This window comes from Arvicola amphibius, chromosome 18 (assembly GCF_903992535.2).
Source record: "Arvicola amphibius chromosome 18, mArvAmp1.2, whole genome shotgun sequence".
NCBI classification, from domain to species: Eukaryota; Metazoa; Chordata; class Mammalia; order Rodentia; family Cricetidae; genus Arvicola; species Arvicola amphibius.
The window spans coordinates 7513326-7657504 of NC_052064.1; the positions used below are offsets into that span (position 1 = coordinate 7513326).

General features: G+C 39.7%; 2 protein-coding genes and 1 pseudogene across 5 annotated transcripts; 1 reads left to right on the forward strand and 2 right to left on the reverse strand.

The window, feature by feature from the left end:
• Positions 1 to 966: 966 nt before the first annotated feature.
• On the reverse strand, positions 967 to 3750 carry LOC119803946 (zinc finger protein 431-like). Of its 2 annotated transcripts, XM_038315441.1 has the most exons (4): positions 3717 to 3750; positions 3474 to 3534; positions 1087 to 2333; positions 967 to 1019 (listed from the first exon to the last, which is right to left on the reverse strand). In XM_038315441.1, the coding sequence occupies exons 1-4, from the start codon at positions 3748 to 3750 to the stop codon at positions 967 to 969; spliced, it is 1395 nt and encodes a 464-aa protein (XP_038171369.1). The 2 variants fall into 2 exon arrangements, with proteins under 2 accessions (XP_038171369.1, XP_038171370.1); XM_038315442.1 differs by lacking the exon at positions 967 to 1019 and having other exon boundaries at positions 1034 to 2249.
• A 19244-nt stretch (positions 3751 to 22994) lies between these two features.
• Positions 22995 to 28537, forward strand: LOC119804047 (annotated as a pseudogene).
• A 13299-nt stretch (positions 28538 to 41836) lies between these two features.
• Positions 41837 to 108398, reverse strand: Yes1 (YES proto-oncogene 1, Src family tyrosine kinase). Of its 3 annotated transcripts, none has more exons than XR_005283769.1 (13): positions 108189 to 108398; positions 72274 to 72546; positions 68069 to 68168; positions 64564 to 64662; positions 63320 to 63423; positions 63084 to 63233; positions 61384 to 61539; positions 60995 to 61174; positions 57512 to 57588; positions 56284 to 56437; positions 53025 to 53156; positions 43984 to 44295; positions 41837 to 43609 (listed from the first exon to the last, which is right to left on the reverse strand). XR_005283769.1 is itself a non-coding variant. In XM_038315482.1 (13 exons), the coding sequence occupies exons 3-13, from the start codon at positions 72536 to 72538 to the stop codon at positions 44087 to 44089; spliced, it is 1626 nt and encodes a 541-aa protein (XP_038171410.1). In that variant the 5' UTR covers positions 72539 to 72546; positions 83213 to 83306; positions 108189 to 108398; the 3' UTR covers positions 41837 to 44086. The 3 variants fall into 3 exon arrangements, 2 of the variants coding, with proteins under 2 accessions (XP_038171410.1, XP_038171409.1); XM_038315482.1 differs by adding an exon at positions 83213 to 83306 and having other exon boundaries at positions 41837 to 44295; XM_038315481.1 differs by having other exon boundaries at positions 41837 to 44295.
• Between the last annotated feature and the right edge of the window lie 35781 nt (positions 108399 to 144179).

The following is a 144179-nucleotide window of genomic DNA, read 5'->3' on the forward strand; positions in this document are numbered from 1 at the left end:
ATTTTTCTGACCATAATTAGTACATAAACATATTTACCCTTTGAAGACTGCTTAGAAAAACTACAACACCACAGATCACATGAAGCCCTTTAAAGCACTCATGACACAAATTGTAGACATCAGGGCAAATAAGGACGACATCTTCTTAGTAGATCCTCTGAATAGGTTAAGTGGAAAAAATAGAACTTTTAGTACCAGAACTTTTGCCAACTTGCATGAAGTTCACTTGTCACATTTAAAAAGAGTTAAATTTAGACAAGAGTTAAATTAAAGATAACTGTGATGTGTAATGCCTTTACAAAATCATTTTCAGGAATAGAGTTTTTCTCTCATATGAGTTTATCTCTATGTCTTGACTTCAAAATGATACAAATAGGCTTTAAAATACTTACAACACTAGAAACATGGCTAGGCAGTTAAGAAATAGTCACTCCTAGGACCAAACTCTAATTTTTGACAACTTTCTGTAATTCTTACTACAAGAAGATTTTAGGGTCTAACATTCTCAGAAACCAGCAAGAAAAATTTACATATCCACAAAAACACACAATGATATCACATAATTGCCATTAAAACAACACTTAAAACAAACAATTTTTAACACATGAAAGTTTTTCTCTTATAAGCATTCATTCCTATAACACAGGCATGAGGCACATTCAAAATAACTATGCTATAAGCAAGGCTTTATTACACTAATTATATTCATAAGAATTATCTCCAGTATGGGTCCTTTTATGTATTTGTAGATTATTGAGACATACAAAGGCTTTAACACACTGATTACATTCAGAGTTTCTCTCCAGTATGTGTTCTTTTATCAATTTATAGATGACTATGTTGTGAAAAGGCTTTACCACACTGATTATATTCATAGGGCTTCTCTCCAGTATGGCTTCTTTCATGCCTTTGAAGATTATTGGAATATGCAAAGACTTTTCCACACTCATTCCAGTTATAGGGTTTCTATCTAGTGTGTGTTCTTTTATGCATCTGAAGATGACTGTGACGTAAAAAGGCTTTACCACACTGATCACATTAATAGGGCTTCTCTCCTGTGGCTTCTTTCATGCATTTGAAGACTACTATGGTATGCAAACGCTTTTCCACACTGATTACATTCATAGGGCTTCTCTCCAGTATGTGTTCTTTTATGTACTTGGAGACTATTGTGACATGCAAAGGCTTTACCACACTGATTACATTCATAGGGCTTCTCTCCAGTGTGGGTTCTTTTATGTACTTGTAGATTACTACTCCGTGCAAAGGCTTTACCACACTGATTACATTCATAGGGCTTCTCTCCAGTATGTGTTCTTTTATGTACTTGTAGAGTACTATGGTGTGAAAAGGCTTTACCACACTGATTACATTCATAGGGCTTCTCTCCAGTATGGCTTCTTTCATGTATTCGGAGACTACTGTGACGTGCAAAGGCTTTTCCACACTGATTACATTTATAAGGTTTCTCTCCAGTGTGTGTTCTTTTATGCATCTGAAGATGATTGTGACGTGCAAAGGCTTTTCCACACTGATTACATTCATAGGGCTTCTCTCCAGTGTGGCTTCTTTCATGTTTTTGAAGACTACTATGGCATGCAAAGGCTTTTCCACACTGATTACATTCATAGGGCTTCTCTCCAGTATGTGTTCTTTTATGTACTTGTAGAGTACTATGGTGTGAAAAGGCTTTACCACACTGATTACATTCATAGGGCTTCTCTCCAGTATGTGTTCTTTTATGTACTTGGAGACTACTGTGACGTGCAAAGGCTTTTCCACACTGATTACAATCATAGGGCTTCACTGCAGTATGTGTTCTTTTATGTACCTGTAGATGACTGTGATGTGCAAAGGCTTTACCACACTGATTACATTCATAGGGCTTCTCTCCAGTGTGGGTTCTTTTATGTACTTGTAGATTACTACTCCGTGCAAAGGCTTTTCCACACTGATTACATTCATAGGGCTTCTCTCCAGTATGTGTTCTTTTATGTATTTGTAGATGACTGTGACATGTAAAGGCTTTACCATACTGATTACATTTATTGGGCATCTCTCCAGTATGGCTTCTCTCATGCATTTTAAGAGTACTGGAATATGCAAAGACCTTACCACACTGATTACATTTATAGGGTTTCTCACCAGTGTATGTTCTTTTATGTATTTCAAGATGACTGTGATGTAAAATGGCTTTACTACATTCATTATGTTCATAGGATTTCAATCTAGTATGTGTATTTTCAAGCCTGTGTAGATGACTGTCACATGCAAAGGCTTTAACACATTGAGTACATACAGAAGTTTTCTCTGTAGTTTGACTTTTTTCATGCCTGCAATGATAGTGGTACATGTGAAAGCATTAGCACATTCAATACATAGTTCAATATTTCTATCTGTAGGAATTAATTTTACAATTTGGTCCAATTTCAAAGAGGAATTATATTTTAAGGTTTTGTCACCATGTTTAAAATCTTGTTGTTCACCTTCATTAAGGCTTGTTTTGCATCTCTAAAGACAATAGATAACAGCCTTCATTACATGGTTTAGATTTACAGAATCTTTTTTTCTGTACAAGAATTTTCACATATTTGAAGAGAACTGAAAAAACTCAGAGCTTTACCAACTTTGTTGCATTCATAAAGTTTCCTATACTATAAATGATACTACATTTGCTAAGTGAACTAGGACAAACAGAAGGACTTACACAGTCCTAGTATTCATGGTGCTTTTCTGAAATGTGAATTTGTTCATATATTAACAATGAGGCTAGAAAACAAATTACTAGTATACTTCTACATCAAATTGAACAAGTACATTCAACATGGGGACTGCTACCTATCTCCTAATTGTTCTGAGAGAAAGGTATATTATATATTTTCACATCCCTATGCTCATGTGGCTTCTATCCAGAGTAACATAAGATAAACCTAGTAAAGGAAGAATAACAAATGTAAGGTTTCCACATTGAGTTTACACAGTTTGACTTTCTACCTTCATTGATTTGTGGTATCTGGATTAAGGCCTCTCCACAACAGCTGCCCATTGACTCGTGACTCTAACTGCCCCCTCACTAAACTTTGTACATTCACAAGTATATGGGTTCAACTACCTTTTCTATAGACTATTAGTAAAATAGAGTTTTAGAGATATACTTATCACCTTTTGATATGTGTATATTTTATACTATGAATAGTATGAAATAAATGGATCGACAATTCTACAGTATAGCTCTCATCATATTATGATTCAAATGGTAATATAGGATAAGACATTGTTTCCTTGACTTCTTTCTTTAAAGAATGGCTTGCAAATGCAGGTTACCTATCTGAAATTAAGGTATATGATTTTGTGAGAATTTAAAAATCATCAACGCACTTTATTATTTACACTGTTGCTTTAGTTTAAAGCTTACAGGATGTATTACAAATTCTTCAGAGGTACAATTCTATCAGCTTACACATGAAAATTACCTTTCATGTCTTCTAGAACTTTGACAATGTTCTTCAATATTATGGTCTTCCCAACTGTATCCTAAAATATAGTGCCAGAAAATGTATGTTATATAATGAAAGGTGTCAAAAAGTTATTTACCATTTGCAGTGAACCTTACAACCATGCCTGATTTATTCTTCTCATTCTTCTTCTTTCTCAATCATATTACAAAAGAACAATTGTCCCCTTCTTTTAAAACATGAAATATAATTCAGTCTTACCTACAGTAGTGAGGTTTCTGTAGGTCTCCAGCATCACATCTTTGTAAAGACTCTTCTGGGAAGGATCCAGTAAAGTCCATTCTTCCCAAGTGAAGTCGATATGCACATCATCATAGGTCACTGCATTCTAAAATATTCCATACATGTGTACAACAGAAAGCATGATTTTGACAACGCTGTAAATGTAGACTTCTTTGACAGTATAGTCATAGAATTCTGGTGCTCCCCATACTTATTCCATGAAATAGACATCATAATTTAATCACCAAGTCACTTTAGAAGCAAACTGAATGGAAGATTCAGCTCTGTCATTTCTGAACCCTTTGAATGGGATATCACCTTGCAAGAGAAATGCCTATTAACAAACAATAAAAGATAAGTAAACAAAACAGATCAACAGTACAGAGTACACATGAGAGAAATTGTATGAATGATTAATTCCTAACTACAAAAAAAAGAAAAATAAGATAGGCAAGCTGGGTTCATTGAATCATGCCTTTGATCTTTGCACTCAGAAGGCAGAGGCATGTATATCTATCTGCCTCTGAGTTGTATTCCAGCCTAGTCCATGCAATCACTTCTAGGACAGCCACAAATATATATTAAGGATCTGTTTTCCATGAAAAATCAATGAAACAAAAAACATCAAAGATAGAAAGAACTCAGAGGTTTTTGCTGAAGTTCCTACAAAGAGTTATCCATTTACTATAGCTCTTTATTCATCTGCCAGAAACCTGAAGTGCCTCAATTTGAACTGCAACATAAGTAAGATTTTACTAAAAGGCACTGCATGTTTAAAAAGTTCCAAATTGATGAATGAAAACATCAAATGTATCTGTTGAACACAATCAACACTGAGCAGGAAAGATGTTTCAATAGTAAAGAGTCCTCCTGGTCTTGCATAGAGGTGGACTCAAGGAATTTCATAGGGGATCACAACTATTCATTTTTCCAAGTTCAGGGTTTCTAGTTCCATCTTTTTAATCAATGTAAGGACCAGGCACTCACATGGCACATATCCATGTACAAGTAAAATACTCATATTAAAATAAAAAGTTAAACCAAACAGACAGGAAGAAGGTGATGCACTAGCAATCCAATGACTCAGAAGGCACAGGCAGTATTAATGTCATGAATACATGCTATCCTGGGAAACAGGATGATACCTTCTGTCAAATTTTAAAATTCAAGATATGGGTAAAGCTCAGTACAACAGCATATGCTTGATAGGAACAAAACCATAAGACAACAATATAAAAACAAAAAATAACCAGTAATACTAGCCCATCTTTAATCCCAGTACTTGGGAGTCAGGGTCAGGGCATCTCTGAGTTTGAAGTCAGCCTGGTATATAGTGCTACTTTCAGGACAGCTAGGGCTACACATACAAACCTTATATTCAAAAATAAACAAACAAAAATGAAAACCGTAGGCTACCAAACTGCTTTAGCATCGAATAGCAGTTAATTCTCCTGAATCTCATATGATTTAGGGATAGAACTTATAATGGTGGGGAAGTCATGACAGCAAACAAAAAAAGCTAACCCATTAGTTTCAACCACAACACAGCAGGCACAAAGAACAGGAAATGGCTTGAGGCTACAGAAACTCATATCACATGTCTTATGAGGAATTTCATCCAGAAAGGCTCCTCCTCCTACTGGTTTCACAAACAATCAAATGAAAGTTGCCAAGGAGAGGCACATGCTCAAATTCATCTTCCTATCTGGGAGGTTTTGCCTTCAACCACTTACATCCTGACCTGGGTCAATATAGGCTCATGGTCACCAATGAAGAAAATGCATTTAGGGTTAGGGTTAGGAATCACTTTGCCTACTCCTTCCATAAATTGAAGGATTATGTAAATGGAGTCTTACCCTTAGAGCACCTTGCTAGGCTTCCATTCCATAGCAAGGGCCTTCTCTATAATGGTGATAAAATCCTTGAAAATTCCTCCCTGTCCCAGTAATTGACTGCCATAAGAATCTGCCTTTTCATTTTCATTTATTTCTGCACCAGAAATAAATTTATTTCTGTTTTTTTTTTCCACTGTAGACTTGAATGAATCATCAGTAATAACCATCCACCACATTCAATATTACATTTAAGGAATTAGCTCATTATTTTTGAATTCTGATTTACTAAATTTCCAGGTCACAGGCAGAAAAAGAAAGATTTTGGAGCTAAAATATTACACAAATGACCTCTAGCTTAATCAATTTCAACTGAAATTCTATAATCTCAATCTCCACTTTGAACCATTTCTCTTAACATTTCCATCTTTCTGATCCTACAAGAACAGCTGATTTAGTTCTGTGTACTACATTCTAGTTTTTTTGCCACTAAAATCTTGATTTCTTCTATACTCTTCTAAGAGACATCATTCCCAGGTTCTGCCTAGCAATAATATTAATCAGGGTTCCATTTTTTGTTCTAACTTGCATTATGTTGCTCTGATTAAATCTTCTAACCAAAAGCAGCTCAGGCAATGACTGGGGATAATTTGGCCTTTTTCTGGGAGTCAGATATCAGGGGTAAGCACCTGAAAGATCAGAGAAGCAGTGGAGAAGCCACCAGTGGCGCTCCCTCTTCCATTCCTCCATCCAAAAAAAGGTCAAGGTCTTCTCTACTTACTATTTCTTGTCTTTTGTCTATCCACAGTCTTCCAAACCTCTATGGCATTTTTTGGTCAGTAAATAGCTATTTCTGCTCTCTGACTCCAAACAGGCTTTTTATCAAATTATCACACAAGAACCTACAACCTCTCAGTTCTCCATGTCAGATATCTCATAGCTTGGGTATCTCAACTTCTTGTGGTCTGAAATGTGATCTAGCATCATCTCCACCACATCATGTAATGAAGTCTCACAATCTCTTCTTTCACTGGGGCTCTGACTCTACCTAACATAGATGGGTAAAAAAAACTCACCACAAAAGAAGTATTTATGACTTTTCTATTTTATGTCCTTCTTGTTTTCTGAATCAGTATGAAACAAGTAATCCTGCCAAGATTTGATGAACCCTATCAAACTCAGACTAAATTTGCCGCAAGTTCTGTATGATGTTGCTCCTGGGACAAGGAATTTCTTTGTGTACATCTTCCAAGAATTAAGGGCTTAGCTAGATGCAGTCTTACACTTGGAGCATGTTCCTAGGCTTCAAATGTACAGCCAGGCTCTTCCCTTTAATGGTGCTAAAATCCTTGACAAACTCTGCATCCTTTAAACCAGTGGACTGCCATTTGAACTACCTTGTATTGTTTTTTTTTTAACAAAGCACAGACATTTCTGATGTGTGATGTCCTTCTGTATGCTGCAAATATGTGTTGCTTTTCTTGGTTGATTAATAAAGCTGTTTGGCCTATGGCAAGGCAGAATATAGCTAGCTGGGAAATTCAAACAGATAGAAGGAGGAAGAAGGTAAAGTCAAGGAGACGCCAAGAGATGCAGGAGAAACAAGATGTGTGGTAACAAGCCATGAACCACATGGCAAAGCAGATATATACAAATATATGGATTAATTTAAATGTAAGAGTTAGCCAGTAATAGTCTGAGTCATTAGCCAAATATTTATAGTTAATATGTCTCTGAATGGTTATTTGAAAGCTGGCAGAGAGAGAGAAACCTGCAGCTATACTTTTCATTTCTTTCTACTGTAGACCTGAATAAGTCATGAGTAATAACCACCCGATAGAAGTAATATGTTGTACAAATCAGTCTACTCCTTTTTAATTCAGCCTATGCATGTTCTCAGGACATGGAGAGATTAAGCAAGCTTAGGGAAAAAATACCACACAAATGATCTCTAGATAAAATTTTCATGAAGTCTTCTAAGCACCTGTGCTTACTTACCAAGCTAAGATCACCTGATGGGGCCACAAGGAATGAAGTAGACTTGGGCTGGAAAGGCCACAGAAAGACAATGCTGTGACTGTTTTATTGAGAGCAATCAGACCTTTTATTTCTTTGCCAAAAATAGAAGATAATGCCAATTTTTAGGATCAATACAGTTGTAGTTTCCAGGATAATGTGGGATTCCCCTCTGTAAGCTGTGGATGTTTTATTCCCATTGATTAATAAAAAAGCTGATCTGGGCTTATGGCAGCACAGAATAAAGCAAGATGAGAATTCTAAGCAGAGACAGAGGTGTAAAGAAGGGGGAGTCAGGGAGATGCCATGTAACCACAAAGGAGACAGACACCACATGAAACCTGACCAGTAGGCCGCAGCCATGTGGCAATGCACAGATAGTGGCCAAGGAGTGTTATAATTAATAGTTTCTGTGTAATTATTTTGAGCCTGAGCAGCCAGAAAACAAACGTACAGCTTCCATCAACAAAATGATGTAGGAAACTACATCAACATAAAACTCAAGAGAGTTTAAAAAGAAATTCTAGACACAAAAGAACAGAGGTAACATGACTTCTTGGTAGCTGCATTTTTTTCTGTTAGGCTCTGTTAGCTGGCAGCAAGCAGAGGTGCCACAGCTCCTATAAGAGGGGTCTTCCTGACTCAGCATTGGCAACAAAGGATGCACAGCTTCTTTAGGGAAGGGCTTCCTGGTTCGTGATGGCACAAACAGCTACGACTCTTTTGGAAGGTACAGCACTTAAATGGGGTCTGTGTGCAGCATGTTACAAACTGCTTAATTGAGACATAGACCTGCCATGTATCTGGAGCTGGGGTGGTGAGAATGGCTCACAGAGATTGCAGTAAACATACCTCTGCCATGTTGGACTAGGTATAGCAAGCAGTCAGGGCTTCAGAGTGGATCCTAGCCCTGCCCACTTAATATTTGTTTTAAAAAAGGCACTCCTAGTTAGAAAATAATTACAAATAAGCAATAGAAACAGATTGAAATAAAAAGACCTGTAAATGGCTCGCAGTCTATAAATGTGTGTAGGCTTGGGAGAGAGAATACAGATAGTCATAGATTAAAGGAGTAAAGAAAAAAAGCCCCATAAAGATCTAAAATACACAGAGAATCTACATTACATATATTATTGTGTTTTATTAAAGTTTTTTTGACTGTGAATGAGCTAAGTACAGAGAGACATTTCATTGTATGGGCTGCTAAGCCAAACCAACATATATATTTTAAAGTGTATCTTGACTTCAAAATTTGGGTCTAACGATATGTTGCTTTGGAAGAGAGGTTCTGCCTTTGTTTCCACAGAGGATGAGAACCTGTGGATTCCTTCCAGGATAAAGTGATTTGATGGATCAAGATCCCTTGAAAGGTCTTTGTGAACCCCTTAAAATACTTCTTCCAACAAAAAGTAGAAAGCATTTTGGAGAGAACTACTACCAAATTCCCAAATATTGTTTATAAACATTTGTTTACATTTAAAGGGGCAATGATATAGAGATAATACTTTGCATTTGTATACATCTTGTCCTATTGATAAAAATTAAAGGTCAATTTTGTTTTATATATATATATATATATATATATGTATATATATGTATATGTATGTATATGTGTGTGTGTTCTTGTTTAAGGTGTTATATTTGTGCAGCTCACTTTAAGATGCAATGTATAGTTAGGAAATACAAATTAATAGATAGAAATTTAAAACAGTTAAACTTGTAGTCATATTAGGCTTTCTAGATGTAGAGAGATATATTTCAGATGGATAGGTATTCTTTAAATCTTTCAAAGACATAGAGAATATGAGACATAAGAGAATATGGCATTTAAAATGTTTTAAAAACCTAGGACTATTTATGACAGTGAGCCATTTTTGCCTCTGGCAGCACCTCTTATTTAAGAGATGTTGATGGGCATTGAAGAACCTCATTATGGAATTTGCCTTCAATGTGACTAGTCATTTGGGCAAGACACTTCTGCTGGAATTGCTTCATTGTATGTTTTATAAACTGGACATGCAGGACCCACAGAAAAATGACTGCTAAAGTTGACTAAAGAAGGTGAGATAGTTATTCAGAGTTCCTGCTCCATGAAAGAGTCTGCCAGACATTCTGCAGGACACACAAAAAAGGTGCATAACAAACTGCCAATAGAGGTGGAACTGTCTTTGAAATTTCCTGCTTCATGGAAAAGTCTTCCAGACACTATGGGCCTGTAGGCTGAAGATGGATGCCCCAATGGTACAGAAGAACTTTGGGTGACTGTCCAGGCAGCAAAATGTCTTTGTCAATTCTAGAGTTTTAGAAGTTGCTTACATCATACTTCCCATTTACTTAGATAGTAGAATATCCTTCTGAAGGCTTTGATAGAGCTGAAGAGACAGTTTTATCTTTTTTAAATGATTTATTTAAGTTTATTTTATGTGCATTGGTGTGAAGGCGTCAGATCCCCTTGAGCTGGATTTTCAGACAGTTGTGAGCTGCCATGTGGGTGCTGGGAATTGATCCTGGGTCCTCGGGAAGAGCAATCAGTGCTCTTAGCCACTGAGCCATCTCTCCAGCCTCAAGAGACAGTTTTATATTTATAAAAAATAGATTAGCTATAAAACTTTAGACTCACAAAATAGAATAGATGATATAGTATCTTCCTTAATTTGCCATGTGTAAATGGACTAAATATTGTAATTCTAATTCTTGCTGGATAATGGTTTCTTTATATGTAATCTTGCTATGTCGAAGTCAAAACCTACTTTTTACTTAGACAGAAAATGGGAGGTGATTATGGGATTCCCCCTGTATGCTGTGAAGATGTTTTATTACCATTGGTTAATAAAGAAGACACTTTGGGCTTATGGCATCACAGAACAGGACAAGTGAAAATTCCAAGCAAAGATAGAGGAGAAAAGAAGGCAGAGTCAGGGAGATGCCATGTAGCTCCCGAAGGAGACAGATACTGGATAGAACCTTACTAGTAGGCCACAGCTATGTGATGACACACATATTAATAGGTTAGTTTAAGAAGTAAGAGTTACTTAATAAAAAGCCTAAGCAGTCTTGTAATTAATAGAATTTTTTATAATTATTGCAGGTCTGGGCATCTGTGCAATGAACAAGCAGCCTCTGTCTACAGCAGGATATAATAAAGTTTGCCAGCTATACAGTGTACACAAGATTAATGTCTAAATCAATTGTCCTGTTAGCTTTCATGATTCCTTGACTACTAAGGGATCATACAAAGCAGCACAAATCAGCCTGAATGCTTAATCAGCTGACTGCCTGAGGGAATGCAACAGTCTACCAGGAACTGGGAAGTATATTGTGACCCAGGAACCATGGACTTTAACCTGAAAAACTTATGACACAGGTCTCTCAAGGCAGTTTGGTTGGGCCAACTCCATGGTTCCCTGCAGAGCCTACAGCCCACTAAAATTTTATGGCTTTGACCTCCACATTCTGCCATTAATCTCAACACTTCCTTCTTCTAGGTCCCACAAGAACAGATGATTAAGTTCTTTGTCCAGTTTTCTCATATCTTTAGCATTCTTATAAGAGTTCTATATCCTTTACCAATAATAGAAAATGGCTTTTGTGAGGAGGGCTGTGTTGAAAGAAAAGATTGAGGCAGGAGGGCCTGCTTTTCATCACAACTGCCCAGCTAGCTTACACCCAAAATAACCACACAGAAATTGTATTATTAAATTACTGCCTGGCCTATTATCTCTAGCCTCTTATTGGCTAACTCTTACATCTTGATCTAACCCATTTCTAATAATTTGTGTATCAGCGCAAAGAAAGATCCAGCATGTGTGACCTGGAGGCTCCATGGAGCTCTCTCTCCCTTACCCTCCTTTCTTCCTCCCAGCATTCAATTCTGCCTTCTCCACCTAAGTTCTGCCCTCTCAACTAGGCCAAGGCAGTTTCTTTAACAACCAATGAAAGCAGCACTAATACAGAAGGACCTCCTACACCAGGGCTATTCCACCAAAATTGGAGAGATTCACTTGAAACGTCCTCATGTTTTAACTTCATAGAAAATTGTTTTGACTACTAAAAGGATCTCATTATCTATAGTAAAGAACAGTATGTCTTCTAGAATCACATAGACACCATTTGTTTCCCATGATTGATGATTGCCTGTAAATCTGCAATCAGAGTGAGGAAATGAAAACATTTTAAAACAAAATGCAAGATAACAGATTTTTAAAAGAATCAGTGTACACCTAAAGCAACGTGTTTTTCTCTAATTGCTTTATAAGTCACAAGTACTTTTGAAAACAAGTTCATTGCTATTTTTGGCATATGTTTGTGCATGAGTGAGAATGTATTCCATATGTATGCAGGTGACATACAAAAAAGAAGGGTTCAGAGGCTTTGGATATGAAATGGTAAGAGTTATGAGCCTCACAAATCGAGTTAGGTATCTGAACTTAGGTCATCTCCAAAATAAATATGTGATGAGCCACCTGCCAACATCCATAATACCTTTTATCAGATAAACCAAAAGTCTCTCAGATTAACAATAATAGCAACAAAACCAAAATAAATAAAGAAGTAAATAAATGACCCTTGGGAACATGATGCATCAAAATTAAAATGATGTGTATGGTAAGTTTGCACCATAAATGAATACAGTATAAATTGTTGGGCATTATCATTGTATAACAATTATAACAATTTATAACAGGAAAGCTGATTACAAAGCTACATTCATATTGGAAACATTCAGAGTAATCAGTGGGATTATGAAAAAATACTAAACATATTGATATAGTATGACTTCTTGCGTGGTGGTGATGCACACCTTTAATCCCAGCACTCAGAAGGCAGACACAGGCGGATCTCTGTGAGTTGAAAGACAGACTGGTCTACAGAGCGAGTTCCAGGACAGGATCCAAAGCTATAGAGAAACCCTGTCTTGGGAGAAAAATACCACAAAGCTGCAACAATCAGGAATGTGTATAATATTTGAGAAAGAATAAAGGGGATGGAGTGAAAAAGACAAGAACATAGGCAGGAAAATATCATTAACTATTAATCAAAGAACAAAGGAAACTTAGTCAGAAAATATGTGATCTTGAACAATGTTACCCAGCTACCTATGATTTTATGTGTAGAGAAATTAAAGACTTCACAATTTTCACAAAATTACCTCAAAGTGATCCTCAAACTATTGTTTCTGACCCTACAGCTACTGGTATTTCCTCCAAACAAAGAGGCCCTATGCTGTAGAGCCCTCTCTATAAAGAGATGATTGCTTTTGCAGCCCCTTAGGTCTTGTTGTGTTTTCAGGTAAACCCAGCCCCACTGATGCCCAATCCCCAAAGCAATATAGAATAATTTCTGTTTCCTGTCACACAGATTATAGCACAAGATATAGATTCTACCCTATCTACTGGCTTAACACCATACACACCTAAGAAATCTCTGCAGCTCAGAAATTCTTTTTGTCGCCTAGAGCTAAATATCACTGAATCAAACCACTGTGGCTAGTGGTATCAGACACATTACAAGTATTCTAATCATGGGCTGCTAAAAGACATCAACATCACCATAGTTCTATCAGCTTTTAAACTATTTGAACCATTTATAAGACAAACTTGAAAGTAGAATGCAATATTCAAAACTTCTAGAAAGCAGACTATCAGTTTTCAAATCTGTCCTCCCACTGCACACCAAAAGCATGACTCGGTGTGTACACTAGACAGTGATATTACACGTATAATATCCTACCATGCCAGGGCTGCACAGTGTTCCTCTGTCCAGGAAATCCATATATAGGGAGGCTCAGAGGACAAGGACCACTGCTCAGGTCACTACAAAAGACCAAGAGAACCAAAGCCTGGCTCATGCTCCATCCAAATCCCAGTAGAAATGACAGCTGAACAAAACTTCTCTGAACACCCTACACTCACCATGGCATAGCTTGTGTTGTTCCTAGGGATGGAGAGATGGCTCAGGTGTTAAGAGCACTGATTGCTCTTCCTGAGGTCCTGAGTTCAATTCCCAGCAACTACATGGTGCCTCACAACCATCTGTAATGAGGTCTGGTACCCTTTTCTGACATGTGGGCTTACACAGAGGCAGAATTTTGAATGCACAATAAAAATAAATAAACCTTTAAAAAACAAAATTGTTTAGTTTTACAAAAAAAACCCTCATTACAACAAAAGTAGAAAAGAATCCTGGAAAGAACCTGCAAGTTCCTTGCCACTATTATACCTGTTTGGTAAGACTTTCCAGAACCCCTCATTGGCTAGGGCCACCCAACTGGGCCTCAGAATCTTGTCAGCTCCCCTACTGGGTGATCAAAGATCAAATGACTCAGATAGCAGAGGACTTCCTGTTTTGTCCTTCCAGCCCAGTGGACAGAGTCCTAGTCTAGAAAGTTAGTATTTTAGAAGATATTCCTTCACTGTCCAAGAGCATATCCTGTTCCTCATCCAAAGCACAGGGTCCTTTGTGTGCACATCCTATTACATACTCAATGTGCAGTACAGCCAACACATTGCCTCATACCTGGGAAATCCTGCAGCCAAACAAAGGTCACATTTACAACTGCTGTTAAAGAAAATCAGACCAAGAATTAGAAGACACTGAGGGGTCATGGTTGGGCTTGGGGACAGGAAAGAGAATGTGGATATGATATAGTTATAATCTCAAGAAATTATTTTGGAAAGTTCAAACAGGCTTTATGGCTTTGTGCTCCAGAAACTAGGGATTTGTATTAGAGCACATCAAAGATTTCTCAAACCTTTTATCTCAGGGTATATATCTAAAACCAGTAAAATAACAGTCCTGTTAGGCAGGGCCACAACATTTCACTGAGAGCTATTTTGGTTGAACTACTGTAACTATACCAATTTGGTTTCATAATAAGGTCAGTCTTTTATCCAGATTCTTTATTGCCTGGTCTGTCAACAGCAAGAAATGTCTATCAGGACATTTATGGAGCATGTAAAAATGATTACCTAGTTCCACATTGATAATCTCAAATACTGTTGATGTAGGAAAGTTCTCAACCACTGTCCTGTCTCTCCATTTCTGCACTGTGAATCTACCAGCTTCAAGCTTGGTCTATGCACTCAATTCTTGCACAGATCTCTCTTCATCTATAATCACACACTGAAAGTCAGAAACACTGGAGGTCACTCATTAGCTGGTCTATTTTTCCTTCTCACTGACCAGTCAAGTCCCAGTCCTGAAGATGTTGTAGGATTATCTACCCAGCACTGGGCAGCAGAGGCAGGATTACATATTCAAAGCAATTCTCAATTACACAGCATGAGGCAACAATATTACAAGCTCCTAGTCTCCCATGCCAGTATGGCAGAGCCTCCCCTTCCTTAGGGAATCCACAGTGAACAAAGCTCAGAGGCCAAGGGCCACTGCCCAGGTCACCACAAAGAACAACAGAACCTGTCTGGCTCATGTTTCATCCCAGTCCAAGCAGCTCTGACAGCTCAGCCAACCTGCTTTTCCTGATCTGGGGACAGAGTGTCCTACATTCACCATGGCATGGCTTATGGTTCTCCTTACAGCTCTGTAGGGCAGACAAGAGAATCCTGGGAAGAACCTATAAACTACTTCCTACTGGTGTTCCTGATTGCTAACCAGAGTCCCTCATTAGCTAGGACCACCCAGCTGGGCTTCAAGATATTAGTAGTTACTCTGTTGGGTGAGCAAAGATCAAATATCTTAGAAATCAAAAGTCCTCCAGGTTTGTCCTTCCACACTATGGTCAGACAAGATCCTAATCTGGAAAATATGTAGTTTAGTAAAATCTTCCATTCTTCCAGAGCACTTCCTGTTCCTCTTCCAAGGCACAGAGTCCTTATTGTACACATTCCATTACACACTCGAGGTCCAGTGTAGCTAACCCTTTACTTCATAGCTGGGAGGTCCTGCAGCCAAACACAGGTCACACTCAAACAGTAATTGTTGTTAAACCAAAAGAAGCAATGAGGATTAGAACACAGCAAAGGGTTACAGGACGGGGCTTAGGGGTAGGAAAGAGAAATGGAAACAATGTATTTATAATCCCTGAAAATTTCTGTTTAAAAATAGTTTGTAAACGGCTTTACGTTCATGTGCTCCAGAGACCAGGGATTTGTTATTAGAGCACACAAAAGTACTACTTACATCATTTCTTTTCAGAGCATACATCTTAAACTTGGAAAATAAATCATGGCAGGCAGGGCCACACCATTTTTATCCAGCTCTTCCATTTTACTTGAACTTCTGTAACTACAGTAATTTGGTTTAATAATAAGTTCAGTCCTTTATATAGATTCTTGAATGCACAGTCTGTGGACCCACGAAATGGCCAGACATGACATTTACAGCACATCTAAAATTGATCACCTCACTACTCAGTGCTAATGTCATCGAATGTCACAGCAAGAAAGCTTTTACCCTCCTTCTTGCCCATAGTTTGTCTGTTGTGACTACACGGGCTTTACAGTTGGTCAGTGAACTCAATTCTTACACAGGTCCCACTTCACTTGTAAATTCACTATAAAATCTACAGAAACTGGGGGATACTCATTCACTGTTCTATTTCTCCTTCATACAGACCAGTCAAGGTCCAGCCTGGTAGAAGCTGCTGGACTGTCTTTGCAGCACTAGGAAGTAAAGGCAGGATTAGGTGTTTACAGCAATTCTCATTTACATAGTATGATGTAAGCCTGAGCTACAGGAGACATTAATCTAAAGCAGTTGTTATCAATATTCCTATTTCTGTGACTCGTTAATACAGTCTCAGGCCAGTGCTGTGATAGGTTCATTTGATTTCCCCAAAAGGAGTCATGGCTTACCAGGTTGGGAATCACTGCTCTAAGCTGATTAAATAAATAGATGAATAAATAAACAGCACTTAAAAATGGAATGAAATTCAAAAACTGGGAACATTGGAAAATAGAAACAAAGAAATTATAGCAGTCATGCCTTTGAAGAAAATGAAATCTAAAAATGATAACCAATAATTGACTTCTTAAAATGATAAAAATAATTAATCACTTAGTTATACTTTGAAACAGAGTGGGCACTTCCCTGGTAGGGAGAATGCTATTAATAAGAGAACGAATGACTTTCTCCCATGTAAAATGTTAGCTGCTGAGGGGTGCAAGCTGACACATGGAGTTACATCCAATGGCCTGTGTCTCCAAATATCTGAGCTGACTTCACTGTGTCAAGCAGGATTGAATATATCTGCATGAGAGATTTCATTAATTGGAAACTAAATACTTAGTAGTTCAAGCTCTCTTCCCTTAACTGTATACCCACCGGTGTCTGTCTTCATTCACATGCAAGAAATTAATGGATGATGGGAAATTACACAGAAAGTCACACACTGTACCCCATCAGGTCCTTCTTTGTAATGGATACCCCTGAAACTCATGGCCTTAGACTTAGGTGTATGATCTAGCTATTGTCCAGTGTGTTTACCCCCTCCAGCGTACACAGTCCACGGTTCCTACTTTCCTGGTCTGAAGGGAGAAGCCATGCTCCACGTGCAAATCCTTGTATTGTTACTGCAATGGACAGTCCCACTGTATGACTCAAACTGGTAATTTTAGAGCCCAGTAGTACAGCATACTTTCAATCCAAGAATTTATGGTGGTTAGCCAGGAAGATAGCAAGGGCAATGCCCTGTGGGGCTGCAGACAGGATTCAAGTCCACCTCAGTCAGCACAGGGGACACTGAGTCACAACTGCTTTGCTAAGAGCTGAAAAATGCAGCTGTTCTAGAATTATTATACTTTCATGGCATTCGTGTTTGTGACCCTTGAGCAGCAGATCAGAGGTCTTTGATGAGGAAGTGGGTCTTTTGGCTGGTTGTAAATCATGGCTGTCTCATTTATTATAGGAATGTACCTTAATGGTTGATTAATTCTGATAAACAACATTTTCATCTCATGATACTAATCTCATCAGGCATGGTTAGCATCCTACTTATCTTTGGGTATTTGGGATGCAGTCCTCCCTTACTTAAATTCTACTTTGTGTGAGTTAATGTCTCCTAAGAATTGGTAAATCCTTATACCATTAATTCTACAATCAATTATAATTTTATTTTTTTAAAGACTTATTTATTATTACGTATACAATATTCTACCTCGATGTATGCCCCCACGCCAGAGGAGGGCGCCTGATCTCAGTACAGATGGTTGTGAGCCAAAATGTGGTTGCTGGGAATTGAACACAGGACCTCTGGAACAGCAGCCAGTGCTCTTAACCTCTGAGCCATTTTTCTAGTCCCTCAATTATACTTTTCTACATCACAGTTTAGCAGTGGAGTGCAACTTTACACAAGAGAAACCGTTTACAAGCTCCACAAAAGTAACTACATACGGATCCTAAACCTAAATGGTAAAAGTGCAGAAGAAGATACTGGAGATACCAGTAGTCTTCGAGTTTGGCAAATTTGGTACTATCTCTCCACAGACGACAACATAAGCACTACAGGCACCACCATTTGCGGATCCCAACGATCTGCTCTGTGCAGACTCAGCCCAGGCAGTGAAGTTATTCAGAGGCTGCCAGCAGAGATCACTTAAGACTACTTAGGACGAAGCAGAAATACACTAAACTCTGTGTCCACTTGCTCCCACTCAGCCAGGGAAGGACTACCACACCAGCCATGTGCTTCAGCAGGCCCCTCCACTTAGTCTGAGCCCAGCCACTAAAGGCACCTGGTGACAGCAGCTTCCTACTCACCTCGGCCCAGGGCACCTCCGGTCTGTGGAGAGTAACCCCTCACTCACCATGGTGCAGCTGCGGAGCTGATGCACGCTGTCTCCCCAAATGGGAGCCCAATGCTCAGTGCAAGAGAGAAAAGTCCTTTTCAAATCCAAGCCTAAAATGGGCCCCTGGAAGGGCCCTGCACCACTTTTGTCTGGCCGGTTCCCTGGAGGACCTGATTGGCCAGTGAGGCCTGAGTGACAAGAGCACCTCCCATAGGGTTACACTGTGTTTAAAGACACAGCACAAAGGTTCCTGCTCCCTGCCTTCTACAGCAGTCAAAGACTTGATCACCAGAGATAAGCATTTCATAGCAACTTGCCCTTGGCTCAAAAGCTGACTCTGCTGCTCTTCCTGCATTCCACTGGCTCTTCTCTTTCTTCCTCCTGCCAGGTGTGGCTAGTTAGCTGTCACACAGGTGGAAATGTCCCAGAACATTAACATGTAAAGAGATATTTAAGGACAGGAAAAGAGATGTTTGTTCTGTGATTTCATGCTGAGGTTGTCAAGAGGACTTCAGACAACCAGACAAAGCAGGAACCTGGTCTCAAACAAGATAATAAGTCTTTCTCCCATCAGAAGGCTGGGTGACGGCTCCATGCTTTAGGAGTATTCATTCTGAAGTTCAAAACACCTTGGCAAATGAATAATAATAAAAACAGCTGTTGTTGTGGAAAGTTGAATACTTAGAGAATAATGGAGCTAGGGTTAATGTGTTTATGAGCACTATTGTTAGCGAACAAACCCCATGTGTGAGCTCTGTCATCTGCATATGACCTAAAAACAGCTTTTCTTGGGTGCATGCTCTAGGCAGTCCTTAAAAGCTGGAGGTGCCATCTTCAGCACTCTCTCTCTCTCTCTCTCTCTCTCTCCTCTCTCTTTCTCCTCTCCCTCTCTCTCTCTCTCTCTCTCTCTCTCTCTCTCTCTCTCTCTCTCTCTCTCTCTCTCCTCTCTCTCTCCTCTCTCTCTCTCCCTCTCTTCTCTGCACACTGTTAGGAATATTTCCTATCATGAGCTCCCTGCCAACACAAAATTCCCAATCAAGCCAAATCAAAACAAGCTGAATTAAGAAATATCCAGGTTTAATGGGAGTTCTGCACTCTTGGGTGGCCCCAGGGGGATGCAACCACCAGGCAGAAGAAAGGGAGACCATGTGTTCCTCTTTGGGGGCAGTGTCACTTAAATACCCTGGGGAGTGGTCCTGTACCCACCGCCAGGGAGGGGTCAGGACATGGACTGCTGGGATTTGTTGTCCAGACCAGTCCTGGGGGCTGGGATAGATGCAAGAGGCAGGGACCTATGCTCCCAACTTGACACACACCAACCTCACCAGGCCTGTACAACCTCCCCCAAGAAACTCCTAAGCAGGTTTGTTGCATGTTCCATGTTTTCTTCTCACTCGTGCCAGGTAATTTCAGTCAGTCCTGTGAGTGAAGGGAAGAGGGGTTTTGGTTAGGCCATACCCTGAGCTTCAGAACAAAGAGACAAGTCTTCAAATCATAGTGGGCCTGCAAGTTAGGTGTAGAACCAGAGTTAAAAATAGTCACTCAAACCATGAGAGTGACCTGTCCTGATGGAGACCTGAGAAGCAGAGCCTTGCTCTGGTCATTCTGTCTCCAGAAATGAGGGGCACCCCATGCACTGGAGAACTTACCAGGGAGGTTTTGGTGAGGATAAAAAGAAGATTTCCAAGCCAAGAGATATCCCTATTTCCAAGAAAGTAACCTTATTGTACTCTTTAGATTTTGCAGATGTAACCAAGGTACAAAGGGAATCAGCCTAATGAGATTTTAGGGGTAGGGCTATTTCCAAATGAGGGAATTTTCATCTAAGAAGTGCTCCCACTTGGAGAGGGTATGTTAGTCAGACATCTTGTAAGAGAACAAAGTTTTGGGTTTTTGTCTATTTTGGTAATCACAGGGCTGGGAGGTTAGCTCCATTGGTACAGTGCTTGCCCAGCATGTAAAGGTCTGAATCTGATTCCCCGAACCTAGTTTAAAGTGGGCACAGCATTACTGACCATTAAATTTAGCATTCAGGTGGTAGAGGCAAGAAGATGAGAAGGTCAAGGTCATCTGGTTTCACAGGTAATTCAGCAACAGCCTGGACCAAAGGAGGCCCTATCTCCCCATGACTACCAAAAGGCTATCAATCTAAACTGAGAAAGGACAAGCTACAAATTCACCCCCCTCCCTTGCTTCTTCTCCATTCTCCAACACCACTGTTTTGTTTTCCCTTTTGGTCCTTCAATAAATGGTTTCACTGTGAGCCCTGGCAGTTCTAGAACTCTCTTTGTAGACCAGTCTGGCTTTGAATTCAGAGATCTCCCTGCTTGTGCCTCCTGAGTGCTGGGATGAAAGGGATACTTCATCACTTCGTGGCTTCCAGCCTTCACTGTTTCTCTCTGTCCTTTTGGCCTTAGTTGAAGCAGACATTGGACGAGAAATTCAACGTCAAAAGAACTAGGTTGTCAGTGAAGACTTACTACATGTCAGATCGAATGCCCTTTGCTTTCCTGCCTTCAACAAGGGGACTCTCACATCTGCAACCTGACATGTTTTTACAGGATAAGGACAGGCACCTAAGGACTTGATTATGTTTGGAAGAAGTGGTGACTACTCAATGAAGCTATTTGTGGCCCAATAAACCTCTCTGCCAATGCAATAACCCAAATCAGACCAAAACCAATTGAAAAACGTCCGGGTTTAATGGATACTGGAGCGCCTGGGTGGCCTTCCAGGCCCTCAGAGAGGAGATGAGTAAAGAATACTCGGAAACAACGTATTTCTTCACTGGAGGTAGTTTAAACAACCTGTGGGTATGGTATTAAGCATCTCTAAGTAGGGATCATCATTTGGTGGGCTTTCTTGGGGGTGGAGTCTGGACTGAGGCAACTCCCAGGGGAATGGCTTGGGATGGAACTTTCCACCCAAACATTCCAGACTCCTTGGATACATGTATCACCTTGGATACATAGGTGAAGCCCTAACCCCAAACACTAGGAACCTGTCCTTCAAAAGTAGCAGAGAAGGGCCAAACCTCAGGCCTTTGCTGCATCCCTTGGAAGTCTCTGCCCTGACTCTCCTCACTCCCACTTCCTGAGCTGTATCAGGCTGAAGTATTCCTCAGAACCTGCCTCTGCTCATTCTGCAACAGTAGCCTCAGGGCCTAGGCATTGACACAATGGGCTCTGCATTCCATGAATGTACATTACAGTGAGTTGTGGGATGTCAAGTATGTGAGCCAGTGTGGCATCTGGGTCTACTAGAGAACCTTCCTGTCTCTGCTCTGAAACTGAAACAAAATATGCTTGCTGGTGTTCATTACCTGACCCCAGAGTAGCAGGCTGTAGAGCCTGAACAAGGGCTGGCCTGAATGCAAGGCCTTCATGTTGTTCTTTCCTGTAGGCCAACATGGCCAACAACACTCTTCAATAGCTTAGGCATATTCCTAGCTAGGTATTACATCTTAAATTAACCCATTTCTATTTGTCTATGTATCACCATGAGGCTGTGGACTACTGGTAAGGTTCCAGTATTTGTCTCCTTCAGCAGCTACATAGTGTCTTCCTGACTCCGCCTACTTTCTCTCTAGATCTCTGTTCAGATTTCCCACCTGACTTTACTCTGCTAACCCACTGAGTGAAACAGTTTATTCATTAGCCAATAATAGCCAATAATATACAGAAGGACACCCCACATCTGCCGTGGGACAATGGTCTTGTACCCTTAAAGATTTGTCTGTTGTATTGGTTTAATAAAATGCTGACTAGCCAGTAACCAGGCAGAAAGTATAAGCAGAGCAACCAGAACAGGAGAATTCTGGGAAGAAGAAAGGCTGAGTCTGCAGGTCACACAGGAAGCCAGATACAGAAGAAGTAGGACGAGAACACCTCACTCATAAAACTGAAGTGGAGGGAGGAAAGGAAAAGGGTGAGTGGGGGAGCAGAGTGGGAGGGGAATGAAAGGAGAAGAGGAAGTGGAAATTTCAGGGTGGAAAAATAAAAATATAAAAACAGTTTGGGTGAAAGCACTATAGAACAGTATGTTATGCAGGAGATTTGGAGTCAAGTTAATGGGCTCAAACAGTAAAAAAAAAAAATCCACAGTGAGCTTTTCGCCCCTCTCCGCATTTGAGCTCCCTTCTCTTCCCTCTTTGCTTACTTACTCCTTCTGAATCCCCTGACCACCACACACACCTACTCCTCTCCCCTGCCTCTCAGCCTAGAGCCCCATCAGAGCCCGGCACTGCTTCTGCCTGCCATGGGTGGTGTAGGATGCAGCCCAGGGCAGTAGGCAAAGCCCATGCACCCTCCCTGCTCTTACCCTATGAGGTGAATCACTAGCAGCAGCAACTACTGTCCTTCCTTGGTGTATCAAAGTCTTACTTGACACAGTTCTATTATTTCACCTGGATGGATGAGCCAGCTTATTTGTGCTAGAAATTAGATCAGGCTGGCTACAGACACACAGAGGTCTGCTTGTTTCTATTCTCCAGTAGCTGGGTTGCACCAACACAACTGGCCCTAATTAACAAGTATTGATTTTCTGAATTATACAAACCTTCCAAACTTTTGGCCCATTTCATATGTTAAAGTTGTTTCTAAATGGGATGGCATCCCAGCACTGGACTCAGGAGTTCATAGAAGCTGCTGCATCCCCTGTAGAACATGTCTAATAGGCACACTACCCGGGAGACTCTGGAAATAATGAAGGAATAAAAAAACACTGGTGGAAGAATCTGTAAAGGAAAACAAATTTATCACTAAAATTCCAAGTAAGGAAGAAGTTGAGAAAGAGGGTAAAGATACTGTTTTGAGCCAGGCAACAGAGGTAAACATCCAGCCATGATCATGCCAGGAAAAGAACCAAGTCTAATTCCAAGCTCAAGTCTGTACACAGGCTGGCAGTGTGTGAGAAATCCTCCACTCTGTTTGCTGATGGGCCATTAGAAGTCAGGATATTATCCATTTTCACATTAGCTGACCATCTGACAAGGAGGAAGAAAAGTCCACAAAAGATGTCTCTGAAAAGGAACAAGGACAAAAGCAAAGAAAAGGTCCCAAGGAAGATGCTGTCCAGAGACTTGAACCAAGCATATACTGACTCCACTGGAATAGATCTATGCAAATTTCTTGTAAATACACTGAAAAAGAACCCAAGGGACAGAATGATGCTGCTAAAATTAGAACAGGAGATTCTGGAGTTTATCAGTGACAACAATAACCAGTTTAGAAGTTCCCTCAGATAACCTAGTATCACCAGATGCTATTATACCAGGTAGCTGCCTATTTGGGGATGGAACATAATGTTGATCAAACTGGGAAAGCTGTCATCATCAACAATACCAGCAACATGAGAATGCCTGACAGAGGTCTCAGAACTCTTAAAAGATGAGAAGAAGACAGGATTTCAACAGAGGTTAATTCTCAAGAGAGATGACACCAGTGTGGACCAAGACGACAACCAGGTCAGAGTTCCATTGTAGGATGGAAGATGGAGCAGGTCAATAGAAGAGAGAAAAGAGGAATATCAAAGGACCCGAGAGAGAATATTAGCCTAAGAGACTGGCCAGAACAGATATCAAAATGATGTCAGGGGGAACCGTGAAGGGCTGAGCTGCACCTCAAGCAGCCTACAGAGTAGCAAAGACAGCAAACTCAAATCCCTGGAGCCAGGACCTTGGAGCAGCATAGATTCCAATGGCTCTGTCCAGAGTATGCAACCTCATGTCTGGTGTAGGTGTGTCTTTTATCTATCTGATGATTTCATTGGTTAATTAATAAAGAAACAGCATGGCCTGATGGGTCAGAACATAGGTGGGTGGAGGAGACAGAACAGGATGCTGGGAGTGAGGCAGACGTCTCGGTCAGTTGCCATGACTCTCCTCTCTGGGTAAGACACCATGGAGCCAGCCACCAGGTCAGACATGCTGAATCTTTCCCAGTAAGCCACCAACCTGTGGTGCTACACACATTACTAAATATGGGTTAAAGCAAGATGTGAGAATTAGCTAATAAGAGGCTGAAACTAATGGGCCAGGCAGTGTTTAAATGAATACATTTTGTGTGTTGTTATTTCAGGGCATAAGCTAGCCAGGCGGACGGGAGACGGGTGGGACAAAAAACAGGCCTGCTGGCTTCATCACTACCCCTGTCACCAAAGCCAGCAACTTCAGTGGAATCTCCATCCTCACCCATGGTGACAGCAGTAAAGGTGGCACTGCAGGAAGAATCTCTAGGCCAGGTATGGCAATTGGTGCCCCAGAAGTGTACAAACAAGCCACCTCACCCCAGTCTGTCCAGGGCCTTCTCCCTTGTACTGCCCAGCAGCAACATCAGCAGCAGCAACTTCCTGCTCTCCCACTCTCTCCTCAGCAACAGCCTCCCCTGAATAATCACGATTTCACAGGCAGATGTCCTCAGCAACCCGTATACACAGATGAGCCTTAGACACCAAGGTTCTACTGAAGCAGCTGACCTGTAGTGAGGAGCTGTGGGCCACTTCCCACTGCCCAGCTCCCGGCCACCAGCTAGCTTTACACAAAATAAAACACGGAAACTGTATTCATTTAAACACTGCTTGGCCCATTAGCTCTAGCCTCTTACTGGCTAACTCTCACATCTTGATTAACCCATTTCTAATTATCTGTGTAGCACCACGAGGTAGTGACTTACCGGGAAGATTCTAACCTGCATCCATCTTGGAGAGGAGAGCTATTGCATCTGCCTGACTCAGCTTTCTTCCTCCCAGAATTCTGTTCTGTCGACTCCGCCTACGTAATTTTCTCTCCTCTTAAAGGGCCAAGGCAGTTTATTAACCAATGAAAGTAACACATAGGCTGATGACCTTCCTCCATCACTGACCCTTCCTCAGCTCTGTTCCAGCCCCCATTTATTTCCCAGCATCCTCAGCAAGATAGCTTTATCATGGCTTCTGTGGGACAGCCCCTTCCTACTTACACCTATTCCACCACTAGCCATGCTCTCAGCAAGTCCTGCCACCCCAAGGCTACATGCACAACTTTCAACAGATTCCGGACAGTATCCTAATTGCAACCAGCAATATCAACCTCTTTCTCACCTGGTGGCCTATAACCCCCAGCATGGTAAACATCTGCCCCAGCCATCCCAGAAGCCTGGGTCACAGCTCATGATGCCTAACTTGCAGCAGATGACTTACCAAGGCAAGCTTGGGGTCCCACAGCCTCAGAACCAGGGCCTACTCAGAAATCAGAGGAGCAGCATGTGAGGCCAGATGCAAGGCCTTGTGACTCAGTACACTCCATTGCCTTCCTACCAAGCTCAAGTGGGCAATGGACTCACAAAATAGTGGTACAGCCACTTTTCCAGCAGCCCATTCTGGTCCCTGCCAGCCAGTCTGTGTAAGGAGGCCTCACAGCAGGGGGCTGTGCCCTTATGCCTACAACATGAATCCCAACAGCTCAGCAGAAATGACACCAGGCATTCTGTGGGGTTTCTAAGCTGCCTGGTTTTAAGCAGTACCAGATGCCTCAGTCTCCTTCTCCCTGAAGACCACCACAGTTAGCATAGCAGTAACTTAGGAGTGTCAGCTTCTGGACCAGGAATGGGTGGTCATGATAGCCTGAATGTCCCTAATGGGACCCCAGAACCCCCAGAATCCATCTACGGTCCAATGGGTAGTCACTACAAACATTCAATATGGACCCGGGGAGGTCAGAAGCCTGAGGTCCTGTACAGTCCTGGAGGTAACCCCCAGGCCAACAAACAAATTGACAACAGCCTTGTCATATCTCCTACCCAGTCTCCAGCACTCTCTTCTTTCACCAGCCTCAGCAACATCTCCACTGCACTCGGTCCCCTGCCTGTCTTCATGCCATTCCCCTGGCCTGGGGGTCCTGTACAGGGTGATGGCACTATCCCCTATTGGGTCAGCAATTACAATGCAATCTGTCCATCTGCCCTCCATGGTCCACCTGCTCTCCATGGTCAGCCAACTTTACCACAGTAGCACAAGGGACAGAGTGGACTGAAGCACAGAAACTGAGGCAAGAGGCAAGCATTCAATGCAAACGTCCACTGACCTGGAGACAGCAACTGATGTGCTTGAAAGGGTGCTGGAGGTGACAGATCTCCCTGTCTGGTTGTCCCACCTATACTTCCTGCCTGGCTACTGGCCAATTAGCATTTATTTAAAATATAGTTGACAGAATACAAACTATTCTCCCATACCAGTTCCCCCTCTTTTTTTAAACAAAGGAAACCCATTTTTGGGAATGTGGGCATAGTTTTCCAGGCTACTTCTTGCTGGTTGGGGCCACTGATAATCTTATGGGGACCTAAAGAAAATTTAGAATTATGATCAAGTTTTGACTGAAGTATCCTATGAGGCTTGATCATCTCAGACAGCAGTCTAGAACCTGTTCTGGATATAGAATTCAGACATCTCGGCTGTTCCTACCACCTGTTCTCAGGTGGTCTTCATTCATCCAACCTGATTTTTCTTAACTCAAAATGAATCCACAGCCTATCATTTCCTGTGGACACAAAAAACAACTCCTCTTCTCCAGAGTAACACACATTTTGACTTTGATTTTGATGTCAAGGTATTTTCAATATACCTATCTTGGATTAATTCAGTAGCATTTATAAACAAATATCTTTTAGCATCTGTTGCTCTTTCCTTAACATTAAACAATTCAAAGAGAGCATAATAACAGAGTATCGAGACTCTCTGTGTATTTTTCATCTTTACGTGGCTTCATTCTAATCTCTATTTCTTTTTACTTGTAATTTTTGGTGTTTTGAGACAGGTTCTCTGTGTATCTTTGGCTGTCGTTGAACTCCCTCTGTAGATCAGGCTGTCCTTGAACTTACAGATATTTGCCTGCCTCTGCCTCCCTAGTGTTGGGTTAAATGTGTGTACCACCACACCTTGAATTCACAGAGATCTGTCTGACTCTGCCTCCCAAGCATTGGGATTAATGGTGTACTCCACCATGCCTTGAACTCACAGAGGTCTGCCTGCCTCTGTCTCCCAAGTGTTGGGATTAAAGGTGTGTACCAACACACCCAACTACTTTCTATCTTTCTTTCTTTTATTTTAAGGGCATTTTTTCCTCCCAAGCTTGCATATATTTTCACCACACTGTAAACCATTTATAGATTTTTATTCATCTTTGAAGACCCAACAAAAAGGAAACCATGCCTGCTACTAGTGAAATCATGGGTCATGGAGGAAAACCTACAACTGTCACTCTACTAAACAGCCCAGTTCTTTACTACATCCAGATTTATCCTTATTCTCACAGATAATTTCAGTTCTTATCTCTCATCAAAGACACTTGTCTTAGCAGCAGACAGATATCACTTATAGAAAACCATAATCAGTTCATATGCAGAAAACAAGTTATCACATGGTTCCCAGACCCAACTGACAGATCTACAACACATTTCCTGCCCCCAAGCCTTAGGGATAACTGAGAAGGCAGAAAGATTCTAAGAGATGGAGGGAGAAATAATTTCTGCCACTGACTCACGCACATCCAAAGCAGATTTTCACCCACCAACTACAAGAAAAAACCCTCACTTCTCTTTAGGGCTGGGAGTTCAGAAAGGAGATGCCATCATTTAATGCAACCTACTTCTTAAGTAGACTCCTCTGGCATTTTATTTTCTGCTAATGTCTAGCCCAAAGTCCTCAAAAAAAGGATCCAAAGTACAAACACTGAAATTAGAGCTCTGGCTTCAGCTCTGGGTGAGCCATATATGAGGTAGGAGATGTGAAAATTGTTCACAGCCGGGCAGTGGTGGCACACGCCTTTAATCCCAGCACTCAGGAGGCAGAGGCAGGCAGATCTGAGTTTGAGGCCAGCCTGGTCTACAAGAGCTAGTTCCAGGACAGGCTCTAAAAAAGCTGCAGAGAAACCTTGTCTCGAAAAACCAAAAAAAGAAAAAAATAATAAAGAAAAAAAAATAAATTTGGAATATTGTTCACAAAACTGCTATGATGTCTAAAAGTGCTTTGGGCAGGTTTACGAGGTGTGTTCTTTGACCTTCAAGTGATACTCACTGAGAGCATTATTTTTATTTTAAGTGTATGACAATTTTTCCACAATGCACACAATGACATTCTTGTGTCTGGTGTCAGCAGAAGCTGGAAGAAAGCATCAGATCCACTGGAACTAGAGTTGCAGCTCGTTAAGAGCTGCCATTTGGGTAGTAGGAACTGAAACTGAGTCCATGGCAAGAGAAGAAAAAATCATTACTCTTAATCACTGAACCATTTCTCTAGCTCTATTTTACTTATGCAGTGTGTGTGTGTGTGTGTGTGTGTGTGTGTGTGTCTGTCTGTCTGTCTGTCTGTCCGTTCCCTTGTATGTGATATAAACACATGTGTAGAAGTCAGAGGACAACCTGTGGGTGTCAGTGGATCCAGGATCTTGAACTCAGGTTCTCAAACTGGACAACAGATACCTTTAACTGCTGAGCCATCTCACCCGTTCCTCTTCTGTCATCTTTTGAATTTATGCACAAGTCAACACTGAGTTTGTTCAATAGTCCTTATTGACTATTGTCCACCAGGTGTCTGACATATTAATAAATAACCACTAAATGAAGCTCCTGTTTCCACTAGGATAATTAATGAGTTTTGTTCCATTACTTTTTACTACACACCCTCAAGGCAGATCCTATTACCCTGTTTACCAAACAAGAAAATTGGCTTATAGAGAAATTAAGTAAGTCTCTCAAGACCAGTAACTAACGTTGGTTTGTAAGTTCAAGTCCAGGCCTTGCTTTTTAGGCTGTGGCTTTCTCCTCACTATCATCTTACCTGGAAACCAGGGAATTGTTATGCATAGATTGAGACAAGGCCCACCCCTTGGCCATCAATCTCATTACGCTTGGAGAAGATGGACGAGGACCTGGGATTCTATGAAATCCTCTTACGGAGTAAAAATTCCTTCAGAGAACTCTAAAAACCCACAGTTATGGTAGACTCAAGATCAATTTTGGTCATAAATTATTTGGAGAGGATGACTTCATGAGATAAACGCAGTGCTATTTCTTTTTTTTCTCATTTTTTTTAAAAAAAAATCCATCTCCTTCCCTCCTCCTCCACCTTCTCTCCCCTCCCCTCCACCCCTACCCCCACTCCCTCCTCTCCAGGCCAACGAGCCAATCAGGGTTCCCTACCTTATGTTAAGTCCAAGGTCCTTGCCAACTCCCCCCAGGTCCAGGAACGTGAAGCACGAACCAAGCTGACAAGGCCACACACGAGCCCATCCATGCCATAGAATCCAAGCCCATTGCCATTGTTCTTGCTCCTCAGTCAGCCTCCATCGTCAGCCACATTCAGAGGAGTCCGGGTTTGGGTCGCCCGTTCCAAACTGGAGTTGGGTATCTCCCCGTTAGTTCTGTCCCACCGTCTCCATGGGTGAACGCACCCCTCAAGGTCCTGACTTTCTTGCTCATGTTCTCCCTCCTTCTGCTCCTCATCAGGACCTTGGGAGCTCAGTCCGGTGCTCCTATGTGGGGCTCTGTCATTTTCTCCATCCATCGCCAGGTGAAGGTTCTATAGTGATATGCAAGATATTCATGAGTATGGCTATAGGAACTGGCCTTTTCCGGCTCCCTCTCCTCAGCTGCCCAAGGAACTAGCTGGGGGCATCTCCCTGGATACCCGGGAACCCCTCTAGAGTCAAGTCTCTTAACAACCCTCAAATGGCTCCCTTAATTAAGATATATGCTTCCCTTCTCCCATATCCACCCTTCCTATATTTCAAGCATCCCATTCTCCAGACCTCTCCCCATCCTCCACTTCACAATTTTCTCCCCCCCCATCTGCCCTTGGGCCCATCCCACACCACTCACAAGTTCCCAATTTTTGCCCGGCGATCATGTCTATTTCCAATATCCAGGAAAATACTATGTTTTCTTTGGTCACCTTCTTATCTTCTCAAGGATCCTGAATTATAGGCTTCGATGTCCTTAATTATGGCTAGAAACTGATTATGAGTGAGTTACATCCCATCTTCATCTTTTTGGTCTGGGTTACCTCACTCAGAATAGTGTTTTCTATTTCCATCCATTTGCATGCAAAATTCAAGATGTCATTATTTTTTACCACTGAGTAGTATTCTAACATGTATTCATATTCCACAGTTTCTTCATCCATTCTTCCACTGAAGGGCATCTAGGTTGTTTCCAGATCTGCCCTATTACAAATAATGCTGCTATGAACATAGCATGAGCAGATGCTTTAGTAGTATGATTGGGCATCTCTTGGGGTAAATTCCTAAGAGTAGAATTACTGGGTCCTGGGGTAGTTGATCCCGAATTTCCTGAGAAACATGACCACACTGCTTTCCAAAGTGTTGCACAAGTGTGCATTCCCACCAGCAATGGATGAGTGTATCCCTTACCCCACAACCTCCTCCAGCAAAGGCTATCATTGGTTGTTTTTGATTTTAGCCAATCTGACAGGTGTAAGATGGTATCTCAAAGTTGTTTGATTTGCATTTCCCTGATCCTAATGAGGTTGAGCATGACCTTAAGTGTTTTTGGCCATTTGAACTTCTTCTGTTGAGAATTCTCTGTTCAGTTCAGCGTCCCATTTTTTAATTGGGTTAATTAGCATTTTAAAGTCTAGTCTCTTGAGTTCCTTATATATTTTTGACATCAGACCATTGTCAGTTGCAGGGTTGGGTGAAGATCTTTTCCCAGTCAGTAGGCTACCTTTTTGTCTTAGTGACAGTGTCCTTTGCTTTACAGAAGCTGCTCAGCTTCAGGAGGTCCCATTTATTCAATGTTGCCCTTAATGTCTATGCTGCTGGGGTTATATGTAGAAAATGGTCTCCTGAGCCCATTTGTTGTAAAGTACTTCCCACTTTCTCCTCTATCAAGATCAGTGTGTTCAGATTAATTTTGAGGTCTTTAATCCATTTGGACTTGAGTTTTGTGCATGGTGACAGATATGGATCTATTTTCATTCGTCTACAGGTTGGACATCCAGTTATGCCAGCACCATTTGTTGAAGATGCCCTCTTTCTTCCATTGTGTACTTCTGGCTCCTTTATCAAAAATCAGGTGTTCATAGGTTTGTGGTTAAGATCCGGGTCTTCTATTCGATTCCATTGGTCGACTTCTCTGTTTTTATGCCAATACCAAGCTGTTTTCAATACTGTAGCTCTGTAATAGAGTTTGAAGTCAGGGATGGTAATGCCTCTAGAGTACCTTTATTGTATAAGATTGTTTTGGCTATCCTGGGTTTCTGTTTTTTCCATATAAGGTTAATTATTGTCCTCTCAATATCTGTGAAGAATTTGATGGCACCCCTGATTGGGATTGCATTGAATCTATAGAGTTGATTGTGGTAGAATTGTCAGTTTTTACTATATTGATCCTCCCAGTCCACGAGCAAGGGGAGATCCTTTCCATTTTCTAGTATCCTCTTCATTTCTTTCTTCAAAGACTTAAAGTTTCTTGTCAAATAAATCATATCACTTCCTTGGTTCCAGTTACTCCAAGATATTTTATGCTATTTGTGGCTATTGTGAAAGGTATACTTCTCCTGATGTCTCTCTCTGTCTTCCTTATCCTTAGTGTATAGGGGGCGACTGATTGTTTTTGGAGTTGATCTTGTATCCATGCCACGTACTGAAGGAGTTGTAATCAGCTGTAGGAGTTCTTTGGTGGAGTTTTTGGGGTCGCGTATGTACACTATCATAATCATCTGCAAAATAACAAAAAGGTTAAACTTCTTCCTTTCCAATTCAATCCCCTTGATTCCCTTATGTGTCCTTATTGCTATTGCTAGAATTCAAGCACTATATTGAAGAGATAAGGAGAGAGTGGACACCTTGTCGTGTTCCTGAAGTTAGTGGGATGGCCTTGCGTTCTCTCCATTTAATTTGATGTTAGCTGTCGGCTTGCTGTAAATAGCCTTTATTATATTTAGGAATGACCCTTGTATCCTAATCTCTCCAAGATCCTTTATCATAAGGGGTTTGAATTTTGTCAAATGCTCTTTCAGCATCTATGAGAGGATCATAGGGTTTTTTTCCTTCAGATTATTATATGATGGGATTTGCATTGATAGATTTTCGTATGTTGAACCAGCCCTGCATCTCTGGGATGAAGCCTCTACTTGATTGTAGTGGATAATTTTTCTAATGTGTTCTGGGATTCGATTGCCCAGGTATTTTATTGAGAATTTTTTGCGTCAATGTTCATGAGTGAGGTTGGCCAAAAGTAGTGCTATTTCATGTATAAATAATGAGACTTCTCATCTTACTTCAGGTAACCCAAAATTAATTTTTTAACTCACTAAACAAGCATTATTTGCTAAACTCATAAATTTTGAATTGTAACTTCCTTTAGCCATATTTAACCATAATAAAAGCCATGCCAATGAAATGATCCTTATATATATCTCAGCTAAACCTCAACACATCTCCAAATAATGGCGCTTGGAAACCTATTTCCTGATAAAGCTGCTTAAGCAAGGGTTAATGATTGACCATTAGGGTGGTGCCAATGAAAGGCTGCGTGTTTCATGCTTGCTCAGAATTAGCAAAATGATGTTCTCCTTGCTCTGATCACACTTGACTCTGTATAGAATTAGAAAACTTAAACTGATCAGATCCCAGCAGGTTTTTTTAAAGAGTTCACCTATCACAAGACCACCAATAAAATTATTAAAATTTTCACATTCTTAATCCTTACTTAAAAGAAAAGATTTCATCCTGGGAGTGAGTATTATAGCTTAGTGGTAAAGTGTTTATCTAACATGGACACATACTTGAGTTAGATTCACAATACAACATACACACATAGCACACAAAATCCATCAAGCTGCCAACTCGTAATAAAGTAAAAAGATATTTACCAAGGTCTTCTCGGCCCAATGATGTCCCTGATGACGCAGCATCTTGTATGTCATCCTGGAGATCAGCGCCCAACGTTTACTTTAAAACCTATAAATACACTTAGTTTAGGTAGTCGCTAAGCTGGAAAAACATTGGATTCTCCTTGTGGAAGTGACCCTGTGAATCATTCACACACCACCATCTTCTAGTAACCTCTGCTCTTCAGTCAAACTTAGACAAGTCACTAATAATACACAGTAACTTCAACTGTTTATTCACTTTCAGTGCAGTGGCTCTCAACTATCTGTTCATAATTCACAGTTAAGGAGTCAAGAAGAGGATGTGTACAAAAATCTTTAATAGAGTTACCCCAATTTTTTTTAATGCTAAACAGGTAGGAACAAAACCGACCCTGGTCCAATGGAAGAGGGTGAATGGGGGTTGACAAGACCCAAACACTTGCCAGCTACTGCACAGAAAGTTTATGTCTCCACTGAGCACAGGTGGAGGAAGGCTGCAGGGACTAATCTGTTCTTTGTGGTTCAGGGGTTCCAGAGAGAGAAAGGGACTCGGTCACATAAAGAGGAAAACAGAGTGTGGTCTGTAGTGTTTCTGCAGAGTGTCTCCTTTGTGGCTCATTGACCACTCATACAGCCCACTGACCATCCATCTGCCTTGAAATTCAATTATGTTTTTGAGGGCATAAGAATCTATATATGTTCCTTGTGACTCTGATGGAGTATGGTCGGTTCCCAGTGTGGGCACTGTTAGTGGAGGAGAGAAGATCACCCCAAGGGACTGGTAGTCCAGCTTATCTCTCGCAACCATCTGTTTAATGAGCTGACACAATAAATCAGAGCTAGGTCTTCTCCTCAATTGTACCCAATCTCTCTATCTACTAAGAGGCCCCTTTGGCTCATAAAAGATTCACACAGGTACAGGAGTCACCTTTCCTGAATAATGTTGGTACCTACCCCCCCTTAAAGGAGAGTCTCTTTACATGAAATGGAGACCATCACAGAAATCACAACTGGACACAATGCAGAGACCAACAGGTCATTGGGAACCATCCCTAAAGCCTAATGTACATCAAAGCTCCTGCATCAATGGCTCACGGAATATCTGGAAGAATGGAAACAGAGATTTTAAGAGGTAAGAATACCAGAAAGTCTACTCTGAAAGTCTCTTTAGAATGACTGCCTAAACAAGACCAGAACAGTGGCACAATCAATAAACATTTTAATGTTGAAAGGAAGAAAAATTTGCAGGGCCCCAAACCCTTTGAGAAGGAAACTACAAGCAACACATGACTACTAAAAAGAGAATCAGCCTCTCCCCTTAATCCTCTTATCCAATGCATGTGGTGAGTCCTTGAAATTATATACGCCACTGTACACAGGGCTGCTTGTTCATATCCTGGCTGTCTAGACCTGAGATAATGACACGAAACTATATTAATTGCAAACACTGCTTGGTCATGACTCTAGGATATTTCTAGCTAGCTCTTACATCTTGAATTCTATTATTATTATTCTATTATTGTTATACTTCTATCTTATAATTCACCACGAGGCTCATGGTTTAACTGGTAAGGATTGGGGTGTCTATCTCCTTTGGGCCGCTACAAGGCATTTCTTCTCTGAGTCGTCTGGCCCTTCTTCTCCCCACATTCAGTTGAGTTTGCCCACCTAGTTCTATTCTACTCTCTCACAGGTCAAAGTAGCTTCTTTATTAAGCAATGATAATAAAACATATTCACAGTATACAGAGAGGCATCCCACATCACACCACTACCAGCAGAAAAATGCACTCAGTAGGTTGGAACTATAAATAACAGTATATACACATACACACACATGCATGTAATGTACGTATGTATGTAACAATGACAACAAAAAAAAAACCAGACTATCAAGTTACAGGAGGACCAGGCCTGCTTTTCAACCCAGCCTCCCGGCTAGCTTAACCCCAAATATTCATCGAAACTCTATTCATTTAAACACTGCCTGGCCCATTAGTTCTAGCCTCTTATTGGCTAACTCTCACATCTTGATTCAACCCATTTTTAATGATCTGTATGTAACCACGAAGTCGTGGCTCACGGGGAAGAGTAGCATGTCTGACCTGAGAAACAACACATCAAGGTGACCTCTGTACTCCATGTTTATGCTCTCACACCTGCACGCATCGCATGTAGATTGACAATACAACAGTTCACATTCAGAGAACAAAGAAATAAAACTTTAGGACACAATAATTCAATGTATTCATGTTGTTCCTGTTACATTAGTTTTCTACTACTGAACAATGTTTTACTTCACCTTTGGCAATTTTCATGTATTGATATAGTACACTCTAGTCACATTCGCCCTCCTGCCCGCATATTTCCTGCATCCCCATCAACTCCCCAGTTTCTTCTAAAAAGTCCCTTTATACTATTTTTTGTTTCGTTTTGTTTTGTGAACCATTGCGTTTAACTGGAGTCAAGCATAGTAGGCATGGATATGAAGCTATCCATATTCATTACACTATCCATTAGAGCATGGGTAACTTATCAATTATTATAGCACTGAAGAGAATGACACCCCTCTCCAAGCCAGACATCAACTGCCATATCTCCCTGTGAAGGGGACAGAAACCCATAAGCACCCCCATACATTACTGAATACTGAAAGGACCAGTCTCCAAACATCAATTTTGAATAAATTTTTAATCAGTGTGGCTTGTTTGATTTCAGAATTAGATTTTTAGTCTAGTATATCATTATAAAATTGTCATATATTGGGGTGGGAGAGCCTAAACCTAGAACCAGATGAGATGTTAAGTGATGACTGTCATCAGTTATAACTAGCACAGTCGTTAGTTCAAGGGCAAGGAAGAACTAGAACTCGAGGGAATTTTCTTGACTGGGGCAGAGACAAGGATGTGCCAAAGGGCAGACAAAATAATACAATTCACAGAGACTATTTTGTTTTCAACAGAGAATTTAAAAAAACTAACAAGAACATTGTTTTGGAAGTGAATGTGGGTTCCTTGCCATGTCAGGTATGGGCACTGAAAAAGCCAGGCAAAAGGGCTGAATATGTTAATAAGGAATGTAGGTAATAAGGATTAAAGAAGAGTTTTGCATAAGGCTAATTTATTACTGTAATCATTGTTTATATTATATAATATATTGTGAGCAAGAATATTCTAAAAGCTTTGGCTATTCACGTTCACAATGCTAGCATAAACTAGGTGATTATTGTTTTAGAGATGAACATTGTGAGTTTTAAAGAGGTTTAGTAACCTGTCCAAGAGTAACTTATGGAGGCAGACTGTAAGTTCTCATATATTCAGTGCAAGGGTAGGAGGGAGGCTAGGAAGTGTGCGTGATGAATGGGAGGTCTGAATCGGCTTTAAAACACAGTGTAGCCTCTGTATGTATCACAGATTATAAGATGCTGAGGGCGGGACAGATGTCTGTTCTTGAGTTAAGAGTCAAGAAGACATAATTACCAAAACTCCAAATATCAGGCAGAACATAGTAAGTTCTGGGTAAAGACGCAAACTATGGAAGCCAGGCAGAGGGTACTGTCAAAAAATGTACTCAGAGGTGCAACAGGTTGTTAAGAGGTTGGACTCTGAGGCAGTTTGTGGAGGACTGAAGCTTTCCAGCAATGAAGGACTGGAAAGGGGAGTACTAGTAGGTGAGATAACTGCTATGTTGACTATAGTTTATCCACACTAGAACTCATACTGAAGCTTGATCCCTAATGGAAGGGTATTTAGAGGTGTTTGGACCTTAATTACATTTACTCTTATTTTTTGAAATTAAAATATAATCACAAATCATTTACCTGTTCCCTTCCCTTCCTCCAGCCCTTTCATTTATCCAAATCCTACTTCTTTTTCAAATTGCCAGCTTCGGTCTCTTTTGTCCTGTTTCCTCCCCTAGTGTAATCATAAATCTATTCAGTCTATGACTCCACAAGAAATATCTTTGAACATACAGAAACTATTACTGAAAACATAACTGATTTTTTAAAAATGCAGGAAACAATCAATAGTGTTTGTCCCAGTCCAAGTGATCCTTCATAATACAACTCCTCCATTTTAGGCTTAGGGAACATCCCAGAAGGGGATGGAAATATTGTAAGAGCCAGAAACAAGATGTCTTCTGTGGGACTACAGCTCCTAGAAACGTCGGGGAAGCTACACCCACCAAGTCTCAACGCTGGACTAGTAGAGAACAATCACTTATTTGTATCCTGTTGAATAATGTCTCTATGAGAGAGACTATGTTCTCCTAGAGTCTTTCAAGACTGCATCAGAGTTGGGTATGGTAGTGAATGTCTGATAGCCCAGTATTTAGAAGGTAGAGGCAGGAGGATCAAGAGTTTAAGGTAATCCTCATCTTAAAATATGAGACTCCCTCAAAAAACAAAGCAAAATCAAAGCCTTGATTGGGTTTCATGAGAGATGGGGGTTATCCAAAAAACTAAGCTCTCTCCCTTGGTTTTTGACATACACATGTGCTCTGCATATCTATCTGCTTCCTCTTTCCTTATCTCTACTATGACTACAGTTCTGCACCAGGAACTTATAACACAAAGGGCCTGCTTGTTGGGGTTTCTGTCCCACCCGGTACCCCATAGTCGGCAAGTCCCCCCCAAAAATCACACAGAGATCTCCTTAAGTTATAAAATTGATTGGCCCATTAGTTCAGGCTTCTTGCTCTTATATCAACCTATTATTCTTATGTTAGCCACATGGCTCGGTACCTTTCTCATTTGGGCAGGTTACAGCTTGCTTCTTGGTGGTCTGGACAGGAATGGGAGGAATGGGAGGAATGGGCTTCCTCCTCCCTAGCATTCTCCTGTTCTCATCACCCTGCCTCTACTTCCTGTCTGGTTGACCTGCCTATATTTCCTGCCTGGCCAATCAGAATTTATTTAAAACATTATTGACAGAATACAGACAATTCACCGGAACCAGGTACTCACCAAAAGTTGAGCGGAGCTGGACATCATGTTCTTTGACTTCCAGACCTGCAAACTACATGAATCCTATTTTCTTCATAAATTATAGAGTCTCACGATGTCTTGTTAGAACAACGTAAAACAGAATAAAGTCAGCAGTAGTGGTGAAGGCAATAAAGGGAGTTGTTAAAAATGGAAAAGGTGGAATGTATTAATAAGTTTGTACCTGTGGTAGTTTGAGTAAGAATGGTCTCCATAGGCTCATATAGCTGTTAATTAGTTGGTAAACTGCTCAAGAATAGATGTATAATTACTGGAAGAGATCTGTCACTGGGTAATAGAGGGTGAGCTTTAAGATTTCAAAAGCCCACACTAAGCCAAGTCTCACCCCCCCCCCCCCCAATGCTTGCAACTTTTGGGTTAGATATGAGCTCTCAGCTAGTGACATGCCTGCTTGACTCTGTGCTCCTGGCCATGAAGGTCATTAACTAATCCTCTGATTGTAAGCTTTCTGTATAAGCCACCGGGATCATGGTGTGTCCTTCCAAGCAATGGAACAGTAACCAAATATAGTACCCATCCTGGTTTAGAACAAACCACTGGATTCTTCAAGGTGGAAAATTAAAGAGATATGTTAAGAGGGAAATTACAAGAGAAAGTCTCCTTTACTCGGAACAAAAAAATGTCTAGACAGCAACTAGGACGTGAGGTGAGAAGGCAGAATTCAGAAATGAGATAAGGAGACTTTGGCATAAAGATAGGTCTAAAAGTTGAAAATAGGAGTAGTGTCACAGTAGGAGTATGGACTGAGATGGGAAAGCCCTCAGAGAGTGAAGAAGGGGTCAGCACAGGAAGAAGTGGTCAGAGACAGGAATGGGTAGGGAATCAGATTGAGGAGATGAAAAAGCAGATAGTCTGGGAAGTGGCCAAGGGTTCAGGGGACCAGAAGCAGGAATAACAAAGGCAATCCCAATGAGGCAGGAAATATGTAGATATAAAACAAGGGAACAGGCAAAACACATACACAGTGACTGGGGCAGAAACAAAGGAAGTCACATATGAACTTGGTCCAGTTCAGATTCTTCAAAAGAGTGCGCACCAATGGAAAGGAAGAAAGTTGAATGAAGAAGCTGGAGAGATGGCTTAGAGGTTAAGAGCACTGGCTGCCCTTGGCAGAGGATGTGGATTCAATTCCCAGCACCTAATGGTGGCTCCCACCCATGTGTAACTTCATTTCCAGGGAATCCAATGCCCTCATCTGACCTCCACAGACACCAAGCATGCTCAGAGGGTGCATGCATACTCTTTTAGACAGGCAAAACAAAATAAGTCTAAAAAAAATATTATGTCAGCCAGGCAGAGGTGGCACTGATCTTTAATTCGACGAGCACTCAGGAAGCAGAGGCATGTGGATCTATGTGAGTTTGAGGCCAGCCTGGTCTACAGAGAGAGTTCAGGACTGCCAGAGAGCTGTTACAGAGAGAGAAACCCTGTCCTCAAAAAACCAAACCAAACCAAAGACCTTGCATTCAAATGGAAAAAACAACACCAAATAAAGAGACACAAAATCGATCTCATTAGTATATACATTTACCTTTAACTGTAACAAATGGTAAAGCTATACTGAAGAATGATCTTAGAATAAATTTGACTTCATCAGTATTTTTTTGTTATCTACTTTCCTAGTTATATAAATTTCTTAGACAAAATGGGATCACAAATGGGAAGTTTATGCAGCCCTGGTTTAAACAATAGTGTTGAAGGAGGCCACTTGTTTGTTCCCAGTTACCCAGACTCAGAATAACCACTCAGGAACTCTACTATTTAAATCACTGCTTGCCAATCACTTAAGTGTAACTGCTAGCTAGCTCTTATCATCCCTATTATTTTTATTTTACCACGATGCTTGTGGCCTACCTGCAAGGTTCCAGCTGGTGTCCTGTGACTCCGCCTTCTTTCTCCCAGCATTCAGTTTAGTTTTCTCCTCCTAGCTCTATTCTGCCCTATCACAGGCCAAGGCAGTTTCTTTTTTCATTAACCAATAAAAGCAACACATATATAGAAGGGCTTCCCTCACCACAAGAGGAAAAGTGCTAAAAGAAAACCACCATTGATTGGCACAAGGGCTGGGAAGAACAGATTTTAAGAAAGGAAGTAGTGATTACACTGTCAACTTGACTACATTTACTCTGGATCTTTGAGGTAGGAAAATATGCCTTTAATCCAGGTCTTTTGAGCAGGGAAGAGACACACTTTAATATGGATCTTGAGGTGGAAAGACATACCTTTCTCCAGATCTTTAATCCAGATATAATCTGGGTCACACTTTCTTCTGGAAGCCTATTAAGGACACGGAAGAAGGAAGCTGCTTGCTTTTACCTCGCGAGCAAGTCCATTCCTTCAATGGCATTAGAGCCGATGACTTTGGGCTTCCAGGATATACTGAAGACCAGATGAGACAACCAACCTCATGGACTGAGCAACTGCTAGATTCTTGAACTTTCCTTTTATAGCCAGTCACTGTTGGAATAGCTGGACCACAGCCTATAAATCATTATAACAAATCCCTTCTTGATATAGAGACTCATCCTATAAGTTTTGTTATTGAGAGAACCCTAATACAATGGCCTTCAGAAGCTCTGCAATGGCATCCTGAGAGCAGAGGAATCACAGTGAGATCACAATCATCTTCCAATACCAATACACAGCAACACCAATGAGACCCAAGTTAAATTTTGCCCCTACACAAGACTGACTTCAGTTTTCACTGTGTTGGGAACCCAAAGAAAAATAAGAGATAATATACTATAAAGTCATGTTTTATATTCCAATAGCTTTCTAAACAAATCAAAATATTTTAAAAAAGCATAAACTATAAAATAGGTGGCATGAATTTTTAATATTCGGGCAAAAAATGCTAAGCATAAGAAGGAATATACTTGGCAAAAAGTCAATCGTCAAACTAGAAAAAAAAAAAAAAACAGACAGTAAGCTGTATAACCCTGGCTGAACTGGAACTGTCTACGTAGACCAGGTTGGGCCTGGAAATAAGAGATTTGCCTTTCTCTCTTTTCCAAATGCTGGGATTAGAAGCATGTATAACATGCCCAGCTGGAAAAACATTCTAGGGAATTATTAACAAATTACATCAACAATGAATTGAAGGAAGCATCATACTGATTGCTATTTGGGTTTTCCTTTCTTTTTCTTCTTTTTTTTTTTTTTTTTTTTGGAAATCATGAAAGGGGGCAACAATTTTACATGAAGTAGTAGTAAAACACAGTTAACACAATTATAATACTGAAAATCACAAAAGCTTTTGACCAGGCATTTAAATTTTTATTTTCCTTAAACCTGTGAAAAGAGGTTTGTAGAACACAGAGAGTTTTGTGCAGTTTTAAGAAAGTAATTTCTTGGTGGCCAAAGCGACTACCCTACTTAACTCCTGCATAGCTGCAAATATCTTCCCTTAAATCACCCAGGTTTCTCTATGTGACACAGCAGCTGTATTTGCTGATACAATTTTGGAAAATGTCATTACTATACACAGAAAATTGTGTGAAATAAATTTAATAGTGTTCTGAACTTAAGAAAGAACTAGTTGGTTGGGATGTACAATTTCTAACTGAACATTTTTCCAATGGAAGAATAAATTCAGAATAATCAATATTTACAAAGGTAATGAGCAACCGAAAAGATATATAGATGCATACAACAAAGATTTTTATTTCAATTATCCACAAAACAATATTACAACATTTTATAAAAATATTAAGTCTTAGGTTACCATTATTTATTTAAAAAAAGTGTTTGTGCTAGAAGGCTATTTTTGCCATCTTTCCTTTTTTGGTAAGGGTTAAAGTTCCAAGTTTAGACAATAAAGATGAAAGCCGTTGGGGAAAAAAAAAAATCTTCAAATGTACAAAGCTGTTTCCTTTCTTGACAATTTAAAAATACATAACAATTTAAACTGAAGACCACATTAAGGTTAGTGTTGTATTCTTACAAGTGTTATTAAAGAACTGCCCTATTCAATTCATTTAAAATCTAAAGAGTGCCATCAACTTTTCCTGCCTTATTTTTATGACCATAATTAGTACATAAACATATCTACCCTTTGAAGACTGCTTAGAAAAACTACAATACCACAGATCACATGAAGCCCTTTAAAGCACTCATGACACAAATTGTAGACATCAGGGCAAATTAGGACGACATCTTTTTAGGAGATCCTCTGAATAGGTTAAGTGGAAAAAAAAATAGAACTTTTAGTACCAGAACTTTTGCCAGCTTGCATGAAGTTCACTTGTCACATTTAAAAAGAGTTAAATTTGAGCATAATTTAACCACGGCACAGAATTGTAAATTCAGTTGATTAGATGAATGGAAGTTTAAAATTATATGCTGAAAATAGAAGAATTTGATACAATGCTTAAAGTATAACTATAAAACACAGCATTTAAAAAACATAAATATTAGCCTTTTAATTTATTTAGCAGACTCAGTTTTTTCCTTGCTAGACCTTTAAACCATTAGCACTACTCAATTCAAATTAATACTTCATAATTTGAGTTAGAAAAACTTTTTTAAAGTTTTACTTCTGTACTTTAAACTGGCAAAAATCCCCCCTTTAAATTACTATTACTCAGAGTATGTATCCTTTCTCAAATTGATTATATTATGAAAGGAAACTATAACCATCAAGTATATTTGAAATGTAAGTGAAGTTTCAGAAATTTGAAAACTGGAGTTCTAAAAAGGTTCTGTATAAAATAGGATCAATGAAATTAGTGTTAAGCATTATAATCACCAGTTTGAGGATGTAAAACTTATTTAGTGTGTATGTTAAGAAAAATTAGTTTTACAGTCATACTTGGTAACTTTTAAATTCTCAGAAACAGCTAATGAGGCGCGGAGTGCCAGCAAAGCCATGACGTTCACTCCACAACACCAACATTAAACACTCCATCCCATCTCAGTATCTGCAAAATTTTCACATATTCTTCTCTCATACTTATTTAAATAATTTTCCTCTCTCCTATTCTCTCAATACAAGCAAAGTGCGTTCAAGTCCCTGATCTAGTGATGTTCACTATGTGTGGAGTGGATCACCATAGAAGCACACTAACAAATGCTGGGCTTTGATTTTTCATGCTATGCAAATACTAAGATTTTTCCCTGGAACTGGATATTATTTCAATTGTACATTGCCTTAAGACAATCAGTACAACCTTGCAAATGATAAGCTCACATTCTGGCTTCTTTCATTATGAACAATTCAAAATGACGAAAGTAAAAAAGCTGCCTCTCTACTTTCCAGTTCTTTGAACTAAGTGTGAACATAGGGTATTATGCTTCCAAATTCCATTGCTGTGGAATCAAGTGTTTGATGTTGTTTATAATCTCCTTTTTGCTTTTGGAAGACTTGGCCCATTCCACACAAAAGGAGGTCTGTGTTAAGACTGCATGGCACCTGTCAAATAGAAAAACAAAACGAAACAAAACCCTAACTTTTGGAAAAAAAATGCAAGAGATTTTTTAAAAAACTGGAATGGAATTATTTGGTCCCATAGAGTTCTTTGATTTTAAATTTCACTATGGTATAATAGCTCAAATTTTGTCCATATCCATCAATAGTTTTCTGAGTTTTGGGAAGGAAGGGAAGTGATTAGTAAACAGTCGTCTTGTTGCTCTTTCTTACCACGCTTTCACCAACATAGTCACAGCATCTTAGCTTGACGCTCTTTGGACCATGAAGTAAGTTATAAGATGTATCATTGGTACTTTAGAGTTTTAACACTTGGGGGGAAACTGTTTTGTGCAACCATATCTGGAATTCCAGTTTACCATGGAAACATGCAGAGTGAAGAGTATCTTCTCATTCCCGTGCATGACAAACTCCCAAAAGCTCTTTATGTTTTGGCAGATCTGCACACACAGGCTACTTGGATTATAAATTTTCTCCTGGTTGGTACTGTGGCTCTGTAGCAGTGAAGTAGTCTTCCAAGAAGGACTGAATATATTCAAATGTTGGTCTCTCATCAGGGTCCTTCTTCCAACAAAGATTCATCAAGTCATGGAGGGATTCTGGACAGCCCTGAGGGCAAGGCATCCTGTACCCTCGCTCCACTTGTTCCAGTACTTCACGGTTTACCATACCTAATGTTAAGATTCAAACGTTAAAAATAATGGTCCTAGCCACAAATAGCAAAACAGAGTAAATGTCCTAGCCAGTAATTAAAGACATACTAAGTTTATCTAGTGAAAAGACATTTTCAACAGAGAATAGATTAAAATTTAAATATCAATTTATACAAAGAAAAGCCGTATAAATTGATATTTAGCCGTATAAATTGATATTTAAATTTTAATCTATTCTCTGTTGAAAATGTCTTTTCACTAGATAAACTTAGTATGTCTTTATACATATATATACATATATACATATATACATATATATATGTTTATATTTATATTTTTCCCCCGAGACAGGGTTTCTCTGTAACTTTGGACCCTGTCCTGGAACTAGCTCTTGTTGACCAGATTGGCAGAGATCTGCCTGTCTCTGTCTCCTGAGTGCTGGGATTAAAAGAGTGTGCCACCACTGCCTAGAGATAATTTATATTTTAATATATGAATATGACCAATTATTCATTCCACTTAAACTTTTACTTGTAACACAGTATCTTCAAATGCCAACTAAATTTGACTGAGAATTTAGGGTGATTGGTATTTTCTATTTCCATTTAATAACCCCCAACTTTAATTAATAAGGAATTGAAACTAAATTAGGAGAGAATTTTAGTTTTATTTTTGTGTATACTAACCACATAACTATTTCTCTACTCTGAGTTTCCTTATCTATTATCACCTATTTGGATTTGTCTTATTACACAATTCATTTCTTTTATTCTTTTTTAAGTTCTTTCCCATGTGCACTGTCCCAAGCTAGCAAGCAAACTCTTCTTAAGTTTTTCTTCTAGACACTGACTCACTGTGATGGTATAATCATCTAGGAGAAAACGTATGAGCATGGCTGGCAAGCATTATCTAGATTAAGATAGCCTCTAGAAATACCTAGGAAGGATTATCTAGGGTAGGTTATCTGAGGTGGGAAGACCGACTTAACTGTCAGTAGCACCATTCTATGAGCTGGGGTCTTGGACTGAATATAAAGGAGAAAGCTGAACACTAGCATTCATCTCTCTCTGCTTCTTGACTAGACACAATGTTACACTTCTACAGTTAAGACTCATTTCCATGACAGGATAGTACCTTCAGTTGTGAGCTAAAATAAGCTCTTCCTTCCTTCCTTAACTCAGGTATGTTATTCCAGCAACATATAAAACAACTAATACATTTGTCAAGCCAGCAAAACCTTGGCTCTTTCCCACATCCCATTATCACCTTCACTGCCAGCCTTACCCTTAACAGCAGTAAGATTGTTCATTGACTATGACTGCTTTAAAACAATGGAATATGATAGAAAAAAACTTTCCATTTTTAGTTAGACCTTCTAAGAATACCTGATTCCTCAAAATACTTAAGTCTTAAAAATGGAAAGAGAATGTTTTCATCAAAGAACATATCACTTTTTAGTGAATCCAATATATTTTCTGCTATAAAAATAAAGCCAGAAGTGGTTAGACACATGCAAAAATGACTAAATATTTAACATTCAATGAAACCATACTGTAACTGGAAACCTTTTGCTACTGATCATATATGCCTAGAGCTTTTGTAGATCTTAAGAGACTAACATTAATTAGTCTAAATAAGCCTAAACTTACAAAACCAACTTTAAGTACCAATCACTTCTCCTTTTTGGGGGTAGGGGTACTGGAGATAGAACCTAGGGCCTTATAGTTTAAAAGATTTGTTGTATTTTTAAGTGTGTGTAAGTTTGTGGGGGGGGGGAGAAGGGGGAAGAGGAAAGGATGGGGAGAAGAAGAGAGGCAAAGAACAAGACAAAGAACAATCTTCAGAAAAATAATCACTTCCTCAGAAGCACTTCTAAGATTCTGAGTAAGACATTAACTCTGGAGTATGGCAGGAAGTCATTTCTTTCATGCCTGCTCTTTAATAAGAAGATGAAAGGCCGTAACACTTCATACTTAAAACAGATTGTAATAATGGCTTTGCATTCTGTCAACGAAGTATTTCATTATTGCTTATATTTGTTGTTGTTATTTTGGTAAAATAACAGTAGTTGGTTGATGCTATATGTTAATCCTCTTCAGTAATCAAAGATGGACAATATATAATCTTTTCCTGTTTTGAAGCTTGGGAATCTGGGGGCTCAAACGGTAGCTCAGTGGTAGAGTGCTGGCTTAGCGCATACCTGGCCCTAGGTCCAATCCCTAGCACTTCCTCTGCCAAAATAAAAAAAAAAATCTACAAACTGTTTATATCCTGCTTATTTGAATGTTTATTTATGCATTGTATATTTACAGATATGTAGTAAGTTAAACGTTTGGACTTTTATGTTTCCCTGTTCAACTGACCCTTTCTTTTATCAATATTCATTGATCTCAGCCCAGGGTGGCCTTGAACTCTGATCCTTCTGCTGTAGCCTCCTAATTGCTGGGACTACAAGTGTGCACTGCCACATCCAGCTCTGATTATTTCATTTATAGATTCCAATTCCACTGAAATTCTCCAGTTTTCCTTATTATTTTGCTAACCACTTCTTTCAACTATTGTTAACTTTGGTCATGTACACCTATAGGACCAGCAGTTTGGAGGCTGAGACAGGAAGATCACTTCAAGTTTGAGGCCAGCCTACCTATTTTAAATAGCAAGATCAAGGAAACCTTGGGTGACAAAAGGATGCCCTGACTCAGACAACACATACACATGTGTGTATGCACACGCATAAACACCATGTGCACATACTCCACAAACACACTATGCACTCATACCCTACAAATATACATACACCATACTACACCTATGCGTACACACACAAAGTGCTAATTTGAAGTTCTTTATTTAGTTTATGACTGGGGCTCTCTTTAGGACTTAGCAATTTTCAATTCCTGAATGAGTCATCTATTTACTCATTTATATTTTGGAGACATGGTCTTACTGTGTACTCTGCTGGTCTGGAACTCAAAAAGATCGACCTATTTCTGCCTCTCAACTGCTGGGATTAAAACATGCACTACCACACCTGGTTTGTGGCAGTTTGGATGAGAATGGCCTCCATAGGTTAAAATATTGGAATACTTGTCATCAGTTAACTGAAGTGTTTGAAAAAGATTAGAAGGTGTGGCTCTGTCAAAGGGACTGTATCACTAGAAATGGGCAACCAAGTTTCAAAAGCCAAGCCTAATGTCTCTCGGCCTGATGCTCAGATGTAACGCTCTCAGCTACTGCTCCTGCGCCAGACCTATCTGCTTCCTGTCATGATAACCATGGACTAACTCTCTAAAACTTTAAGTAAGCCCCCACTTAAGTGCGTTCTTTTATAAGAGATGCCTTGGTCATGCTGTCTCTTCATAGTAATAGAACAATAATTAAGCCATGGCTCATCTCCCCACCCCGAAACCAGCAGTTCTCAGATCCTTTCATAGGGGTTGCATGTCAGAAATCATACATACCAGATATTTATATTACAATTCACAACAGTAGCAAAATTATAGTTATGAAGTAGCAATAATATAATTTTATGGTTGGAGGTCACCACAACATGAGGAACTGTACTAAAGGGTCACTGCATTAGCAAGGTTGAGAACCACTGCACCAAATAATTGCAACTTTATTTTTCTTTTACAGAAAACATAGATCTACTTTATGTTGATATTCTGAATCACACATTATAGATTATTTCTTTTTGTTCAAGACATTAGGTTGTTTTTTGTTGTTGTTGTTTTGTTTTGACAGTAAACTTACTGTCAAATCACCTAGTTCTTACTTGGCAAGACTTGGCTTTAGGTTTTCTTTAGTTTCGCCTTTCCTACTAGAGCATTGCTGTTGGAACACAGTTCGGGAATGTAGTTATATTGAGGAGAATTCTGAGCGCTTGTGATAACACAAAATAAAACCAAGAGTCTTGTGACCTCAGTTTCTTCAAAAACAAAATTATTCTTGGAATATGTTTTTGTGCTATTCCTGGGTTTGCTCCTGTCAGGTGTAGCAAAAGAGTGAGTTTGCTTCAGATAACTCATTATCGCTTGCTGTTGTTATTGAATTAAATGTTTAAACCATGCCTCTATGGAAATTTTATACAGCTTGAACTCATGAGAACTTTACTCATGAGACCTTTCTTAACCCACAGCGTGCAAATTGTCTGTGGTGCTGAATAAAGTTGACATGAGACTTTAGTACTGGCTCCATTCCCCCTGGATCCACCACCTCTAGAGTTGTGTGACACATTGCCTTTTAGGGTCTCAACAAAAAGTCTAAAATGTTCCTGAATGTTCATTCTGGCTAGGCAGAAACTCTCTAGCACTCTTTGCTTTAAGCTCAGCTCAGCTTTCAGACCCTGAGTGCCTGTTTTCTGTTAAATCTCCTACCATAATCTTTACCTGTATAGGTGAAGGTTAGGAGAACCTACTGGGAAAGGCCTAAAGGGATTTTTTAATGCAGAATTTTGGAGTTCTTTTTTTAGGAGCTTCCTTTTTAGGAGCACCTGTACTTCTTTCTCCTTTCTTCAGAAAAAAAACAAAAAACAAACAAACAAAAAACTCCCCAAAACAAAATTGATGTCTTCATTTGGACTTCATCAATATTCCCACTTAGAAAATGTTAAGGAGAAACATATTATTAACATAGGTATCATTTTAAAAAAAAAAAGACGGTATTCTTCCTTGGTGGCTGTGAAATATAAAAACAACTGTATTATGTATCTATCTAATTCTGCGGTTGTCTGTAGTGAGATAGTAGTTATTAAATTCTCTACTGTGGCCAAACTAAAAGTATACCACGATTAAAACCTCAAAGTGAAATGATTTAATACGACTGTTTTTTTTTTTTACCTCTCTGGCTATATTTGCCGATAGAGAGGACAGAACTAGATTTTATCCAGCATTAAGATTAAGTAGTAATAAAAGAAGGACAAAGGATAAGATAAACCCAAGGGAGTACTCATACTGCTTGACTGTAAAGTTTAAGAGGGTTCATGAAGAGGGTGAGGCTCTGGCAAAGTCGGTACCGAAACATTAAAGACCTTGTTAGAGCTAGAGCAGAAAAAGACGGAAGATGCCAAGTAGGAGTCAGACAAGGGGCACATGAAATGTGGTGAGGAGGGAAAGGCAGTTTTAGGTATTGTTAAGGTTGAAAGTGAGAAACGACAAGAACACAGGTGGAAAGTACTCAAGCCATGAGAGAACTTAGTATGGGAAGAACAAATATATATATATATATATATATATATATATATATGTATTAAAAGGAATATTGTGTACAAGCTTTTCAGATTCATGAGATCCCATTTATTATTTGTTGTTCTTAGTGGTTGTGCTATGGTTGCCCTATTTAGAAGTCTTTTCCTGTGCCAATGAGTTCAAACCTTCCCCCTACTTTCTAGTCTATCAGGCTGAAGGTATCTAATATTCTGTTGAGATCCTTGATCCATCTGGAGTTTTATACAAGGTGATATGTATGGATTTATTTGGATTTTTCTACATGGAGTCATTCAGTTTGACCAGCGCCATTTGTTGGAGATGCTGCCTTTTCTCCAGTATGTACTTTGGCTTCTTTGTCAGAAATCAGATGTCTGTAGGTATATGGAATTGCGGTCTTCAAAACAAAAACTATCTAAGTAGTCACCGAATATTAGGGAAACAGTATCCCAACTAAACAATTTATTCCACCAAGTAAAACCACCAGTGCCAGGAATGTTGATGTTGGCCAAAGGGGTCCCATAGAAACACTACTGCCAAACATCACAGGCTACTGCCAAGGCTATTGGTTGTTTTCTACAGCCTAATGGTAAGACCCTATTGCTAAAGAAAACACCTATGACATTGAATACAGAGAATCTGGTGCCTAACTAGAAGCTTTACTTCTACTGATGAGTTTCAAAGTGCTGGAAGGTACTCTGCATGTGCCAGAAGAGAAAGGTCATCAATGTCACCCAACTACCTACAATAGCAACCTGCCTGCAAGACACACTGGTGCAACAGTATCACAAATGTTATGGGGATAAACACTTTTTGCGCGGATTTAAGGCACACTCTGTGAGATGGAACCCATACGTGACACTATTAAAGTGGCCAAGAAACTAAGACTAAGAAAGCCATAGGCCTAGAGGAAAAACTTCTATTATTATTTGGCTAAAGGAACATAGTCATCTAATGACATAGTACTATACCCATAGATCACCATCTCACTTGGGCCATATAAGAGATATTTCTTCTTGCATTGGAATTAACAGAGTCCCACAACTGGAAAATGTACAGAGATTGAGATATTTTAGAAAATTCAGTCCTAAATGGGATGCCTTCATTAAAGCCCTCCCCTTAAGGTTCAGGAATTGATGTGGAAAAGGAAGAAAAAAGATTGTATAAACCAGGGAGCTGGGGGTAAGTGGAAGAACTGTGGATGAAATATAAAATGAAATTTAAAAAGGAAATTAAAGAAAAAGAAAATACTCAACAGAAAAGAAAAAAAGAATTGTAAAAGCTAGAGGAGATAGTTGACTCCAAAGAAACAGTGTCTTCTAGACACAATAAGACTGATGCACATACACACTCACAGAGACTGAGGTAACATGCAAGATTTTCACAGGTTCAAGACAGATGGGGTCCCTGAAAGGAGAAAGTAGAGAGGGCATTCCACCTCTAACCAGTAAGGTATTTTCAACTGAAGGCCTGCAAACAAAGAGAAACACCAGTTTTCTCTAATGGAGTGTCACTTTGTGTATCAACTACACTCCAGGGCAGACACTACTGTAGTGATATTCTGTTTGTAGCCTAACAAATAAAGCTTGCCTGAAGATCAGGGTGGCAGCGCAACACCACTGGATAGTCACAGAGGCTAGGCGGTAGTGGCAAACACCTTTAATCCCAGGCAGACGGATCTCTGTGAGTTCAAGGCCACCCTGATTTAGACAGATTGACTCTGTCTAAAAAAGAAACAGCTCACACAAACGTGATCCCAGCACTAGGGAGGTAGAAACAAGAGTGTTATGGATGGTTGGAGAGAGGTGTGTGTGTAGCAAAATTCTAATTTTTCTTAATAAGAACCCAGAGTTAGATATTAGGGGATAAAAGGTGAGAGATCAGAGAAGCAGAGCAGCCAGTTACTAAAGAGACTACCTCTACAGAACTCTCAGACCAAGAGGGCGGTCCTGTCTCACACTGTATGCTCTGACTGACTGACTGACTGATCAAGACTATATCTCAAGAATGTTCTGAGCTCTTATCTCCTCCCGCCTTATATTCCTCTTTCTGCCCAGCCATATCCCTCCCATGTACTAATATTTATTTGTATTTTAATAAATAAAGATTGTCTGAAGATCAGAGAGTAAAAGAGCCCCACAGGTCAGATTTACAGACCAGGCAGTGGTGACACATACCTTTAATCCTAGGAGCCACACTAGTTTGCCACAGAAACTGGGTGGTAGTGGCACACGCCTTTAATCCCAGTCCACAGAAACTGGGTGGCAGTGGCACACGCCTTTAATCCCAGTCCCAGAAAGGAATGGAAATGTGAGAAGACAGCTCTCAGACACAGTCTCATTCTGAGATTCCTGGAGGCAGGATCACCATTTCAGGTAGAAATCATAGAAGCCAGTAGCTGGCTGTTTTGCTTTTCTGACCTTTTTGCTGAACCCCAATATCTGTCTCTGGGTTTTTATTTACTGTGTTATACCTTCCTGTCTCCACCTCCCTAGTGCTGGGATTAAAGGCATGTGACTTCCATGTACTGGGATAAAAGGTGTGAGCCAACACTATCTATCTCTATTTCTCTTTGAGACTGGATCAATCTAGTATAGCCAAGGCTGGCCTTGAACTCACAGAGATCCCTCTGCCTTTGTCTCCCCAAATCCTGGGATTAAAGGTGTTTGCCACCACTGCCTGGACTCTAGTGGCTTAGTTCTGCACTCTGATCTTTAGGCCAGCGTTATTCATTAAAACACAAACAAAATATCATAGGAATAAAAATTTTAGTAAGTAAAACATGACCATGAATTAAGACAGGAGTGGGGTCTTACTGGACAGTGATAAGGAATGACCATTAGGAGAGGAGAACTTGTATGGGTTAAGTGTCAGCACATAACGAAGGGATGTGGATCAGAGAATGTGACAACATAGATCTACATCTGTAAGTATTAAGGAATAGCATGTAAGAGAAGATCATTATAGCAATTCTTTCCAAAAATTCTATTTTCTATGCTTCCACACTCCTCAACTGTTAGGATACTTCACTTCAGTGGACATGTTTGAAAGGTAACAGGTTGAAGTAATAATATTCGATTATAGCTGAATTTCAATTAGGCTAAAATTTCTTCTGGCTACCAAAAACCTCTATCAATGTCTTAATTTTTAGAGTAAAATAGTTTGTTTTTTCCTCTTATTACTAAAGAGGATACAATGCTTCTCAAAACAATCTTTTGAGTCTAGAATATCACACTTCTAGAAAAGAATTACTTTGTGGGGGCAGATATAAAGTTTACTAGGATATTTAAGATACGCTTCTGATGTGAGAGAACAGATGTCAAAGGCGTTTTTGGAAAGCATCTTAGAGAAGACTGACTGAACGCAGGACACGCCTCCTGTGCTCAAGCAAAGGGCTCCAGACCTCATGGACTGCTGCATAGCCAGTGCCAAAATAAGGGGTGGAGAGAAGAAACAGTCTCTCTCCCTTCCATGTTTGCTAAGTGTGCCCCTCATTAAATCTATGTTCAGATATTGAAAAAATTAGAAAAAACAGAAGCTTACCTGGATATGGTACTCTCCCCTTTGTAACCAATTCTGTCTGTAGAATTCCAAATGACCACACATCTGACTTTATAGTAAACCGACCATACAATGCAGCCTCAGGCGCTGTCCATTTGATTGGAAATTTTGCACCTAAAAATAATGTTAGCAATCTTAAATGTTTTAAAAGAGCCTATTTGTGTAAATGTAAGGTCAAAGGTCTAATCTCTATCAATATCACAATTTTGTGTCATAAGTTTAAGTCTTCAAACACAGAAAATATGTGGAAAATTTCATTGACTTTAAATTTCTATGTTAAATCTGTTTTTTTTTTCCGTATATTTAATGATATAAAACATTGCTAGTGGGAATAGAACATGATCCAATAAGACAGCAGCAGAAGGTTTAATAAAACAAAAACATGGATTATAACATTGGAAACGTGGAGGAGGAGCACATGGGATCCTGATCTTGCTGTATTTATTTTAGGCTAGGCTTAAATTCTCACAATCTTGGTGGTATATACTTTAATCCCAGTAGACAGGAAGCAGAGGCAGGTGATCTCTGAGTTCAAGAGCAGCCTAATCTACAAAGCAAGTTCCAGTACAGCCAGGGATACACAGAGAAACCCTGTCTTGAAAAAAAAAAATCTTACAATCCTGTGTCAGCCTCCTGCAAACTAGGGTTACAAACATCTGCTCAATCTGCTGTTTTGTGTGTGTTTGTATATGTAAGGTAAGTAATGAACAAAGATTAAAACTTCACGCATGCATCCCTCTCTCCCTCTATATGGCTTTTTGAGAGAGGGTCAGCTGGTCTCTAACATGCTATCTATTAGGGAATGACCATGAACTTCTGATCCTTCTGCCTCTAACTTCCAACTGCTAGGTTTAGAGACATGAGACACTACACTATTATAAAATATACAACTTTAAATTCACTTGATGTCCAGAGGCTGTAGCCATTTATGGTTGAAGACCTAATCTCAGTCTAATGGCTTCTGGCTCATAATTTTCTGTACTTTTGTGCTATCTTTGCAGAAGCTTTTATTGCACTATCACATTTTTATTGTGTGTTTGTGTGCATTCTCATGTGCCTTGGCACTTGTATGGAGGTCAGAGAACAACTCTGTGGAGTGGATCTATCTTTCTACCTTTAAGGACAGAACATCGAACAAACTCGGGTCACCAGGTTGACTAACTAGCACATTTGTCAGCTGAGCCATTGCACCAGCCCTTGTGTTATCATGTTTAAAATATATGTTAACTTATACAAATATTTAGTCTATGACTTTAATATACAAGCATTTTGCTAATTAATACAAAAACAACACAACTTTCATGAAATCTGTGTATTTATGCTAGTAAAATTTTAAGTGCTGTATATACTCAAAGTGATTATATACGTGTGTGTGTGTGTGTTTTAAAGTAGGAGTTCTTAGGTATGAAAACAGTTCAACTTTTACAATTACAAAGCTTCATTAAAGAGTGGCAGCTAAATTTAGCCTTCAACAAACGGTTAGGATTTTCTAAGTAAGGACTACAAGAATGTATGACTAGTTGGAGGTAAGTGTATGTAGGGGCAGAGACAGAGAAGTGGAAGGATGGCGAGGTGACTCAGCAGCTAACATCTCTCACTCCAGTTCTAGGGGACATGACACCCTCTTCTGGCCTCCATAGGTACTACATGCAAGCAAAACACCCACACACATAAATCACGGGCTTTCTACTTTGGCAATGCTAACTATTCTGGGGATGGAATTATTTGTAAATGCATGATTATTACGCTGTATGTTACAGCATGATTATCAGTATCTTAGCCTTTACCCATTAGATGCTGACAGTAGACCTCAAATTAGAATAACCAAAAATGTTTTAGACATTGCTGATGTCTCCTTGGGGTAGGAAGCGATAATGTTTAATTGGGAACCACCTCCAATATAAGAAAATAGTTTAAGTAACAACTTACCAAGTTTGTTTTTAAAATGAGAAAATATTTATGTGGGACAAGGGCGATAGCTCAGTGTGTTAAGTGCTTGCTGCCCCTGTGAATCTGAGTTTTGATTTCTAGAACCCATGTAACTTGTGTCTGTAACTCCAGTGCTTTTACAGTAAGAAGGTTAACTGGAAACAGAAAAAAGTCAGGGCATTTGCAGGCAGCTAAACCTGGTACTTATCCTGGGAAACAAGAACCCAATCTCAAGATGGGAGAGTAATACCCAAAGTTGTCCTCTGACCTTTGGGTGTTTGCTGTGTCGTGTGTGTCTGTACTCCCAAACACAAACACACATGAAAACACAAAGAATAAATAAAATTTACTGCTGCCCATCCTAAAGGAAGTACCAAGGACATTTTATCCGCTATATTTATAATACAAAAGTATCTCGTCAAGTTCTTCTTTAGGAATTAGCTATTAAACAGCCAAAGTATTATTTATTGTATATAATTGTATGAATAATATCAATGGTTCTGTGTCCTCTGAAGCAATCTAGAAGTCTCCCTCTCTCTGTCTGTCTCTGTGTCTCTGTCTCTCTCTCTCGCTCGCTCTCTCCTCTAAGACAGGGTTTCACTGTAGCTTTGGAGCCAGTCCTGGAACAACTTGCTCTGTAGATCAGGCTGGCCTTGAACTCACAAAGACCCACCTGCCTCTGCCTACCAAGTGCTGGGATTAAAGGTGTGCACCACAACCACCTGGAAAAGTGCCTTGTCAATACTGGGTCTCTCATTTTTGCTGCTGTATTACCTACTCCTGGTTAGCTGGCCTCCTAACTTCTGAGTGAGCCTCCTACCTTCATGTTCCATGTCTCCCGACAGGAGTGCTGGGATTAAGGGTGCAGACTACCACATCCAACTTTATGACATGGGTTCCAGAGGTCAAACAGGCCACCAGGCTTTGCGTTCCATGTGTTTTTTACCTGCTGAGCCATTTTCCTGAACTCCTACCCTCCAAATCCTGTTGATCGCCAACAGATTTCATAGATGGAGCAGCTTTGCTACATGGGAAACGCTCACACAGAAGCACTTAGTCTACCGATGGTTTCATGCCAGGTCCACATGAAAATGCATGTTACATGCTGAGCAAAAAGACAGTGTCTCTGTCTAGCTGTGCCGTTCCCCACAAAAGGCTCTTGCATCCACACCCTACCCTGTTGTGCTTTGACAGCCCAGGTAGGCAGGAACCTCGTTATCCATTACAATTATTGGTATTGCATAAAGTCCTGGGTGTTAAGTAAAACAAGCACAGGGTATTAGATTATAAGCATCTATATATGTTATTTTACCTTGTCTTGCTGTGTACTCATTGTCTTCAATTAATCTTGCTAAGCCAAAATCTGCTATTTTGCATACAAGATTTTCTCCTACAAGAATATTAGCAGCTCGGAGATCTCGGTGAATATAATTCATTCTTTCAATATACGCCATACCATCAGCAATCTTAAGAGAGGAAGCACAATAAAATGCAAAATATAAAAAAAGATGCAAAATATATGATGCAAAGGGAGGATACTTTTGGTTAAAGGGACTGTTGAAAAATTAGGCATCTCAAAAAATTTACAGTAACAGACACAATCCAGAGGACAGCAGAACAACTGTAATTTTTAAAAAATGATTAATCTTTACATCCCTAATATGCAAGTAAAAATCGATCAACACATATTTTGAAGATCAATATTTTATGACCAGTGTATATCCATGACCAGCGTATATCCAGTCACATGGTCAGATGGAGTCTGGAGTCTCTGGACAAAAACTCATACAGTCCATACCAGACACAATCTAAGGTGCTGAAGTATGAACAAACTACAGCTTCTAAGTCAGATGTACCCACAGCCTGTTTTCATATGACTTGAGAAGTGTTAAAAAAAATGGCTTTTACATTTAAAGGGCTGTAAAACTAATGAGGCCCAATAGGGTTTGTTATGTAGCTCACAAAGCCCATGCCATTTATCTAACTATATTATTAAAAAGGCTTGCCATTTTTCCAAAAGTGTCTAAGAGCCTTGAATGTACGGTCTGGAATATTCCTGTCCTCTGAAATTTGCTGGCATTATCAAATGACTTTCACTAACAGGTAAGCGCTACAGAAGCAAGCACATAAACTTATCTTAGATTGTTTTTGAGACAGGGTTTCTCTGTGTAGTCCTGGCTATCCTGGAGCTCACTCTGCAGACCAGGCTGGTCTCAAACACCTGCCTCGACGCCCTGAGTGCTGCTATTAAAAGCATTGCTACCATCACTCAGCCTGTGTTAATTTTCTTAAATTCATCTGCTGAAATGTAAATACAGATTTTGTATTTGTGGAAGCTCGATGTCAAAGGTCATATGATACTGGGCAACCAGAAGAGCTGCAGTATTCTAATACTTGAGGGCTCACACTGAACTACCTCTAACGTTCCCTCTTCTAAAACCGCAGTATTTCACTGCACAAATTTTAATATTATGCTAAGAGTTTTCTGCATTTTTAAACATATGCTTTTAATTCAAATTGATACATATATATGCAACTACCTGAGCAGCCATATCGACCAGCTGTGGGAGTTTCAAATATTTTCCATCTCCTTCTTTAAGGAAATCTAACAAGCTCCCTGTAAGAGACAGAAAGGTATCGGGGAAAATGTGAACAAAACTTTAAAATAGAAATGAATAGTCTTCAATACCCTAAACAAATCATCAAACCAGAAAAAGTTCTCAGGGTTTTTTTTTATGTATTTTGGACACTTTTGGAAGTATCGAAGACTCCAGTGGAGCCTCAAACTGAAATGTTAAAACTTCTCTTGATCACAGATTTGAAGTGGACAAAGTGCACTTCCCATTCTAACAGAACCTTCACTGCTTTAGTCATCGCCCACACTTCGACTCTGTGATGAAAAGAAAGACAGCTATATGTCTAAAAGTCAGTTCGAGTCTAGTACACAGCCAACTGAGACTACCGTGGGGTAGTCACAATTACAAGCAGCTCACGATGCTGTCAGGAGATGGCACTATGGGCATAGTGAAGTATGATGAACTCAGCAAAGTGGAAGGTTAAGAGGGAGGTCTGGTTATTCTCTCTCTACTATGAGTTAAAAGCATATAACATCAGATAAACCCAAAACAAGACACATTTTTATAAAAACAAAACAACAAAAATACTCATTTTCATAAGAAAGGCTGAGAATTTCAGATTAAAAGACACGAAAGAGAGATGGCAATTGAATGCTGGGCTTGACCATGGATTCTACACTAGATCAAGAAAATATAATTGGTAGAACTGGTAAAGACAGATAGGAGGCTGGAGTGGCCAAATCAGCACACAAAAAAGTGACAGTTTAAAAAAGGCGCAGTTGGCGCCTAGAACCTGACAGCTAGGCCAAAAGCTTGACAGTTAGAAAAAGGTGCAAAATTCAAAAAAGGTGACATCACAAACCCCGTGAAGAATAATCCCAGCCAAGGTAGCGCTGAAGGGGAGTAGGCGGGGAGATCTGACTTACAAAGCTCAGTGGCAGACTGTGTTCTTAGAATGTGCAAGACCCTGGGCTTGGTTGTCAGCTCAACAGTAGGAAAAAACCACATATGGAAATTAAGAACAACAAGAAAATCTGTCTGCAACAATAGGTTTCTGATAAAGCACATGAGACAATAAGCTTTAAAGGACTAACAAGGTTTACTGTTAAGCAACTAAATATTAATGACTGAGGAATTATTGCATTTTAAACCCAGAAACTTTTATTATTTTATATTTGAACTCTCGCCTAGAAATAATCTTAACCAAATTATGTAACAACACAGAATTCTAGCTTTTTCTCTAAATTTTAAAAGACTGCTATATTGAACTACATGGATGCTCCATTAGTCTTACCTCCATTTGTTTTTTTGCGTGCTACTAATATCTTGATTTAAATTTCTTTCTTTTCCTTTTCTCACTTCCTCTTCTAATTCATTTAATGCACTCATTCAAATGCCATAGGTAGCAAGTGTTTGCAGCCTAAATGCCTTCCAAAGAAGACATATACTTTGTAACTTTAGGTATATTTTAGTTATCAATTAATAGGTTATTGGTTTTAGTCCTTTTAGAGCGATTTTTCTTCCTCCTGTAGTCCTTTTAGAGAGATTTTTGTTTCTCTATCACCATTAATAGGAACTACATCATCAGCCAATATGAACTACTAGAGGTGACATAATAGTAACTTATTAGTCTGATTCAAAAAAATAAAAATAATCCAGGCAGTGGTGGTACATGCTTTTAATTGGAGCACTTGGGAAGCACAGGCAGGTGGATCTCTGAGTTCAAGGCCAACCTGATCTACAGACTGAGTTCCACGACAGCCAGGGTTACATGGAGAACCCTGTCTCAAAAAACAAAAACAAAGTACAAAAATAAAAATTTTAAAATAGATCCAATTAAAAATAGGTAGATTCAGACTAATCAGCATCATTTAATCACTTACTAGCTCCTCTTCTACAGCATCATTAGCACAGATATAAAGAGGGAAGAGCATCAACCTTGCCTAGTTTTGCCCACTCTAAAACGCCGTTACATAAGAGCTCACCTGTGCTCTTATAAGGTGGGAAGGATGAGAAATTTCAATTGACAGTAAGGGAGAACAGCTTCTGCAAGTCCAGTGTGTTAAGAACTGTGTTTATGTAAGATGATATAAAAATGATTCCCTTCAATATCTTTGCCTTAGTGCTATAGTTTAACACTTTGAATAATTCAATTTGTCTACTTTCTGACTGCCCCAGCAATTCCATTTCCTTTACTTAAATCTACCTTCAAAAGACGCACTCTAATTCTCCTTTATAGTTTCATAAGGTCCTGTGGGAGAACTAGGAAAAAAAACCACTAAAACAAACACCTAACATTTCCTCTTTCAAAAGTCTACAGAACAAATCTTAAGTTAGAAAGTACGATGACAAAAATCTGTATGTACAGAGGCCTGCAGGAGGCTGAATGGAAGAAGGAAACGGTCGACTCCGTCGGCCCGCACTCTGACCTTCACATGTGTGTCACGACACCCATACATATATGAATGCAAAATACGTACATAAACATAATTTGAAAGGACAAACATGTATTCTGTGAGCAATCGGCCTGCCAGGTATACTCACTGGTGCAATGGGGCATGAATGTTACAGGAGTAACCATCCATCTTCTGGTTGGACTTAAAAAGCCCACTTCATGAGATGGAACCCATACCTCTGAGAGGTAGATCATAGATCCCAGAGAAAATCTCCAATTATTGTGTTATATGAACAAAGCAATAAAAGGACTCCTACCATACTGCTATACCCACACAGAGAAGTGTATCACTGAGTCTCACCAGAGAGATGACTTCTTGCAGTAGATGGATCACAACTGGACAAAATCCAGAGAGTGAGAGACTGAAACACTGAGGTCTAAATGGGATCACACCCTAATTATTATCAAAGCCCTCCCCTCAAAAGGCTCAGAGATCTATGCATCTATGCGAGTGCCAGAGGTGGCAGATGACTCCACAATGACAGTATTTTCCAGACACAGCAGGTCTGATGCACATATGAACTCCCAAAGACTATGAGACAAGTTCAAACCAGACAAGTTCCCAACAAAGAGAAGGGCAAGTGGACACAAAATCCAACTCCTTACCAAGAACCTATTTGCAACTGACAGCTTCAGGGAAAGGGAAAAATCAGTTGTTTTTTTTTGTTTGTTTGTTTTCCAATGGAGAGACAATGGGTATATCAACCACACCCCAAGGAAGGCTGCACGCTCAGGAATAACTGGCCAACAAAAAACAGACTCCAAGGTCTTGTTTTAATTTTGTTTTGGATTTTTCTCGTGTTTTCTTTCTTTCTTTCTTTTTTTTTTTAAGAGAAAGAATATAAAGTTGGGTGGCTGACTGGGCTGAGTGGGTATCTGGGAAAGAATATGAGCAAAATATATTGTATGATTTTTTTTAATCTAAGAAAGAACAGAAATAAAGTCGTTTAATTGCAACAGAACCATGTAAAAGACAACTCATATGTACATACCTTTTGCCATAAACTCAGTGACAATATAAATTGGCTCTTCGGAAACAACTGCATACAATGGAACAAGTTTATCATGTCTTAATTTTTTCATTATCTGAGCTTCTTGAAGGAAAGCTTCTGGCATCATTGTACCTGGCTTTAGGGTTTTGATTGCTACCTTTGTGGTTCCATTCCATGTTCCTAGGAAAACATTTGATTTTACTCTTTCAGTATCTGCATTTCTGTATCTGAGTCTGTATTTCGAGGGATTTTAGACCAAAATTCAATCAACAATAAAAGTTATCCAACATAATTAAATACATACTGTACATATTTTATCATATTTTGCTATTTTAATTTATGGTTTCACAATAACCAAATGAAGTAACAACAAAGCTCAGGTTTCTTACCCATCCACACTTCACCAAAACATCCTTGACCCAGTTTAACCTCCAGTCGCAAAGATTCTCGAGGGATTTCCCAAGCATCTTTTGCTAGACCTTGAGTCTGGGGTTTCACAGTTGGACACACAGTTGTTAACTTGTGGCATAAACCATCAGCATGTTCTAGATAAATGAACAGGGTACACTGTAAATGAATTACTTTCAAAATTAAGACAATTAGTGTGTGTATATACATATGTGTATATATTTACATATATGCACAAATATACATACATACACACAGACATAATTGATTATTTAGTTTTTCAGACAAGATCTTAGTAGGTGGTCCTGACTAGCTTGGAACTTACCATGTAGACCAAGCTGGCTTTGAACTTAGTGATTTCTCTTCTTCTAGGATTAAAGAGTATGCCACCATACCTGGCTTATTATTTGTTTTTTTAAAAAAGCTTAAATTTACTCTAAAGCTACATATACAACAAGAAGCTTTCTATAAGAAGTATATACAGTGGCCAGGCCGTGGTGGTGCATGCCTTTAATCCCAGCCCTCAGGAGGGATTTCCCAAGGCAGGTAGATCTCTGTGAGTTCGAGGCCAATAAGAGCTAGTTCCAGGACAGGCTCCAAAGACACAAGACTGCAAAACAGAATACTTTTCAAAGGTCCTTGAAAAGACAAGAATGTCTATATTTCCTATAGGTTCATTTGCTTGGATAAGAAATAACAATCTTCAGCTGGGCGGTGGTGGTGCACACCTTTAATCCCAGAATTCAGGAGGCAGAGGCAGGTGGAGCTCTGTGAGTTCAAGGCCAGCCTAGTTTACTACAAAGCAAGTTCAAGGAGAGCCAAGGTTACACCCTGGTTTACTACAAAGCAAGTTCCGGGAGAGCCAAGGTTACACAGAGAAACCCTGTCTCAAACAGCAAAAATAAATAGCATGTTCAAACTGGATTTTGTAGGGTTTTTATTTTAGGAAGCCTCCAAAGATTCAGCTTCTAAAGAAGGGAATCAATGAAGGTATCTGAGAGCTTTTGACTCCATTCCTTTCCTTTTCTTTTTTGCGGTGTTGGGGAGGGAAACATGGCTCATACTACTAAGCATTTTACCACCAAGCTATAATCCTAGCTCTGAGATAGCTTTTTTATATTACAAGTTTAATCTTAGCTATTTAATATACATATTTGCTGTCATGTTCTGTAATTTATTATCACAATCTATCTTAGCATATATACATTATGATCTAGAACTCCAATGCAAACACTTTGCCAATAAGGCATAATGGTTCCAATTAGAGCCTGATTTGAGCACGCTATCCCATAGCCCAATTCATGGTCCTGCTGTGTTACCTGAGCCACATGGCAAAGCACCAGCATGATGGCTCAGCTGGTACTTGTGGCCAACCCTGACAGCTTAAATTTCATCTCCAGGATCCCCAGCGTATTAAAAGAGAACTGAGTCTCTAAGTTCTTCCCTGACCTTCACACCATGTATCATAGCATCATAGCATGAGTGTGCACACACACATTAACATGCACAAACACTAAATAAATACTTTTCCAAAAAAGATCCAATGCAGAACACCAACATCTATTGGGGATTGACTGTGTGTAAATATAAATGAGCATATTAAAGCTTAAGAAAGATAAAGAGTTGTCCTCACAAAATAGAACGTAAGGGATTAATTCCTACCCCTGAAGTGCTCACCTACCTGTGTAGTGCTTCACCAGTTTCTGCAAAGTATCAAACTGAGCTCTGGTCGTGATGTAGTATCCACCATTGTCAAGTTTCCTGATTTTGTAATGCTTCACATTGTCACCCCTTACCTCATCCCAGTCACGAATCGAGAGGGAATAAGCGCCTGGGGGGGGAGAGGAACATGTTCACTCCAGCTTCCTCAACCTATGCCTAATGCATGTTATGCACATATTAATAAAATATTCATACCTTTAGTGGTTTCACTTTCTCTGACTAAGAATATACCTCGCTGATTCCCAGGATTCAGAAGCAATCTTTCAGCATCTTTTCTCCCCATTTTTCCAAAATACCATCTGAAAAAAAATTAATGATGTTTTGAGATAAAAGGTATGAGGATCAGAAATATTACATACATGTATCAATAAGAATGGAATGCAATAGCCTGGCAGTGGTAGTGCACTCCCTTAATTCCAGGCAGATACAGGAGGATCTCTGTGAGTTTGACGGCAGCCTGGCCTTCAGAGTGAGTTCCAGCACAGTCAGGGCTACACAGAGAAACCCTGTCTTGAAAAAGAAATATGCAAAGTATTAATGTTAGCTCAAGTATAAAAATATTAACTGTGACCCAGGCAGTAGTGGCGCACGCCTTTAATCCCAGCACTCAGGAGGCAGAGGCAGACAGATCTCTGTGAGTTTGAGGCCAGCCTGGTCTACAAAGCGAGTTTCAGGACAGCCAGGGTTAAAAAGAGAAACCCTGTCTCAAAAAATGAAAAAACAAAGAATCAAAAAGCAAAACAAACAAACAAAACTGGAAACATGCTCTAACAGTTTTTCCATGTACTAACTAGTCTCACCATGTCTCTTAAATTCCCCTTACCAATCCGAAAATCAGTAAATAGAGAAGGAAAGACAAAAATACAAACAGAAAAATCTGTCAGTGAGGGGAATTAATTCTTTAGAAATAAGTATGATCACCTGTATTAAGTAAAATGCTGCAAGCAGATCATACCAAAGTCAGGAAACTCTAAATATGTGTGGGTTTGATTTAATAAAGCTTAGTGACAAAAAAAAAAAAAAATGACAGTTATTGCTGTGGGAGAGTTCACAGAATACTGAAGACAAAGAACCAAAGAAAGTCACAGTCACAGTAGAAAAGGACACTGATGTGATGACTGTATCAGTGAAAACAGCAAGTGTCACAAACATGACACTCTGTGCAAGGAGATAGAAAGATAGCCTACGGAGCACAAAAGTATGAGTTTTAAAAATTAACAGGAAGATAAAGGAAAGAGAATACAATGTAAAGTGATTAATACAGATTTGCTTATTGTGTGTCTGAGTAGATATATTAATCATTCTTAAAAGCACTTATTAATATGATACATTAGCTGTATTAAGACTGGAATATAATAGTGTGTAAGTTGTGTTAAGAAGAATGTGCATTAAAACACTTTAAGTCAAAATAATTAATAAAATATGAAGTAGCATCATACTCTTCTGCCTGAATGGAATCTGCAGGTGCTACATAATTGCTAGGGATATAACCATTCTTTCCGGTAGCAATTGATCTTGCTTCCCACCAGTCTCCTTCCCTGCAACACAAAAAAACAACAATCACTATAATGCAGACACTTACACAAGGTATAATTCTTATCTCATGCAAAGAACAGAAACCACTTCCATATTTAATCTGGAGTTTTCCTTGGATTAATAGACAAAGAGCTGAACTAAAAAAACCCACTATTTTTAAAAGCTGGTTAGATGAATTAAGACCACAAAAAAGCACAACTGTTGCTGTAAACCAACAGTAATAACAGAAAACCCATAAATACTGCACACTTGAATTCTACTTACCTTTTTCATGTTAATTCTTTCAACTAAGACTAATAAACTATGCTGAATAAAGAAATTTACTAAATTTTAAGTAAAATTTTAGAAGTTCAAGATTTTATTTGTATGCTATATACACCTCTCACATTTAAAAGATAACATTTAAGGGTTTTAATATATTCAGAATTGTAAAGTCATCAAAATAATACATTTTAGAACATTTTGCCACCATAAAAACCCTGGCTGGCAAGACAGCTCAGCAGGTGAAGGCACTTGCCATGCAAGCTAATGACCTAAATTCAATGCCCAGATCAGTGTAAAAGAGGAAGGGGAGAACCAACTACACCAAGTTGTCCTCTGGGCTCCATATATGTGCCTACAGACGTATATTAAGGTTCACCTACATTTTAGTTTATGTCATGCTAATTTTTTTGTTCTTGATACCAAATGCTTTCTTCTTAATAAGAAATAAGAGTGTAACATTTTAAAAAGTCACCTTAAAAATACAATCAAAGGTCTTACTATTCTTATACCCAAACTTGACAATCCAAAGTTGAATTTCTGGAGTTGGTGAAATGGCTTAGTGGGTAAAGGCACTTGTTGCCAAATCTAAAAATCTGAGTGATCCCCAATCCTATAGGGCTGGGGGAGAGAACGACAGAGAACCTATTTCTAAAAGTTGTCTTCTGACCTCCATACGCGTGCCATGATACATGTACATGCCCACATTGTGTGTGTGTTTCTCTCACAATAAATACAACTATTCCTTTGTCTGTCTCTCTCACAATAAATAAAAATATTTCTTTGCCTTTCTCTACACAATGGGTAAAACTATTTCTTTTAAAAAAGCTGAATTTCTAGTGGTGGTGGCATAAGCCTATGATCCAGCACCCAAGAGGTGGGGGCAGAACAGTGAGTTCAAAGTCAGACTGGGCCATATAGCAAGACCTGATTCAAGTAAAACAAACATGTATGCTTCTAAAATGTTATTCAAAAACTGATATCCAAACATCAGCAAAACTAATATTATAATTCAAAATGAGGCTGCATATTGTTTAGAATATATATTAACCTTGGCTTTTCCAAAATTCCTACGAAAGTATCTCTAGTAAGATGTGTGTGAGAGGTTCACTACTTAAGATTACATGTATTGTCCAAACTGAAACTTTTATAAATGTTCGAAGTGAATTTAATCTCTAAAGATTAAGAAAACTTTTGATAATTTAACTATTTGAAAACAAATACTTTGATTAGTGGAGCCCTAGAATACATTAAATCCTTTTCTCATACACACACACACACACACACACACACACACACACACGGTCTTACTACATAGCCCTGTGATGATTCTTTCTTATTAAAACTTTGTATATGACCCTCCTAAGAATTCCCTGAGTCATTCACTGAGTGTCACTAAGTATAAGACAAACAGCAGTACGTAGCTCAAGAACTGATTCTGGAGCAGGGACAGCAATTATAATGGTACTAACACTCTTGACACTTCGTATTTCATGAATCTTTTGTCTTGTACATAGCAGAACTTTACCAATATCCCTGGCAGGTACTAGATGACAGTTGCCACACTCTCTCCCTGACTATGACAATATATATATATATATATATATATATATATATATATATATAGAGAGAGAGAGAGAGAGAGAGAGAGAGAGAGAGAGACACTGCTTTTAAATACCTTCTGTTTGATTCTGCCCCAACCTGAGAATCACTGGTCTAAAAGAATGAGAAATCAGCCGGGCAATGGTGGTGCACACCTTTAATCTCAGCACTCAGGAGGCAGAGGCAGGCATCCCTGTGAGTTCAAGGCCAGCCTGGTGTTCAGAGTGAGTTCCAGGACAGGCTCCAAAGCTACACAGAGAGACCCTGTCTCAAAAAATCAAAAGAAAAAAAATGATAGGTTAAATTAAAAATTGTAAATTGTAAATTGCAATATGATGACTGAGGTTTGTAGAACATCATGTAAACACCTAAGAGTAACATTCATAGAGTAAGGTGTGCAAACTGAGCCAGGCAGGAGAGAAAGAAGACAAAAAGATGAACCACTGAAAAGGACATAGGAAATACCTTTTAAAGGATGCGGAAAGCTAACTTGAAAGGGGAAAGAAACAAGGAATCAAGTATAGTTTAGTGACATAGCACAGAATTTGCATGCTTGAGGCTCAGGATTCTATCCCCATCTCAAACAAGCACCCTTCCCACCCACAAAAAAAGAAACAGACCAAAAGTTATTCCAGAAAAAGAAATAGTATGTATGAAGGCAAGAAGAGGGTGCGAAACTATTGTACTCAAAATATTGCAATTATATTGTTGGGTAGCAAAATGAGAAAGGATAGAAATACAGGGCAAAGTCTTGATGGATGATTATTGTTGTTGTTGTTGTTGCTCTTTTTATATCTTCGTTACTATCGTTAGCTACTGAAGAATCTTAAGGCAGAGAGACACAACCACAGTTTATGTACTAGAACAGAAAGTGTTAGCATGGTAAAATGAGGACAGAGGGAAACATGACAAGAAGCAAGAAGACCATAAGTACATGCTTTGAGAAGTTACAACATGGTTGTTATGTTTGCTAATGAAATTAGGAAATCTGCAGCATAACAACCATCAAATTTTCTATGGCAGACTGCTAAATGACAAAGTCTAAGAGTAACTAAGAAAAACACAATTTGGTAAGTTTCAGAGTACAGGGGTTCCATATCCACCTCCCCCATCCCCAGCACATAAGGTTGTAAAGTCATCTGGTATTTATATAAATACAGATTTTACTTTCTAAAGATCCCTTTATAAAGGGCATCATTTTTGGAGACAGGAACTCATTAAGTATATAGCCCATGTTGACCAGGAACTCACTATGCAACTAGGCTAGCTTCATACTCAAGATCTTCTCTAGTGCTGGGATTACAGGTATGTGCCACCACACCTAGAATTTTTTCTTCTAAAAGCTCTGTTTACAGATTAACTCTAAGTACAATTTGTAAAAGTAGTAACTTCTGCTGGTAGCAATATATTATCCAATATGTCTCACAAAATCATCTAACCCGAAACAAAGCCCCATACCCCACCACTCTCATCTCCACACCATCAGCTCTATCAGTGGTCCAAAGTAGAGACCAGGTTCCTTCACAAAATATACACAAAACTTACGTATTGTTAATTATTTGAAATCTTTCACCCTTCTTAAAGGAAAGGTCTTCTGTAGTTCTAGCTTCATAATCATATAAGGCAACAAATATAGTGACACCACCTGGCACAGGAAAAAAAGAGCAAGGTAAATGATAGCCCTGAATACAATGAGAGAACAATTATTGCTGGGAAAAGCTTAGCTTCAGTTTCCTTCTTCCTCTAGGATTTTTTTAGAAGCTGGGCTTTGCTAAAATGTTCTAAGACTTCCTGTGAAACTATAAATTCTAAAATCCTATAAACTCTGAAATAAACGTAATTTCACTTCTGAAGCAAAATGTCTGGCTTGAAAAGGCAGCCACATTGCAGATCAATCCTTTGGGAGGGAAAGCACACAAACTGCGTGCCCCTGTCTTCAGTTCCTTAACATGAAAGCACTTCCATATAAATCCATTAAAAGCAATCATTAAGGTTTTCTTAAAGCTCACTTTATACTTAAAAATAATTTTAAATATAATTTTAAATTTTAAAATTTTAAAAATATTTAAAAATATCATATTTGTCTTAAAAGTTAAGTGTATGGCCAAAATGAATTATACAGTATAAAGTCAAAAAATAGTTATCAGATTTAGTGATGTATTAATATAGTTAAAAGAAAAACACATTTAATATCTGATATATTATGTGCAAACAAAATACAGAACATATATATAAAAAATGACAGTGCAGTGTTTAAAATATTTAAAGGAAGGCATTCTAGTTTTAAAAGTCTATTATATCATTTTTAAAGATGTATATACTTATCAAGAATAATAAAAGGTTTTGAAACACATGCAAATTATTCAATGGCTAAATCAAGTCACATTATTCATCTTTTTTGACAAGAAATTTTAAATCTACTTTAACCAATTTTCAATACAATTTGTTGTTAATAAGCAGAGTAGTTACAAGGTTGTACAATGGAATTCTTGAACTTATTCCTACTGAAATTTTATATTTTTTTTACCAACTCTTTTCCAAAAAGGGTGTGAGAGGATCAAATCCTTAGTCTCCTACATGCAAGATCAGACCTCTGACGAACATATTCTTTCTGAGACAAGGCCTCACTCTATGGGCCAGGCTGGCATCCAACTCATAGAGATCTGCCTGCCTCTGCCTCCTGAGTGCTAGAGTTAAAGATGTACCACCACATCCGGTTGACCAATACAGTCTTAATTATGTATACTCTCTGTCTAGTATAGTCCAATTGGTTTGCTGGATCCATTATTAGTTTATATCCATTGTTTTTTTTTTTTTAGATGGGAGAGGGAAAGGTAGGTCGTAAATTACATGAGTGATAAATGCAAATACTGTGACATGGAAAATAAAACTCGCTGCCTCCCTCTAAATACACAGTAGGAGAAAAGCAAAGGTAGAGGAACACGTTCATACACAGCATCAGCTTACTCAACTGCTTCCTCCTCTAAGCTTTAGTCATTAATCCACTTGCTTATTTAGTATCTCTACTTCATTGCCTAGTAAGACCTCAAAATTTATTATAAACAAATGAATGAAGCTCTTGATTTTTCTTCCTTAATATGTATTTGTTCAAGTCTCCTCTCTCTAAGCAAAAGGGAGTGTGATGTCGTTGGGACTGTTTGTTCTAGTTCTAACATAGATAATTTTCCTATTTCCCATTCTACTATGGTGTCACCTCTCACTAGGAAAGCTGGCACCAGAAATTACCTTCCTAACTTACTTCTATTCTGCTTTACTATCACCCATTCTTCACACGGCTACTAGAGTGAAGTACTTTCAAGTGTATGTGTTTATGAGTGTAAGCCATGTATGTACAGGTGTCTGAGGAGGCCAGAGGACGGTGTTGAACTGGAGTTACAGGTAGTTGCTAGAGGCCTGATATGGATGTTTGGAACCAAACCCAGGTCCTCTGGAAGAACATCCAGTGCTCTAAACTGCTGAGCCATCTCTACAGTTCCTAGAGTATTTTTAAAGAGGAAACCCAACAAGCAAATTCCCTTACTTAAATCTCAAAGCTTCTTTCTAGCTTTGAATAACACTCAAGCCCCTTCCTACAGTCTATGGTCCTAAGCAATTACAGTGTCCTGTCCAACTGTCTAGTCTAGTACAATTCTCCCATTTATGTTCTTTGGTCTTCAAAAGTTCCAAGTGCATTTGTAGTTCTTGAATTTTGTGTTTGCTAATTTTGTTATTTTGCTTGTTCTTTCCTGAGCTCTACAAATAGGTCATATCTATCAATCAAGTATCAGTTCAAGTGATTTCTTCCCAAGGTAGCTTTCTTTGGCAACTATAGGGCCTTCATCAATCATCTTGTTCTTGCCTTCAAATACTTAAACATTACTGATCACTCTGTTTAGCTGTTTATTAACTAATTATTATTCAATCATTATAATATAAACTTCACTAGATACAGAAGCTTTGTTTATATTGCTCACCTCTCTATATCTTATATAGGACATTCTGGTCCCCCCTTTTTTAGTTATTAAATGAACACCCATAAATGGAATATTTTAAATAAGTAAATTGCTTTAAGTGTTGAAAGATCTGCAAAGAGTTGGGGGGAGGATTGTGGGAGGTGAAAAGAATCAAAATATATTGTATGCATGCACAAAATTTGCAACAAATAAAAATAGTAATTTTTAAATTTTTTTTAAGTAACTAAAGAAATGCCTTTTTGTATCAACATTTATTTACTCTAGCTGTTTTTAATTACTCCCTTTCCCAAGTAATGTCAAGGCTTATGTTAGGTATCAGAAATAGCACCCTGGTCACTGGGTGGCTGAAATTAGAACTGTGATCAATAATATCTACCACTGTCCGAATGCTAATAGATATAGTGTGTTACAGTCTTCTGGCTACTTCCAGAAGTGAGCAGAAAGAGAAAGACAAATGCACACACAGTCCATGCTTGTAGAAGATTTCTACTTTTTGTCCCCACTGATTATTAATAAGGTCATGAGCCATTCCATTTGTCCTTGGTACCTGTTTACACCCAAGGTTAGGGTAGGCACTCCAAAGATTAAAAAAAGAGAGACACGAAAGTAACACCATGCCTTGCTGACATTATGGAACTCTCACATCGGGGAATCCTGGAACTCACCCTTTTTAAAGACAGTTGTGCTTTGTCATTTCAAGAGAAAAGCATCCTCATGTGGGGCTTTGAGCAAAAAAGAGCTATTTTCTTTCTTTTTAAAATCCACACTTTAAGACTACCTGATTCCACGGCTAGTTGTCAACTATCACTTCTTGCCATCCCCTGAAAGGCAGCAACAATGTAGCAAATGGGGTTTTGCACTTGAGTACTAAATCTGTTGCTTATCAGCTGTCACTCTGGAGGAAACAACACCGAGCTTCAGAATTTTCCTTCTTAAAATCAGTACCTGGGCCAGTGAGATGGCTTAGCTAATAAGGCTGTCTGCTGCCAACACTGATGATCTCAGTTCAATTCCCATAACCAATACGGTGAAATGAGAGAACTGACTCCTGCAAACTGTCCTCTGTGCACTATGGAGCATGTAAGAGCACAAACACAAAATAAATAAATTCAATAAACTCAGTATCTAATAAATAGTGTGCTATTGTTACTAAACTGACATATAATTAACATTTATTAAATAAATAATACAGCATTTTACAGTCCTAAAATGCTAACAAAATGCTGGGGTAGAGAAGGAAGGATATTTTTAAATCCTTGTATTTCCAGTGTCTGCCACAATTACTTAATGAGTTAATGAAACAATTTATGGTATAATTCAGTCAATAGTCACTGTTAGTTATCATCAAACGTCCCAGAACTCTACCATGTATATATTAAGACTTCAAGGCTGGAGATACAGCTCCGTGCTAGCCTAGCATGTTTTGTTGGAGGCCTTGCTTTTGATCCTCAGCTTAAAAGGAAGGAAAGAAAGAGAGAGCGAGAGAGAGAAAGAGCGAGAGAGCGAGAGAGAGAGAGAGAGAGAGAGAGAGAGAAAGAGAGAAAGAGAGAAAGAGAGAAAGAAAAGAAAAAGAAAGAAAGACAGACAGACAGACAGACAGACAGACCCCAAAACATTGAGAGTAATGCAGCTACACGGTCAGACTGCCTTTTGTTAAAGGCTTTATTTGCTCATCCAACTTTTTGGAAAATCTGCTAAACAGTGGCCATACCTGAAGTATGTAAAGTATGTAAAGTCCAAGGTTATATTTTCTGCATCTGACAATTTAAATCTCACCTGTTAAACCTGTAGGATATGAACTTGGCACCACTGAGAATGAGGAAGATGCTCCTCCAAAAGGAGTCACTCCAGAGGACCCTCCAAATGGTGTCATGGAAAGATTGTTAAAATTGACAGATGTTCCCTTTGTGGAAGAGGTTGGGGCAGCTGTAGTGTGTTCCATTCCATAATGACTGGCACTTGTGCTTACAGGCTCCTGAGGGTTTTCCGGTGTATATTTAATGGCTGGACTTTTGTTTTCTTTACTTTTAATGCAGCCCATTATCAAACCTGCAGAGGCAATAAGGCAAATATTTGAGAATTAGTTAACATACCGGGAACTTCAAAAAGACAAAATTGAGCTGGGCAGTGGTTGTGCATGCCTTCAACCTTAGCACTCCAGAGGCAGAGGCAGGCTGAACTCTGAGTTTGAGGTCAGCCTGGTCTACAGAGCTAGTTCAGGACAGCCAGGGATACACACAAAAACTCTGTCCAGAAAAACAAAGCAAAACAAATATATGAAAGAGCAATTAACAACAACACAAATATTAAGTTACACTTTTGATTATTACTTTGGAAAATTCTAAGTCAATATTTAAGGCTGAAATTTATCCAAAAATATGTAATACCCACAAAGTATGTTCAGCTGCATTATGTTGAACTGAATATTAGTATAACAAGTTTACAAAATTATCTAAATACAAAGTCCAAATATTAAGAAAATATTAATAACTAAAGTCTGAAAGAATAGCAATCATATAAAAGAGTTTAAAATATGAAAGAAAACACAATTTTAATTCTGAGTAGGCTGATGGTGAAATGTCCTATCAGTTCAAAAAAATGACTGTAATTACTAACTACCCATTTCCTCTCACAGTTTCCTTAATTACTTTCCTACCTTCTTCATACAGCATGACTTCAGCTGGATCATTGATTGCTATTTTGAGATATTTGTACACTGTGTGAAGATGTATGGCTGTGATTGGTTTAATAAAAAGCTGAATGGCCAATTGTTAGGAAGGAGAGTTTATGCGGGACTTCTGGGCAGAGAGAACAACTCAGGATGATGAATCTAGGCACATAGCATTAGTCAATGAGACACCAGGGGAGTCAGATGTACAGAATGGAGGAGAGGTGAAGAGATTAATAGAAACGAGTTAATTTAACTTATAAGAGCTAGTGAAACAAGCCTAAGCTAAGGCCAAGTTTTTGTAATTAATAAGTCTCCAAGTCATTACTTAGGGGCTGGCAGTGCAAAGAAAGTCCAACAGGACTCATTACACACATCCCTTCAAGAGCCACAGACATTTTCCTCTGCTCACCTATAAAGTCTTCTATTAGTACTCCTGACTTGTCTCCCCTTTCCTCTTAATATTCTCTTGGTCCTTACAGCGAATATAGGGAATTTTCTTTAAGTCTCCTCTTCCTTAGCCAAATTAAAAATCTAAACCTGATTAATCTACTTTTTATATACCTCTTATTTTCCTCCTCTTTCCACTTCCTCTTCAACAGCATAGGCGAGACTACCACTGTAGTTCAGTTCCAACAGTACCCTGCATTGACACATAGAAGCCCCTACTGCTGTCCATCTCATTTCAAATGTTAAAAATGCAAAGTGTGGTTTTATTTTAAAGTAACTGTCAGGTGTACAAGAGTTAAAAGACATTTGGTGGTGACCAGGCCGGGAGGGGTTGGTGGTAACATGTTTTAAAGCAGTGGTTCTCAACCCGTGGGTAGCTACCACTTTGGCAAATATTTACATTTACATTACTATTCACAACAGTAGCAAAATTATAGTTACAAAGTAGCAATGAAAATAATTTTATGGTTGGGGGTCACCACAACATGAGGAACTATATTAAAGGGTCCCAGCACTATGAAGGTTGAAAAATACTAGTTTAGTGGGTAAACAAACCTGCCAGTAAAGCTGGGTGTGGTGGAGATCACCTTTAATCCCTGCACTCAGGGAGGTAGAGACTGGTGGATCTGAGTCCAAGGCCAGTCTGGTCTACAAAGTTCTGGCCAGTCAGGGCTGTTACACAGAGAAACCCTGTCTCAAACCTGGTGAACAGACTTCCACCCCAGGAACTCACATAAAAAGCTGGAGGTAGTAGTATATACCTGTAATCCCAGCAATCTGACTGTGAAATGGGAGGCAAGCAGAAAAAAAAAGATTAAAAACTTGTGGGCCAGCTAACATGGAATACTGAGTACAGGAGAAACAAGGCAGACATTGCTTCAGCAAGGCAGGAGGCAAGAACTGACTTTTTGCAATTAAAAAGATAATTTTTCAAATTGCTAATTTCATGTATAAGGGTATTTTGTCTGCATGCATGCTTGTGTACCATGTATGTGCCTGATACCCATAGAATCCCTGGAACTGGAGTTATAGACATTGGGAGTTGCCATGTAGGAGCTAGAAATCAAACCCAGTTCCTCTGGAGGAGCAGCCAGTGCTCTTAACCACTAAGCCATCTCTTCAGCCAAATACCTGACTTTTTTTTCCTTTGTTTCTTTTGAAGAACTCTTGAAAGTTGTCCTCTGATCTATACATGTGTGTCATGGCGCAGATGCACACACACACACAATAAATGCAGATTTTCGAAAGACCAGACTATGTTTTATGGATTGCTTTGAGTTCTAAGCTACTGACTTAGGTATATGTTAACATAAATTATTAGAACAAAAAGAGGAGCAAGGGAAGGAGGGGGTCCTCCTCTTTTTATGAAAGGTCCCACAGAAAGTGTAAGAAACAAAATACTGTTAAATCTGCAAAGTGCTAGAGGGGAGAGAGGTACAAAATATCACAGAACATAAGAGTGTTTAAGTAAGTCCCTGCATGCTCAGGAAAGGAAGTGGTGCAAAGGACGTGGGTGTTGCTGCAATTTAAGATTCTTGTAGACTATGAACTCAAAAATGAAAATAATGGAAATCCTTCCTCTTGGACACTATCAAAATTTTTACATAAAATGCCACCCAATTAACTGAGGTATGCGCCCATTTCATGAGAGGTTCAACTGTGTTTTGGTGAACGTGTCAAACTTCACAAACAACACTATAATCACGACATACAAGGTTTTTAACATCCCTTACTCAGACAATTCCCAAACATAGCCCTAGGTAACCACTAATCGGTTGCTTCTATTTAAAGATTCATCTTTTCTAGTTTTACATAGAGGTAATTACAAAAGCAATCTTTTGTATCTTCTAAAAGTCAAATAAATACTGTGAGCCGGGCGGTGGTGGCGCAAGCCTTTAATTCCAGCACTCGGGAGGCAGAGGCAGGCGGATCTCTGTGAGTTCGAGGCCAGCCTGGTCTAAAAGAGCTAGTTCCAGGACAGGCTCTAAAAAAGCTGCAGAGAAACCCTGTCTCGAAAAACCAATAAATAAACAAACAAACAAATAAATAAATAAATACTGTGAATCTGAGATAGCTTCACAATGTTATCATCAGCTCATTAATTTTTGTTGACATTTTTGTTAAATGAGTTATTTATTCCACTTTAGGGTTATTCCAGCAAATCTTTGGGCTATTTTTCCTCTCCAGCCTCAGCAACAGCTAGGAATGGAACTGGTTGGCCATATGAGATAAACTATAGACGCCTTTGCTCTATGAAGCTATTTATCTGTTTTCTTTATAATCTGTTTTACTATAAACCCTCACAGAGTCATGTGAATTCCAGTTGCTTTACAAAAATAATATTTCCTTCTCAAAAAGTCATATGTATACTTGGATCTGGGTACACCTAAACATCAATATAGCTATCATTTCACTCTATTTAGGAAGCTTTAAAATAGACATCTGCTGATATCAAAAGGAAGCCAACAATACAAAATGCATCTGGATGAGCTGGTGTTAAATATATTTACTACAAAACTATTAAGACCATCAAAAAGAACGTGTCGTTCCCTGCGAGCTCCATACAGACCAGTACTTGGTGGACATAGGAGATAAGACAACAGTGGCCCTGGGATCCCAGACCCCTACTCCCTAAAACCTAGACGTGGGACAAAGGCCAGGGCCCCCTCTCCCCAGGTGCCTTAGGCATTCCTAGCACCAGCAGGGAGCTGTTCTACTCAACAGCCATCTACCCCACCCCAAGGCGTCCTTCCCTGCTAGCTTCTAGCAGACAAATACTTGGTGGACATAGGAGCACCAGTAGGAAGCTTATCTGCTAGACAGACATAAAGCTCCCTGGAGACCAATTCTTGGTGGACATAAGAGACAATAAGACTCGAAGGAAGAGATGGGAAGGCGCCAATGCAAGAACTCCTCCAACATCCTAAAAAGCATCATGGTACCACCAGAATCCAGCGGACACACAACAGGAAGACTTGGTCATCCTAACCCAGAAGATATAGAAAAAAAATGACTTTAAACGTTACTTATTGAGAATGATGGAGACCCTTAGAACGGAAGTGAAAAACTCCCTTAAAGAAACAGAGGAGAAGACAACCAAGAAGCTGGAAGAAATTAATAAATCCCTCAAAGAAACCGAAGAAAACCAAGAAAAAGCAATAAAACAGGTGAAGGAAACAGTTCAAGATTTGAAGACTGAAATAGAGGTAATAAAGAAAACACAAACCGAGGGAACTCTGGAAATGGAAAATCTGGGTAAACAAACAGGACCTACAGAGACAAGTGTAACTAACAGAATACAAGAGATTAAAGAAAGAATCACAGGCACTGAAAATTCTATTGAAGAAATAAACTCAGTGGACAAAGAAAACACTAAATCCAACATATTCTTAACACAAAACATTCAGGAAAACTGAGACACCAAGAAAAGACCAAACCTGACAATAATAGGGGTAGAAGAAGAATTCTAGCTCAAAGGCACAGAAAATATATTCAACAAAATTATAGAAGAAAACTTTCCCAACCTAAAGAAGGATATGCCTATGAAGGTACAAGAAGCTTAGAGAACACCAAATAAACTGGATCAAAAAACAAAAAACCCATGCCCTCGACATATAATAATCAAAACACAAAACATACAGAACAAAGAAAGAATACTAAGAACTGCAAAAGAAAAAGGTCAAGTAACATATAAAGGAAAACCTATCAGAATTACACCTGACTTCTCAGTGGAAACCATGAAAGCCAGAAGGTCCTGGATAGATGTGCTACAGACACTAAGAGACCATGGATGCAAGTCCAGTATACTGTACCCAGCAAAGCTTTCATTCACCATTGATGGAGAAAACAAGATATTCAATGACAAAAACAGATTTAAACAGTACATATACACAAACCCAGCCTTACAGAAAGTACTAGAAGGAAAGCCATGACCCAAGGAAGCTAACTACACCCACAATAACACAGGCATCTGATAACCCCTCCCCACCAGCATAACCCAAAGAAGGGAAACACACAAACACTACTACCAAAAGATAACTGGAATTAACAACCACTGGCCATTAATATCGCTTAATATCAATGAACTCAATTCACCTACAAAAAAACACAGGCTAAGAGAATAGATACGAAAACAGGATCCAGCATTCTGCTGTTTACAAGAAATACACCTCAACCTCAAAGACACACACTACCTCAGAATAAAGAGAAAAGGTTTTCCAATCAAACGGACCTAAGAAACAAGCAGGTGTGGCTAACCTGATATCTAATAAAATTGATTTCAAACTAAAATCAATCAGAAGAGATGGAGAAGGACATTTTATACTCATAACAGGAACAATTCATCAAGATGAAGTCTCAATCCTGAATATCTATGCCTCTAATTCAAGAGCACCCACTTATGTAAAAGAAACATTACTGAAACTTGAATCGCACATCAAACCCCACACACTAATAGTAGGAGATTTCAATACTCCTCTCTCCCAATGGACTGGTCAAACAGACAGAAACTTAACAGAGAAATAAGAGAACTAACATATGTAATGGATCAAATGGACTTAAAAGACATCTATAGAACATTCCACCCAAACAAAAAATATACTTTCTTCTCAGCATCTCATGGAACCTTCTCTAAAATTGATCACATTCTTGGTAACAAAGCAAACACCCGCAGATACAAAAAAATATTGAAGTAATCCACTGTGTCTTATCAAATCACCATGGAGTAAAAAAAAAACAATAAACCTACTTTCAGAAAGACTACAAACTCATGGAAACTGAACAGTCAACTAGTGAACCACTCCTGGGTCAAAAAAGAAATTAAAATCTTCCTTGAATTCAATGAAAATGAAGACACAACATACCCAAACCTATCAGACAATATGGAAGCAATGCTAAGAGGTCAATAGCACTAAGTGCCCACATAAGGAAAATGGAGAAAGCTCACATCAATGACCTAACAGCATGCCTGAAAAAAACAGAAGCAGACTTACCCAAAAGGAGAAGAATACAGGAAATAATCAAGTTGAGGGCTGAAATCAACAAAACAGAAACACAGAAAACAATCCAAAGAATCAATGAAACAAAGAGATGTTTTTTTGAGAAAATCAACAAGACTGACAAACCCTTATCCAAACTAATCAAAAGGCAAAAGGAGAACATGCAAATTAACAAGCTCAGAACTGAAAAGGGGGCAGAACAACGGACACTGAGGAAATTCAGAGAATCACTAGGTCCTACTACAAAAACCTGTACTCTACAAAACTGGAAAATGTAAAAGAAATGAACAATTTTCTAGATAGATACCACCTACCAAAATTAAATCAAGACTAGGAAAGCAACTTAAATAGACCTAAAAAATAATAGACAAAAAAAAAAAAAAAAAAAAAAAAAGCCCAGGGCCAAATGATTTTAGTGCTGAATTCTACCAGAACTTCAGAACTTCCAAGAAGAGCTAATACCTATACTCCTCAAAGTGTTCCACATAATAGAAACAGAAGGCTCACTGCCAAACTCTTTTTAAGAAGCTACAGATACCCTGATACTAAAACCACACAAAGACTCAACCAAGAAAGAGAATTACAGACCAATCTCACTCATGAACGTGGATTCAAAAATTCTCAATAAAATTCTGGCAAACCAAATCCAAGAACACATCAAAAAAATCACCCATTATGATCAAGTAGGCTTCATCCCAGAGATGCAGGGCTGGTCCAACATATGAAAATCAATGTAATCCATCATATAAATACACTGAAAGAAAAAAAACCACATGATTATTTCGTTGGCTGCAGAAAAAGCATTTGACAAAATTCAATACCCCTTTATGATAAAGGTCTTGGAGAGATTAGGGATACAAGGATCATATCTTAATATAATAAAAGCAATATACAGCAAACAGACAGCTAACATCAAATTAAATGGAGAGAAACTCAAAGCTATTCCACTAAAATCAGGAACAAGACAAGGCTGTCTGCTCTCTCCATATCTCTTCAATGTAGTTCTTGAAATTTTAGCAATAGCAATAAGACAGAATAAGAAGATCAAGGGAATTCAAATCGGAAAGGAAGAAGTTAAACTTTCATTATTTGCAGATGATATAAGAGTGTATATGAGTGACCCCCAAAAACTTTACCAGAGAACTCCTACAGCTGTTAAATACCTTCAGTGATGTGGCAAGATACAAGTTCAACACAAAAAGATCAGTAGCCCTCCTATACACAAATGATAAAGAAGCTGAGAGGGAAATCAGAGAAACATCACCTTTCACAATAGCCACAAACCACATAAAATATCTTGGGGTAACACTAACAAAGGACGTGAAAGACCTATGTGACTAGAACTTTATGTCTTTGAAGAAAGAAATTGAAGATACCAGAAAATGGAAAGATCTCCCATGCTCTTGGATAGGAAGGATCAACATAGTAAAAATGGCAATCTTACCAAAGGCAATCTATAGATTCAATGCAATCCCCAATTCTTCACAGACCTTGAAAGAAGGATACTCAACTTCATATGGAAAAACAAGAAACACAGGATAGCCAAAACAGTCCTGTACAATAAAGGAACTGCCGGAGGCATTACCATCTCTGACTTCAAACTCTTATTACAGAGCTACACTAATGAAAACAGCTTGGTATTGGCATAAAAACAGAGACAATGACCAATGGAATCAAATTGAAGACCTGGATATTAATTCACACACCTATGAACACCTGATTTTTGACAAGAAAGCAAAAAATTATACAATGGAAAAAAGAAAGCATCTTCAACAAATGGACCTCCTGAAAATGAGAAGTTTCTGTAAGCATAGCACAAAGTCAGTAAGACAAAAAGGCAGCCTACTGAATGGGAAAAAAAATCTTCACCAACCCCACATCAGACCTTCAAAATATATAAAGAACTCAAGAAATTAGACATTAAAATTCTAAATAACCCAATTAAAAAGTGGTGTACTGAACTAAACAGAATTCTCAGCAGAAGAATTTCAAATGGCCAAAAGATACTTAAGGACATGTTCTATCAGGGAAATGCAAATCAAAACAACCTTGAGATACCATCTTACACCTGTCAGAATGGCTAAGATCAAAAACACTAATGATAGCTTATGCTGGAGAGGTTGTGGAGCAAAGGGAACACTCATCCATTGCGGGTAGGAATGCAAACTTGTGCAACCACTTTGGAAATCAGTGTGGCAGTTCCTCAGAAAACTGGGAATCAACCTACCTCAGGATCCAGCAATTCCACTCTTGGGAATATATCCAAAAGATGCTCAATCATACTACAAGAGCATTTCTTCAACTATGTTCATAGCAGCATTATTTGTAATAGCTAGGACCTGGAAACAACCCAGATGTCCCTCAACTGAAGAATGGATAAAGAAAGTGGGGTACATCTACACATTAAGAGTACTACTCAGCAGTCTTGAATTTTGCATGCAAATAGATGGAATTAGAAAATATCCTGAGTGAGGTAAAACTCAGACCCCCCAAAAATGAATATGGTATGTACTCACTCATAAATGGATACTAGTCATAAATAAAGGGCAACAAGCCTACAGCTCAGGATGCTAGAGAAACTAATAAGGTGAACCCAAAGAAAAGCATATATAGACCCACCTGGGAATTGGAATCAGACAAAAATTTGGGAGCGGGGAGGAGGGGATGGGGGGAAAAAGGGGGGTGGAGGAGAACTTGAGGGAATGGGACGGACTAGATGGAGGAAGGACAGATATGAGAGCAAGGAAAGAGATATCTTGATTGAGGGAGCCATTATGGAGTTAGCAAGAAACCTGGCTCTAGAAAAATACCCAAGAACCCACAGGAATGAACTCAGCAGAGACCCTAAGCAACAGAGGAGAGGGTGTCTGAACTGACCTTACCCTGTAGTTACACTGATGATTATCTAAAATATCACCATAGAACCTTCGTCCAACAACAGATGGGGAACAGAGGCAATGACCCACATCGGAGCACTGGACTGAACTCCCAAGATCCAGTTGAAGAGTGGAGGGAGTGAGAGTATGAGCAAGGAATTCAAGACCACGAGGGGTTCATCCACTGAGACAGTTTGCTCGAGCTAATGGGATCTCACCAACTCCAACTGGACTGGCAGTGAACGAGCATGGGAACAAGCAAGCCCCCCTGAAAGGGGTTGACAGCTGGGGCAGACTGAAGGGCCACTGATAGTGACATTGGGATGTGTCTCTACTCCTTATACGGGCTTCATGGGATCCTATTCTCTTTGGATGTAAACCTTGCTCAACCTAGATGTAGTAGGGACGGCCTTGGACTTTCCACAGGGCAGGGTGCATGGCACTCCCTTAGGGTCTGTGGAGGGAGAGGGAGGGGACTGGGAGGAGGGAGGGAGTTGGAATATGGATTGGTATGTTTTTAAGTAATAAAAAAAGAAAAAAAAAGAAAATTGCTTTTAAAAGAAAAAATAAAACCATCAGAACTGAGTTCTAGTTTAGTGGTGGAAACAGTGGTCAGGACCTGAATCTTACCACTATCTAGTTTGCCTCATTAGAGAGGTTATTTTACTGCAGTAGACAACAATTAATATAGGGAGCCACCACTAGTCAAACTGTAGACAATAAGTTAGCCACGGAATGTTTAGTCCCAAGTGTGGTAGCTACATCACCCCCTCCCTGCAAGGTCCAGAGACTATCAAGGAAGAAGGGGGTTGGAAAGACTAAAGAAGACAGAGGCTGGAAAGGGCTCCGGTGAAATAGTGTTTTCTGGACATGATTGGGGCATTGATAGCTGTAGCTGCCTGTACAAGATCAAGAGAGGCAAATTCCAGCATTGATGGGGATGCACTTATGATGCTCCTTCCCTAGCTGAGAGCTACTGTCAGCTGACTGCGAGTCAACTCCCACTGTGGATAGGAGTCAAGTTTCTTCAGGCTTGTGGCCTCTAGTAGCACATCAATAAATAGTTCAGTGGATGGCCCTACACCCAAATGCACAGAGACAGTTCTTCTCTTACTGGACTTAATGGGTTACAAATGCGGAGGGGGCACAAAGCTGAAATAGAGTACAAGGGACCAGGAGTCAATATGATAAAATACATTATATACATGTTTAAACTTCTCAAAGAATAGATCAAAAAAATTTAATAATCTGTTTTGTTTCAAAATCTTGTAAGAAAAAAGTTGTAGCAGTACTAAGAAATGATGCTGGATACTAAAATGGTCGAGTACTTGATTTCAAGTTTTTAGCCTCTTAATACTGCCCACCTCCCAACATTTATTCTAGCAAATTCAACTTCCTGCTTCCTCACTTTTACTTAAAATATAATATAATATTTTTTTTTTTTTTTGGTTTTTCGAGACAGGGTTTCCCTGTAGTTTCTAAAGCCTGTCCTGGAGCTAGCTCTTGTAGATCAGGCTGGCCTCGAACTCAGAGATCCGCCTGCCTCTGCCTCCCGAATGCTATAATATTTTTATTGCTTGCTAATAATTTAATTATTAATGCTTGCCATTAATTTAAAATTGAGGGGGCCCTGCTCATCATTTCTCTCTCTAGCACTCCACAGGGCTTCCTAGAAACCAGACAACAGAACCCAACCCTTGACCTGGCATTTCAGGGTAACTTACCTATTACCTGCTTATCTTCCAAAAACAGTCTTGGGGTTGAGTGAAAGACCAGTAAGATCTTATCTGAGAAAAATCAAGATGCAGAATACAGAGTCTTGTAAGGAGAGACAACAGTGTGTTGAAAAGCCATGGAAAAGAAAAAAACAATGTATTTTTAAAACCATAAGTAATTCAGACTGGAAGTACAACATAATAGTAAGAGAAGCAATGAAGCCAGATACCACTAATAAAGGTGCTGATTTTGGGGCTGGGGATGGAGCTCAGTTTGTTAAGATGATTTGCCTTGCATGCACCATGTATTGGTGCTTGCATGTGTTATATCTCTGGCACCACGTAAAACCAGGCCTCAGTACTCAAGAGGAGACAGAAGTGGGAAGATCAAAACTTCAAAGTCATTCTCAGCTACACAGAGAGTTAAAGGCCAGTCTAGGCTACTGGAGATCCTGTCTCAAAAGATCGTTTCCTCCCACAAATAACATTTTATATGTTTTTTAAACTTTCTTTTAAAAGAAAATCAATGAACTGTAGCTTAGTTCTAACCAATTTTACAGAACAAACAGCCTCATATTTAGATTTCTCCTAGACTCAAACATAGCAAAAAGTTTTAGAGAAACAGTTTTCCTACATCGATTTTATAACTCAAAACTTTCCAATTATAAATATCAGAACTTCCTTACTTTTAGCTGGGCATGGTCGGACATGTCTTTAATCCCAGCACTAGGGAGCAGAAGCAGGTGGATTTCTAAGTTCCAGAACAGTCAGGGTTACATAGTGAAACACTGTCTCAAAAAATAATTCTTATATACATACATATATATATATATATATATATTTAATTTAAAATTTCCACCTCCTCCCTCCTCCCACTTCCCTTCCCCCTCCCCCTCCTCCTCCTGCTCCCCCTCCAGGCCAAAGAGCAGTCAGGGTTCCCTACCCTATGGGAAGTCCAAAGGCCTCCCCACTCCCCCTGAGTGCCCCTGAGGGCAAGGGCAAAGAGTTCTGGTTTCTTAGCCAGGGGCTTGCTCAGTTGAATTGACTCACTCCTTCTGAATATGTCATCCAAATCCAAAAAATTCACTTATTAGAACCTGCTTTCTAACAAGTGTTTGGTAAAGCTGGAATGAATCTGAGGTAGGGTTTTTAATGCCTCTGGCTCAGCCTGCAGGTCCAGGAAGGTAAGCATCCAAACAGACAAGGCTCTCACAAAGCCCGTCCATGCAATAGAATCAAAACCCAGTGTCCTTGGCTTCTCAGTCAGCCTACACTGTCAGTAACATTCAGAGAGTCCAGTTTGATCACATGCTCCATCAGTCCCATTCCAACTGGCCTTGGTGATCTACCATTAGATCAGCCCCACCGTCTCAGTGGGTGGACACACCCCTCGTGGTCCTGACTTCTTTGCTCATGTTCTCCCTCCTTCTGCTCCTCATTTGGACCTTGGGAGCTCAGTCCAGTGCTACAATGTGGGTCTCTGTCTCTATCTCCATCCATCACCAGATGAAGGTTCTTGGAACTAGTTAAATCTTTCAGTCAGTCCACTGAGGGCAAGGGCATAGAGTTCTGGTTTCTTAGCCAGGGGCTTGCTCAGTTGAATTGACTCACTCCTTCTGAATATGTCATCCAAATTCAAAAAATTCACTTATTAGAACCTGCTTTCTAACAAGTGTTTGGTAAAGCTGGAATGAATCTGAGGTAGGGTTTTTAATGCCTCTGGCTCAGCCTGCAGACAGAATAGACTATCATGATATACAGTATGTTAAGGTCATTTAAAAACAGATGATAGTATTTATCTTCCCAGTTTTATTTCCCACACAATCCTAACCTGTTACTAGGAGTAGACATAGCTATTATATATTACATGTGAGGAACCTGGAGCTGAGGAAAGCTGTCTTCTTAAAGGAGATGTGGCTCAGTGGGAACCCAGGGTTACTGCCTTCTAAACTACGTTTTCCTCACTCTCTAGGAAAGCCTTGTATACATTGTATGTGCATAATGTTCATAGATAAGGTATTCAATATCAGTTCTTTCCAAAACTTTAGAAATAGGGTAACTTTACGGACAGGCAGCTCCACTACTTAATCTTAACACAAATCCACTCACTTTGAAAACAGCCCCCCACCTCTCACCAGTAACTTGCCCCTTTATTATTAGTAGAGACTAAAAACTCTCGGACTTAACAACTTTTGAATTTTTAAAAAGGATTTATATGTACGGTCTTTCCAATTTCAGCAAGCTAACCAACTGTGACATCATATATTGCAATCTGCTAAAGGACAAAGTTGTACTTCGGCATTTTGCCCAGATGGCTCCAGTTTACAACAACGTTCTAAATCTTTGAGAAAGCCTTCAGAAGGCTAGAGATTAGGGAGAATATGTGCCTAACATGTGTAATGGGTTTAGTCTCCAGCACTGTTAAAAAAAATTAATTTATAAACTTACTTTTAAAAGATACCAAACAAGAAATCTCTACCAGTTAAGCAATTCAAAGGGTTATAAATAGTCAATGATTTTTCTCTGGTTTCATTTTAAAACCTCCTTTAGTACAAAGCACAAAGGACAGGCAGGATCATAAGACAGAAAACATAGGAAGAGAGAAGTGGCAGACTACTACAGCGTATATATTATGTCTACTAAAAATAAAGAAATAATTTTCCAAGAGTCAAACAACAGAAAACATGGTCTACTGAAAACTGAGTTTGCAGGGCTCACTCTGGGAACTACCCCACCACACACACACACACACACACACACACACACACACACACATCAGATATACAAACTGACCTTGAAGAAGTAAGCCTTCACTTGCTAAGTCCTTGGAACTTTCTGGTTTCTTTTCTGATCTTCCTGCAGCAACTTAACATGCACTGGGATCCAGCCCAGTGCCACCATGCCCAGCTCATAGCTTCTTTAAAGAAGCCTTTAATAGATTGCCATGAGAAGGACCTGACCTGATGCAAAGAACTGTAAATAATTCATAATTTATTTTCTGCTGTGGGATACAACTTTTTGATGGTCATTTTAAGGGATATAATTTTTTAAATTTCAAATTAATGTAAAGCTTAAAGATTTAAAATTTTTACTATTGTTCTGATAAAGGAACAAAGCAATAAAATGACTCTTAGTAACATTGTTATACCTACAGATCAGTGTCTCACTCAGTTAACAGAGAAGCTTTTCCCTACAGTATATGGAAACTAATACAGAAACCCACAACCACACAACACACAGAAAGCGAGAGACCTTGGAACACCCAGTCCTAAATGGGATGTCTTCAACAAACCCTCCCCTCAGGGCTCAGGAAACTATGCAGAAGAAGAGCCAGAGGGGATGGATGCCACCAAGGGAAACAACAGGACTGTTGCACATATGAACTCCAGAGAATACAGCAGCATGTGAGGGGCCTGCACAGGTCTAATGCAGACAGGGTACCAGTGCTGAGAAGGGAAAGTAGACATCAGCACCCAATCCTAATCAAGAGGCCATCACCTATTGACAACTGCTGAGAAACGAAAAGTTAGTGTAGATACACAAACCACACTCTAAGGGTAGGTCCCATGCTTAGTAGTAGATGGACTACAACATGGACTGAAAGGGAATTCTGGAGATCTTTTGTTGTTTCACTTGGGTGTTTGTTGCCTTACTGGTCATTTTGAAATTTTATGTTTCGTGTTTGTATGCTTTTTGTCCTCTTTGTTTTTGTTGCTGTTTATATTCATTTTGCTTTATTCTTGTTTGCTTGTTTTTGGTTTTCTGGCCTATCTTTTTTAAGAGAGAGAAAAAGGAGGAATGGAGCTAGAAGGGTGAGCAAGTAGAGAGAAGGGGAAATGGAGATTAGAACATACTGTGTAAAAAGTATTTCCAAATAAGAAGAAAATGAATACATTTAAAACAACATGCTGAGCAGGGTAGGAGGAGAGGGGGGAGGGGCATAGACCGCTAATCCCAGAACTAAGGAGGCAGAGGCAGAAGGATCTCTGAGATCCAGGACAGCCAGAAATACACAAAGAAACCTTCTTTTAAGAAACAAAAACAAACAGACAAACAAAAACCCAGAAAATTTAAAACAATGGATTTGATAAACTAAGAACACAAAGGAAATTACCTTCAGTAAAACTTCAATCATTAGAAACAACTTAGTACACTTCTAGGTATCCGTCTATCAGATTTATCCTATTTTTGAGAATTTAAGCTACTTTGACATCTATAATAAGAACCTTTTAAAAATTAATTTTTTTAAAATTAACTTTTATAAAACTTTGCAAATAAAAGCATCATATACCAAAATTACCAAACCATAGTCTACACAATTTAGTGAACTCAGCCAGTTAGAACTGGCATTTGAAACAGAAACTGTGAAGCTTCCCACTAGACTTTTCAGCATCAAATGTATTTTATGTACTTACCTACCACCAAAATCAAAGCCCATGACAGAACTAGAATTAGAAAAACAATCAACTTTATACTCTTCAGTAATTGACATCTAGTACCTGCATTCAGTCCTGCATCTCCTCATATTTAGTAATTGACATCTAGTACCTGCATTCAGTCCTGCATCTCCTTATATTTAGATTTTCTTGTTTTCTTTTCTTCATGTTATACTGTGCATACGTGTAAAATCGTTTATGTATGTATTATTATTATTGGCAGAAAGGGTACCAACGCAGGAAGATCTTAGGCTAGCATGAGCTACATAGGATGACCCTAACTTTTTAGGGGGACGGGGTAGGTGTCAAGGCGGGTTTCTCTGTGTAGCCCTAGCTGTCCTGGAACTCTGTAGACAAGGCTGGCCTCGAACTCAAGAGATCCACCAGCCTCTGTCTCCCCTAATGCTGGGACTAAAGGTATGTACTGCCACCACAGGACAAGTTTTGAAATCTCTTAACACTTTAATAGCCAAACATGCTAAAAGTTGTTTTTCTCAAGTTAAAAATTCCATTAAGAAAGCTATGTCCTAGCTGGGTGGTGGGGGCGCATGTCTTTAATGCCAGCACTCAGGAGGCAGAGGCTGACTGATCTCTATGAGTTGGAGGCCATCCTGGTTTGGTTTAGCAGCCCACACAATGAAACATCTCTCTATACTTAGCTCCTTCACAGTCAAAAAATTTAAAGAAAACACAATAATACACAGAATCGACTCTCTGTGAATTTTTCATTTTTACATGGCTTATTTTTTTACTTCCTTTTAATCTATGACTATCTGTACCCTGTCTCTTTAAAGAATTTACCCTTTTTTTAAAGCATTAACTTTTTTTATGACTCTGTATACTCTTTATCTTTTCTCTCACAAGCCTACGTACATTTATACAACATTGTGACCCATTTAGAGGTCACTTATGTCTGAATCTGTCCTATTGCATTGTCTGTAATTCTCTACTGTCTTGGAGAGTTTTAAAATGCTAAGCAGCTTGGTTGCAGCTGCTCTGGATGTTGCCACTGCCTCTCTCCAATTTCAAAATGGTGGACGTACAATTTTTGCTAGCTTTGGGGCTGCCAGGTAGGAGCCATTCTCAGCACTTTAACTCTGAGAATGAGCGTGCAGCCCATAACCTCTTTTTTTCTGAATTACAGCCAAATCTGCCACAAAGAGCACTGCACAGCCTGGAAACATCTCTATGTATGGTGGCAGGAATCCGCCATGCTCTCCGGCCTGCCCAAGCATGATCCCACCGTCTGCCCAGACAGAAGAGCTCAGCCACGGGTATGATCTCAGATACTTTCCTCCCAACCCTGAGTGGGCACAGAAACACCTGGGCCCACAAATGTCATTGAAATGCTTAATATCTGGTGTTTGTATTGGCAGCACAGCCCAGGAAGCTGGGTTTTAAAACTGCGCGGCTTTTTTTCGGGGGGGGGGGGGGGTACGGCTGCTGAGTCAAGAAAAACTCTGTGCAGCACACCACCAGCAAACAGCAAAAAGCCGTGTTAAACTCTATATTTGTGTCTAGAAACTTGTTCAACCAATAAAAGCAACACATAGACAAAAGAACCTCCTACACCAAGACCCACCATGTGATTTCCTCTCCTGCCTTTCTGAGAGTCACCAGGGAGTTGCTTTGCTCTGTTTATTAAACCTGGACTTATTTATTCAACTTGACTGGCTTACTGCACCAGTGAAGGATACCTAATAACTGAGGATCCAATACTTATCACCCAGCACTCAGCAGGCAGAGCCAGGCCGATCTTTAAATTTGAGGCCAGTCTGATTTACAGAGTGAGTTCCAGGGCAACTAGGGCTGTAAACGGATACTGCACTTCATTTCCAGCCACCCAGACCCAAATAATCATACAGAAACTACGTTAATTAAAACACTGGTCAATGGGTCAGGCATATTCCTAGCTAGCTCTTACATCTTACATTAACCCATTTCTATTAATCTATGTATTGCCATGAGACTATGGCTTACTGGTGCTGGCATGTTACTCCTTTGATAGCTACAATCTCTCAGACTCCGCCTTCTTTCCTCTTCTACCTCTGCTTGGATTTCCCACCTTGCTATATTCTGCCCTGCCATAGGTCAAGGCAGCTTCTTTATTAACCAATGGTAATAAAACATATTCACAGCAAACAGAGGGAAATCCCATGTCACAGGGTGATGTAGGTGTGTCTTCTATCTGATAATTTCATTGGTTAATTAATAAAGAAACTGCCTGGCCCATTTGATAGACCGGCCCTTAGGTGGGTGGAGTAGACAGAACAGGAAGAAGGAAGTGAGGTAGATGGCTCAGTCAGATGCCACGCCTCTCCTAAATTAGTAGATGCCATGACTCTCCTCTCTGAGCGAGATGCCATGAAGCCAGCCACCAGGTCAGATGTGCTGAATCTTTCCTGGTAAGACACCACTCGTGGTGTTACACAGATTATTAGATATGGGTTAGTCAAGATGTGAGTAAGAAGCTGGAACTAATGGGCCAGGCAGTGTTTAAAAGAATACAATTTGTGTGTTGTTATTTTGGGCACAAGCTAGCCGGCAGCCAGGAGCAGGGCAGGGCGAAAAGCAGGCCTGCCCAAAGCCCTCACTACAACAGGGCTACACAGAGAAACCCTGTCTCAAAAAACAAACAAACAGAGTAGAGATTAAAGAGTGGCAAAGTGGAAAGTGTGCTGAAGTACACACACATCCACTCTCTGCTCCTGACTATAGAGTAGTCAGTTGCTTCAAGTTTGCCACTCTGATTTCTCTATGATAGACTATAACCTCGAACTGTCAGCTAGAATAAACCCTTTTATTCCCATGTGTTTCTGTCAGAGTATTTTATCCCTGCAATAGGAAACAAAACTAAGACATAGTTTGGAACTAAAATGTTTCATGAAGGCTCATTTGCTAAAGGCCTAGTTGCCTGTTGAGATAGATTTGGAAAGTAACTTACATTTTAGGATGTTTTTATTGTTGTTTTAATCTACCAATCCTCCCCCTCCTGCCTCCGGGCCTTTTTTTTTTTTAAAACTGGGTTTTCTTTAATTGCACTGTATTAGTGTGGATGTATCCTGCAGGACATATAACTTCCAAACTTTTTACTACTATGGGCACTGGACACACTTGGAAGACCAAGATCTTTAGGGTACTCTATACTGGGTATGTAGCTTTTGGCTTTTTCCCTAGTCTCCTCTCATTAGGACTAGAAACACTGTTTACTCCTATGCTTAAGCAAAGTCAGTCTTTTGGATTTTGGAGGACTTGTGAGGTACGGGCTTCATGGGAATGAGATGAAGAGTGAAAACTCTGAGCAATCAGTAGTAGAACTTCTGAGGCTTGGCAGTAAAGTTCTAAAATTTTACCTTTGGTTTTAATAGATAATCTGTGTGACTGGCTCTTGATCTTGGATCAATTCAATGATGGATTCATAATTGAGGGTATCACTAGAAGTGGGGTAGAAACCGACTATGGTCTAGTTGCAGGAAGGAGAATGTCAAGGAAGGATTTATCTTGCTCCTGGACATGCATTCTTCCCCTCCTCTACTCCTTATCTTTCTCCTTCCTGGATGCCATAAGGAGAGCACCTCTGTTCTAACATATGCTTCCAGACATGATATTCTTCCTCACCTTGGCCCCAAAGTAGAAATGCTGGCCAACCATGAACTAAAACCCCTGAAAACGTACATCAAAACAAGCCTTTCTTCCTTTAGTTGATTTAGTTTAGGTATTTTGACACATGAAAGGCAAGAGTGATTCACAAAAGATGCCTACAGACATTCTTTTCCAGAAACCAAAAGGCTCTTTGGAAACTGATAAAGTTGTCTACTGGGCATCCACTGGAGTCTTTCTCAGAAATTTCAAATTTATCATGCTCAAAGTAAGTCTTGTCATTCTTCCTATCATGACAATTCACTCTTTTTGTCCTAAATGCTTTATGAATAGTGAGAACAGCACTCCTATCTACCCTTTGAAACTGGAGAGCCACTTCTGGTCTCACCTATCCCATGCCTCAGTCACTCAGTCACTAAGATCTGCCCAAAGAACTCTATACTCCAGTAAAAATAATAATTCTACTTCTCCCCTCAGCTACTGGTCATGTCTAGTTCACTGCAAACCCTGTGTCTCTGTTAGTTCTCCAATATTGGATAACCTGGCCCTATACACATAACTTATTTTAATTTCCTCTCCTGGCTTATTCTTGTATTTTTCTTTTCTTTTCTTTTCTTCTTTTCTTTTCTTTCTTTTTTTTTTTTTTTTGTAGTTTTTGGAGACAGGAGTTCTCTGTGTAGTCTTGGCTATCCTGGAACTCACTCTGTAGACCAGGCCGGCCTTGAACTCACAGAAATCCATCTGCCTCTGCCTCTGGAGACCTAGATTAAAGGCATATGCCACTATGCTCATCTGTATTCTTGTATTTTATCTTCCTGGCATATTTTTATATGAAATATGAAATATTTTTTAGATTCTCAAGTGCACCAAAAATGTTTTCTTCACTGTTTGGCACAATCTTTTATTGTATGCTTAGCTTACATTCACACTTCTTACCTTGTACAGTGAAGGGATCTTCCCTAAGTTCTCTTGTGTTCTTACAACCCATCTTATTCCTTCCCCCAACACATTTAACTATGTGGAATTATCATTGCCTATTTATGCTTCCATCCTTCTCTGAACTCTAAGCTTCAGAAAAGCTGGGCGGGGGGGGGGGGGGGGGGCCTCTCTTGAAACTTAGCCTAATAGCTGTACCACAGCAGATAGGCAATGAATATTTTGTGTAGAACCCATGTAGTATAAGAAATAACTTTGGGTTTAGATCTATAGTTCAATTTTGGTTTGGCCAACTTATGATCCTTATTTATTCGTTGCTGTTGTTTTGTTTTGTTTTTTGTTTTTCAAGACAGGGTTTCTCTATAGCTTTGGAGCCTGCCCTGGAATTAACAAGTTGGCCTCGATCTCACAGAGATCTGCCTGTCTCGAACTCACAGAGATCTGCCTGCCTCTGTCTCCCGATTGTTCCACCACTGCTCGGCTATTTAATCTTTTATAAAACCACTTCTCCACTCCCAACCCCAACTGAGCCCACACATGCAAGAATAGTACCTATCTTGAAGTTGCAAGAATTGTTACATGAAAAAAAAGCAATCCCTCACACATTAAAACTCCAGAATAAACCAGATGCTGGTACATGCCTTTAGTCCCAGCACTCTGGAGGCAGAGGCAGGCAGAACTCTGTGAGTTCTGGGATGGTCTGGTCTACAGTGAATTCCAGGCTAGGAGGGCTACAAAGAGAAACCCTGTCACGAAAATAAACAAACAAACAAACCACAAAAACACCTCCAGAATGAAAGAATAAATTTGATAGGTAGCTTAGAATGATAACACACACACACAACTGAATTAAAATCTTTGTTAATAAATATTTGTTAATAAATCTTTGTTAATATATTGGGTCCACTCGGATACCCCAGGAGGCAATCATTGTTTCAAAACTTAAGCAAACTCTCAGTTTATGAGCAACCTTACCTGCATCTGCAAACACATGTGCCTGCACCCTACCTTTTGTGAATGATTATCTAGATTAGGTTAACCTCCAGACATGTCAGTGGCATACAATTTAGATCAGGTTGAGGTGAGATGATCTACTGTGCAGCATCATTCCATGCATTGGGGTCATGCATTGCAAAGGAAAAATCAAACTGAACAAACATTATCACTCTCTGCTTCCTAACTGCAGATGCAATGTGACCAGTTGCCTCAAGCTCCTACAGTCAAGTCAGGAGTTCCTGTTGAAACAAAAGTGTTCCCTTGAACCATAAACCAAAATAAACACCCTTTAAGTTGTTTTTGTAATGGTATTTTATAGACAGGAAAAGTTATTGAAACAGCATATCTAAATGTTCCTACCAAGGCTCATGTTGAAATTGTGAGGAATTAAGAGGTGGTACAGACCAAGAAGGACCATGTTTGACATGAAAGGTTCCTCTTTTGAATGAATTAAACTATTCCTACATTAATAAATGGTTTGTTTCCAGAGTGAGTCTCTTATCAGAACCAGTTTCAATTCATCTCTTATAAACCCCTCCCCATGTGATGCTCTGGGCCACCCCAGAACTCTATAGGGTCACCATCACCAAGGGCCTCATCAGATACAAACCCTCATCCTTGGACACTCCCAGCCTTCAAAACAGTGCACGGATTAAACTCGTAGTTCCTATAAACTACCAGTCAGTGTATCGTTAGTAACAAAGTGATAAAAACAGATTAAGACAATGTAATATATTCACATATTCCTGTAATTCACAGGATGTGATCATCTTGCAGAGCCATGATTTTGACTTCCACCACGCCCAGACAAGCAATCAGCATATAGTCTCTCAGTATCCATGGAAGAATGGTACCAATATATCCAAATTATAATCAGGATGCCAAAATCCATGTGGTCTCAAGTCTTTATTCATATATATATATATATATATATATATATGTATGTATGTATGTATGTATGTATGTATATGGGTGAACCATGTACATTTGACTTATAGACTTTCTCACAAATACTTTTAAGTTATCTTTACCTCTATTAGCTAATAATACGCAAGTGCTTTATAAATAATTTTAAGAAAAGTCCCCATGTTCAATACAGATGTAGTTTGTTTCAGCACTTCCCACCCAGTGGTACTAGGACTGAACCCAGTCTTAGGTGATGTCAGCCAGTGCTCCATCATTGAGATATATCCCTAGCCCCTATATGACACATAGTTGGGTGTATCTGAGGATATAGAGCCCAAAGATATCATAGGGCTGTTAGGGGCCAGACACCATGTTTTGAATCAAAATGTGCCATGACTTGAAGTAACTCTACATACTAAGTAATACAACCTGTCCAGATTTGGATGCTTTCATTGATTAACTCTCAAGGTAAATTAATGAGCATCAGTCAAGAGATGAAGAAGATTATAAATCTTCTTAATGTGTCATAGAAGAAATAAGTCAGTAGGAGATGTCACATTCCTCTTCCCCTTACTGGCAGGAGGCTGCCCTCTACAGAGCAATTACCCAAACCACCATGATTCAAAGATGAGAGATTTGAGAAAGTGGGAATGATTTCGTTCTCTGTCACACCACTAAACACTGAAGCATTTTCTTCTTCTCTTCTTGTCCTACAGTGGAGAAGAGATGCTAGATGACCTCTAAGTTTGAGCAATGCACTCAAAGAACTAAGAAACTTGGAATAGAATCTTTGCCTTTTGTTATGGTAGCCCAGAAAGCATTCTATAATATTGACTACTGTGTGATTATTAACACACACATTGGTCATCCATTCTCTTAGTAAAATACATTGGCACTCATTGAATCATTACTCTAAGGCATTTCAAAAGGACTGCAAAAACTGAGTTGACAGATGCATATGTTCCTAGCACAGGTAAAACAAGGTGACCTACTGCTTTCTTGAGTGTCCTTTATGTGGTCTGTAGTGCTTTTTTTTTTTTTTTTTGGCATTTTACTGATTTTGCAGTTTAAATGCCCTGATTGTTTAGGGTTCATACTGAAGTATGCATAAGTGCAAAAATAGGCTATGAAATAACTCAAATAACTCAGTAAAGTACTTGCTACCCAAACATGAAGACCCGAGTGATGATCTCTAACATCAATGTAAAAAAACAGGGTAACAGAACATTGCTTGCAATCTCACTCAGTGCTGGGGAGTATTGTGTGACATTATTCCTGGGAAGATGGGAATAAAAGTCTACTTACCCCAAATAGGGAATCAATGACAAACCAAGTCCAAATACTATCAAAGTCCAACTTGGTAAACTAACAAGTTGTATTGGGGTTACTTATAGAAATATGGGTAAGGGTTTATTCTTAAGACCAGAAATGACTTAAAGACAGCTACATCACCAAAAGTCCACCCCAGCTAGAAAGCTGGAAACGCACTGTGTAGCCTAGAGGCAGCTCACCAAGTGTCCTTTTCCTGATAGTCCACTAGTCTGAGCCTCTTACAAACAACTATGAACGTCTGTTTCTTTCAGGCAACTAGGTTGGTTCGAGTCTCTTCGAGACAGCCCTGCTGGCAGCATAAAGTATCTTGGCTTGTCTTGAAACTTTAGTGTTTATGTAGTCTTAGAGAATCTGGTCAGTTTCAGGAACTTCCGGAAGCTATTTTGAGTTTACTTATCTAAGGAGCTTCCCTCCGGGATGGAGTGTTTCACCTCCTCTTAGAACATCCTGTTGTTTCACTTTCCTTTTTACATCCTACATTTTAAGGTTTCTCCAAAATGGAAGGCTTTGATCTCAGAAGAAACTGATATACAACATGGAGGAAGAGACAGGAGGATCCTGAGAACTTGCTGGCCAATGTAATCAATCACTGAGCTGTGAAAGAGACCCGTCTAAAAAGTTCAGAATAAATAAGTATATAAATGTAAGAAGTCTAGGCTGTGTCTAACAGAAAACACAGGTGTTAGAAAAGCTGCATTTAAACGGGGTGGTGGTGGTGCATGCCTTTAATCCCAGCACTCGGGAAGCAGATTTCTGTGAGTTCAAGGCCAGCATTTAGACATGAGTTAAAGTGTTATGTTCAATGTTACCAAATTAATAATGCATGTTAAGGTGTTTTTGGACCAAAGCACACATGCAACAGTTACATAGCATCTATAGTACAAAACCATCTATAAACCTAACTCTAGGTTTCCCAAGGAGTAAATGTAGTAACTTAATATTATAGTGATTTTATAGAACATAACCAGAAATAGTTTGTATTCTAGCTCTTTGCTGCTGTGATAAACACCAAATTTGCTTAAGAGATGAAAGGCATTATTTTAGCTTACAAATCATTGCCTATCACTGTGAGAAGTGAGGGAAGGAACTCAAACAGGAACATGAACAAGAAACCATTACGAACACTGCTTCCTGGCTGGCTCAAGTTTAGCTAGCTTTCTTAAATAACCCAGGACCACCTGCCACAGTGGATGAGGCCCTCTCACATCAATCAACAACCAAGACAATACCTAACATACAAGACTACAGGCCAATATGGTCTAAGCAATACCTCACTGAAGGAAGAATCTCTTTGAGTGATCCTATGCTGTCAGGTTAACAGTTAAAGCTAACTAGGATATTTTGTATATATAGTTATTTTGATGGAAATATTGTTATAATTTAAATGTTTTGTTTGATGTTGGGGATTGAACCTGGTGCCTCATGTGATAAGCACAGTTAAACCCCTAGCTCTGAATGTTTTAGTGTGATACATGATCAACAATTTCCCCTCTAATAAGCACTTAAAGGAAAAATCTAAATGCTGTTGTTTTAATTTTTTCAGTGTTAGGGAGTGAATCTGAAAATTAGAATAACAAACTTGATGAGATGGCTTAGCAAATAAAGGCACTTGGCACCAAACCTAATGATAATGACTAAGTTTGTTTGATTCCCTAGGATCCATGTCTATGTGTTAGAAGGAAAGAACCAACTCCTTAAAGTTAGCCACTGGTTACCACACACACAGTTTAGCAGGTATTTACCTGGGTGCATGTACACACACACACACACACACACACACTTCCTTCAAGAAATATAAAATTTGTATTAACTATGTATATAAGTCAACACTTTCTTATTAAAAATGCAAACTTTTTTTTCAAGACAGGGTTTCTCAGTATCCTGGAACTAGCTCTGTAGACCAGGCTGACCTCAATCTCAGAGATCTGCCTGCCTCTGCCTCCCAAGAGCTAAGATTAAAGGCATGTACCACCACCACCACCTGGCCAAAAAAAAAAAAAAGCAAACATTTTGATTATCAAAACTGTCACATAAAGCTTTAGAAGTTTCTAGGTAGAAAGCCACAAATACAAAACAGACGATCAGGATGAAAAACTTGAGGACCTGATTACTCCAAGGTATGGTTGAGAACGTTTATTGTAGATCTGAGGGAGAGAACAGCCATAGGCATCTTGAAGGATCTAGACTGAGTATGGCCAGCAGACTGAAACTGATCTGGGTCATGAGAGAAGAGGAGTAGGGTGGGGAAGGGGAGAGAGAGAGGAAAAGAGGTAGCAAGCAGAACAAGAAGAGAGTCATGGAACAATTGGCCAGGAGTGAGCCAGAAGACCAACACAGCCAACATATCTGAGTTATACAGGAATCTGAAGCAAGGGGGAAGGGAAACAGAAGCCCAGCAGCCACTGGGAAGGAGAAGTTTAGAGTGGGCGGTGCAGGGAGAAGTGCTGGGAGGAGCCACAGGTCCCAGATTTCTTTGGGACCTGACAATATCCAACTTGTTTAATTACTGGGTCATTTCTGCGGCAAAAATAAGTATCAGTCCACTAAAATTTCATCTTCTTCTTCAATGTGTGAAGTTGTTATGAGAAGTTAAGAGTGCCTGACAGACTATTTTTCCCAAATCTCCTTATAACCATCTGGTAAATCCATGACTTGTTTACATTAAAGTAATTTAAAAGAACCTGTTCTCATTTTTAAGAAGCAGTCACTAGACATAAACGGAATGCTCACTGAAAATGGGCAACTGTGTTTAGCAATAAGTAAGTACTTCTCTTTACATCTCCCTGCCAATTCAAACGTCAGTCAAGTTAACTTATGTGGAAGAAAACAAACAATGACACTAATTTGTTTAAGGTTATTCCTTTACACTGTGTGAAGATGTGTCACTGTCGTTGATTTAATAAAGAGCTGAATGGCTGATAGCTAGGCAGGAAGAGGTTAGGTGGGACTTCTGGGAACAGAGTGGTCTTGGGAAGAAGAAAGGCAAGGTCGCTAGTCAGACATGGAGGAAACAGGATGGTCAGTACAGTGTAAAGGTAACCAAGCCACGTAAAAGAATGTAGATTTAAATATATGTGTTAATTCAAGTTATAACTAGCTAGGAACAAGCATAAGCTAGGGCTGAGCTTTCATAATTAACAATTCTCTGTGTCATTATTTGTGATCTGGTGGCACAAAGAAAAAGTCTCCTCCATAATTTACATTAAGTCTGCCAAACCAAAAAGTTAAAAATAAAAAATAAAAAAATCTGGTTGCTGCATGAGTTTTAGTGAGGTATTTGTTGATGGGTCTGTGATAAGTAGACACTGCCAGCTGCATATCCCACATTCAAAAAAAAAAAAACTTCATAAGTATCACTGTCTTGGGTTCATGAAAACTTTGAGGAGCTAAAATAAAACTTCCATTCTAGACTAGAGCTGGCACAGTAACAAAATAAAAGCTGTCACTCTTCATGTGAAAACTTACTAAGCATGGGCAGTGATGAATTGCTGAAGTTATTTATAAAGGATCTGTACTGCATGTATTCTCTGTGGCATAATAATGTTATAGAGTCTGCCTGGTGTTCCCACCAGAAAACGATGCTCTAGCTTATGGGGGGAACAAAGATATAATCTTGGCTACAACTTAAGGCATGAAAGGAAGCCAAAAAGAGACTTCTAAAGGAGTGAAGGAAACTGTCAACATAAGAATTTAACACATGGCCAAAGTTAGCAAACAAAAATCCCATTTAGACCTTTAGATAGGAAATTTTTTTCCAGATAGTAAATAATTTGTATAGTAATATTATTTACAGAAACAAACTACATGGAAGACAGTAAAAATAATAATAATAATAAACCAGTATAAAAGAACTACTGCTTCCTCCAAATGTAGCTTGACCACTTGGTAAATTTCTAAAATAGGAAATCACCATCCAAAAACTGGTGACCTTGCAAGCACCTCTTTGTGCAGCATGATCTAAAACATGGAGGTGATGAGGCTTGTACAATCTATTTCTACTAACTCTAGCCACCAAAGCAACGTTGACTATTAGCAATGAGTCAGAGACTCAACTTGAATACAAGCCTATGTACACATACGTAAGTATTTTATGTATGCACAATTACACATGATGGATGCTTGACTATAAACAGACTATAAATATATATGTATATATACATAGACAAATATATATGTGTGTATGTATATGTGTGTGTGTGTATATATATATATATATATATATATATATATATAGTGGGCCTAAACCTACAGAAGGACAATATGAGGAAATAAATCATTTCTTGCATGCTTCTTTGTTCTTTCAATAAATTAGAGAGAAAAAAACTGATTGGGAAAACATGCTAACAATTGTCTCTGTTAACCTGAGCTGGACCTTTATAAAGAATCCTTGAATCCTTTTCCATGGTAAATCCACAAACAACAGTATCTGCTACAAAAGCTTCTTCCATTAAAAAAGGAAAGAGTAAAAGTTCAGACTGTGGCAGATATCTCCAATTCCATTACTAGAAAGCAGAAAGCAAAGGCAAGAAGACAAAGAACCTGAAGCTAGCTTGGGCTACAGACTAGTTCAAGGCCAGTCTGGTTACACTGTAAAACCATGGATACAAAGACAAAAAATGTTCAAGTGAAAATTTTTGTTTTGGCCAAATTCAAATGTATGGTTTAAAATAGAAAAGGATAAGACCCTCCTTTCCTACCACTGTTTCATTCCTAAGGAATAAAGGTCTAGACTCAAATCCTCGTTCTGCTAAATCATGAGTATACACCTCTAGTAAATCAAGTATCGGTTGCTCCAGCTGTAATGACTATGTCCTCCATGATTTTCCTGTGTTTTTGGAAACATATTAAAAACATTCATATTAAATATGGTAATCCATGTTAAATATTAGTATCCCAACAAACCTGTTATAGAACAGGCTTTTTTCATCACTCAACATCCAAGACTAGGAATGGATAGAAAATAGAAAAGGACAAAATAAAAGAGGAAAATTAGAAACCCGGAGTCACACCAAGCCCCCGTCTTATTTTCTGAAGCTCCACTCCCTCCTGTAGGGCTAGAGTAGGAGGCATCAAAAGTAGAACAGTAGGTATCAAAAAGCTTACTAAGCAGATGGGAGAGACTATGGATAATTCTTTCCTCAAGGTTCACTAGTTGTCTTAGTGATTCTTAACAAGAGTAGGGGCGGCAAAGGTACAAAGTGACAGGCTAGACAATCGGTTTACCTACTCATACTTAATATTTATAAATAAGCATTTTATTAATTCAAAGAGTACATATTTAAAAACAAAAATATGAAAAGTAAAATGCATCTTAATACCAAAACACTATTACAACTGTTTCTTACAGTTTTACAGGGTAATTTTAATGGGCGTCATAGAAATCTAACCAGAAAGGTTACACTACAGGAAAAGGCATTCTGGAGAAACATTCCAATTTCAGAAAACTAATAAACTGAGAATACAACCTACTTGCAATTTTAGGTTTATTTTTCCCTAGTAAGTCTATTCTGCAGACTTTGAAAGGTGAAGATTTCTAATACCCACGCTTGTTGTGTTCCAAATATTAATTTAAGAAAAAATAAATACCCTTATCAAGGAGTATTTGTCAATAAAAAAAATCCCAGTAAGATGGCTCATTGGGTAAAGATGTTTGCCATGTAAACCTGGTTACCTAAGTTCAATTCCTGAAACCCCTTTAAAGGTGAGAGTTCAATTCCTGAAACCCCTTTAAAGGTGAAAGGAAAGAACCCACTCCTTAAGGTGTCCTCTGACCTCCAGATACATGCTGTGGCAGGCATGCTTCCTCCCATCATGAATTCACATAAACACACTAACCAAATTTTAAAAATTAAATCTGAATTATAATGATAGTAGCTATTTTCCTGTTACAGTGTGGCAATGTCCTCATCCAAATAGCTATGAATTATTTGATAACTGCTTCAAAGGTCATTAAGAAACCAGTTTCCACTGGGTGGCGGTGGCACAGGCATCAGGGAGGCAAAGGCAAGATTTCTGAATTCAAGGTCAGCCTGGTTTACAGTGTGAGCTCCAGGACAGCCAGGGCTTCACTGGGAAACCCTGTCTCAAAAAAAAAAAAAAAAAAAAAAAAAAAAAAAAAAAAAAAAAAAAAAAAAAAAAAAATACAACCAAACAAAAAAGTTTCAGAAGTATCACACACTTAACACCACTGTCTTAGGGTTTCTATTTCTGTAAAAAGACATCATGACCACAGCAACTCTTATAAAGGACACCATTTTATTGGGGATGGCTTACAGGATCAGTGGTTTAGTCCATTATCATCATGGGCAACATGCAGGCAGACATGGTTACTGGAGAAGCTCAGAGCTCCTCAGGCAGCAAGACTTGATCCACTGACCACGCCTGAGCCTGAGACCCCAAAGCCTGTCCCCAGTGACAAACTTTCTCCAACAAAGACACAGCTAGTCCAGCAGGGCCATACTAAAATCAGGAACCATCTGGCTCGACAACCTCTTACCTAAGAAGTTTACTAAATTGACAAAGCTATGGAATTGGTCACTATTATAAATGGAATCCTGTACACTAGTTAAAAAGAAGCATGTCTTTATAAAAGTTAATCTATTTTTATTCTTTTCTCATTATACTGCATTTCCTTCTCTGCTCCTTTCCATAGGCCTGACTGCCATTACTGTAAGGTATCCTTATCTGTAAAAGACTAATCACATGAGAACAAAGGTTAGACTTCAATAAATCTGCCGCAGAACAATTCTAAGTATTAACTTATATATGTGAGCCATCAACCCTGTCTCACTCCAACTGCCCTTGAGTGTTAAGGAACTGAAAATTATTTAAAACACAAAGGGGGGGGGGGCAGACAAACTACTGAAACAACTTAAGCCTCTAGATATACATTGGAAATTTCAGTGGTCAGCACTTTCCTTCCTGCACTTCCTAAACCCTGCCAAAACCACAGCATAATGTGTCCCAAGAACTATGCATTCCTTCACACACATCACAGCAAATGAGTGTATCTCTTTCCTTTCATCCTAGGGAGAAATAAACCTAAATTACAATATTGTCAATTTTAGTATGATAAATTACCAAATGTATTTCAGATTTTAACAAAAACAGGATTCTTTTTATAACTCAAGAATAATCTATATTCATTAAAACTGTAAAAAAATTAGGGCTGGAGAGGTGGTTCTTCCATTAAAGGTTAGGCTCACAACCAAAATGCCAAAACTTTAAAAAGTATTTCTTTAAAATAAATGTTCCTAAAGACTAGTTTAACTTCAACTGATTTTTAGTTTATAAAGAAAACCTTTAAAATTATCATTTGCAAGATTATTTTAAATTATTTTATATAACATAGAACAAAACTTTGAGAGCAAAAGAAAGCTGATATTATTTAAATTTAATCTATTAAAAAGCACTAAGCTGATTTTATTTTATTAATTTTAATAAATTTATTAAAATTAATTTTGGTAAAGACATACAAAAAATGTTTTTTATGAGCACACACCTTTAATCTCAGCACTCGGGAGGCAGAGGCAGGTAAATTCAAGGCCAGCCTAGTCTACAAGAGCTAGTTCCAGGACAGGCTCCAAAGCTACACAGAGAAATCTTGTCTTGAAAAACCAAAACAGAAAAAAAAAAGAAAAGAAAAAGTCCACAGTTATAGTCATATGGTTATACTACAAACCACATCTTTGATAGAATTCAAAGATTATTTCTTAGGCTGGTAAGATGGCTGATTAGTGAATAAAACTGAACAGTGAGTTCAATCCCAGAACCCACATGATAGAAGGAAAGTATGGTCTCCTGCAGGTTATCCCTCCCACCCCCCTCCACACCTAAATAAATAAATAAATGTAAAAGTTTTCAAAATTCTTTACTGTGGATTACTATAGAAACAGCCCCTTGCTACAGAAACATTTTGTCAATGACAACAACAACAGAAAGAAAGAAATACAATTTTAGAAGAAATATCTTTGTCATATGAGCTTTGTGGAACACAAGGAAAGAGACTATCTTACCAGTCTCTTAAGTGGCCTTATGACAACATACACTTAAGCATGTTCAGTCTTCTATATATCTCTTCCTTCCCTAAAGTTTGAACTCTAATCCCCACCCCAAATTAGCCAAACCCTGAACTACCCAGTATTATCAGGATTAATAAAAGGAATTGATTGTCCCTGCATTTTCAGTAGATAGCTGTATAAGATGCTACAATTATCATTTGAGAGGCAACAAAATTTGCCAATGGCATCTTCCAGTCTGAAATTTTCCATACATAGCTGATAGTGTATTCGCATGCTGCTTTTCTTTTACTTTTGAGATAAGGTATTACTAAATGGTCTAGGCTGGCCTTAAATTCCCAATCTTCCCATCTCAGCCTCCTCCCCAATAGATGGTGGCACTACAGACTACCATGTATGGCTGGTACTTGTACTTGTTGAGGTTTATGTTCTCAAATGCCAACAATAATAAATAAGAATTTTGGATTTTTACTTCCAAATTTCAGACAGCAGGGGATAAGCAATTGTTGAGGTTTATGTTCTCAAATGCCAACAATAATAAATAAGAATTTTGGATTTTTACTTCCAAATTTCAGACAGCAGGGGATAAGCTATGGGTAGCTAGTTCTAGAACTAACCCCTTTTGAGGGTCTTCCACTTTTTGTTAGAAAAATGTAGATTGGTACATCAGAAATCCAGTCATTCCCCCAAATAGTAACAGTAGTGAAAGTAGAGTAGAATACGTTAAATGTTTCTCGAAACCCAAGAAGAGATAGCAAACAATGCTGCTAGGCAAGAAGATGAGGCACTGGGGTCTCATCATTGTAATTCAGGCCTTCAGTACATCACGCTATACTTTGTAATCACAGGACTCACCACCTTTCTTTGGGTATACTTCCCAATCTAAAGGGTAAAGCTCAACTCGGATCAAGATATGCTGCCATCAAGTTGTCAGGTTCCTAGACAATAGTAGTGAGTGCTGGGCAGCCAAGAATTCCTTGGCACAGACTTGCTCAAATGACACTGGCAGCAGCATTGGCTCTTCTTTTTCTATCTCGACTGTTACTATAGAGCCTTTTGCTAAATCCGCCTCTGAGTTTAAACAGGAGCTGGATGGCTCATAATCACCCAGCAGCTGCAGCTGAGCAATACTCAGCTAATTGTGGCACTGGAGCAGCTGAGAAAAGAAAAAGAAAATATATACCCTACCATAGCCATACACAAACGGCTGTACACAGTACTTGTTAAGACACCAAGATACCTTAATAGGAATCTAGTATTTCCTTTAAGCAGAAGCAACTGGATCTTGTTAGAGGACTTGTATTTATATTATAAACCAGTTTAAATGTGAAACAAAGGTGACCAAGCCATGTAGCCCCCAGAACAATAGAAGAGCTTACTAAAACTTCCTGTAAATATTCACACAGGGCCAGAGTAACAAACATCACCTTTACAACAAGGCAAAGTTCCTGTGACATAAGAACTTGGCACAGATGCAATCTCTTCTTCAGTGCTCCATTACAATGTAAAGCAACAAAATCAACAGCTAAAACAGCAAACGACTACACAGAACAAATAAAGCAGCATCTAGCAACTACATTGTCTCTGAAACGCAACCCAATGGTCACTGCTTCCGTCTGCAACAAAAGTGTATTATTTCTTCAGACTCTACCCACCTCATTAAGTGTCAATAAAGAAAAAATTACTACATAACAAGACTCTCATGGGAATATCAAACCTAACAGAGGAACTTTTTAGTTAAAGCATTACTGCTCTGGGGAAAAAAAAAGAATCAAAGTCAAGACTTCCTCTATCACTTTTGTCATGGTACCTGATTTTTGAGAAAGGTACTTGATAACAGAACAACATCCATTCATTCAATGAACATTTTGATTACTTACTATTACTTACATTTAAAACTAGTAAAGCATAATGCCTTCTCTCAAAATATCAAAATAACAACAAAAACTATGAGTATTTCTGTGAGAAATACTTTTTTTCAAAATTATCTCATTATTGTACATCTGGAAATGTGTGGTATTTTCAAGGCAGTTATGCATACAGGCTAGTACATGACAGTTATGATGCAGAAAGCCTAAACCTGTTAGCAAAGGAGAGCCCAGGGAGAGTTCTAAAGTCAGTCACCAGTGATTAAATTGGGGAAAGATTTAAGGATGTGACAGGACACCAGGTTATCCCCCCCAAATTATTAGTTTAATCCAAACACCATTTATACTGCATTACACTAGGGCATCTTAAAAATATGTTCACATAAAATATAAAACCCACATACAGAAAAACACACAACTATACGACTTGATGAATTAAATTAAGACAAACACATCCACGACCCCAACGTTAAAAGAACTTTCCTAACCAGGCGGTGGTGGCGCATGGGGAACTCCAACACTGGGAAGGCAGAGGAGGTGGATTACTGTGAGTTTGAGGCTAACCTGGTCTACAGGGCAGTTTCTGAACAGCCAAGGCTGTTACAAAGAGAAACCCTGTGAGGAAGAGGGGGATTTTTTCCTACTACTACAGAAGTAGGGGTGCTTATCACAGCCGCCTCCCTGCCTCTCAGTCTTTGTTTTTACCCACATCACTTCCTTGTAGTTCTTTTTAAATACTAGTCTTATCACTTAAGTTTACATTTCTAGATGTCAGAGCCTAGCAATGTTCTTTTTTTAAAAAAAAATCTGTGTATGCCTCTTTCCTAAATCATGGCAACAGGAGCTAAATGTATTTTTTTAAATTACCCATAACAATAAGCTATTTACCACTAGAACTATGCAATTTTAGAACTACAAATAAAGATTAGTAATAATTCATTTGTACTAGGTCACTAATCTTCTTTCAGCACTTATAAACACAAAAATAAAAATTTATTTGCATAGACAATGATTTTTTGGAGTTTCCTCAACTAAAAACAAACTTGACTATATATTAATATTATCCTTTGACCATAAGACAAAAGTCTATACCTCTCCCAGGAAGACAGGTCGGGGCTGTAATTTCACTTTCAGTTAACAGAAAGGAGTCAATTTTGTGGTTTGTGAAGTCAGCAGAAACAGACTGCAGAATTAAAGCTATGTTAACATTACCATGGTTATGGCAAAGTACATATTTTAAGAGCCCTTCTAGCTTTTATGCTGGAGACATGAATACAAACTCTTAGGTTTTAGTCAAAGGCAATAGTTTCAGTTTTTTTTCAAATTTAGGACCCTCTGAAATTTTTTTTTTTTTTTTTTTTTGGTTTTTCGAGACAGGGTTTCCCTGTAGTTTCTAGAGCCTGTCCTGGAACTAGCTCTTGTAGACCAGGCTGACCTCGAACTCAGAGATCCGCCTGCCTCTGCCTCCCGAGTGCTGGGATTAAAGGCGTGCGCCACCACTGCCTGGCGACCCTCTGAAATGTTAACCAGTATCTATATTCTTCACTGTGATTTAGCTGGTACTCAAAAAATAAGATACAGCTAAATGCTGACATGGCTGGAAGAAAGGAAATATTCCTCTGGTGTACAACTTTCATGCAGTTTGTGTTCTCTCATATGTGATGCATACAAGAACTTCGGCTTTTAATTTAATTTTAATCCTCTTACCTGTCCACTCAAAATTTTTTCTGTCCACAGCCATTGGACTTCTTAACAGATTTGAACAAGTATTTCACATTAAGTTCATATAGTCACAAATGCACATTTTGTAACATTTTAAATTTAGAAATTAAACAGAATGTTTAAATATACTTTCAATTGTCAAGATACTTTCGGTACAGTAATCTTACAGTCTAATGCACAAAATATACGACACCATACTGTCCTGGGAAATCACCTATATGAGAACACAGCTGTGGGACACACATACATAACGACAGAGCTGCAAAGTTGTGGGTGTACTGCAGACTTTTCATTTATTCACTTTGATAACTGTCATTAACCATTTCATGACTGTTTCGATCGCTTATGTTAAAAAAAACAACAACAACAAAAAAAAACCCACACTGTGCCCTGTTCACTACAGAAGTCCCTATACCAGAAACGATATTCCCACTTTCTTAAAGCAGCTCTTCCCCGTGTCCAATAAAGCAAATGCTGGAAAACAATTACCAAGAAGAAAAACAGACTCTCGGACAAAATTTTCATTAACACAGGATAAAGAGCCGAACCCAACAAGAGGCAGAGTATCAGGGCACCTTAAAAGCGGCCGCTGACTATAACAATTCCCATCACCTTCAACCCCAAACAAAGGAAAACTTTATAAACACGTCGCGGTTTTCAATCAAACCTTGCACAGTCGGACGCTCACCCACTCCCACCCACCCCCACCCCAGCCCCACGTCCCAGTCCTCGCTCCGGAAAAAGTTGCTTCGGGCGTCAGGCGACACAGACCTCTAGCCGCTGGGACAAGAAGGGACCACTCCCCTGCCTCCTGCTCGCCCTCACTCGCGAGGGACCCGACGCCCTTTAGGACGCAAGGAGCAACCGCGGCCCCGACGTGACTAGACTATCAGTCGGACTCTCGCAGGATCGGGAAGGACTGGACGGGAAGGGGGGGGGGGACCCAGGCTGGGGGCCAGCAGGTAGCGCGCCCGGGAGACACGCCCGCCCGCCGGCCCGCAGGAGGGAGAAGTTTCTCCACAACTTCCCGACTCCCGGCCCCGCCGGCGGACAGCGGCAGGAACGGCGGCGCCTCGAGAAGCCGAGGAGCGGGAGGACGGACGCCGGGGCCTAGCGCTGCCCGGCCGGGGTCAGCGGCAGCCTCCGTCGCGAGGGCCCGCCGCGAGCCTACCTGCCGTCCGGCCGCACTCGCACGGGTCGCTGCGGGGAGACGGTGGCCGGCCGAGGCGCACGCCCGCGCGGCCCTCTCTCCGTGCTCCGTCTCCTGCTCGCGGGGCGCGCCGGGAGGCAGCGACGACGGCACAGCCGGCCCGGGACGCGTTACTTGAGGAGGAGGAGGAGGAGGAGGAGGAGGGAATTCCCGGGCGCCCGCACCCCACGGCCTCCCTCTCTTCTCCTCCTCCTCTCGCCGCCGGCCCCGCCCCTCCGTTCCCGACGGGGGCGGCCGCGCGGGGCGGGGGCTGCGGCTACCGGCGCGCGCCCGCTCACCGGAACTCGCGCCCGGCCGCGCTGCCTGCCTGCTTCGAGCGCCTTCCGGCGCCGGATCTCTGTGCCGGGGGTCCGCGCGCGGCCGGGAGGCCAGGCCGTGTCACGCCTGCCAGCCCAACATGGCGGCGGGGGCCAGGCGGGCTCCTGAGGGGACGTGAGGAGAAAGCGGCGCCCTGCCCTCCCGCGCGCCGCGCCGACTACCGCGACGGGCACCTTGGAGCTCGGCCCCGGCTCCCCGAGGAGCCGAGGAGCGTGGCGCTTTGTTGGGGGGGGGGTGGGGGGGGCGGGGGGGGGTTGAGGTTCTTTGGAGAGAGTTTGACTTTTCGTTTCTCAGCCTTATGTCTGCGCAGTCTTTGTCACTGATAGTAAAATCTCAGCCCAGCCGCGTGAGCCCGCGGGGCGGTGCTGACACCCTGGTCGGGATCCAAAAACGTTCTCGTCTGGCCTCTTTCCGAAGCTGGGATCCTGTCCCTGCCCTAGAAGCTTCCTGTTGACTGTAGGTCGAACTAGCCTTGCCGGGAGAGGAACCGAAGCTGAGTTGTGTTGGCAACTCTCCCAGGAATGGTGGCTTTCACTTGGTGCGGGACAGCATATATTATTTGATCCTGCTAAGAGGGAACCCAGACTATAGCTCTGCTTGACAGATGTTAAAACTGAGGCGAGGGCCCCCTAAAGGGGAGAAGCCACGATGAAAGGGTTTTCCCTTTCCGAAGGCCATGCATCTTTTTTTCTGTTTGCCTTGTAGAAAAGGAAGGGTTCAGAAGGAACTGGGGTAAAGATGAGAGGCAAGGTCAAGAGACTGAAACCTAGATGCGTCCTGCTAAAGCCACTTCAGCCTTGATTTCTTTTCCTGTTTGATGGGGATATCCGAAGTGTTGCTGTGGTTAGTTATTAAGGACTCTTGGTTTCCTCTGTGGCTTTCAACAAAGTTCAGAATCATCTTCGGCATATTCTAAATAGCACCACTGACTGTATTCTGGTATTCTGGAATTTAAACGGAGAAAAAAAAAAAACTTGAAAGTTTCAAAACAAAAGTATGGAAATTCACATGAACAACTTACATGTAATGTAGAATGATGCTTTATTTTGCCATTGTCTGGGGCTTTAAGTTTTTCATATTGATGTATATTCCATTTTTCTTAAAACTAGAACTTTACCTATTTGAGCTGTTGAGTTTCAAAACCTCTAGGTATAGTAGAAATATTTGTGTCCCTTTAGGGCACGCAATCTCAAAAACAAAACAAAAACCCTTCCCAGTGTTAGTTTAACCTGCTTTGAATTTGTTCTGTATGCTTTGTTACTTTGTTTTAGATACAGGGTCTTGTTTAAATGAGGCTGGTTTTGAACTTGCTGTGTGGAGGATGGCCTTGAGCCCCTGCTCTACCTCCACCTCCCAGTTGCTGGGGTTGCAGGTAGGTGCCAGTGCACACAATTTCCGTATTTTAAGGTAGGGAGAGGGCATCAAAATCACACCTACTAATTATGTATTACATTTAATGGCTATTAATTTTAGAAATATTTAAAACTATTTTAAGAAAGTGACAGAATCCGGAAAGTTTTGCTGAGTTTGGTGTTACAGAAATTAGTCTAAGAGCTAAAAACCTGTTTGTGAACCGGACAGGTGAAGGACGTCAGCCCCCGGTTCCCTCTTGCACTGTGCAGTGGTGTGATAAGGACCGCACTGTGCAGTGGTGTGATAAGGACCTATCTTGAAGCATCCGGGGAAAGTCAGCTCTAGGGAAGAAGGGGAAGGTCAGGGGAAAGTTTAAACTATATGAGGTATTTCTAAAACTAAGGTATGCTTATTAAAGCTTTTTAGTGCTTAAAATTACTCGGCTGGAAATTTGAATTATTAGAAATTGAACTGATACACAATGGAACCTGTGATTCTGCCTGGAAATGTTTTTGTTTAGGTTAAACTTCTGCTCTCAGGGAGAGATCTGCCTCCCCACCCTCCCCCTACACTAAAGCCCTGATGATGTCATTTTCTCTTCCTGTAACTGAAAGGCCAGCTGCTCTGCATAAGGTGCGTGCAGTGTATGATCTCAAACACCAGACAGACTTTTCAAGATGTCTTTTATCCATTAGAAGCAGGATATCCTTGTAACTACATGGCACCTGCTGTTACCTATACCACCTTGACTTTGTCTGTTCCAGCTGGCCATGCCTACTCCAAGGACCCATCTAGAAAGAGCACAAGAGCCTCCCTAAGCTAAGACTTGGAGGATCAGACATTTCTTTTTGAGTATGAGGCTCATTATGCTGAGCTCTCTGAAGCAGTACTGTGATCCATCACTTTCTCAAACCTTGTATTTTCATTACCTTGTCCTGGACATGGTGGTTTTGTTTTTATTTCCTCTCCACTGTCTTAGGTGGATGCTTTTTATTGCTTTCTCTGCCTTTTAACTTTGTGGTTATGTGGTACCTCCTCAGATCCAGGGCTGTTTTGTAACAATCTAATTTTTGCTTTTACATCTTCTTTGGGATCCATTGACATATTCTCTGACTTGAATCCTTCTAGTTTCTTTTTAGTTTGGCTTAGAACAAAAACCCCACTTTCAATTCTAGCTCTTACTATTCATGCAGCTTGCTTCTTCTCAGAAGTCTTGCCTATATTTTCAAACTCATTCCAAGTTAACATTTCATTCTGCTCATTTAACTGCAACTTCTACACTGAACTTAGACTTGACATCCTTTGTGTGTCCTCTGCAGAGTTATATATAGAAAGTAGTGGTTGTTGATGCCTTTTGAAAAAGGGAATCTGCCGGGCGGTGGTGGCGCACGCCTTTAATCCCAGCACTTGGGAGGCAGAGGCAGGCGGATCTCTGTGAGTTCAAAGTCATCCTTTGCTACGTCTTGAGTTCCAGACCAGTCTGTTGTGAGGGAAACTTGACTGATAAGGAGAAGGATATGGGGAGAGAAGTGTATCTAAGATTTCCTGAAAATTAGTTCTCTACCTAGTAAATGGAATTTAAACCTGCTTTCTGAATACCTGTACTACTAATAGCAGGCTTCAATCTGGAATTTTGAGTATTTATTTTTAACTTGGGGAGAGATAGGCACCATGGTGCTTGGGAAGGTGAGATCACAGCTTGTGGAAGTTGGTTTCTCTTCCACCGTGTGGATCCTGGAAATTGATTGCAGGTTCTCAGTTTTTGTGGCAAAACACATTTACCGGCTGAGGCATCTGTCTGGTCCTCTAGAATTTTGAAAGTAACTCAGATTATTCTTGGAGCTGGACCTAGATTCCCCATACCTTCCTTGTTTCCTTACTGAGCCTGCTTCTCTAGTCTTCCTGCTGATTCTCTGAACGTACTCAAATAAATTTCTTTCGGCTTAAGTACAAAGTCTGTTCTTTGCAAGTAAGAAACCCAATTTAGAACCTAGCTCTTGAGTGACCAAAGCAAAGGATCAGGAGTTCTAGGCCACCCTCAGCTACATTCTGAGTTTCAGGCTAACCTAGGCTCCTCCTGTCTCAAACGAAACAAAAACTCCCAGAAAACAAAACACAATTTTGTATTTCTGTCAGTCACCTCAGTCCTGTAAGTGCAGGATTTCCTGCTTTCTGTACAGACTAGAAGTGGGGCACTTCAAGGAGATTTTCACAGAGAGGGATAAAGGAGCTGCACAGCCAGTGGAGATAGGAGCTTGCAGGAGCCCCAACACAGATTGATGTGCTTCTTGCCAGGTATAAAGCTGACATCAGTCCTCTTACCTACTTGAAGCAGTCAAGGCTTTGAGATCATGGCCTCACTCTTCCCATGAGCACTAATGCCAACCCCAGACTCCTGCTCAGCACAGTTTGGACAGTAGCTACCCTAAATTGGAATATATTGAAAGCCATCATCTCCTCCCATGACCTGTACTTGCAGTTCCTATAACAACTCATTCCTAGAATGAGTAGCCTTTGTTGAGTGTTGGGCCTGTGCTTTTCTGATCCCTTTAGCTAGTGTGTAATCATATTGGCAGTGTTTCTGGCCTTGCGTTTAAACTCCTTTAAATTGGTACCAGCTTGCTACTTCTGGAGATCTTTACACATGGATTAGGAGAAGTAGAACCTAACTTTGCTTGAAGGTAAGATGTTGAAGTTAGAATGTTTACCAGAACTGATAGTTTAGAAAAGAAACCAAATCAAGCAATGTCTTTTAAGTTGATTAAATCTGACCATGAAGCATAAAATATTGATATTAGGAAGCTCTTTAATAATAATACGTTTTATTAGGTGATGCTAGCTTGGGTTTTATACTGTGTTTAAGCTTTTCAAACTTTTTTTTAAAAAAAATCTTTCTAAATCTGAACATTTTGTTTCATTTTTAGCTACAAAGATCACTTTTTCATTGGTGACTGACCAAATTTTAAAACTTGGCTCATTATAAACTACAATGTCTTTAATCCTTTAACAAATGTATTCACTCTGACTTATATGTGAGTAGGGCTTTTGATTAGTTGAATTGTTTTTGGTTTTTTCTTACTAAAATACATAGTGGTGCTTGCCTTTAATCCTAGCACTTAGGAGGCAGAAGTCTACCAGGGCTACACAGAGAAACCCTGTCTCAGAAGAGAGAGAGAGAGAGAGACAGAGACATTAACTATTTAAAGTAAGACCCATATTTGGTGAAATGCGTTTTAAGTCATGTGAATGAATGTATTAATCAGATCAGCAATGCAGATAATAAAGTTGATAAAACACCAGCAACACAATGGGGAATATTTTAAGGTGTGTGACGTTGTTTGTTTATTTATTTATTTGGTTTTTCGAGACAGGGTTTCTCTGTGGCTTTGGAGCCTATCCTGGAACTCACTCTGTAGACCAGGCTGGCCTCAAACTCACAGAGATCACCTGCCTCTGCCTCCCAAGTGCTGGGATTAAACATGCACCACCACCGCCTGGCATGTGACTTTTGTTTATGTTCTATTTGTTTAACTCTGTGAAGCTGTTATTTTTTGCCTGTCTAAAACATGATGGTCTAATAAAGAGCTGAACAGCCAATAGCAAAGCAGAACAAGAATAGGCAAGCTTGGCATACAGAGAGTATAAATAGAAGGAGAAACCATGAGAGGAGAAGGCGAGTACAAGGGGAGGAGGATGTCAGGCGCCCTGCAACCCAGGCACCCAGCCAGCCACAGGGTAAGAAGGAAAGTAAGACATAAAGAAGTAAGAAAAGGAAAAAGCCCAGAGGCAAAAGGTAGTGGGATAGTTTAAATCAAGAAAAGCTAGCAAGAAACAAGCCAAGGTAAGGCCAGGCATTCATAGCTAAGAATAAGCCTCCATGTGTGATTTACTTGAGAGCTGAGTGGTAGACTCCCCAAAAGCCAAAAGAGTAAAATGTCACACAACAATTGGCTGTCTTTTATTGAGCCCCACACTATCCGCACAGGACTTGACTACAGCATTCATTGAATCCTCAGAATATCCTTTGGAGGTTAGCAGGCTTATTTTCGGTTTGGAGCGCTCAAGTCTGAGGAGGATTTAAACACAATGAGAGGAGCTTTTCTAAAATGTACTGAGAATCTTAATGATTTCAAAATATATTTTCCCCTCTCACAAGAATTACAGAAGTTCCAGGAACATTTAAAACCACAATTATTTCTCCCTAATTCTAGAACCAAAGGTAAATTGCTCATTAAAAAAAAAAATACATAGCTGAAGGTGATATGGTACATACATCTGTAATTCCAGCAACTGGGACCAGTCTGGGATAATAGTGAAATCTCTTAAATATAAATGAGATTTTAAAAATAAATGCGCAACAGAAAAATGTGAGGTTCTATAAACTCATTGAAAATTCTGTTACAATACTATATCCCTAAGAAAAAGTTGGTACAAACTTAAATGTCTGAGACTAATCTTAAAAGAATTAATTGGGGTGGGAAATCAGAAAGGTGTGTGGGAAGGATTAGGAGGAGAGGAGGGAGGGGAAGCTGCAGCCTGGATGTAATATAAATAAATCTATTTTTAAAAAACATATTAGATAAGACTTTCTGGCTATTACAGATAATGCCGCTATGAACATAGTCGAACAAATGTTCTTATAATATGATTGAGCATCTTTTGGGTATATGCCCAAGGAGTGGTATTGCTGGTTCCTGATTGATTCCCAATTTTCTGAGAAACTGCCTGAGCTCCCAAAGTGCAGTTGAAGAGTTGGAGGAGTGAGAATATGAGCAAAGAGGTCAAGACCGTGATGAGGACACCCACTGAAATAGTTTACCTGAGCTAATGAGAGTTCACCAACACCAGCCAGACTGGGAAGGAACAAGTATAGGACCCAACTAGTCCCTTTGAATGTGGTTGACAGTTCCAAGGCTGGGATAGACTGTGGGGCCACTAGTAGAGGCACCAGGATTTATTCCCTACTGCTTATACTGGCTTTTTGGGAGCCTATTCTCTTTGGATGGATACCTGGCTCAGCCTAGATACAGTAGGGAAGGTCTTGGACCTTCCCCAAAGCAATGTGCCTTCCCCTCTCTGAGGAGTGGATGGGGGTGGAGTGGGGGGGGGGAGTATGTGGAGGGAATGGGAGGAGGGGAGGGAGTGGAAACTGGGATTCGTATGTAAAATGAAAAAAAGATTGTTTTCTTTTTAATAAAAAGACTGATTACTAGTATTTTGCAGTTATTCACTCAGATGTCTACTGAAACCTGCATAAACCATGTTTTTAAAGCAAAAACCAAATACCTGAAAAGCAATTGTATATAAAATACCAAGTGAAAAATGTTAAAAATTTCCATGTTAGTCTGTCAAGTTGAGATGACCGTAGTTAAACTTTGCATGATAACCATAGTGATAAGATCCCGTAACAGTTAATAATACCATGTGAAGCAATTTTCTTTTTTTTTAAAAAAAATATTTATTTATGTATACAGTGTTCTGCCTGCATGCCAAAGGAGGACACCAGATCTTATTCTAGATGGTTGTTGGGAATTGAACTCTGGAAGAGCAACCTGTGCTAACCTCTGAGCCGTCTCTCCAGCCCAGGAAATAATATTCCTAATATCTTAGGATCAGTACATTCATAGAACATTTACAAAGCGCCACCTACTCCATTATATTTTAGTCTATATTAAACATTTTGTGCGTTTTTTTTTTAAGCCCAGGCTGGCCTCTAACTCGTGATCCTCCTGCCTCTGCCTCCTTCAGCAAATCTTACCAGCATGTGCCACCACAACTGGCTATTTTGTGGTTTTTGGGAATGTAGAGAAACAAGATAGTGAGACACTAGAGAACCACCTGCCTCTGCCTCCGAGTACTGGGATTAAAGATGTGTGCCACCACCAACCAGAATTAGCAGATTTTCTTTTCTTTTTTTGGTTTTTCAAGACAGGGTTTCCCTGTAGTTTCTAGAGCCTGTCCTGGAACTAGTTCTTGTAGACCAGGCTGGCCTCGAACTCAGAGATCCGCCTGCCTCTCCTCCCGAGTGCTGGGATTAAAGGTGTGCGCCACCACCGCCCGGCCAGAATTAGCAGATTTTAAAAGACTATTAGGGCCTTTATTCCTAAAGAAAAAGGACTTAATACCCTATGCTTTTAGGCTGTTAGAAGCTTTCTTTTTTTTTGTCTTTTTTTAAAGTTTTCGAGACAGAGTTTCTCAAAACTCTTTGTAGCTTTGGAACCTGTCCTGGGACTCACTTTGTAGACCAGGCTGGCCTTGAACTCACAGAGATCTGCCAGCCTCTTGCCTCCCTTCTGAGTCCTGGGATTAAAGGTATGCACCACTACCACCTGGCAGAAGCTTTCTTTTCTTTTGAGCTGGGTGGCAGTGGTGCACACCTTTAATTCCAGCACTCAGGAAGCAGAGGAAGGTGGATTTCTGTAAGCTAACCTGGTTTACAGAGCAAGTTCTAGGATAACCAAAGGCTACACAGAAAAAAAAAAAAAAAAACACCAAAAAGCTTTCTTTTTGAAGTACCCACTAAAGATTAATATGGTTTAAATATTATGTTTTAACAAGAAGAAAAACCCTAGCCACTGTTTCTCAACTGCCCTGTAGTCTTATTACCATCATCGTGGTTCATGTCTTTATGGTGAGCTAATCCTCAAATTTTCACATTATTTGGACTTGAGTTTCACAGTTAGATATTTTGTTGTTGTTTGTTTTTCGGGACAGGGTTTCTCTGTGTATCCCTAGCTGCTCTGGAACTTATTTGTAGGCCAGGCTGGCCTTGAACTTACTGGGATCCACCTGCCTCTTCCTTCTGAGTGCTAGGATAAAAGGCCCTTGCCACAATCAACAGACATTCTTATGAATTCTCAAAACTGTATTCTAAAGAATTACCAGCTATGTACTGACAATTCAAACCGTATGTGATGGCTATCACAATTTGGAGGATGCTAGTTGAATAACAGATATGATTAGCTTTCACATAAGAGATTTGTCTTGTGAAAACTGTACAATTTTGGCACATAAAAGACATTGCTATTTGTGCTCATAAAATTAATTCCAGTAAGTTAAAACTGAAGGAAAGAAGAGACAAAGGAATGAATAGTTTGAAAAAACAAAACAAAAATCATCACAGATTGGAAACTCAGTTTTTGTTATGGTGAGTGATTTAAAATTTATTTGAATTTCTGTCCAGAAAAACCATTTTGGTTCCCCTCAAATCTCTTAAGGGTTTATTGTCTAATACATTTTATTTGAAAGCCCTAAAATATGGGGAAAAAACTCATAAAAAGTTTCCAGAATAAACTACTTTTTTTTTCAAAACCTCACATATTCCCTGTAAAAAGTACTGATTTCATTCCTTTAAGATTATATATGTCCAAAGGACAAAGCATTTCCTGAGTCTGTTTCAAGTACACAGGAACCATTCCTAAGTGCTTACCAAGTCCTCTTGAGATACTGGAAGGAATGGGGTTGGGGAAGAAAAATACAGACATCTTTAATGGTTTTTAGCCCACAGCTGTTCAAAATCCTATGAGCTATTTGATAAACTTCGTTTGTTTGGTTTGTGTTTTTTTGTTTTGTTTTGTTTTGTTTTTTGACAGGCTCTCTCCCTGTAGCTCTGGCTATCTCGGAACTTATTCTGTAGATAAGGCTGTCCTCAAACTCAGAGATACAAGGTCGGCCTGCCTTTGCCTCCCAAGTGCAGCAATTAAAGATGTGTGCCACCATTGCCTGGGTGACAAATTTGATATTTTAGACATGTTTACCTCTAGGATTATCTATTTGGATAGCGATAACAGGTTATGACACCGAAAAGATCTTTGGATTCTGAGTAAAAAATTTTGATACCATTGTAGTGGGCGCAGGATTTCTTCTTAGAGTTAGGAAAATATTATGAGACTAGCTTTATGAATATACTTAGAAAGCCACTCAGCTATAAACTTTAAAGGTAAATTTTACTATATATCTCAATTGAAATCATTCTGATCCCAGAATCCAGAGCCCTTGTATAGCTTTGTCTCTAAGATGCCAAGTAAATGTTCCAGTTCTTAGAATGTCAGTTTTACTACTCTAAAATGAAGGGATAGAACAAGGCAAATATTCTTTGGAATTATGTTACAGTTCCTTAATGAATGATAAAAAATCAATTTATTTAGTGGCAATTAAAATCGTTTGAAGAGTGAAGCAAAGAACTATATTCTATGCCATGTTTTGTAAAAACATTAGCTTTCTTTGTATATGTGTAATAGTTATGATGTAAATTCTTTTCCACATGGATTGCAGTAAAAATGTTAGAAACCAAGAATATCAGCTGGCTTATGATGTACTTCCTGTATAATTTAGATATCTTAACTTACAATTTAAAAGTATTGAATTCTCCACTGTATTTTGTAAAACTCACATGTAACATGTTTTTAAACAATGGTTCAGACATTGTTCTCAACTTTCTATGTATTAAGTCAATATTCACAATAGTGAAAGTGATTTAAAAACTTCACTCAAGAGGTAGGGAAATGAGGGAAAGAAAAATTAATCATTAAGACAAAAATCATTCCACCAAAAGGGAGAGAGCTGAAATTGAGCTGAAATCATTCATTTTTTTAGAGCTACCACTACTGTGACATCCCTATCTAGAGTTCTCACAATATATTTTTTAAGTTTAAAACTGACATACAATTCTTTAGCCCTTTTTCTCCTACAAAATTCATGTGCTTGATGGTGAATATTATTAAAAAATCAATATTTTGCCGATAGACAATAAACCTCATTAGAGAGACCACTAAAGGCGATGCAGAAAGTATAGCCTTCAAGTCAGTTTAGCCCATCAGCCCTTTGTGGGGTTAAGATTTCCACTGAGAATCAGCAGCAAAGAGAGAGAGAGAGAGAGAGAGAGAGAGAGAGAGAGAGAGAGAGAGAGAGAGAGAGAGAGAGAGAGAGAGAGAGAGAGAGAGAGGTAACAGGTGTCTCTGTATTAAAGAATTCTTCCTCAAGAAAAAGTACAACTTCTGTAATTCTGTTTTTCTTAATATGAAGATTTCTTTGAGGTTGGTATATTTCTTTGAGCTCAAGGTTTGAGTGTGTGCTTAGCATGTGCAATGAAAGAAAGACCTTGGCTTCAGTCCCTAGCACAGAAAAAGGAGCTGGACACTATGATATGTACCTCTAACCTGAGAACTTTGAGGGGTTAAGGCAGGGCTGTGGAGCTTTGACTACACAGAGAGAGCCTGTCTCAAAAACCTTTCATTCCCTTCAACTTTAGTCTGGCTGAATTTGGCAACAAGTAAGTTTAGTGTGTGTACTGAGATCAGAATTAGCTTTTTTTTTTTTTCTAAAAGCAAATGATGATAGCATGCTTGAGAATTGAAAACCAAATTTAGGTAAATGGCTGGAACGTTTTTTAAAGTACAAATACCTAATTCTCTGCCTTCCTTTTAATGATACCTGTATTGAGTGTGCACACATGTTCCTCCTCTTATAATGATTCAACAGCAACCCTTATTTTTATTTATTTTTTTCATGTGAGAACTGATTGTCAAGGAGCTTCCAGTCCCTTGTCAATAATTGAAGCCTGAGTTGGTGAAATGGCTCAGCAAGTAAAGGTACGTCTTGCCTGATGACCTGAGTTTAACCCTAGGACCCAAATGATAGAAGGAGAGAACACACCCCAGGAAGTTATCTCTCACCTCCATCTGTGACCAACCACCACCACCAATAATAATGCATCAATCATAAAAGTTGGAAGCTTAGCCAGGCATGATGTTTCTTTCCTTTAGGAAGTGAAGACAGGTGAATTTATGAGTTCCAGGACAGCCGGGGCTACACTGAGAAACCCTGTATCAAAAACTCAAAAATTAAAAATTAAAAAAAAAAATTTAAAAGGAAGCTTACTTGAATCTGCTTTATAAACTGATGGATTTAAATTAGGCTTCAGTATGAGGTTTTGTTCTCTTGTTTCATCAAGAGCATACTGAAGTTCAGTTAAATTATTTGACACTGTAAGGTCTAGCTTCAGCTAATTGGTTTCTCCGAGCCATGCATTGCATTTCCCTTTGTCTCAGGACTCTGAAGCTTCTCTGAATACACCATCACACACCCACCATGTGCATTTGTTTACTGTACTTAGATTGTTAGCATTACTGGAAGCACATGTAAGATATTTACCTAGACATTTCATCCTGCAGTCATGATTTTGCTTTTATACATTTAGAAGATATAATCTAACTTTGGTTCAGCTCAAATTTGAATATTTAACTTTATATTAAGCAATGCAAATGTTTCACAGTATTTTATTAATTTCATTTTCTGTTTGCTTGCGACTGAACTGAGGGTCTTGTGGGTACAAAGAATTCACTCTACTGAGCTACACTTCCAACCCTTTATTATTCCCTTTATAGTGCTACACTATAAATTGTTAAATTTAAATCTGGCTGCTAATGTCTAAGAGACCAGAAAAAATTTTTGCAAATCCTTTGCAGAATTTAAAGAGAAATGGCAACTGCTGGCTGAGGCTGAGATGGATTCCCCCCACACCCACACACTTTCCATAATCCTTTCCTTGGAATTATGTTCAAGATAATGATTCCAGCAAAGAGTGTAAGTAATGTAGAGAAAAGGAAGTTGTATAATGCATAAAAATGAGACATGAACTTCTGGTTTGTAAAACCTGCTTTGGGGAAATCAGATTACAGATTTCTTTGAGGACATTTAACAGGGAGGGATATTAGCCAGTAGAAAGTATGCAGAACCTGTGTGACCAGCCACATAGAAAATTCCTGATCATTTTAATAAAGGCATGTACCATTCATTTCACAACTGACACGCATCAGGCATTCTTAATGCCTTTAGTTCCCTTATACCCATCCTATTTTCAGGTAACAATGAAAAGTGAAATCCTGAAGAATCAAAAATACCCAGTTTGTGACAAATACCTTCAAGTCAACTACAAAGGGAATATCATTCTAATTTATAAATGTTTAAGTTGAGGGAAAAGGTTTAGGGATGTGAACCGAGATGGCCTCTATTAACTGATAAATTGTTCCCTTGTTCCCAGCCATGCAGTTGTGCCCCTCCCCCCCCCCCCCATCCTGGCACCTACTCTCTTAAGTACATACTGGTAAATGGTAACTATAAGTAAAGTAATATGTGGCTTAGGAGTTCTGCTAAAGTTAAAATTTAATTCTTTATTTTTTTTGAGTGTGCAGTTTATTGAGAGAAGGGTAAAGGGAAGGGAAGAGAGAGACAGAGGAGGGGAGGAACGAGAGAGAGAGAGAGAGAGAGAGAGAGAGAGAGAGAGAGAGAGAGAGAAGTCTTAACTATAGGCCAGATCCTTCCTGAGAATGTAGCTCAGTAGTGGAGTTCTAGCTTAGCATATCCAAGGCCCTGGGTTCAATCCCTTGCATCAAAGAGAGGAGAGAATGCAAATTCTCACATAATGGAATACTTTTGGATGTTTATTATGAACAGATTTTTATTCTCTGCAAAATAATGGTAATTTTCTTATGAGAATATTATAAAATTATATTTATAACATAGTAGTTCTTTTTCATACTTAGACATTATAAACATCTTAAATATCTCCATTATGAAATATTGTCTTGTTGGGAGCAGTGAGACCCCAGATCCTGAATTTCTTGTAATCCCCTGATCTGAGTGCCTACAGCTGCTCTGAGCACGAGACCTTCAGGAGTTTCTGATGGCAGGCGAGTGGTTTCTGGTGGGTTTGGCTGGGGCGTGGCTATCTCTATATAATCTGCCCCTGAAAAACAATAAAGGGGGCATTCTTGAGGAATTCAAGGATGACCCGTGTTGCTGTCTGTCTCTGTGTGTGTGTGTGTGTATTTTAACCTCCTGCCCCTTGCCCGAAGCTCGGGAACTGGGTGCCAGCGTACCAAACTCAGACACGGGGGTGCGGTGCGCAGCATTGTCTAGCTTATGACAATAAGAACATTGAAATAAAGTGATTTCCTAGTTTCTCTTGCTAAGGCAAATTTTTTATTACTCAAGAAATTCTTAAAGTGGATGAAATGTAGGAATATATCCTACTTTTAGACACTCCACAATAGAATATATACAAAGATGAATAATAGCTAATTTTTTCTAGACTAGAAAATAAACATTGGCAATTTAGTGTTGGGTTAGATTTTTAAGCAGAAAGAGCAGGGAGTGTTGAAAGGCAGTGGAATACAATCTGGAAAGGTCTTTCCAGAAAGACCTATGGTGGGGGCATAGGTATAGCTTGAATCCCAAATGCGCATAAAATATAGTGTTTAAAATATCAGATATCTCGAGTTTGTATAGGGGGAGAGTAGGAAGGAGTAGTCTTCAATAAATGAGCATGAAACCTTCCACATTGAATGTGATATTTTCTATAAAATAACTTTTGCTTTCACTGCACTGAACTTCTAAAGAATGAACTTTATCTTATCAACTCGTATGGCTTTTGTGTCTATCCCAATACTTTCAGTGTCTGGCAAAAGAAAGGAATTCTGCCAGTGTTTGTTGAATGAATAAATGAATGAATAAATTAGGAATTAAGAAAACAGGTAGATTGAGTGAGTTACTCAAAGTCAAACATTTGGTGGGTGATGAAGTTATGACTGGCAAAAAACATTCTTTCGGAGAGGAAGTATGGAGTGCTACAGTGATTATTTTTTTCATTCTTGGCTTTTGGAAAATTTCATAGGTGAATCTTAAGAAGCTTCCACTAAGGTTCTTCATGCACATAGGCACATATCATAAGAAACTGATTCATATAGTTACGGTAGCTGGGATGTTCTGCACCATGAGTTATCAAACCAGAGAGCAGAGCTGGAGAACAGATAGCACAGTTTCAGGTAGAGTCGAAAGATGTGATAACTTGTAGGTGGGAGTAGGAGAGCTGGCCCAGTGGCTCAAGTGCTTGCTACGCGAGTGTGAGGACAAGAGTTCGTGTCTCCAGAACCCATGTAAAGTCTGGCAGAGTATTGTGTGTATTTGTAATACCAGTACTTCTATGGCAAGTTGGAGGCTGAGGAGAAGAACCCTTGGAAGTTCTTGCTTTCACTGTTCTGACTGGAACAGACTCTCTGCTGATGCAATGCTATTACTGAGTTATTTGAAGCTCACTTAAAAGATATGATTTTAAAACAGCATCAAAGAATGCTGTGGAAATAAGAAAGTGTTGCAATTTCATGTCTCTAGCTTCAGTCTAAGACTTAAACATTTTAAAACTTAAAATTATACTATCCTGGGTTGGAACACCCCTCCTGTCCCTCTCCCTCAAACCCTCCAAACAAAGCAAACAAGACAATCTTATGTAGCAATTGGTGAGCAGCAGCAAGAAGTAAGGGACAAATAGGCAATCAAAGTTCATGGGAAGAAGGCAAACTCGAGTAAGGGAAGGGAATGACGTCATCATTGGGACAATAGAGGAAGATGGTTTTGACAGTAGCCATTGAATAAACTTTGAAGAAAAAATTAGAAAGGGAGAAAAAGGAAACAGGAAAGGGAAGTCTGTCAAGAACTCAGCATGACATTGGGAGTGGGTGGGAAGCTTCCTGTAACAGCTTGATGTTTGGAACATCTGGTCCCCTTTCCTAGTCTCAAATCCTAAGAAATCTCAGGTTTCTCGACTGACCAAATAAGATACAATAGAATCCCACCACCAAAAAGCCATTGTCCCTAGACTGGGTAATCTAAAGAAAGCAAAAATATAGGTGGAAGAAACCAAACTCTCCTTTTATACTGTAAACATCACTTGTTTTTCTATCCAACAAATCCTATCTTTATTACTTTATGTACTTTCAAATACTGAATTTATATTAAAACTGAAGTGCAAAATATATTTTAATTTAATTATATCAAAAGGTAAAAGATAACCAGTGAAATAACAGAAAAAAATTGTTTCAAAGTTAATAATTTTATGTTGCATTGTTTAATTATTTTAATGTTTCTTGCATTTCTCACTTGACCTGTTTCCTAAAGCTCAGTTGTGCCCTCTAGTGGTTCTTATTATTTAGTAAAGGCCACTTTGGAGGCTTTAAACAACTTCAAATTGCATCTATTTACCTTGTGTAGGTGTGGGGTGTATGTGTGTGTTTCTGTGTGTTTCTGTGTGTGTACAGTCATGCAAACACACTCACACAAGCATGGGCAGACACCGCATGTATGGAGGTAAGAGGAAAACATGCAGAAGTTGCTTCTTTCTTTCTACTGTGTGGGGCCAGGATGGATAGAAACTATACCCTCATACTTGGCAGCAAGTGCCTATACCAGCTGAGCCATGCACTTGCCCCACTCTGGAGTTTTAGGAAGTGGTTACAGGTAGATAAGTCTCATGTCACTGTCTTTTAGCTTCTGTGGTAGTTTGAATGCAATGATCACCATAAGTAGGAAGTGGCACTCTTAGAAAGTGTGACAATATTGGGAGTAGCTAGGGACTTGTTGGAGAAAGTTTGTCACTGCCAAGGTGGACTTTGAGGTCACCTATGCTTAGCCTACACCTAATGTCACAGTTTACATCCTGTCTCCTGAGGAACAAGATGTAGGCCTTTTGACTCCTTTCCCAGCTCCACGTCTGCCTCCATGTCACCACGTCCCATCATGATTATAATGGACTAAGCCTCTGACACTATAAGCCACCCCATTAAATGCTTTCCTTGATAAGAGTTGCCATGGTCATGGTGTCTCTTCACAGCAATAGAAACCCTAAGACAGACGTTGGTACCAGGGACTAGGGTATTGCTGTGATAGACCTAACCATGTTTTGGTTTGGAGGAATTTGGACTTTGGTACTTTGAGTAAGGAAAGCAGTGGAATGTGTTGAGCACTGATGAATGGACCATGCTAGTCGAAGTAGGGAAGATTTGAACTGTGGGGGTTTGGCTCAAGATGTTTCAGAGGGGAAGAATTTTAGTATATTACCTAGAGATCACTTCTGTGAATATTTTAGTGAAGGATGTGACTGGTTTTTGTCCTTGTCCGAAGAGTCTACACTTCTTCCAACAAGGCCACTCAACACCTTCTTATAGCGCCATTCCCTATGGGCCTATGGGGAGCCATTTTCTTTCAAACCACCACAGGATCAAACACCTACACTGAAAAAAAAAGCAAGTTGGGAGGGTAGTTACCGCTAGATAGTTCTCATGCTCTATAACAGAATGTAGTTACAATTATCAACATAGATGAGAGGGCTTTGGATGTTCTCATCGCAAAGAAGTGATAGATGTTTGAAATGGTGGATAACCTTACTGGCTCAAATTGATATTTATGTAGTGTGTACATACACCCAAATAATCATGTGATTTTGATAAATATGCCCAATTACCTGCCAGTTGCAAAATAGATCAACCTATTAAAAGTAAAGTAACACGGGAGGATCTTTGTTGTAAAAAGCACAGGAAAGAGTAAGTGTGCACTGTAAGATAAAAGAGAGAAGCTTCCAGTGAGGAAGGACAAGGATCAAGGGGCAGTCATGGGATCCGCAAGTGGGATTTTATAAGAAGCCTTGACAGAACATTTCCCATGCAGCAATAAAAAGAGGAATCTGGCAGAATGAGTCCTCCGGAATGGTAGAGAAATTGGGATCAAAACTGTTGCTAGAGGGGCTATTCCATTAAGCTCCAGGGCCAGGGTTCCATTCCTACACTTGGAAACAAAATACCTCCAAACAATAGTGGTGAATGTAAAGTATCTCATGCTCTGTTCCCAGCCGGTGGCATGATTTTCAAAGGTCATGGAGACTTTAGGAAGTAGAGTTTTACTTGAGGAAGTCAGTCACTTGGGTGTGCTTTAAAGCCAGCTCCTATTTCCGGTCTGGATTCTGCTTCCTAACTCAGTGTGAACAGTCAGTCACCTTGCTATGATTGTTTCCCTTCTCAATCCTTCGAGTTGTGTTTGTCATCAGTGTGAACAGTCAGTCACCTTGCTATGATTGTTTCCCTTCTCAATCCTTCGAGTTGTGTTTGTCACCAGTGATTTTGTCATGGCACGGAGAAAGTAACTAATACTTTGGGAATGTAGACACCATCGTCATATAGAAGGGAATGGGGCACTTGAGAAACTAACAAGTACAATTGGGAATAGAAACAAACCATTAGCTGGATGAGAATGAAGAGCTAGATGCCTGGGCTTCTGCTTTTAAGTCAAGCTGCCAGCATAGCCATTGGAGGCCACACACATTTTTAACCAGGATTTGGAGCCAGGTCACCTAGGCTAGAATTCCATTTCTTCTGCCATTCTCCAGCTCTTGATCTCTGTTGCTAAGATTCTTATCTACAAAATGGGGATTTTTTCCCCCTCCCAATCTTTATAGGACTATGGTGAAGACTAAACATAATAATTCTTTCTTAGCACATGGACTATTCCAGAACAAACCTTGACAGCGGTAAGATCTCTGTTTTGAGTCAGCAATAATAGAATCAAGGACAGGGCTTGATAGCAGGGCATCCTCTGTAGGGTGTGGGCCACCAGAACTGCAAAGGAGCTGACGATGAGGGTCACGGTCAGGGAAAGCCGGACATGATTTTACAGTAGAAGCAAAACATTCCTGTTGATTCCTTTGGCAGAATTCAGCAGCAGGAGAAGCGGAGGAAGGCCATAAGATTGGAGATGGAACAAGTGGCTGGAGAAGGCCAAATACATTCATGATTGAGGCTATTTAATTTTGGTCCAGGGAAGGGCTGCCGGACTAGGGGTTCATTAAAGGTTCCCAGTTATCTGAACTAAAGTATCTTGTGAACGTTTATAAGTAGGTTTAGACAGATATTCCATGGGGGTTTGGGAGAAGGGACAGTCAGGATGGCAAGCATGTGTTAGGACTCCTACATGAGTTATTCCACTCATCAAATCGTTTCAAACTTGTCTGTGAATCTGGTGGTTCTTCAGCAATGCCTCAAGGTCAGTTCTATCAGACTGGCTCCTGATAGAGGGTGGTGGAAGGGATAGTGGCAGTAGATTTTATTTGTAAGAATGTTAGAAAAAAACAGTGTATTGTTTTGCTTTGGAAGCACTGCCTCTTAGTGAAATGAAAGTGGGTTTGAGAATTTGAATGTGGATTCTGCCTCCTCCGAACTGGAAGTGTGACTTGGACTAGGTAATTTACATATTTTCAGGCTTCAATGTGCTCGTTTGCAAAATACATCAATTGGATTAGGTGATCTTTCTCTGACATCTCTTGATTTCTAATCCCCCAAGGGTTGTGATTCAGCTACCAGGTTGTTCAGCACCAAGGAAGTTTGCAGGCGCCACCTTGTGGCTTAAAGAAAGAGTGCTGTTTTGAAGCTCAGCTCCGGTTTTGCACATGAGGCCCTATCCAGCGTCAGAGTGCTCTCTTTCTAGAATAGATGTGGATGAGCTGGGCATGATATGGTAGCCAGCATCTCATCAGGAAAATCAGAATATCTCATTGATACACGTGAATAATTTATGGTCTGCTCAGCCTGTTAGAGAGAAGGACCATAAGAATGGTCAAAACATTCTAGGAATCAGCTTTCTTCAATTATACTTTTTCTTTATAACAATGACCTTGAAAGTGACTACATCTTCATATTTCTATCCAGCTCATGAGTCTCCCACTGTGGTTATAAAATGCTCTGATGCCTATGCACTACTTAAGAGCCCTTGCTGAGCAGAGATGAGGTCAAGGTCACTTTACAATGAGCCATGACAGACTCTTAATTTAAAATGACCTTTAGGAGGGTTGATTAGCAGTACTGAAGGGTTCTCAGAAAAATTTTCTGGAAATGGCCTTGGATTATGAATTTCCTACCCAAGGGCATAAGGGTGTCTGCAGCAAAGGCTGTCTGTCACAAAGCAAACTGACTAAAGCAGAAGTCAGAGGGAGGTTTTTCTGTAGCTCAGTCTTGAACAGAGATGCAGGATCTCTAGCCAGGGGGACAGCATCCTCCATGTGTGTATTCACAGTTTCTGTTTGCTTGTTTCTTTTTGTTTTTATCACAAAAACTTGCGTCTAAAATTTTACTTTCCAAAAAGGTAGCTTTAAGAACTGTTTGAAAGAGTTCTAATTCCTTTATACTTAAAAATATTTTACTCCTTCGCTTTTTCCCTCTACCCCCTCTCTTTATTCTCCTTTTCTTCTTTCCTGAGTCTGGAAGCAGAGAGAGATGGATGCTGCTGCTCAGCATGCTCTTTTTACACATGGTTTAGGATCCTGTCCATGGGAGAGTGCTGTCTCCATTCAGGGTTAGTCTTACCTCCTCAGTTAGACTTCTCAAAAAACTTACAGACACACCCAGAATTGTGTTTCCCAGTTGCTTCTAAAATCCAGTAAAGCTGACATTGAAGCTTAACCATAACAAATCCTCATCCACATTTTCTTATCTGTCTTATTTAGAGTTTCTATTGATATGGGATTCCCCTCTGTATGCTGTGAATATGTTTTATTACCATTGGTTAATAAAGAAGCTGCTTCAGGATAGAATAAAGCCAGGCGGGAAATCCGAACAGAGATATAGAGAGAATGGGCCGAGTCAAAGAGACGCCATGTAGCTGCTGATGGAGAAAGGTACCAGAATGGAACCTTACCTGGTAAACCACAGCCTTGTGGTGATACACAGATCAATAGAAATGGGTTAATTTAAGATGTAAGAACTGGCTAGAAATATGGCTGGGTCATTGGCCAAACGGAATTGTAATAAATATAGTTTCTGTGTGATTATTTGGGGTCTGGGCGGCCGGGAAATGAATGAGCAGTCTTGATTTACATTCTGTTGCTGTAAAGAGACACCATGTCTAGGGCAGCTCTTATAAGGAAACATTTAATTGGGGCTGGCTTACAGTTCAGAGGTTTAATCCATTATTGTCATGGTGGGAAGCAGGGGCGGTAAGGCAGACATGGTACTGGAGAGGTAGCTGAGAATTCTACCTCTGGATTTGCAGGCAATAAGAAGCAAATGAGGCACTGGGCCTAGCTTGAGCATCTCAGACCTTCTGAGATGGGCTCTGGCCCACCCTTCTGTCACACACTTCCTCCAACAAGGGCACACCTCCAATAATGCCACTCCCTAAGAGTCTGTGGAGGTCCTTTTTCTAAACACATTTTTTTATTGTTTCTTTGGGAATTTCACATGAAGCACCCCAATCCCATGGATTTCCCAGTCCTTCCATATCTACCCTTCACGTTTGCAGCTTTCCCACCAAAAGAAAGAAATTTTAAATTAATTAAGAAAACAAAAAATTTCACTCTTCCATCTTTCCCATCACTTCTTCATTTTTCTTAGTGGCACTGGGAGCTGCAGTGTGTCACACAGTAGACTCTTTTGTTCAAACAGCTTTACTTGCAATTGTTCATTGTAATGAGTTGTTGGTCTGGGTCAAGGCCTCTGGTGTTTGGTACACCATCAATACCATCAATACTGGACCCTCTCCAAAACTGCTTCCAGATACCCTGCTGTTGCCCTGAGTCATGGAGATCCTGCAGTTCTCGTTCCACAGGACCAGTCCCTTCACATGTTCCAAAAGGTCATAGGTGGGGTAGATGTTGAGGTGGGTCTGAGTGGTAGGTGAGTTGGTCAGTCGGAGCCTACACTGGGACCACCCCTTCATAAAAGGGGCAGAACCATCTTTTTTTTTTTTTTTTGGTTTTTCGAGACAGGGTTTCTCTGCAGCTTTTTTAAGAGCCTGTCCTGGAACTAGCTCTTGTAGACCAGGCTGGCCTCGAACTCACAGAGATCCGCCTGCCTCTGCCTCCCGAGTGCTGGGATTAAAGGCGTGCGCCACCACCGCCCGGCCCAGAACCATCTTTTTTGTATCCATACAATGGAGGTTAGCGCTACTGTGCCTGTGGAGAGGGTTGAGACCAGTTCTCCTGCTACAGCAGCTATCAAGGGGCAGGGCCCGATCTCCCAGAGCCATCAAAGGGCAAGGCCAGTTCAGCATGCCCCTCAGATTTCAACATATATGGTTCACATGGCCCTATGGGGGGGCCATTTTTATTTAAACCACAACATAGTCTTACAACAAAAGGTATGTTCTCACCACCATCGGTAACTTCACCTCTGAGGGCATTAAAAGTCCTTTGTGGTTTCCTTAACTTCCCTTGGGGTCTCCCAGGAATCCTCTGATCAGTTTGGTTTGATTGGTTTATTACATCAAAGGTGGTGGGTATTTATTTATTTACTTTGGTTTTTCAAGACAGGGTTTCTCTGTGGCTTTAGAGCCTGTCCTGGAACTAGCTCTTGTAGACCACGCTGGTCTCGAACCCACAGAGATCCACCTGCCTCTGCCTCCCGAGTGCTGGGATTAAAGGCATGTGCCACCATCGCCCGGCTAGATTTTTACAACCTAGGAATTGAAAATTTAACAATGGGGCACATGGCAGCAGGCAGGCAGGCCATGAAACAAAGAAAGCTAAGTGAGAATGCCATGGGCTTTGGAAACTTCAAAGCCCATCCCCCTGTGACACACCATCTCTGGGCTAATACTCTGTTTCCCCTCCTTCCCAGTACTATGGGTTTTTGGAAATTCATTTATTAAAGGGAAGCAAATGTGATTATCTTGAATCTGTGAACTTACTTTTGGTTTTAATATTTATTTGCAAAGGAACACTTTTAAACCAAAGCACATCAAACTAATATCTCATGATCATCATTAAACTTGCCCACTTCCCCATTGTTTCTGGGGATCTAAAAGAACCATACTCTTGTGCTACTGAACTCTGCTCCAGATTTCAGATACTTCTGTGTGCAGTCTCCTGACAGAGTAACAGTGGTAAGAAACAGTATCAAATCTAGACCTCTTGGAGTTTCTGTCTCAGAAAGACAGAGTGCCTATCAGCCACCCGCCTCCCTGTAAATATTTAACCTGGGTCAAATGGAAACTATTTCTCTATTTAACTCTATTATCATGCGCTAATGACACTGTATTATTTATTTATTTATCTATTTGTTTGTTTGTTTGTTTGTTTGTTTGTTTTCAAGATGGTGTTTCTCTGTGCAGGCCTGGCTGTCTGGAACTCACTCTTTAGACCAGGCTGGTATTGAACTCACAAAGATCTGCCTGTGTCTGTGTCCCCAGAGCTGGGTTTAAAGGCATGTGGCTCCACCACCACCTGGCTACAGTGAACTATTAACATGGAATAACAGGCAAGCTCTTAGAAAGAAATTGATAATAATATTATTCTTTTCTTGTTTAGGTTTTAGGTAAATATTTTAGAATGAATTAAAACAGCCATTAAAACATATCAGTTCCTTATGTTACTTTTCAAGTATATATGACCATCTTAGCTCAAACATCAAGATAATAATTAATACTAAAAATGTTAGGGAAAAAAGAGGGCACCTCTGTAATTCTATGAGTGAGTTCTCTACTCAAGAAATTTCCTTTCCGTTCCTATTTCCCACCTTCCTTAATATCTCTTCTGCCCCTTTTGTGATTCCTTTTCTGATTTCATTTCCTACACACAAACATAAGTATACATGGGTGTGTCCACACACATAATTTTAAATTTAAGTTGCCAATATGAGAGAAAAAATGCAATATTTGTTTTTCTGTGTTTGGTGCATTTTTCTATCATTTATCTATCTGTACATCTATCTATTTATTTGTATTTTTGTTGCATTTTTTTTAAGACAAATTGGCCTGGACCCCACAGTTGTCCTGATTCTGCCTGCCAGCTGAGGGAGTTCCAGGGTTGTTCCATCATGTCTGATAGCCCAACTTTCTTTCTTACTTTCTAGGCCCCCCAGAAGAGGAAGGCCTTGAACAGAGAGGAGGGCCAGATCAGGAGCTTTTGGGAAAGACTTCTCTCAGAGAAGCCACAAAGCATTAGGAGAAACTAGGAGCTCCAAGCCTCAGCTTCAGGTTGGGACTGACAGCTGAAGTCAGTGACACAGACTGCATCTGACACTTGGCTTCCCAAAAGAACCATGCTTCATGAGGTTTCCTGGTACAGAGCTGGACTCATTTTCATTCTCTTTATGTACTTGAGCAATTAGATGTCTGATTTATACCTTAAGGCAGCTGTTTTAAATGATGACTGATCAAAGGAAGATAAATCATGGCTTAACAGAATCTTCAGTGGGAAGAGGGATTTCATTATTTTTTGGCTGAGCATTTTTAGGCAATTCTTTTCTTTAAACATAAATGAGATTTATTATAGGGGCTTACAGGTGTTGATTTGAGTAGCCCAATAATGGGTGTTTCCTGATGGGAAGGCCAAGGAATCCATTGTCATTTGGTCCACAAAGACTGGATGTCTCAGCAGTCCCAAGCTGGTACTGGAGTCACAGAGGATTCCTAAAGAGCTGCTGGTCTTCCATCTGTTTTGGAATCTGTTTGTCTAGACCTTTTTCCTATCATTGGATTCTGCAGTAAACAATGGAAGGACTTTCTTTGAGACATCTTCTGTAGAAGGCAAGGGCACAAATAAATGTCAATTATGAGAACAATCATCCATAAACCAAAATAGTGCCATGCAGGTGTTTAGTTAACCTCTCTTATGCTGGAGTCTCGATGAATTTTATTATTTAATTTTATTTACATTTTAAAATTTATTTTTACATATGGACCACAGTTTCTCCTCCTTCCTCTCCTCCTGTCCACTCCCCTGACTCTCATCTTTCCTCTCCCCATCAACTCTTCCGGCTCCATTCAGAAAGTGGCAGGCCTCCCATGGGTTTGAACAAAGCTGCCATATCAAGACATTTAGGCAATTCCTACTCTTTGAGCATCATGTTATTACTTCAAATATGGATCTGTGTTAAAAGAAGGCAGATTTGCTGGTAATAATGTGTGAGATTGGCGTCTTAAAGGTCAGAATGTAGTCAGTTTATTTGCGATATTTTATGTAATGCTTATATTAACTTTATTGGCGATTATTTTCTTATGTATTATGTTTACATATTAATGAGTACAACTTTTCAAAGTGAGGTTCAATGTTGTAAGTTATCCTATGATAGCCAGGATAAGGCTTATCTGCTCATTCTGCATTGAGAATACTTCCCTCTTAATAACACTTTCGTTGCTTTCTACAAGGGTTAGGACATATGCCATGCTTCTTATGTTTGCCATTGTGGTTGTTTAAAGTTGAGACTTCTTTGTTTGTTTGAAAGCAGCTATTTAGAACAAAAGATTCAGGAAATTTCCAATGAATGGATAAATGGATTGGTTTCATGCCACCTATCAATATTGGGCCCTCACTGGGACTCCTCTCGGGTATCCTGTTCTTGCCCCAAGAGATCATGAAACTTTGGATCTGCAGGACCTGCTCCTTCATGAGATCCAGCAGTTCACAGATGGGGTAGATGTTGGGGTGGGCCAACTGGTTCTGGGTTTTATTTTTTTTATTTTTTTTTTTTGGTTTTTCGAGACAGGGTTTCTCTGTGGCTTTTGGAGCCTGTCCTGGAACTAGCTCTCGTAGACCAGGCTGGTCTCGAACTCACAGAGATCCGCCTGCCTCTGCCTCCCGGGTGCTGGGATTAAAGGCGTGCGCCACCACCGCCCGGCCTGGTTCTGGGTTTAAGTGGTATTTGGGTTGGTCAGCCTGCCAGTTCTTCCTCATCCTTACCACCAGGGCTAGTGCTCTATCTAGCACTGCCCTGGCTAACATAGCTTACCAAAAGCTTTAGGCAGCAAGGAGCAGGGTCAGTTCTCCTGCTCTCACACCCTCAAGACTGGCTCACCCCTACCCACACCACGGGGTCAACTTTACTATGCTGCCCAGGTGAGGTACAGGGCCATGTTTCCTGGCTTTCATGACATCAGGGCCTGCTCTCCCACCTGCCACAGGCAGTGAGGGACTAAGGTGGGACATCTCTTCCTCACCCATGCCACCACATGGTAGGTGAGGAGCAGAGCAAGCTCTTCCTCTCTTACACTCTCAAGGACCAAGCTTCTGCCAACAGGGTCAGCTGTACTGTGTTGCCCAGGTAAGGTGCAGGGCCTGCTCTCCCAAGTTCTGCAACCAATAAGGGACAGGATGAGCTCTTCTATTTTCAAGACCCTAGTACCAGCTTTCCCATCTGCTGCAGGTGGCAAGGGGAGATGGGCGAGGGGGGCAACTCTCCCTTAGTCTTCACCACCACGTGGCAGATGAGGGGTAGGGCCAAATCTCATCTTTTAAAAAAAAAATATATATATATATTATGTATACAATATTCTGTCTATGTAGATGCCTGCAGGCCAGAAGGGGGCACCAGACCTCATTACAGATGGTTGTGAGCCACCATGTGGTTGCTGGGAATCAGGACCTTTGGAAGAACAGGGAATGCTCTTAACGGCTGAGCCATCTCTCCAGCCCCCAAATCTCATCTTAAGTAGGTGCAGGGCATCTGGACTTTGTTTGGCAAGAGATCTTCTGATTTTTAAATGCAGCTCATTTTTTTTTTTAATTGAGAAATATGTTTCGGGGACATAGAGAAAAGCCGGAATTGTGTAATTGAATTCCCAAATACTTTGGCAACTGACGCAGGAAGCTAACTCAAATCTAGGGGCCTCAAGCAACTCTAGGTAGAAAAGGGAGATCAGTGGTAGATTTGGGGGAGGGCCTGTGTGGCGCACGCCTGTAATCATCCTTTTTTTCTGACTCGTGCACCTAGATGTTATTTTGTATTTAGTGCGTTTCCTGATCATTTAAAGCAGAAAGTTTCAAGTTGTATGGTTTCTCAGGTCCTTGTCTCATGCCCGTCGTCTTTTGAGTTGGCAGCCTGGGGGAAGCAGCATGAGCATCACTTAGCTTTTTATTCGTTCTTTTTGACACTAGGATTTTCAGAGATGCGGTTCTCAATTAATAGTTCAGGAAAATAAAAAAAATTCTGTGTGTTCTAACAAAGGGAAAATAACAATATTTTTTCCCTCCTTCCTTTGTGTGTGTGTGTGTGTGTGTGTGTGTGTGTGTGTGTATGTGTGTGTGTGTGTGTGTGTGTGTGTGTGTGTGTGTGTGATTTATTGCTGTTAGCTTTTTGGAATAGGGTCTACACAGCCTGAGTGGAGTGGCATTAAATTCAGGATCTTCTTGTTCAGCTTCCCTAGAACTAGATGGTAGGCATCTACCTCTATGCCTGGCTCTTCCTTTTAGTTTGTATAAAATTATTTCTTAGGTCTTGATTAAGTAGTAGAAAATGGCCAGACAGCAGTGGTGTACACCGCTAATCCCAGCACTCAGGAAGCAGAGACAGGTGGACTCTGAGTTTGAGGCTAACCTGGTCTACAGTGTGAGCGCCAGGATAGCCAGGTCTACACTGTGAAACCCTGTCTCCAAAAACCAAAACCAACCAATCAAACAACCAACCAAACAAAAACCCATAGTAGTAGGAAATGAGACTGCAGGCAGCAACAATGTATGAATTATATCTTGTCAGGTTTTCATCAGGAACTTCTTCACTTTCTACTCTGTGTTGAGTTCTATAGTTATTTAAAAAATTCCAGCTTGAGCTCTGGTAATCCCGATCTTGCAGACAGGCTACAGAATATGCCTTTTGTTAAGACTGATTTCTTAGTGTCTTGGAATTATTTTCAAGCAATCTGGGTTTAGGCTGCCACGTAAGAATGCAATACCACTTTCAATACTTGGCTATAAGAAAAGTCAGTATGAATCAAGCAGCCCCGTGGGCAAATAGCAGTGCCTCTCACCTTTCAGTTCTCTCTCTTCATTTCGCATTTTTGTGTTGAGAAAAATCATTAACAACCGGGACTGTGGAACTGTTGCATAAAAGTACACCCTAATCCCAGCCCAACAGCTAAAGGTTTAGCAGCTAGACCAAGAGCTACCACACTTCCTAGAGATAATAAGAACACAGATGGCAAGACAGCAAAAGCACAGGAGAGACAAGGTGGACTGTGCTATAGCCACATGCTTGGTGGCCTCTCCTTTTCAGCTCTATTTCTGTCTGATTTTTCCTCTCTTGGGCTCCTCAACAAAAGACGCTCTAACACTTCATTATAGCAGGAGGGAAAAGACAGGGAAACAAAAATGGAATATTCTGAATGAAAAGGGTCATAATTAAGCTCAGCCTGCAAGCAAAATTTATGCCACACAAATCGGCTCTATTGAAAAGAGAAAGATAATGCAGAAAGAGGACTAGCCCCACGGACAGTGTTTGAGCTATTTGAGAAGACATAGATTATCGAGAATGTTTAGTGTATTCTGAAATTAGTTTATTTCTCAAATATTGATATACATATATTACTCTTACAATAAAATATCTTTTAAAATTTCATTGTTTCTTTGTGTATATATATGACTGTGTACGTGTGCATTTTGTGTGTGTGTGTGTGTGTGTGTGTGTTGGTGTGCAGGTAGAGATTTGGGTTGATGTCAGGGATCTTTCTCAAATGGCTACTTTAGATTTTGAGACAGGAACTCTTACCAAATCTGCAACTCTCCAATCTCACTAGACTGGCCAGCTAGTGAGCTCCAGGCTGGCTCCTTCCTTTGGAGTGCCATCATGCACTTGGTTCTCTCCACGAGTGCTGGTGATCCAGACTCAGGCCCTCATTCCTGTATGGAAAGAACTCTACTGACTGAGCATCTCACTAGTCCCCACAAGGACATTTTCATACAAGTACATATTGAGCCTATCTCCCCATGCCCTTTATTCCCATTCTGTCCCCCTTCCCCATCTGTCATTCTTGTTCCTTTTTAGCCAGTTTCATTCCTACTTTGTGTCATATATGCATGCATCATTTTAATATATCTACTACTGAGAGAAAACACACAAAGTTAATGATTTCTTCCATTAAGGGTGTCACTGCCTTTAAAGAGGGTCTTTTTCATATAAAAAATATTTCATAAACAATAATTTTCTAATTCCTTTGTGATGATGCTTTTTCTGTCTCTCTCCAAGGAAGTTGAAACAAATGTGTCACTTCAATGTCTCCAGAGAAACGCTGCCCTTAGCAAATTCCTAAGAGGTCAGAGCTGTCATCTAATTCTGTGACTAAGAGGAGCTGCTAAAAAGACAATGATAAAACATAAAGCTTTACCTTTCTGCTCTTCTGTTGGGAATTCTCATTCCCATACCCTCTCACGTTCTCTACAGCATCTACAAAGTTACAGAAATTGTTTTACAATTGTTCATTCACACTTACATTAAAGTTCATCAAGGTATTTTAGCTTTTGCTGACTAGTGGACTCAGCTTTGCAACGACCAACCACCACCATGATTGTCTCTTTGTTTTGCATGTTTTTGAGAAAGGGTATCATATTGTAACCCAGGCTGCTTTAGATTCACCCTATATAGATTTGGAGTTGTTTTCAAACTTCAGCCTCCTGAACGCTGGGATTACAGGTACCAACTAGCATACTTGGCTTTATCGTTTTCCTCTGATTTCCTGATTGCTATGCTTTCTTGCTTTTGTGGTTCTAGGGATTGTTCTAGGGTTTAAGAGCCCTGTGTATGCCAGAGACAAATAGTATAGGACACAAGTAACTCTACTACTGAGCCAAACCCACTGGCCTCTTTTTACTTACTAAATGGATTCGATTAAAATTTTGCCATTGGAAATTGAACCTGGGTCTTGTGTATGTTATCCACATGTCGTGCTCAGTTACTCTGATTCCCCCATTTTCTTTTCAATTGACAAAAATACATTTTTAATGTAGCGTGGTGTTTTTTTTATACATGTATGCATTGTCTATTCCCCAAGATTGAATAAGGTTCTGTATGTATGGGATAAGGTGCTGACTGGATGTAGATACTGTAAATTAGTGTGGGCATTTTGGAAAGCAGGATGGAGTTTCCACTTAAAATTAAAAATAGAATTATGACTTCTTTCAGCAATCCCATTATTGGGTATATAGCCATTGAAACCAGTGTGTCAAAAGATTTCTATGTTCCTATGTTCATTGTTGAACTTTGAGTGAGTGTGTGTGCGTGTGTGTACTGCAGCACATGCAGAGAAAATTTTGTCTGTCTTGTTTCCTGCCACTGGGCTGTATACTCCAGATAGCTGGCTTTTGAGCTTCTGGGTGATTCTCTTGTCTTCACCTTCCATCTCACTGTAGGAATGGTGGGATTCCAGATGTGTGCCAACACATCTGGCTCTTTATGTGTGTTCTTGGGTTTTGAACTCAGGTCTTTAGGCTTATGGGACAAGTGCTTAGTCACTGAGCCATTTCCCCAGTCCCATTGTAGCTCTTTACAGTAACTGAGACCTTGCCCTCTACTTCCTAACAAGAGCAAGGTTGAGGAAGAAGCAACACCAAGAAGATTCATCTAAATGAAGCTGTCCAGGATTACAGACTGAAAACTGCTTCTTCTTGAGATGTAGGAAGGACAACACAGCATGTGCAGGAAGTTTCTCAGGCTTCCTCCTCCTGGAGAATCGAGAAATAGTTTTATAACCTTGCAGTTTATAAAAACTCAAGATGATTTTTGACACCAGGCACATTTTTGTAACCAAGATACTATTGACAGTGATTTACAAAGCATCATATGTACTCAAAAACTGAGTGACCCTCATATAGAGGCAGGGTGCTTGTTCTGGAAGGTGTTATTACTCACAGCCAGGCAAGACTCACTGAGTTTCTCTATTAGTAACCTTGTGGCTGCAATCCCCAACAAAGAGCTTATGGAGAGGAATGCTTATTCAAACAGGGCAGGAAGCACACTTACTGGTCACATTGCACACACAGTTTGAAAGCAAAAGACATGAGTAGAGCCAGGCTATGAAATCTCAAGGCCCACCCCTTGAGACACTTCCTCCAGCAACACTCCACCCCCTAAAAGATCCACTACTCTCCAAAGAATACCACTAGCTTGGTACCAAGTGTTCATGGGCTGCCGGGAGACATTTCATGCTGAGACAACCAAAGTTCTTTTTATTAATGAGTTCACTTTAGGCACTAATTTGAGTACTTTTAGTATCATTTTGTCTGAAATGACCAGATTTACTCTTACATTAATTAGATGAAAGGTTCAGGTTATCCTTCTGTCTTCTCTCAATGGAGTACCAACCCATCAACAATCTTTTTTAATGAAAAATAGAATTTATGGGACCTATTACCCAATAAAACCTGCTTTAGGTCTGATTTCTCATTGTTCTGTCCTTAAAGGTGTGGGCATTTTCTTCAATATTATATCTATCTACTATCTATCTATCTATCTATCTATCTATCTATCTATCTATCTATCTATCTATCTGTCTGTCTGTCTGTCTATCCATCCATCCACCATCCATCCATTTGTTTATTTTCTGCGGTGATGTGATCAAAATCAGGACCTTGAACATGCTCAACAAAGGCTCTACCACTGAGCAACATTTCCAACACTCCCTTTTTTTGAGACAGGGTTTCTCTGTGTTGCTTCGGAGCCTGTACTGGTATTAGCTCTTGTAGACCAGGCTGGCCTCGAACTCACGGAGATTCTCCTGCCTCTGCCTCCCAAGTGCTGGGATTAAAGGCATGCACCACCACCGCCCAGGGAGCAAGAGGATCTTTGATGTCAGTTGATAGGAGCCAAACAAATGTTACGTTTCCACGTTTCATTTTTGTGTTCTCATTTGTGCGTCATGATTTTTTTTTTTTTAATTTTGGAAGTTCCAGTGTAGTTTGAATAACTGAAATATTGAAAGAAAGGACATGCTCGAGCTTCTGTTTAACATGAATAAATGTTCCTTTTCTCAGATGGGTTTACTGTAGATGGTTCCTAATGTGTGAGTGGATTTCATGTAATAAGTTAGAAACTGCTTCAGGACTCAGTTCCAAAGCTTAAAAAAATTAAAAATAAAGCAAGCAAACAAACAAGGCAACAAAGAAAGTCACGTATTGTGGTTTTGGCGATGACCAGTAGGTGGCAGTGTCGCACCGTGAGAAACCGTTGCTCCTACATTGCCTGGGAAATAATTGCAAAGACCTTTGCTCAGGACTAAGTGGAAAGCAGCGATGGTCTTTAGAGGGCAGATGCCTGGCAACAGAATTCCTTGTTAAGCTTTTGTTGGCGCTGAAATTCGTCAAGCCCCAAAACTGCTTTTGTCCAGAGACTTTTCCCCTTGGAAAAGTTGGAAAGAACCTCTCAGGAAAAAAAAATCATACTATGTCAAAATTATTAGTACATTTCAGTTTTGAAGCACCACTTCATGGTTTCCTTTGTATGATAACCTCCATGAAATTGGAGACACCAAACAGCTAAATAAAGAGATGAGAAACTGGTGCCTGAAGGGGTCTCAGGTGGCCGGAAGGACTTCCTGGAGGCTAGAGGGTCTGGCGAGCTGAGCTGCAGCAGCTGCTGAAGAAGAAGCTGGTAGGTGATTCAGTAAAATCTATTTTCTGGGCCCCTTGTCAGTTGCAGTGCTTCCAGCTTTGAACTGCAAGGCTCCGCAGTTGTGTCTAAGGGTGCGTTTATCTGATCTTAAACTCTTAGTAAAATAAAATAAAATAAAATAAAATAAAATAAAAGGTGTGAAAGGCGTGGTCGCACAAGCCTTTAATCCAGCCTGGTCTACATAGCTCCAGAGTAGCCAGAGATACATAGTGAGACCCTGTCTCAAAAACGAACAATAAAATAGATATGTGAAAGTCACTTTAAAACAATTCACAGTATGGCAATAGATGTGAGAAACGCTCCGGTTTGAGGACAGAAGTGATCTTCATTTCTACAGTTTTAAGGGTGACAACTTCAAGGCTTTAGTTGATTAGATACAATTCGCCAGATTTTTATAGAAAGGGTTGGGGATACAGCTCAGTGGTAAGTAAAGTGCTTTGTAAGCCCTGGGTTCAATCCCTAGCACCAGAAAAAAAGACCTTAAGGGAATTATCTACAGTATTATCTCAGACTTTATATTTGTTCTAAGTGTTTTAGGAATCATAGCTTTAAGTAGTCTGAACAACCACCTTACAAGAGAAGGACAAACGCCTGCTACACCCATAAAACGTTTAACCTTGCCACCTATTAGAAAATGCAAATCAAATTTGCATTGAGATTCTATTAAAAATCTGCTGTACACCTGGGTACCCTGTCCCTTTAAGAGACAAGCCCCGCCACCTTCCACTGAGGCAAGTGGATCTCCTGCCTCCTCTCCAGCCTGCTCTCTTTCTTTGTGTTCCTCTTCTGAAGCGGTAACTATTACCTCTCTCCCCTTTCCTTTCTCTCTTCTCCCCTCTTCTCCCTTTCTGTCCTTCCCATTTCCCCTCCATAACCCTCTAAATAAATTCTATACTCAAACTCTCTTTGCATGGTGTATCTGTCTCTCACAGCTGCAGTCTCCCACCTGCCAAGTGGTCACACCGCTGCCCCTCCTGGGATCGTTCTCCGGTCCCCCATGTGTTTATAAATGATAACAGATTCCATCACGCCCCGTCAGAATACGCAACATAAAAATATGTTTAAATCAGCAAATATTGGTGAGGACACTGGGTTGGGGGAGGAACCTTTTATCATTGGTGATAACTAGTTTTGGATCCCCAGTAGTAGGTTTCTCCACTGATGCAATAAGCCAGATCAAGCTGAATCAAAAAGACCAAGTTTAACGAGGAAAGTGCCCCCAGGTGATGCTCAAGCCTCCCAGAAGTGAGGAGGGGGAGGTGGAATGGAGGAAGAGAAATCACGTGGCAGGTTTAGGGACTGGAGCTTAAAATATTCTGTAGGATTGGTCTTCAGCAGCTCCAAGGAGGAGCCTCCGCCACTTGGCAGGCTTTCTGAGATAGGTGGTGTTTGGAAGGGGGTGGGGGAAGGTGAGACCAAAGCGGAGCTTCCAATGAACAATTGGCATGGATATAAATGACTGTAACCACTTTGGAAATCAGCATGAAGGTTCATAAAAAAACTGGAAGTTAGAACTATCATATGACCCAGGATATGTAGAGCCATTTTTTTTGTTTTTGTTTTTTTTTTTGTTTTTGTTTTTTGTTTTTCGAGACAGGGTTTCTCTGCAGCTTTAGAGCCTGTCCTGGAACTAGCTCTTGTAGACCAGGCTGGTCTCGAACTCACAGAGATCCGCCTGCCTCTGCCTCCCGAGCGCTGGGATTAAAGGCGTGCGCCGCCATCGCCCGGCTCCATTGTTATTTTTGACACTTTTCACAATAGCTGAGCCTCAATGCCCACCATAAGATGAATGAATAAATCGTATTCTTTATATATATATATATATATATATAAAACACTCATATATATATACATATACATATATATATATCCATAGAGAAAAATTGGCCATATACCCATTCTTTATCCAGAGTGTTAATTGGCCAGAAAGGTGGGGGGGAAGTCATGTGATTTATAGGACAGCGTCACCACATCTGGTGAAATAAGGCAGAAGTGGGAAGACATATATTGCATGTTTTCTCTCATATTTGGAATCTGAAAAAGAAAAAAAGACCGTATGAAAGTAATGAGCCACAAGAGAAGGGGGGGGCATGAGAGGAAGAGGCTCTTAGGTGAAGGTGGTTTGGAAAGCAGATACAACCTAGGCAGTGATTTACACATTGATGAAATAGTCACAATGACAGCTATTGATAAGCAGAATTGTATACAATAATGATGATAATTAAAAGAAAACTAGTGACCTTCTAGCTGCAACGTTTAAAGTCGTCTTACTAGCCGAGGGTGATGGCTCACACTTACATAGATAGTTCATGGCTAGTCTGGGTTCCAGGTCACCTGATTTCATCCCAGCCTCCACTGATAACATCATTAGCTGCAGCTAGATATGATGGCATTGGAAAAGCTGAAACAGGAAGACCCTAAGTTTGAGGCCAGCCTGAGTTGGTAGGGATCCTGTCTCAAAATAAAAAAGAGATCACATTCATATTTTCAAATAATATATCTAATATTGAAGAGTTATATAACTCTGTGTTTTGTATTATATGTGTACATACTCTTGACTTGCTTGTTAAATTCTCTATAAATAATTTAGTCACATATGGGGAGAATCAGCAATGGACTCTACCTTCTGATGTTAGTGAGTGAGCAATCACGAGACTGGGTGATAAGTGAGGGAACTGGAGTAGTGCGAGTTTGTGAGAATGTAGTCACCGAGATAGACCTTCAAAAACAAAACAAAACAAAAATCTGACGTGCTGTGCTCATGTGTACGTACAAATTCACAGGAAAAGAACTCTGCTTTCCTTTCTGAGACAGGGTCTCATTATGTAAGCCTTGGTTGTCCTGGAACTCATTCTGTAGACCAGGCTGATCTCCAAATCAGAGAACCACCTGCCTCTGCCTTGAAATTACTTGTGCCACTATACCTGGCTTTAGAAATCACTATTTTTTTTCTTTAAAAAAGTGCTTATTTTTAATGCGTTTTTTAATACTTACTTCAAAAATGTGTTTGTATGTTTTCTATAGAGGTCAGAAGAAAGTGTTGGCTCCTCTGGAACTGGAACTACAGATAGATGGTTGTGAGCCATTGTATGGCTGCTGAGAATCGAATCCAGGTCCTTGGGAAGTGTTGTTCCCTGCTGAGTCAACTCTCCAGCCCTATAAAAATATTCTTTAACAAGATGTAGGACAAAACATTTTATTTCTGTGTTAAATACCTTTTTTTTCTAGAGCAACCTGGGAACATTTGCAGATTTTAAAAAAAATGTTGATTATAATTTCTATAGAAATGTTGAAGAATAAACATGGAGTAATATTTTCTTTTAGTTGTTAAAGTATCTAAGCACTTGTTTCTAAAAAAGACTTTAAATATCAAAAGTAAAGGGAAAAAGAATTAAATAAAGACAAAAAGACTTTAAATATCAATAGACTTTTTATTCTTTGTGAAACTTGTCTTTCTTTTCTGCAAGTCATAGAAAATGTAATTTTCTTAGGAGAATTATAGCCCCTAGTGAGAACTATATAGTTAGCCTCCAGTTGAAATTTGAAAAAGCAATAGTTTGTATTTGTAATATTGACCATTTTAAGTTCATGATAACTTTTGCTTATGTAAGAAATAAGTGCACCGAAATCTGTCATTCATACTGTGAACAAATAATAGAGAAAATATTCATAGGAACAGTGATTCATTGTTATTCTCTGTTGGGGTAAAAAAATCATCTCTGGAGGACAAGAGTTCAGTGATCAAATAGCGTGGCCACAGAATGACACAGGCTTTCTTGTCTGTGCAATGCAGAAGCAAGGACAGCCTTGATGTAATCAAAACATTACAAAGGCCTCCTCACTGTTGATGAGTAATTTGATTTTAATGGTGATCTTTTGTTTGAGATCTGTAGGTTTTTGACAACCAATATCCTTTCCCTTCCCAAGTAGGATATTTGAACTGGGGTGACACTCTTGAATACTGTTTCCTGTAACAGGTCTACAGTATGGGCTACTTCTAAGCTCCAGAATAATCAAAGATGTCCAACGTTTTTGATATTTGATATTTTGGAGCAGGTCGAATATGCCTGCTCCAGATTCAAATCGAATGTAT

What these genes read in the sequence shown, in the direction of transcription:
- LOC119803946 (XM_038315441.1), bottom strand. Translation starts at nt 3,750, where the DNA reads ATGCTGGAGACCTACAGAAACCTCACTACTGTAG. An exon ending in CAGAAACCTCACTACTGTAG is followed by an intron (nt 3,535 to 3,716) that starts GTAAGACTGAAT and finishes ACTATATTTTAG; the next exon opens with GATACAGTTGGGAAGACCAT. An exon ending in AGTTCTAGAAGACATGAAAG is followed by an intron (nt 2,334 to 3,473) that starts GTAATTTTCATG and finishes CTATCATTGCAG; the next exon opens with GCATGAAAAAAGTCAAACTA.
- Yes1 (XM_038315481.1), bottom strand. Translation starts at nt 72,538, where the DNA reads ATGGGCTGCATTAAAAGTAAAGAAAACAAAAGTCCAGCCATTAAATAT. An exon ending in CACTGAGTTTATGGCAAAAG is followed by an intron (nt 57,589 to 60,994) that starts GTATGTACATAT and finishes TGTCTCTTACAG; the next exon opens with GGAGCTTGTTAGATTTCCTT. An exon ending in TGGTCGATATGGCTGCTCAG is followed by an intron (nt 56,438 to 57,511) that starts GTAGTTGCATAT and finishes TCCTCTCTTAAG; the next exon opens with ATTGCTGATGGTATGGCGTA.